This window comes from Euleptes europaea, chromosome 14, assembly GCF_029931775.1.
Source record: "Euleptes europaea isolate rEulEur1 chromosome 14, rEulEur1.hap1, whole genome shotgun sequence".
Lineage (NCBI taxonomy): Eukaryota > Metazoa > Chordata > Lepidosauria > Squamata > Sphaerodactylidae > Euleptes > Euleptes europaea.
The window spans coordinates 34653598-34795729 of NC_079325.1; the positions used below are offsets into that span (position 1 = coordinate 34653598).

General features: G+C 43.6%; 7 protein-coding genes across 10 annotated transcripts; 5 read left to right on the plus strand and 2 right to left on the minus strand.

Moving 5' to 3' along the window:
* Nucleotides 1-1383: 1383 nt before the first annotated feature.
* Nucleotides 1384-17745, minus strand: POLB (DNA polymerase beta). Its single transcript, XM_056860279.1, has 14 exons — nucleotides 17664-17745; nucleotides 16704-16761; nucleotides 14581-14647; nucleotides 13865-13939; nucleotides 11687-11745; nucleotides 11132-11181; nucleotides 7975-8026; nucleotides 7292-7346; nucleotides 7134-7206; nucleotides 6624-6694; nucleotides 4901-4987; nucleotides 3268-3332; nucleotides 2175-2314; nucleotides 1384-1647 (listed from the first exon to the last, which is right to left on the minus strand). Exons 1-14 carry the CDS (start codon nucleotides 17722-17724, stop codon nucleotides 1553-1555), a joined length of 1008 nt encoding a protein of 335 aa, XP_056716257.1. The 5' UTR covers nucleotides 17725-17745; the 3' UTR covers nucleotides 1384-1552.
* A 3357-nt stretch (nucleotides 17746-21102) lies between these two features.
* On the plus strand, nucleotides 21103-24186 carry UFM1 (ubiquitin fold modifier 1). Its single transcript, XM_056860105.1, has 7 exons — nucleotides 21103-21186; nucleotides 22010-22080; nucleotides 22163-22219; nucleotides 22978-23035; nucleotides 23215-23254; nucleotides 23679-23711; nucleotides 24074-24186. The coding sequence occupies exons 1-7, from the start codon at nucleotides 21103-21105 to the stop codon at nucleotides 24184-24186; spliced, it is 456 nt and encodes a 151-aa protein (XP_056716083.1).
* A 2173-nt stretch (nucleotides 24187-26359) lies between these two features.
* KANSL3 (KAT8 regulatory NSL complex subunit 3) lies at nucleotides 26360-55654 on the minus strand. 4 transcript variants are annotated; one of them, XM_056860264.1, is made up of 22 exons: nucleotides 55395-55654; nucleotides 54623-54793; nucleotides 53471-53561; nucleotides 52716-52901; nucleotides 51877-51999; nucleotides 51338-51454; nucleotides 50781-50882; nucleotides 50528-50599; nucleotides 49527-49601; nucleotides 48361-48518; nucleotides 47630-47693; nucleotides 46188-46388; nucleotides 43512-43668; nucleotides 37914-37991; nucleotides 33497-33685; nucleotides 30670-30754; nucleotides 29697-29851; nucleotides 29236-29348; nucleotides 28846-29068; nucleotides 27938-28080; nucleotides 27258-27417; nucleotides 26360-26937 (listed from the first exon to the last, which is right to left on the minus strand). In XM_056860264.1, the coding sequence occupies exons 1-22, from the start codon at nucleotides 55610-55612 to the stop codon at nucleotides 26375-26377; spliced, it is 3444 nt and encodes a 1147-aa protein (XP_056716242.1). In that variant the 5' UTR covers nucleotides 55613-55654; the 3' UTR covers nucleotides 26360-26374. The 4 variants fall into 4 exon arrangements, with proteins under 4 accessions (XP_056716242.1, XP_056716241.1, XP_056716243.1 ...); XM_056860263.1 differs by having other exon boundaries at nucleotides 26360-26940; XM_056860266.1 differs by having other exon boundaries at nucleotides 26920-26937; nucleotides 27262-27417.
* Nucleotides 55655-59083: 3429 nt separating this feature from the next.
* On the plus strand, nucleotides 59084-73174 carry DUSP11 (dual specificity phosphatase 11). The gene is made up of 10 exons (XM_056860106.1): nucleotides 59084-59115; nucleotides 60762-60837; nucleotides 62336-62467; nucleotides 64372-64495; nucleotides 64950-65010; nucleotides 68042-68088; nucleotides 70435-70510; nucleotides 71290-71421; nucleotides 72202-72246; nucleotides 72868-73174. The coding sequence occupies exons 1-10, from the start codon at nucleotides 59084-59086 to the stop codon at nucleotides 73172-73174; spliced, it is 1032 nt and encodes a 343-aa protein (XP_056716084.1).
* A 6384-nt stretch (nucleotides 73175-79558) lies between these two features.
* On the plus strand, nucleotides 79559-96280 carry STAMBP (STAM binding protein). The gene is made up of 10 exons (XM_056860700.1): nucleotides 79559-79602; nucleotides 80529-80741; nucleotides 84182-84257; nucleotides 85622-85717; nucleotides 87032-87401; nucleotides 92066-92190; nucleotides 93113-93250; nucleotides 94281-94393; nucleotides 95283-95382; nucleotides 96223-96280. Exons 2-10 carry the CDS (start codon nucleotides 80539-80541, stop codon nucleotides 96277-96279), a joined length of 1278 nt encoding a protein of 425 aa, XP_056716678.1. The 5' UTR covers nucleotides 79559-79602; nucleotides 80529-80538; the 3' UTR covers nucleotide 96280.
* A 12687-nt stretch (nucleotides 96281-108967) lies between these two features.
* Nucleotides 108968-123174, plus strand: ACTG2 (actin gamma 2, smooth muscle). Its single transcript, XM_056860701.1, has 9 exons — nucleotides 108968-109264; nucleotides 112209-112367; nucleotides 114771-114899; nucleotides 116151-116261; nucleotides 117188-117272; nucleotides 119222-119383; nucleotides 120225-120416; nucleotides 120990-121171; nucleotides 122940-123174. The coding sequence occupies exons 2-9, from the start codon at nucleotides 112242-112244 to the stop codon at nucleotides 123081-123083; spliced, it is 1131 nt and encodes a 376-aa protein (XP_056716679.1). The 5' UTR covers nucleotides 108968-109264; nucleotides 112209-112241; the 3' UTR covers nucleotides 123084-123174.
* A 5758-nt stretch (nucleotides 123175-128932) lies between these two features.
* DGUOK (deoxyguanosine kinase) lies at nucleotides 128933-137982 on the plus strand. Its single transcript, XM_056860703.1, has 6 exons — nucleotides 128933-129040; nucleotides 131708-131895; nucleotides 133846-133993; nucleotides 135691-135806; nucleotides 137570-137669; nucleotides 137823-137982. Exons 1-6 carry the CDS (start codon nucleotides 128984-128986, stop codon nucleotides 137886-137888), a joined length of 675 nt encoding a protein of 224 aa, XP_056716681.1. The 5' UTR covers nucleotides 128933-128983; the 3' UTR covers nucleotides 137889-137982.
* The last annotated feature ends 4150 nt before the right edge of the window (nucleotides 137983-142132 follow it).

Below are 142132 nucleotides of genomic sequence, written 5' to 3' on the forward strand. Positions count from 1 at the left end.
CTCTAGGAAAGTCACTCAAGCCTTGACTGAAGTGTGGTTGCTGCTGTCTCCCTTAACACTTCTGCTCTTGTTCAGCTGCCAGAACACCTGCAAAGTACCCTCTATAACTGGCCCTTTTCACAGAGGCACCAAGTATCATGTATGCAAATAGGAGAGCAGACATGACCCAGAACATCTTGCCTTCCATCTAAAACTGGATAGACATCACACCACCAAACTGAAGCACCTTTTTAGCTCTGCTTTGCAAAGGGTGTGCACCATTCCCCGCTGATCTCAACAGAAGATGCTCAACTTTAGCAGGATGATGTTTGATCTTCCCAGCCCCCACCGTTTGAGAGAAACACCTCACGTAAGGGCTATGAAGTTCATTCCAGGCATCCAATCACTGTGGTTGTGCGGAAAAAAATTAAGCAACTTCTGGTGCCAGAAGAAATAATATAATCTCTTTTATATGCCAGTTTCCAACTTTACCTTTGAACTGCCATCTGCTATCCATCCAGTAAACACTCCCTTGTCAGCACTTGAATTCTGAGTCACACAACTGGGCCGCAGCTTCCTATACTCACCCCTTGCCGGCTCCTCCAATTATACATTCTGAGGTTGAGCTGCTAATTAGAGCTACTGCTGGGCATAAAGTCTTGGGTGGCTTCACGTTTCTTCAAGGGACATTTTCTCACCACATCCTCCTCCTATATACCACATACAGTACATTCCACTTTGGCCCACTTCATGTAGCTGCACTGAATCAAGCAACACCACTTGCATCGTGTACACCTGAGTTACACAGAGAATGTATGTAAGCAGTTATTTATAAACCTTTTAAAACTTTGGAATAATTCTTTTTGTTCCTCCCCAAGAAAGCTGCAAAGAATCATTATTCTGTAGTTAGAAATACTGCATCCTGTTTTGACTGCAGACAGAATGTTAAATAAAAGGTCATCACCCAGCAGAATAAATGCAGGCAAAGTGGAAACAAGACATTTTATTTATTTTTTTAAATCCGCCACCATGAGATGTTAAAAAATTATCCTCATCCTTAAGGGTTACCTAGTTTTATTTAAAATTAAAGAACAAAACAGGAGTTTCTCTGGGTTCCAGTGTGGTATACACAGCTCTAGATAAGCTTTCCCCAGCTCATAAACTACCTTTTCGAAGAGCAGCCGCCTGTGTTCTAGTGAGGCTTTCCCTGCAGCCCTGAGCAAGCCCAGCTGAAAGGCAAAAAGGGTACTCTGCAGCCCACATGAATAAGCAGCAATCTGTTGTAAAAGGCACACCTACATTTCAGCTGCACAGATTTGGATTCTGCGGCAATTTATTTTGGAAACTTGGTAGTGTGATGAAAAAGGAAAATTAACAATTAAAGAAAGAATGCACACCATTACATCACGGTTGGCAATTTAATTACAGCGTACTTTTTACACAGAAGTGAAAGAAAATGTTTAAAAACAGTCACACTTGCACATCTTCTGAAAGAGCACCAAGCAATAAATATGCTCCTGAGCTCAGCTGCCAAGGCCTCAGCCCAAGGAAGGAGCCTTGAGCCTGGGCAGAGCTATTCGCTCCGATCCTTCGGCTCTCGGTATTTCCACTGGATGTAGTCAAAGATGTCCTTTTCACTGTCTACTGGGAGGGGCTCTCCAGCAACCCCTGGAAACACAACACAAAAGATCAAGTCACAAAAGGCTCCGCCTCCTTTTCTGCAGATACAGATGCAGGTTTACTACAAGCCAGCAAATCACACATTTGCACCCCCTCATTTTGCAGCCAAAATTGTGAGCAGGTTATGCAATACTTAATATCGAAACAAGTTGCTTTTTGGAGGACACACATACCAAATGCCATTAGATGGAACATGTCACGTTAGAGGAATACACTTCTAAGGTCCACATGAAGAGGGCAGTGTAGGCCAGGATATTGTCAGGCAATAGACAAGAGCAGGAAGCCCAATTCTTCTGGACACCAAAAGCATTAAACAAATCCCTAGCCTGCCTTTATTTAGGATGGGCTTCACTTGCTCTCTGGAAACATGTGCTAGACTCTTATGCTTCTTTCCCCACCAGGAGTGTTACAGACAAACCAGATTCCTGTGTTTGTGACACAACTTCAGCCAGGCAGGAAGCCTCTTCCCTCCCAGGCTTGCCAAAATCAGCCTCAAAAATAGGGAGAGCACTCACCTGTAACCCCCAAGGGCCGGATGGTGTACTCATTGAGGGTGAAGCCCATTTCCAGTGCATGAGTCCGCATGTTCTTATTAAATATATCGCTTCCTGTGAAGTACAAGACTCCGCAGTAATACTGATCCTTGGGAATCAATCTATAGTGTAACCGAGAGAGACCAGCTTCAGTTCACGGTGAGAGGCAGAACCTTGCCAGCCAAGCTGCCCTTCAAGGAAATCAGTTCCTGATCACCATGGCTGCCAGTGCCACAGCTTAAACCATCTCACTTTTAGCAATGCAGTTGTAATTTATTTAAAAATCCGGATGCCGGGTTTTTTTTTGGGGGGGGGGGGAGTTGGATCCCTTTAATGTAGAGTTTTATGCTACTGATTTACTCCCTTGCACTGACGTTTCATTGTTTCGCTTTTACATTCTATTTTCGTAACTCACATTTGCGTGCAAAATGCAGGAAAGAACTGAAGTAGACACAGCTTGCATTCACACACACAGAGTACAAGGAACAATGGTAACCAGGTCTACAATGCCAGCAACCTCTGCAAGCCACAAAGAGACACAAGGAAAACAAGGGACACCACTGGGAAAGGCTGGATGGATGCCCAGTGCTGGCCTTTTGAGGAACGCACCCTGCATCATTTCCTATGACGAGACAGAGAGCTGCTCCTCTGCCCCCAACTGACAGTCTTCCTTTCTCTCTTCTGGCCATAACTGCTGGCCATGACCGCTACCCCTAAACTGCTAGCAAAAACACCATGATTGAGTATCCTTCATGAAACATTTTGATTGTCGCCTTCTCTGTAAGCCTTTGTCGTCATCCTTTTTCTAACCCTGTAATTTTACCTAGAAAAAAATCATTAAGAAGGGACTTAATACAGACTGGAAGGACAAGCACCAACTTGGCCACACTCTGCTCCAGTTTTGTGTGTGTGTTGTGCCATCAAGTCGCTTCCGACTCATGGCGACCCTATGAATCAATGTCCTCCAAAATGTCCTATCTTTGACAGCCTTGCTCAGATCTTGCAAATTGAGGGCTGTGGCTTCCTTTATTGAGTCAATCCACCTCTTGTTGGGTCTTCCTCTTTTCAGTTTTACCTGATATCAATTCTCCTGAAAGGGATATCTGCCTCCTCATCTTTGTTTGGAAGTCGACACACTCCCTGGAAGTAAAAAATAGCAATGATGAGAGCAACAATAGCAACCCCCCCTCCCCCGGGCTGAGCATGCTGTTTCCAGGTTGAGCATGCTGTTTCCAAATTTGGCACAATGAGAAGTGGAAACGTTTCCTATGAAACCTTACAGCCAGTCCGAAACACCATGATTTGAAATGCCATTTCCACACAAATAAGGTTAAGATCGTGTTCCTTATAATCGTCTAAGTTTCCTGAGACCCCACATAGATGCTGGCTCCTGGACCACTGACCACCACAAGAGAGTGTTTGCTTGAAGCAAGCTTCTAGAAGGCAGTGCTGGAGTGGCAGGTAAAAGTGTGTTGGCAGTGGTGGCCCTTGCACACAGCTTCCAAGCCCTGGCTGGCTACTCTCATGTGTCACCTCACCAGGGGCTTAACCAGGAGTAAAAAAGGGCCCTGGGTAGGGCCTCGTCCCCTGTACAGAGGGGGAAGGAAGGAGAGGGCCTGCCTCCCCCCCAACTGAGGTGGGCAGGGAAGACACAGGTTTACTGTGGCTTCCACCCAGCTTGTGCCTGCCCACCTTGTGTGGGGGCCTTTGGGTTGTGGCTACAGCAGCTCCTGCCTGCCTTGTGGGAGATGGGGGCTGCAGGCTTGTGGCAGTGACAGCTCCTGCCCCCTCCACGGGGCCCGCCATCTTGCAGCAGTTCCCACCCACTTTGCATGGGGCCATTCCCGGGTTGGGGTGTCGCCAGTGTGGGGAGAGGCAGCTCCTCCAGGCCATCAGCCCCGCAGGACTTTCCCTTATCGGCCAATCTGTCCTGGTTTCCACTCACCTATGCCCAACTCCCTCAAGTCACACCACCGCTCAACCCCCTCCAAATTACACTAGGAACTAACGGCCTCAAAAAACAGTATGCTAGTTAAATGAGATTTTCACAAAGTAAGCAAGACTGTATTATTTTAAGTCTGATTACAGAATTTACGTTGTTCTGGTGCAAGATTAGGGTGGGCTTAAATCTCAACACAATTGTTTTATAAGTACTTAGACACAGTGAGAACAAGGTATCCAAGGACTACACAGACCCACTCAAGGTGGAGCTAAAACTCAATAGGCATACAGACAGCGCTTGAAGGTGTCTCTTCCAATAACCCTCCAACCTGTACTTTGTGGCAAAACCCACATCAAAGGGAGACTCAGCATCTGCATCCGGACAAAGAACATTCTGCTGAAATACAAAACCCAGGCTTTCCTCCAGCTAAAAAGCTCTTCCGTACAGCCTCCAACAGCTGAATCCTGTGGGAGTGTTTTAAGGGGATGCACTTTCTTCTGAGGTCAAACATGAAAAGAGCTTCTCGTCACTTTGATACACAAAGTTTCAGGCTTACCAGCATTTAACAAAAAGGGAGACACACAGACAGGCAAGTCTGGGCTTTGCTACAACCATTCTCTGGGGTCATAAAGCACCATCCAAATTAGAAGAGGATGACAAGCACGGCCCCAGCCTAGAACTCCACTGCCTGGCGCTTCCTGGCCCCTCCTCCCCACCAATTTGGCTCACTTCCAAGACACGGAATTAAAACAAAAAAGATCCTCACCATGAATTTGGTGTCCCCCTTTGACAGTGTATCCGTAATGAAATGGATGTTTTCCAGCTGCGCCACCACTTGATGCAAAAGCTTCGGCTTGAAAAGCAACAGTGTGTGTCACGATCGGAGAGATAAGGACCCTGACAACATGCAGAGGCCTCAAACTGTAGCTCCCTCCCCTCCCACAAAATATTTGGGGCAGGGAAGAGACACTTAGGAGCAGCGACAAGGAGAAACATCAGGGAGCAAGTCCAACCAAGGGCATTTTGGCATCTGAGGAAGAGGAAATCCTTCCTCTCATATTCTTCTGCAGAAGCCTTGTTGAAACGAAGAGGGTCTCCCATTCATTCATCCCAGAGAGGCTTGGCAAGAAAACCTTTGGGTGGACTGTGCCTTCACTGGATCAGACGTCTCTCCCCCCACCTGCCAGTTTTCATCTACCCACTGTGATGGATGTCACACCATCCTTCCGGGAAGGACCACCTGTGTGTGCGTGCAGGGGGGGGGTCTTAGCCATGGGGTGTCTGGAGCAACTGCCCCAGGGCTCCCTACCATCTCATCCCCAGCTGCTCCTGACTTGCTCTGAAGACGCTGCCATTGTGGTAGTGGCAGCTTCACTCAGGCAGTCAGGGGAGCAGGAAGGAGGGCCCTCGAGAATCACAGGCCTCGCATGACAGGCAGGCAGGCAGGCAGGCTTTCTTTCTGCTTCGGAGGCAGAAGAAACACCCTACCATTGATCCCCTATGCCACCACAGTCTCACACAGTGCAGGGTAGCAACGGTGCCCTGGAAACTTGGTGGTAGCCTGGAACAATCAGCTGGGTATAGGGGGCTGTCCCCAGCAGTGATTCTGGGGGTCTCTTCTCACATTTTGCGCCCAGGGCCCCAGAATCACTAGGACTACCTCTGTGTATGAGTGAGGACATGGAGAAGGAACTGCAGTGAATATAGGATAGGCATATAGTCAAGAACAGAAACGGTTCCATCAAACCTGGCCTCCCCCCCCTTTTATTAGATCTTTTTACATTATATGAGGAGTCCTTGTTGCGCTGCCGGGCTGATGGCAGCCCTGGGCTCCAACAATGTAACAATAGTTATATTGAACTGGTCAAATTTGTAGTGATTTTAATGATTTTAGAAACTATGTTGTATGTTTTATTGTATTATATTATATACAGTGTTGTGAGCCACCCTGAGCCCAGCTTTGGCTGGGGAGGGCAAGGTAGAAATTAAATAAACAACAACAACAACAATAATAATCTGAATTTTGCTTATTTCCAGAGTTGGATTGATCACTATTGTTTGGAGTGGGGAAGAATTACCACCCCAGATCAAATTAGCAGTCATCCTGACATTTTTCAGCAACCTCAGAACTCTCTGAACAGCATACATATGGAGCACCACTCCTCTCTTTCCAGCTCATCTTTTAAGAAGATATTCAAGGTTTATTCTTGTTTCACAAGACCTCCATAAAAGCCACTATCCCACCATGCGATGTTAAAAGTAGCAACCAACAGTTATTCATAAACTTCTCCTTTTTTGCCCACCTGGCAAAAAGGTGTGAAATACAGTAAGGTCTTCCCCTCTTTGGAGTCTAGTCCCCCACATTCCAGATTTGGAAGCATCTGATGCTACAACATTGCTGAAGCTAAGAAGGAGTTAATTTAAAGCAGAACACTCACACACCTGTGCTTGCTTTGGCAGCATAAACACTAAAATTGCAACACACACACCTGCTTGGACGATTCAGAAGTGAAGTCTGGATGGGTCAACAGGATATCCATATCCCCACTGGATTCAGCACCTATAAAAACAGAAGATGTAGGAAAAAACAAATCCTGGCAATAAATTAAGATCAACCATAAGAGAGGTCTGTAATTTATGTTTCCCTGCGTCCAGTCATTGGCTTCACAATGATTTTAAAGTCACAGTTAGCATGCTGGATTTTGCAAGCAGTAATTATGTGCTTCAATTAGTATTAGAACATCTGGCCATTTATTCCTATTCTTGTTCTGCCTTGGAGTTAGAATGCAGCAGGAAGCAAATTGCTTCTCTTGACCTGCTCTACTCACTCATTTTCAATAAACACAAAGAGCACAAAGATCCACAGAGCAGCATGAACACATGCACCAGGCAGAACACCTACATTTTAAATCAAAGCAATTTTACATGCCAAAGGGCCAGGACATTAATCTGCAAAACAACCAAACAGCCATAATGTTTATGTTATTTGAACCACCAACCTCGGCGGAAACTGCCACACACTGTAGCGATGTATGTGGGGTCCACTTTCTTGACCTCATTCAACACGATTTCCTGTTACAAGGAAACCAGATCTTTTTATCTTTCGTTCTAAAGATGCTTGTATCTTTCTCTTCAACGAGAAGATGTCTCTGCTTACCTGCATCTCTAACATCTCTTCCCTAGGGATTCTTTTCTCAAAATCTTCAAAATACCTGTACATGTAATACAAATGGGGTTTAGAGAAAAGCAAAAATGGTGATGCTAAGTATACTTATTTGCAAGCAGATTCTCTTGAAATCAAATATTTTGACTCTCAAGGAACAAGCAGTAATAAATTATACTGTGCATACCAAAGTCCAATTCAAATGTTATCTGGGATCATCGGACGCTACTAAAAAGGCTTACGTTGGGGTCAGACTAAGTACTATGGTATACAAAACTTGGTAATATTTAGAGACACTCAATATCCTAGATGACTACTGATTAAATCAATCACTTATTAGACCAAGTTTAATTTCAATATTGCACAAGTTTTTCTTCCAAATATGCACCACTTTCTATTATTAACAATTAAAACTATCAACAGCAGTGCTGGCCATGCTATTGAGGATGCATCCCTAGCACTACACAATTAGGCATACAATATAATCTCACATTTCAATTTGCAATCTAGGAAGAAGTCAGATTTTCAATATGGCCAGAGGTGAATACAGCTAAAAGTTAAAAACTTTCTTGGAGAGTTTGCCTGTGGCAACAAGCCAGAAAATAGCTAAGCGTTTCTCTTTGACGACATTTTTACCTCAAGGACATACATTCAACCAAACAAAATATATGCCTTACTTCAACCCAATTTGTTGATGGTGGTTTAATTTATGCTCATTTCTCTTGAGATCTAGAAGGAAAAGAGTAACATGATCAGACTAACATTTTTTTATCTGAGCGTGGAGAAGAAATAAATTTGGCACAAATAATTCGGAGAACAGGTCTGTCCACATTCATGCATCTGTGGATTACAATCCCATTGTTTTTTTTTCCATAAAATTTTTATTATTTTTAAAATATTTTACTGTCTGGTACTTTTCAACAACACATTCATTTCAGAAATCATACAATAAAAAACTTTAACAGCGTCATCGAAAAGCATATTCATCTATTAATGAAAAGATATTAAAATAAGAGACTTCCCCCTCACCTTCCTCCATCTTGCTATAAATTTATCTATTCTTTTGCAAAAAAAGTTCTAATCCAGAAAAATACATCAAGCTTGATTACTAAGTTAATTCTAAATTATTCATTTACAATTAGTACGTGTTTATTATTGATTTCATATATAGTAACAGATTTTATTTCAAATCCGTTCTTAAGGTAAAAGGATTAGATCAGTAAATACAAAATTCCCTAATCATCATTTAAATCCCTGTTTAGCCCTCTGTTTCTCTCTATCACCCATAAACTGCATGTTTCCTTTTAGTTTTGTTCTTGCTGTGAATTTTTGTTTTTCCAACACTTCTGTTATTTTTGATGTCCTGTCTTTTTTGCCCAGATGTCGAGGCCAACTCCTTTTTCTCCTCTTCTTGTTGATGTTGTGGCTCCTGGTTAAGGCCAGCTAGATCTTTTTCATAATTCTTCAAAAAGTTTTTTACCTCCTCCTGTGAAGAGATAGTAAATCTGACCTCTTTGTAGGTAAAAGTGAGTCCCTGTGGGAAGATCCAGGAGAATCTTATTCCATTCTTCTTCAATGTCCCAGTAAATTCTTTGTACATATTTCTCTTCATCATCAAGTGTCGTGGGATATCCTTAAGAATGATAAGAGGATTTCCATTCACTGACAAAGGATTATCATAGAGGGTTTGCATAATATAATCTTTCATCCTTATATCATAAAAGGAAATCATAATATCTCTTGTCTTTGTCTTCTCCAAACTGGTGAGTAAAGGAATTCTATATACTTTGTTTATTGCATAATCCAGATCTTGTTCACTTATATGAATCAGGTCAGCCAATGATTTTATGATAGTTATTCTGGTACATCCCATTGCTTCTGGAAAATTGCGAAGACGTACGTTCAATTGTCTTAATTTTAACTCCATAATAGCCAGTAGGTCCATAACATTTTGTTGTTGGAAATGTATAGCTTGAATTTGATTACCTTGAAGTATCTGTTTATTTTTAATATCTTTCTGTTCTTCAATTGCCTTTTTAATTGAAGTATCCATTTTTCCCATATCAGTTTTCATTGTAGATATTTGAGATTTCATATTTGTAATTTCGCTTGCCAAAATGTCCAATTTCTGACTAGTCTGGTTGGTAGTTTGAGTTAGACTAGTCAATATGTTGGTTAACTGAGCCAGACGTTGAGATTGTTGCTCATATTGTTTAGTAAAGGCATCCATGTGTTTTGTTAACATTTCCTGTATTTTCTCGTCGGCCTTTCCCATGTTTATTTCTGAAAATAGTTCTGACAATTCACCAATACCAAGAAATGCTGTTTTAAATATGTTGGCAGGGTCCAAAACCTTGTAGTGGTTCTATTCATCAATTATACAGGTCCTGGGATTAAATGGCTGCAAATTCTTCTCTCCGCTGTAAAACAATTAGTGCTGTTGTAAAAGGCAATCAAGTTTTATTGACACTCTGCTCGATTGTAAAAGAAGGGGGTGGGCTGGGCATTATTTAAATCGCGGACCTTCGGCCGTCTTGTTTTCCAGTAGTAGGAATATGTTGCATGTTGCACAATAAAGGCGCACTTCAAGCCCTGCGATTTAGTTTCATGTATGATCTTTCCCTTTCAATCTCGATGGTTTTCTATGATGAATCGGAAAGACGTCATCTCCAGAGGAATTTAGCCCATTCACTCCCACCCCTTTTAACACCTCGGCTTCTAATTGGTAGCTAGAGTGTCTGTCAACCGTCCCGTTTGTTATGCCAAAGTGGAGATCGAGTAGATAAGGCTCCTGCCATTCAACTATACTCTTTTTAAACAAACAAAGTCACTTATATTCTGGACAGAGAGATGCAGATTGCATTGATGATTATTACGATCTTCCAGAGCTTCACTTTCAAGGTAAAGACAAAAGAATTCTTGCAACTTACTCAGATGTTGGATGATAAGGTTACGGTGATGATAATTTTTCTTAGATGGTGATTGAAGAGGACTGAACCTTGATTACCCATGAAATGTTCCGGCGATGACTTTCCCTCTTGCCCTCGGGACCGGCATCAAAACTTCCGAGGGGCTTGAAAGCCTCCCTCGGAGAGTTCTGGAGGTCAAACCGCATAAGTGGCTGCAGGGAATTCCTGCTTCCCAAGTCCACTGTTTAGGACCGGGTTGAGGTGCTGTTTAGCACCCCAATTTGAACATTTCTGGGATTTTTCCTGGAGAGTCCAGGAAACATGGCGCTCAGCCCAGCTGCCCCAGCAGGAAGTCGATTACGATCCCATTGTGTGTGTAAAGTACCGTCGAGTCGCAGCTGACTTATGGAACCCAATAGAATTTTCAAGGCAAGAGACATTCAGAGGTAGTTTGCTATTGCTTCGTCTGCATAGTGATACTAGTATTCCTTGGTGGTCTCCCAGGTCACCAAAAAGAACAATGCGCTCACAAACCTGACCAATGTAGGCCCAATTTATTTATTTCTCTAACTTAATGTGCTGTCCTCTAACCCAATGAGTTCTTCAGTGAATTACAGAACAATAAAAACACGCACACAAAATGGACAAAAATCAAAACAAACTTCTGAATTATTAACATTAATCTGTCTGATCTTGGCATAGGGAGAGGGGGAGAACAGCACAAAACACACAAAATATAAGCAGCCTCATGTGCTAAATTTCCAAGCTATCCAGCATTTGTAGTACTGGGGAAAGATGGAAGAGGAAAGATTGCTTCAAGGTACAGTGCTCCTAGCCTACTCTGACAAATAGGAAAGCGCGCTTGCAATACTGAAAATAGCTTGTTCCCTCCCACCTACAAAGACAGTCCACAAAGTAGACTCACCGTCCAGTGTCTTAATTCCTTCATCTACAAACTTCCTGGCAGCAGCAGGACTGCAGAGAGACAAGGCAGTTTAAAATCGCTAGCACAGTAACTCATTTCAGCATCACTTGTGTGACAGATGTGCCAGGGTACCAACAAGTGGTTAGAAGCATTTCAAAAAGAAACAAACAGCAACCACCAATCTATGGGGACCAAGTAAGCTAAATGCTTCTAAGGGTACAACCATACAGAGATTGCAACAACAAGAGAAAGAAAATGGAAGAGCTTTGCTGATAAAGGGGGGAGGACTCTAATACCATTGCTAACACCAACAGAGAAGCAATGACTGGAAGACCAGGAGATGATCACCCAGAAAAAGATTTCAAGCTCCCCAACAAGAGCTCTAAACAAGATCAATGAGCTGAAAACCGTGTAGCCAGCCAGATTAAAAGATCAGAGCAGATGCCCTTCCAAAGCCAAGGAAGGTCCTGAACCGCAGACCAAAAATTCTGATTTTCCCTCTTTTAGATAGTTTGGGTATCCTGAGCCCAGTTTTAAAAACACATGCACATTTACCCTATGCCAGTAACTCTGGTCAGGAAGTTGATAGAAGAGCTTGTATCATCTTGTCTAATCTAGAAAAAAAAAGACAGAAACAATTGGGCGATCTTTGATAAGGAAATTCACACATACACATAATTCAAGAACTGGCAGAATGTTGGCAAGCAAGATGCAGCTCCTTGAAAGTCTGAAAGAAAAGTTGTATGTTAAGACCTTGATGTGTATTGGGGGCCAAAGAGACACTTGCCCTTGTGCTCCCCCCGCACAAGGGGAGTACAAGAGAAGAGGGTGGAGGCAGCCACACCAGCACAAACAGAAGGATGGGCAGAGGTGGGCCTCCTCTAAGGTAAAAAGCAGAGTGGCTGTTGCTCAGTGACACAGCATCTGTTTGGCATACAGAAGCCCAGGGTTCAGCCCCTGGCATCTCCAGTTAAAAAGAATCAGGCAGTAGGTGATGTGAAAGACCTCTACTGAATACTCTGGACAGCCGCTTATAGTCTGATGGACCAATGGTCTGATTTAGTATAAGGCAGCATTATGTGAATCAGATTTTACGTATCATTAAAAGGAGCAGACCCATATGGCACAATCTATAGGAAGAGCTGCATAATATTGTTATTAACAAATGACTTGCAACGTGACAAATTACCAATAAAACTATACATTCTAGAGCCGTGTTGGCGAACCTATGGCACGGGTGCCACTTCCGGCACGCGTAGCCCTTTCTGCCGGCACTCATGGTTCCTCCAAGCCGCTGGCCTTTCCGGCTCTGCCCCACCCCGGATGGGGGAGGCTGTAGCCCAGGGGTGGGGAACCTCCGACATCATTGGCGGTGGCCCCCGGACTCTCCCACAGAAGCTGCCGCCATTGCTGCCGCTGGAGCGTGCGCGGCCAGCCAGGCGGGTGGGAGAGCGGGGAACAGAAGCCGAGCGCCCACACTCAGCATGGCTGGCGGCTTCTCCGGCGCCCTCTGGGCCTGTGCAGGCAAAGGGGCATGGCTGGTCAGTGGGTGCGAAGGAGGCGCCCTCTGCCCTACCCTGCTCGCCTCTCACAAGCCTGCCGCCGCGCCCCACCGAGTGGCAAATCCAAGGCAAAACCTCCCATGCATAAATGGCCTCTTTCTTTTTCTGTCTCCCTCTGTCCTTTTCTTTCTCTCCCTTGCTCCATTTCTTTCTCCCTTTCTCTCTCTTTTTCTTTCTTTCTTTCTCTCCCTCCCTTCCTTCCCTTTCCCCCTCCCTTCCCTTCTTTCCTTCCTTCCTTCTTTCCCTCCAGCGGCTTCTCCAGCACCCTCTGGGTCTGTGCGGGCGGAGGGGCGTGCAGTCCTATTCCACCTTTGAAGTGCCCACAAGCTATCCTCCAAACACCTTTCCATTTGTCTTGATATGTAGAGAGAAAACACTAAGGAACTAGTTGCCAATCTCCAGGTACTAGCTGGAGATCTGCTATTACAGGTGATCTCCAACCAATAGAGATCAGTTCCCCTGGAAAAAATTGCCACTTTGGCAATTGGACTCTATGGCACTGAAGTCCTTTCCCAAACCCTGCCCTCCTCAGGCGCCACCCCAAAAACCTCCCACTCATGGCGAAGAGGAACTTGGCAACCCTAGCCTCTCCCTCTGGGCCCCCTCTGGGGGTGGTATTCAGGTTAAATTGCCGCATTGGCACTCAGCAATAAATAAGTGGGTTTTTGGTTGCAGTTTGGGCACTCGGTCTCTAAAAGGTTCGCCATCACTGTTCTAGAGGGGGATTCCAGATGAGAAAGCCATGTTAGTCTGTAGCAGTAAATGAAAACAGGAGTCGAGTGATGCCTTAAAAACTAAGAAAACTCTTGAGGGGGAGCTGTGTCTGTTTGTTGCAGCCCAAACAAAAACAGTTTTATGGAACCTTAAAAGATTAACACGCTTATCGGAAATGGAGCTTTTATGAGCAGAGAAGTTATTACAAAATAAAAAATTCAGGCAAGCAGTGGCATTTCTATACTGAACACATGAAAACCAGATCCTGTAGAAAAAAATAAGGGCTCCCATCTAAGGAGAGCAGGGCCACTCCAAGCTGGTGATGAGCTGGCAGAGTAGTTAAGCCAGCCACTCCCAGTTTCATAGTGTCAAATCTGCATACGAATTCCAACTCAGAAGTTTCATGCTAGCATCCCTCTTTGGAGTTCCAAGAAACGTACAACCACCAAACGCTTACCTTTTCTAGCTTACGTAGTTTACCAGTGGATAAAAACTCATCAATTTTTTCCGCGATTTTCGCTCCTACTCCATCCTAAGAAATACAAGGAAACAGGAAAAGTTAAATGAAGCATCAGAAGGTTCATACTTTAGGGAGACCAGCAGACCAGACTCAGACACCAAGGGAAGATTTATATCAATTAGCCAAAGGTATGCAAAGCACAAGGACGTACAGACTGAATTAAAAAGAAGCAGCAGCAGCCAGCCTTCACCATGCACGGACCACTATAACAAGAGGAGCACAAGCCACTGGGATGAACAGGGACAGCGCAAGAGAACAACTGCTCTTAAAGTCAATTACTTACACTAGACATGTGTCCTGATTGCTTTTCTCATTGCATTACACAGCTACTTCATCATATTTATTTAATGCTTATGACCCACTTTTCTCCCCAATGGGGCCCCGAAGCAGCTTACTTAGTTCTCTCTCCCAACATTTTATCATCATAACAACAACCACATGAGGTAGGTTAGGCTGAGTGACTGGTAGAGATTCAGACCTGAGGCTCCCAGATCCTAATCCGACCCTCTAACCTCTACACCACACTGACTCATAAATTGCATTTGAACCCTTCGGCCAAACAGTAGACACACAAACAGGAGATGAATTTCACAGTTCTGAATGAGTCATGAAAGACGGGAACAGGTTGTTCCTACTGGCTTCACAGAACTTACCAGTTTCTTTGCTTCAGCCCCACTTTTTATCTTGCTTGGATACTTGGATATTACAGAAGCGGCTTTCCTACATAAAGCAAAGAAAATTCTGCATTCCAGACTCCTCCATAAAAGTAAACATTTAGCACGAAATCTACACAAAATGTGCCTTGCAAATCCAATGAAGATCAATTCTCCTCCATAAATATTATCAATTACAGAGAAGGACTAACAAGAGACTAAATACAGCTTTTCTCTTTTCCAGCTATATACGCCAAGGTTTCTAGCAAGTTCTACAGACTGCCTAAATGCAGTTTCGTGAAAGTCTCAATTGGGTCAAGAGAGAGGGTTCTGTCCTACCCATACCCAGCTGTCTCAGCATTACTGGATCTTTTGGCCAACAGGCCAATCTTTTTAACTTTTATACCTTTTATCCCTTAGAAGCTCCTTGATCAATTGATCTTGAGCAGCATATATCTAGTGTTGGAGGGATATAAGGACTGAAACAAATCTTGCCACTGACAATGTAGCCTTGGGGTCCCTGTCGCTTAGTAAAAAAGGCATTATGTCAGTCACAGAGGCATTGGATTTGTATATTAAAAGGGGGGAAATATAGTGCGATTGAAGTTCCTCGTAAAAGCGGCATTCCAAAAGGGCATGTGTCAATAGAGCCAGAAGAGCAAGGGCAGATCCTGTCTGAGTATGGTATATTCAGAATTCTGCCCTGCATTACCATAGAAGGATTAGCATTCAATCTAGCCAAGCAAAAAGCTCTACAGAGACGAGTTGTCAGATAATATGTATAGGCAGGCAGACCAGTGGAGGGGGTATTCCGAAGAACTGGGATGAACAGACGCGACAAGCACGAAAAGTAGTGCTGTTTAACTTTTATACAGGGCTGGTATGTCACTGGGTTTTCTGACCCCCCACCCACCCCAACTAATTTTCAAAGGTATGAGCCTTTCCATATCCAAGGGATGAGACTGAGTTTTGCCGGTAATTAAAATGCACAAATACATCTGAAGACACTCCCCCCAGCAAAGTCTGACTATCTGGAGCAGCAGTAACCAACCTGGATGAGGCTGTGGCCGTTTTTAGAATTTTAAGAAAGGATATCAAGCACCACCTCATAACGAACACCACGATGAGTTCTAACCCTAATCCTTCCCCATGCTGTTTAAAATACTGTTTCAATTAAATTTAACACTGGGAAGAGGGACACTTCCTTTTCTGTAAGGGGCCCAATTTTCAGGTAATCATGCCATTGTACAAGCTTATTAATGCTTCAGTAACCGAAGTAAGTTGTGATGGGTGGGTCTTAGTTATCACCTGCTAGTCTTTACAGGATTCTGATAGGGGAATCCAGCTGAAGCCCAAACAGGCTGTATACACATAAGCCTGTGTACAACCGAATATATCTGGTGTGAGTGAAGATGGGTCTGGATGTCACAGGTGCTAGGAGGGCAAGGTGGGTTTCCCTGACTGAGTTTGGAGGAGCACAAATGCTCGTCCTTTCCTGTCTCTTTAGACTCTTGCTATATTTACTTTCATTTCTGGCAGGTGAGGGTCCTTCCTTTGCCTTCCTCTCTGCTGCTGGGGTAGTTGTTGTAATGAAGCCGTTTTAAGGAAACATAGGTTCCTTAAGGAAGAAAAATGGTACCAAACGGTGAGTTTAATACCCATCCTCCTATATGGACTATGACGGAGGGAATTAGAACTTGTGTCCCCCCTTGCCAATCTCATCACCACCACCCCAAAATTTGTGTCCTTCCATTGCCTTAAGCACACCACAAAACTGGTTGCAGAAACAGCAGAGTGGAAGCACAGAGAGACTTCAGAGGGAGAGCAAGAGGAAGGAAGGAATGTAACCGATGACAGAGTAGAAAAGGACAGAACATGAAGAAGGCAAAGGAGGACAAAGGGAAAGGAACTTGAAATGGAAACAAGAAAGGAATGTGGAAGGGGTCAGGAAGAAGGGCAGCAAGTGGGTACCATGTTGGAGATTGCTGGAGTATACATTAGTATGGTGCCATGGCATAAAAACCACATCTCAATGAAGTGCACAAGCTATGAAGACCTTTACTGACTAACGTCCTAGTTAGCCCACAGCCTAAAGTAAGTGGTCCCCAACGTATAGGCCTTACCTGTAGGCATTGTACTTGTGGATGGCTCTATTCACATTCTTCTCATAGTTGGCCAGTTCTGAAAAGAGGATTCTTTTTAGTTCTGCACAGCTGCACAAATTAAAACAGTAAAACATGGGCCAAGTCAAGCATAAGTACACACTATTAAGTTCAGTGGAAGATCTCAGCTCTCTTGAAATCCAGCAGACCAAAAGATGCTTATGGTTACACATCCCAGGTTTTCTGACAGTCTGAAAAAAGGACGCACCTCCCTCCAGTTCCAAATGGAACAAGTAAAGTACTTAGGGGAAAGGAACAGATGCTGCTCTGAGATAAGAACCACAGGGAACTGCCTCACCTGGACAAAACTGAAGAATCCCCCTCACTTCAGGCTCTACAAAGCGATAAGCTTCTAAGCCCCACATTGGGCGTTTGGGCTGCATTTGCTTTTGAAAAAACACCAAAAAAGGAGGGGGGGGGAACCTGATGGAACTCAACCAAAATGCTGATTACAAACCAAAGAGGTTGAGATGAAAAATGCCAAAATTACAAATACATAAATTTTAATAAGGTGCACATATAGACGGTCCTTTTTGGATCTCATATTGGTCAATGAAACATTGCAGTAGTTAATGTTTGTATTTATTGAATGTGTAAAAGATTTCCTCTGTACTAGGAGTCTTATGCTTTTAATCTATATGTATACCTTATTAAAATTTATATATTTGTAATTTCTGCCCTTGCTTTTGCCAGAAATCGGCACCCAGGACGTGTGAAGAGGGCCCCGAGTCAGAGAGAGGGACCGGGCTTCCGCACCCTCCTGCACAACCATCTCCCACGTTGCCAGGCTGAGCCCGGCCACGCAAAGGCGATCCCGGGAGACCAAACCCTGCGCGGGACGGGACCAGCAGCTCATGTGCGCTGAACAAGGTTGACTCCCGAGTAAACCCGCAAGGCCTCGGGCTGGCGAAAGGCACCCACCGGTCAGGAAGTCCGTGATGCCGTCGTTGGGGTTCTCCTGCGGCGCCTTCCGCTTGCTCATCTCGCCGCCACCGGCGGGGCCGAGCCTCCTGTCGCGGCCGCCAACCCAGCTTCCGGGTTCCCAACTTCCGCTTCCGGTTTCCCAACTTCCGTTTCCGGTTTCCCAGATCCGGGAAGCACAGTTGCCAGCGATGAGCCACGACACGTGGGCGCGTCTCCTGTCGCTTTCCTCCCCCGGCTGCGGACAGGCTGCGGTGGCTACTTCGCATTAAGGTTGCGTCGGCTCAGTGTCGCATCCGGCCGCGGCTTGATCCGAGGCGTGTTTTCTCCAAAGTACGCCTGTGTTCGCAGTGGGTATTCCCTCCCCCCCGGTGGTGGGGGGAAAATAGACACCACTGTACTAATATCAGGAGGACGAGGAACTCAGTGCAGGAGCGAGGTGTATACAAAGTGCAAAAAACTTTATAAGCTGCCAAAATGACATAACAATACAGCTGTACACACTATATATACTACTAAGCTAAAACACACAAGCTAAGACAAACAGCGTGACTGTACAAGGTGGAAAAGAGTGTCAAAAAGACATAACAATACAGCGATACACACTATATATACTACTAAACTCAATATACTACTAAGCTAAAACAGCCCTGACCTGGGTGGCCCAGGCTAGCCTGATCTCGTCAGATCTCAGAAGCTAAGCAGGGTCAGCTGTGTAGAGAGAAGGCACTGGCAAACCACCTCTGTTAGTCTCTTGCCTTGAAAACCCCATAAGGGGTCGCCATAAGTTGGCTGCGACTTGACGGCACTTTGCACACACACAAGCTAAAACACACAAGCTAAGACAAACAACGTGACTACAAGGTGGAAAAGAGTGTCAAAAAGACATAACAATACAGCTATACACACTATATATACTACTAAGCTCAAACACACAAGCTAAGACAAACAACGTGACTGTACAAGGTGGAAAAGAGTGTCAAAAAGACAGCTAATGTTCATAGAGTCTCTCTCAACTGTAGGAGAATTGTAGGATTATAATCCTTACCCCTAGTGGGAAGTGATGTCTCTTACCCTTCGTGGGAAATAATAATGGTTTGGCATTTTTTGAAATCTTACCCATTATGGGAGAATATTTTGAATGAATATACAAGAGGACGTTGAAGGACTGATGAAGATTTGTTCATTGTGAACTCGAAACTATCGTCTCCTCATTGGGAACCTCGTTGAAAATCCTTTGGATACCACTTCTACAATTGAGAGAGGCTCCATGAACATTAGCTGTGTCTTTTTGACACTCTTTTCCACCTTGTACAGTCACATTGTTTGTCTTAGCTTGTGTGTTTTAGCTTAGTGGTATATATAGTGTGTATAGCTGTATTGTTATGTCATTTTGGTAGCTTATAAAGTTTTTTGCACTTTGTATACACTTCGCTCCTGTACTGAGTTCCTCAGCCTCCCGGTGGTGGCTGGAGATCTCCCGCTATTACAACTGAGCTCCAGTTGATACAGATCAGTTCTGGAGAAAATGGCCGCTTTGGCCATTGGACTTGATGGCATTGAAGTCCCAAACCCTGCTCTCCTCAGGCTCCACCTCCAAAATCTCTGGGTAATTCCCAACCCGGAGCTGGCAACCCTGTTTACTGACCAATTAGTGTGTAAGGCCCATGGAGCCACAGTACTTGGATTTAAGCCGATTTAGGGTGAGCTCAATCCAACCTGTCTTGCCAAACCGCGAGGAGTCCTGAGGTTTGTTCTAGGGTTAGCTATGATGAATAAAATCAGTCCTTGTATCTGTGCAATCTTTCAAAACTGGACGAAAGAACCCCTGTGAATCAGACCAGCAGGCCATCTAGTCAAGCATCCTGTTTCACACAGTGGTCAACCAGTTGCCCTGGAGGACCAACAAAGAGGGCACAGAAGCCCAACGTTGCATCCTAGCCACTGATATTCAGAGGTTTACTGTCTTTAAATGTGGAGGTTCTGTTTGGTCACCATTAGTGGTAGCCATTGATGGATCTACCCTTCATGAATCTATTTAATCCCTTTTTAAACCCATCTATGGGTGTGGAGGACATGAATCCATAGGGTTGCCATAAGTCGGAAGCGACTTGATGGCACTTAACATACACATGCTGGTGGCCACTACTGCATCTACTGGCAGTGAATTTCCAAATTTTATTACTAATTTCACATAATGAAATAAGAGTCCAGTGGCACATTTTTTCCCAGCATAAATTTAGGTGGAATATATTTTGTTGTTCTCTAAGATGTCATTGAACACCTGCTTTATTTTGCTGATACAGACTAACATGGCTATCCAACTGGATTCATTGTTTGACTTAGTAATTTTGTACTTGGAGGATCCATTTAGTCACTGTAACTAATAGTTATTGTTTAATCTCCTTTTAAAGCCAAACGTCGTGATGTGACATCACCCCATTGGTCAGTAATGACCCGGTGCTTGCACAGAGGACTACCTTTACCTTTTAAAAAACCAACTACATTAGTTCCAATAACAGCATTCCAAGGCAGTGAATTCCACAAGTGAATTAATCTTTGAGTGAATCGGTAGTGTCTTTTGCTTGCTCTAATATTCTTTTGCTCTAATATTATGAGAGGAGGAAACGTTCTCTCTGTCCACTGTCTCCACCCCAAGCAAATTTTTATAACCCTCCAGCATATCTGTGTACTGACCATCTTAGTGCTGTGAAAGCAGCTGAAACCTCTGCATATGAAAACCTAATACCTAAAAGTTATGGAATTCAGAGGGAGAAGCCCTCTGAATATCACTCCTAGGTGGCAGTAATAGTGGTAGGCTTTGGCCTCCATGCCCTGCTTGTGGGCCTTCCTTATTACCCGTACATGAACGGCTTTGTACTGAATCAGACCATGGGTTTATCAAGGCCTGACTGACAGCAGCTCTCCAGGGTCCTAGGCAGAAGTCTTTCTCATCATCCAACCTTTTGGGTACCCAACTTTATTCATGCATTGGGTGTTGTGCCTCAATAAACATCTTAAATCAATTTCAGATAAATCACTTATTCTGTGATCGTCACTGGCTCAGCATGGCCCACTGCAGCAAAATAAGGCCCAGACTGACACAATCTCATATATGGTTTACATAGATATGCATGAAGAAGTCCACTTAGGCCACCCTAGGCTGCTAAGACTGCATCCTGAGTATTCTTGGCAGAATCATCCCTTGAACTTTGGGGGGGGGGATCTTGCTTAAGAACCACCTTGTCACAGGCTGAGGCTAAGCAGGGTCCCTTCCACCCAGTGGGCTGCTTCTCTGGAAAGACCAGAAGTGCTCAGGATGAATGGTGCTGCCAATTCTTGGGCTCAGTTGCTGCACTTTTATTATGGGGTGAGCTGTCCAGAGTGGGAAGAAAGGCGGGACACAAATCCTTAATGACCACTAGCAAGCAGAGCGAGAATGGAGCACCCCTCGTGCTATCGTGTGGCCACCCATTGCCTGGTTCCTACAGGCGGTGGCTCGGTCCGTGACCACAGCAGCCCAGTAAAAAAACAAAGGCTCTAGCCTTGCCCTGCCCTCGCTCGGCTTGCTGTACGGATTTTCGAGTTGCAATGAGTTCTTTTCAACCAAGGCGGGCACTGCATGTCCAAACTCGGAGGGGAAACTGGTAGACCTCACTCAACTAAGGAGACGTGGAAGCAGAGCCTCTTCAGAATGTCGGCTCCTAGTTTTGCTGCAGCTAGGATGGTTATTGCTAAATCTTGGAAGCTTGTAAATAGACCTCTAATTAAGGACTGGAGGGAAAAACTATGGTTATATATGCGGATGGCTAAATTAACAGACTCCCTACAGGGGAAGGATATGGAAGATTTTAAAAATATGTGGTCCAAAGCATTCGCATATTGGGATAAACTGGCAAAAATGAATTTTATGTGTATAGTGAACACGTTGTAGATTCAGTTTTGTAATTTCAATCAATGATAAAACGATTTATTAAAACTTCATAGACACTTCTCCGGAAGTTCAACACGGTAGTTGGAGGGTTTAAGGGTACACTGGTGGAGGGAAGTGGGAATATAATGGATAAGATAATTGTAATAAGAATGTATTAACTGTATGTTTGGTTAGTTTTTGTGAATTTCTTTATAGATATATTATTATGTAGCTATCTATATTGTTATATTTTTCTTTCTTTTTTATTTCCTCTGCTGTTTGTATTTTATGTTTGAAAATTTATTAAAAATCTTTAATAAAAAATTTTAAAAAAGAAAGAAAAAAAGAACGTCGGCTCCTACTCCAGCACACAGAGGCTTCCGCATGGAATCCGGAAGTGAAGGCTCTTGCCTTTTCCTCTTTGTTCCCGGAGAGTGGACTAGAGAGCCCCGGAAGTGACGTCGGCGCGAACGCCCAGGGGCTGCTTGACAGGAGACGATGTGAGTTGGCTGCTCGGGGCTGTTCTGGGTCCGTTTCTTCCTTCTGTGCCCTAACCCCGTTTCTGCCTCCCGTTTCCCCCCCGCAGGGCCAAGGTCACCTTTAAGGTCACGCTCACTTCGGACCCGCGGCTGCCCTATAAAGTGTGAGTCTCTCCCTCCCCGCCCTGTGAGGCAAGGCCAGCCTCGTCGGTGCGCATGCGCGTCTCCGCGCGACACGTCGCTTCGGCCCGGCGGGAGTTGCCAAGGAGCGCCGCAGGCTGAAAAGCCGAGGGTGGCGGGACTTGTCAGTGCCTGTGCACTCAGAGCGCTTCACAACAGCTCTGCGAGGTTGGCCAGTAATATCATCATCCTGCGGCACCCTACCCGGAAAATCTGGAGTCAAAGCATCGTTTATTTTAAAAATGCAGCAACAATAAGCCCCCCCACCCCCGCTAATATTCTGAAATATGTCACTTAAGGGGTTGTTTTTCTGCCCTGAAGGCAAGATCTACGTTGTCCTGCCCTTTTGACTGGAGCCGTCAACACTTGTTACAGTGAATGTGTATATCGTGCATGGTACATTTGTACGTATGTTTGTAAGAAAGAGCCAACACATGTTCCCTTTGCAAAGGAAACTGGGGACCACTACATCAATGAATGAGGGATTCAAACCACGCATTCAGCTGTACGTTTGTTGAATGCAACATGAGAATGACTCAACACATAAAGGAAAATCAAGTGTACATTATATGGATTCACTGTAATTTGTGAATAGAGCTAATGTGGATGGATGTGAAGATGTGGGGTAGTATGATCAGTAGCCGTTGCTGGTTTCTCAGGCACTGCTGTTTCTCTGTATGTTTGATTATGAAATGTTCTAATCCAGCCAAGATAATTTTTTGTGTCTTTCTATATGCTGCAGGTTAAGTGTGCCTGAAAATACACCTTTCACTGCTGTCTTGAAGTTTGCTGCAGAAGAAGTAAGTGGGTTTCTGGCAATGTCTATCTGCTGTTTTATTTGTTTAAAATCCCCAAGACAATAATAAAATCAGAATAATAATACTTTGTCCAGTCTGTGATAGTTTCATTAATATAACTGTGCAAGAAAGAATTGTTACATCTCACTGTTTTTAACATGTTCTGCTTCTGCTTTCTTTAGTTCAAAGTTCCTGCAGCAACAAGTGCCATTATAACAAATGGTGAGTTGTTTTGTGTGTGTGCTACAGCTTAGTAAAGTCTAATCAGGCCCAACATCAGTGGTCAGCACTAGTGCGGGAGTCCCCCCCCTCAAGTCCCAGGTGACGGATTACCATTTTTCAGAAGCACTGTTGAGTTTTCCTACTCATGCATCCAAACCAGCAGGAAGATAGTGGTAGCTGGTGGGGAAAACTGGGCATGCAACTGGCTGTGGTGTGGCCTTCATTTTGCTTTCTTTGCTCTCTGGGGTGTTCCTTCCATCAGTTTCAGCCTCATGGGTAGAACTGAAATGGTGCCTATAACCCCCCCCAACACATGCTTATTATTGTTTAAAAGGGCTTGCTTCTTTGGCACTTGCCGGACAGAATGCTTGATGTTATGTTGGTTTGTGTGTGTAATTTCCTCCCCCCTTCCCTCTTTTCCCAGATGGAATAGGAATAAACCCTGCACAGACAGCTGGTAAGTAGCAATCTGGGGTCTGGTTTTAAAAGTTAATTTTCTAAGTATAATAAAGCTGTTCTCAAAAGGATGTATCCCACAGATCTTTTTTCTACTTGTAGCCACCTCTGCTATTCTTTGTTTCATCCTATCATTTCTATTGTGGCCATACCTTTTTATGGCATGGCCTAATACAAATAACAAGTATCCCTGTGTATCTTTTATTGTGGCTTGCTGGACAACTTAAAATAGGCAGTAGCCACTCCAACCATCTCTCACTCAGGTTACTGCTAGTCACAGAAATGTGACTAGATTAAAATAAAACTATAAAACTCTGAATGTACACTTTAAGCTGTAAGTGGTTTTCTTTCATTCCTCATTAGGAAACGTTTTCCTGAAGCATGGTTCAGAATTGCGGCTCATTCCCAGAGATCGTGTTGGGAGATGTTGGCCTGGGCTTGTGACAAAAGAATATAGTGGACAACTTGATCAGTAAAATCTTCACCTATGACAAATTAGCCTCCCTTACCATAATGAAGAGTATCTTGTAATTATACTTCCCTGCAAAATCATTGTGCAGCTGCAGTTTGCCTGATAAGAAGAATGGCCTTGGAAGATGGATGTTCTGTCCTTCGTCTTATCTGTTGGAAGTTTTACTGAAAGAGAGAATTGTACTTGCTGCATCATTTTCCTAGCAGGAAAGGACTTATAAATGGGATCCTCTCTCTGGTATCTGAATGTAGTTACTCCAATCCAGTGATTCCTTGCAGGTGTGGAGGCCCCTGGGCACATGCAAAAGCTCTGCCATTTGCTAAGGCTTTCCTATTCACTTAGATGGAACATGCTGTTCTGTGACCCCGTGCCAAGGTTTCTGAACAGGAAAAGTCTGCTCATTTTGTGATCTTCACATTTGCACAGGAAGGAGGATTAATCTTGAGCTATCAGAATGTCTGTAGCTGTATTTAAGAACATCATCTCTTTGACAGGCTTTAAGGAGAACAATAGAATTAAGTATATCATTGTAAAAATAGAAGGACGGGAATTTCAAGAGCTCTGGCATTTATGGCATCTATCCCCACAGATATTTTTCAGTTAAATTCTTTGGACTTGCACCACTACCAAGAGTTCTGTACAACATTCCAGCCCCCCCCCAAATATTATTACTATTCATTCAAAGGCTGTTGTTCTGTGAAGAAAAATAGTGCTGGTAGTATATGTTTATAGTTATTATACCACTGGTAGACTTTTCTCCATAGAAATCACTTGCTTGTTTATTCAGGTTGTCATACTGTAGGTTCAAGACTGCCTTTCTCTTACCATGAAATGCATTACATTTTACACTGGATGGCTAATAAATGTTTCTGTGTATGATCAAGCTTGTTGGGTTACTTGTTGCAAAAAGCAGGGCAGTTGATGTTGGCAAGTTTTTGAACTGGGATGGAAGGGTGTCTGAATGAGATCTCCAAACCATACCAATCCCTCTGAATTTTTGCTGGTTGCATTATAACTTAGCACCATCCTTTCCTTCATACCCCACACTTATCCCATTATGATTGGGTTGGGGAGGGAGAGGGAAAGCAACTTCTGCCCGTCTTCTCAGTTAAACTCATCTTAAGCTCCTACAGAGCCTCAAGTGCAGATGGAGTTTCTCTATTCTGTAGTCCTGAGGAGGAATAAAAGATGGTGATACAATGAAGCTCCCCCAGCTGAGGCTTCTTTGTATTTAGGGGAACTCTTGATAAAACAAGTTTGATGAGTTCTCCCAACTGTTTGAATTATAAATTGGGACAGGAAAATTTCTTCACTGGGAGACTGGAAGCTTTAGGGAGGATAGCCATTCAACTGTATGCACAGGATCTGCCATGCAGGTGCTCCATGCTCCCAGAAGAGTTTGAAAAGCGTTTCTGTGCCTTCCCAAGTTTCCAGTACAGCTATGTTGTCTCTCATCTTTCTGAGAAGCAGTATTGGCACAACCTTGACCTATCAAAAGATTTACGTCTGCTGGTAGTTCTAACCAGCCCATCCTGTTTTCACCTCTACTCCAGCACAGCCTGAGCCAGAAAATGTGTGAAAGAAGCCCCAGTCCTTGCCTTTGAACCAGCAGTCAGTCAGCCGTGATGGCTCTTTTACAGTGTAATCCTAAAAACAGTTTCCTATAAGTAAGCCGCATTTAATAGACCTCTGTAGGATTCTGAATCAACCTGCTTGATGGCACTGTTAAGACACTCCACTGGACCTTGACCACCTCATTCTACTATGGAAAAAATTGTTTGAACAGGCTGGTGTCTTACTTTTGGATGGTTAATTTTAATCTGTAGTAGCTCTGCTACTCCAAGTCCATCTGTCCCTAAGAAATCCCCATAAGTGAAATGTTTTATTTGCCTCCCTGTACTGGGAATACAACACTTTCTCTGCCAAAAAATCTCTTCCAGGAAGAGATTTTATAAGGATCCCAAAGACAGAATACTCTATGTTAAATTAGTGTGCCTCCCCTTATACTAGACAATTAAAAGTATTATGCACACAAGAGTTTATTAAAAGTGATCAATGAACAAAAACAAAGCATCCTCCCAATACAGAGGACAAAAATTAGGGAACGATACTCTTGTTCCCACAACCAAGTTTCATTTTTCCATAGCAAAAGCAAAAATCAAGTTAACAGTAGTAACACAGCATGGAGTTCGCTATGGCTTCTGGCTGAGGGCAGGCCCAGCAGTAGCTATGATGGAGGAGCTGCCCAGGTTACTGCCCAGTGTTATAAGTGTGGTGCCAGGTGCAGCAGGCAACATGCCCTGGGGCAGTAAGTGTCTGTTAGTAAGAGATTCCCGGGTGTGGATGATGGTGCTGCTGTCGTCCATGACAGAAGGCACCCTGCCCAGGGTCTCCAGAGCACCAACCGCATGGCCTTTGGTCAGATTAACTTTTTCTCCCCTCTGTCCGAGAGCCCGGTCACCCTTCATGGCCGTTAGTGTAGAGGTCAGTATAACGGTCTTGGATGTGGTCTGCAGAACAGGTCCTACTTTGGAATGCACCAGGCTGCAGGATGGACTGGAATTACTGGCTGGTGTTGAGGTGGCAAAAGTCACAGCTCCGAGAGGGGTGGCGGCCGAGGAGGATACAGCAGTGGTTTGGACTGCTGTGGGCTTCAGTGGGACAGAAGCAGCCTCTGCCATGACGGATTTTGTGAGTGCAGACAGTTTGGCATCTGACATCACGTACAGTGTCTTCATGGGGCTTGTGGTGGTTACTGCTGAGGAAGAGAGACAAGATGGGTGTTTCAGATGGCTCCTCAATACTTCAATGTCTGAACAAACAAGCGAGCTAGCAAGCTGCGGGCTAGACTTTCAAAAGAAATGCACCCCCTAATTTGCTGCAACCTGAAAGCTGGCCTTCAGGCAAAAGAGCTGAACGTGATCCGTTTGGACTGCTAAATGCAAACACATGCTATTAGTAAACACAAATATTAGCGGTTCTATGAGTTTGACTAAAGAGACAAGTCCACTCAATTCAAGGAAAGCAGAGCTCAACCTTATAGACGTGGCAGGACTATTCCACACTATTTCTTACCTACAGGGAGTGTTACTGACATTGGTTGAGATACTTGGTCGGTGGGAGGCATCTCTACACTGGCCTGGCCTTTGCCAAGTTCTGCCTGAGACAGCAATTTGGTGGGAGTCATGGAGCTGGATGCTGGGCTAGTTAAGTTTCCAACTGCGCTGTCTGGAATCTGGAAAAAAAATTAAACATAAAACTGGAAGCTAAAACACAGGAACTGAAGACGTTTTGGAACATGAGTGGGCCACAAGACCCCTCCTCATTTTAGATGCAAAAGATGCAGCTGTCCCTCTGGAACAGGGAAGTGTCAAGAAGCTAATGGGAACAGGCCAGTTCTGACAATTGGCAACTCTGTAAAAGTTCTGTGCAGCTTACAGATTGACAGCATTGTATTTTTCAATAGGAACCTCCCCCTCAATTTTCCAGCTTTGAAAGTTTGCAGTATCACCACAAAGCAGGAAGCAAATACAAGGAGCTCAGGGCAACATACACTGTTCGCTCCTCATCTATTCTGCGCTGGCAAAAACTCTTGAGTAGGTTAGACGGGGGTGGCTGTCCCAAAGTCGCCCAGCGAGTTTTATGGCTGTGATTTGAACCTGGCACCACACAAACTCTCAAGCCTCAACAGGCAGTTTCTGCAACTGTTTGTCATGCACCCATTTGAAAGTTATCATTCTGGCAGCTAGAATTACCTGGGCTGGCTGTGGTGGGGGGAGCAGCAGCTGCTGCTCTTCCAGCTGGGGCTGGACAGCTCCGATGGCTGCCTGACTGAGGGTGGTGACTCGGCTGGCCTGTCCCCGCAGTGTTACTGTGATAGTGGTTGGGGCCTTCAAACCTGGAAGAGATAAAACAACACTCACTGGTGTAAGGTGACTTCAGAGCATACAGTTCACTACAGACACTGGAGCCATTATGGCTGACGTTTTAGAAATGTTCGAGATTGCTCTTCTAGGGGCAGCTTTTTATATACTGGGCTTCCTGCACATCTGTGCATTGCTAGAAAGCATAATCTCAACTTTTTTTCTTTTTCTTGTAAAGCAAGCATTTGGTACTGCAGAATCACATTTGCATCTCGCCCTTTTCTTCACGGAGGTCATGGTGGCACACTGAGTTTGGTGGTGTCATCTTAACACCCTGGTGAAGCAGAGAACTGGTGCCTTGCCCAAGACCACCCAGTGAGTTTCCTAGCTGAGCAGTCTCCCCAGTCTAAGTTCAGCCATTCCACCACACTGACTCCCTTCATAGGGCACTGAAAGCATGTGCCAATCTCATCAGCTGACAGCCATCATTTTGGGTTTAAGACTTTAGTTATTGCCTTCATGTACATAATTCTGCTTTCAAAGATGGCTCCTGACACAGCAATGCAAATGTCTGAATGAAGAAACACTCTGCTGCATTCACAAGTGTTTCATAACATTGGCTCTGAGTGGTGTCCCAAACCAGTCAAGATTATGTCATTCTAATAACTGGGCTATCATTTTCACTGACAAAATAACCTCACCAAACCTACTGATGATGCCACGCATTGTGGTGTTAATCCAGGAAAAGCCACCTTGAAAGGGAACTGTTCCCGACTTTGACATCACAGTGTGACTCTTACCTGTCCCCTGACCGGAGATGTGAGCCAAGCCAGGAAGGCTGCTGGCGAGCTTTGCCAGCCCCCCGTTTGTGAGAAGCTGGTGAATTGTGGTGGGCTTTGCATTTGCCGAAGCTCCAAGGGATGACAGTGATGTGGCTACCGGGATAGTGCGGACAATTGCTCCTGTACTGGTGGTTATGGCGTTTAAATTCTGGACTGGTGTGGAGGTCTTCAGGGTGGAGGTCTGCAGGATACAAAAATAACAGGCAGTGGCATTGGGGCAAGACCATGCGCCACTTTCCTCCATCTCATAAGACACCCACAAGTTTAAATAAAGCCTCTGTCGTATGACGCCTTGGCTTTTGTTTCACACACTTGCATCTCAACTATACCACCGCTGATGTTGCCTACCTGAATTGAAGGCCCTGCGGCAGCAACGCTTGCTGGAAGAGCTGCCGGCTTTGTGCCAATGTCCTGCAGGCTGAAGCTCAAGCCCTGCAGAAGACTGCTGGCTGATGCTGTCCCTGAAGAGACCAAAGAGAAGCGAAGAGATTTTTTTTTTCTTTCGTCCTTGTATAGGGAGGAAAACTCAACTGCTGTCTGAGCCCACGATTCAGGCAGGCAGGGACAGCACAAGCCTGCACAGCCATTTCTGCATCCAGCTGGTCGCACAGGACCACATATCTGAACTCGCTGCGAGTCTCAAAACAATTCAGTTGATCTGAACTCTGGCCAATCCATCTTAATGTCAGGATGCCCAAGCACGGAAGGAATACCCAAATTTCAAGTCAAAGGTAACACAACAGTTGCTTTCTATATCCACTTCAGACCAGGAATTGCCTTGCACAAAATGAGAGACCCTCATCGGTTACCTTGGAGTGGAGTGCTGGATTGAGCCTGTACGCAGTGTGTGCTGCTGGCAACCAGTCTGTTCTGCAGGGCATGGAAAGCACTCGGAGCTGTGCTACTGGGGATTATAGCAGAGGGGGTAGGACTGATGGAGGGGCTGTCTGCTGCAGAACTTTGCCTGGGAAAACATGAGATACAGTCAAGTTGGCAACAAAGTTACAGATGGGGGGGATTTATATTCATACCCCACTTTTCTCCCCAATTCTTCCTGCCTCTATTTTATCCTCACAATCACCACCATGTAAATCACGTAGGTTAGGCTGAGAATGACTGGCCCAAAGGCACCCAGTGAGTCTTCATGGCAGAGTAATGATTTGAACCTAGGTCTCCAAGAGCCTAGCCTAAGCACTGAACCACACCAGCTGGAAGTCAGATGGAAACATGATTACACAGAGACTTTTACTAGGACAAAATATTTGCATTAGATACCTGAAAAAGTGTTCATAAACAAAGAGATTTTGTTTTCCCCAAACACATGGCTTAGCGATTTTACATACAATACCTGAAGCTTCACACTCTATGCATCTTCCCTTTTCTGTTGTGCTCTTGATCGCAGTCTGTGACACAAAGCAGCCAGGACCGCATGATTTCGCCTGGCCATTGCTGGATATAGGCCTGGTCACATATGCATATAATCTGTTGAGTTCTCACAGCTAAAGGCATATGCTGACTTTAACTGGGAAAGCACCAGTGATCTGAGATCATGTGAGGTTATGTGAAAGTTCTCTCTGTGACGGCTTATTTACATGTGCAAATCACCCTTTGATTCTGCAGTCTCCTAGTGAGATTCTGCTCTGCCATCAAGTAAGGAAAGAGACAGCTCCTAAGTTGATTAGGAGGTCTGGTTACATTTTTAATTGTCCGTTTGAATTTGGCATTTAAAACTGGGAAGGGACTTGAACTCTGCCTCTAAGTGGCTGTTTCAAAGGTACTCACTTTGGGGTGGCAAGCACTCCCGTCACCTCTTTTGCACCCAGCACAGACTGTCCAAAGGCCACAGCAAGAGGTTTCACTGCAGCTGCTGCAAAATGGGGAGGGGGGAGAAATGAGACATCAGGTTATCTTCTTTACCATGATTAAAGCTGTTTTTGAAGGACTGGAAAAAGCTCAGGTAGCACGCTCCAGCACTCACACTCCATAAGCTGACACTGCTGTGAAAAATGCAAGAAATACTATGAGATCATGCAACTCACTCGGCAGGTAACGTAGAGCAATACATGAAATGGATTCTGGATACCAGCAGCTCCATGATGCACAAGACGGAAACCAGACATTGCCTCCAAAGCATTGGAAACCTAGGCCTGCAGGCTCAAAGGTGGCAAATCACTACTGTCCACGGCTTATGTCACTTATACTATTTTCTCTCTACTACCTTGTTTCACCAGCTAATCAGCCACAGCAGGGCTTTATTTAATCCATTTGATTCTGTTAGCATCCTCCTAAGGCATTTATAAAATACACAGGAACAAAACCGGAGTTAAAATTATGCTTTTATTGTAGTGTTTTGGATACAAATATATAATTTTTGTCTTGCATATTCCTTCTGTCCACATATGGTAAGAGGGAATTCTTGTTTTGTTCAAGTTAACTTCTGCATTTCATTATTTTCTGTGAAAAGAAATAAAGTTTGGATAATTAAAAAAATTAAAGGAACAGAAACTTTCAAAGCTGATGAATGTATGCTTCAGTGTTAAAACACACACACAGAGTAGTTAATTTGTACAGTATAGAAAAATACTGTTAAACTAACCACTGGAAGATTTACAAAAGTATAACATTTTACAGCTTTGGAAGTCTCCATCTTTCAGTGCTCTCAAGACAACTACTTTTTTTTACAAACAGCCTAGAACAGGACTCAACGAAGCAATCAATAACTACCCTTCTGAAAGTATTCACTTCCATAAATGGGGCTGATTCATTCACTCATCTAGTTTACATTTAGCTCTGTTCAACTGTATTGGGGTTAACATCTAGCACTGTGATGATGCTGAACCATGCACTGTTCTCCAACTGTGCCAACAAAAATCAAGATTTGACAGGTACACTTCCTTCTGGTTCACATTTCACAATGGAAACCAATATCTGCACCAGTGTGCACGCAAATCAATGCACTGTGGCCAATTCCCAGGCCAGCATACTTTTTTATAAGACATTTATATCCTGCCCTTCCTCCAAGGAACTCCGGGTACCATACATCATGGACAGGGTGATCCTATCCCAGCATCAGCAAACATGGTCGTCATATACATGATGTGTACATGTGCTCCCAAACACGGAACTGTGTGAAGCAGCCTTTTTAAAGGAAACAGATGGAATGAAACACTGTTGCCCACTTCCCTTGGCTCCTAAGAGCCTCACAACATTGGGGGGGGGGGGAGTGATCCTTTACATTTGCAACCAACTTTGTATTTCAGGCCCCAGTAACATCCTGAAGTTATAATATCCAGGAAACTAGTTATGCAAGATATAAATATTTTAAAAGAACAAATGGGATCCCCAGGATGAAGCTTTTATGGCTATACTCCCAACTTAATAGTGTTTGAGAAGCCACTTCCGTTGGTCCAGATTCAAAGACCATGGAACTCCCTTGAGATACACTTCTTTAAAATTGACCATACTAACAAATCCCTTCACATTCAGCATGCCCCATACATTTCCCACCTCCTGAACACCATATTGGCTGAGGAATAGCAACTCATAAAAAGCAGCAGTTTAGTTACAAACATCTTCCCTTAGCTTGCACAATGACAAAGGTTAACATTTAGCACTGGAAATAACCTCTGTTATTACTAACTTCTGTCAGTCATCCCCACAGGTTTTTTCCCCCTGAGGCCCTGTTTTACTCCCTTCAAACTCTCCTAATACAGTGCCAGTGGGAACCTACAAAGGGGGTTGAATGACTGGACTCCAGCACTGTCACGGTTATACTTTTTTAATCCATCCCTTCATGACAGTTGCTGTGCAGCAAAGTACACAGAACGAATCTGCTGACTGAAATTTAACAAGTGCACTGACTTGGCTTCTAAGAAACATCAGAAGATACCATGAACTGTGTGTTCACAATATTATACAAGCTTTTTTCTAGAACTAGTACATTTTTATTCTGCCCTCCCTTTAAGCAACTCAGAGCAACATATGTGGTTCTCACTTCCCTTCCTCAATTAAATTGCAACTAGAAATTGCTCATGAATGATAGTAAAAGGTAAAGATAGTTCCCTGTGCAAGCACTGGGTCATTACTGACCCATGGGGTGAAGTCACATCCCGTCATGTATTAGGCAGACTTTTGTTTATGGGGTGGTTTGCCATTGCCTTCCCCAGTCATCTTCCCTTTACCCCCAGCAAGCTGGGTGCTCCTTTTACCGACCTCGGAAGGATGGAATGCTGAGTCAACCTTGAGCTGGCTACCTGAAACCGACTTCTGTCGGGATCGAACTCAGGTCATAAATGGAGTTTGAACTGCAGTGCTGCAGCTTACCACTCTGCACCACGGGGCTCCTGAATGATGACATCTATATTATTCTCACCAGATGGTAGGGCATGTTAGGTGCTTGCTTTCCGTTATCACAGCTACTGGAGTGAACTCTGAATCCACCTACTGCATCCATATTTTACACGCCTTAGTGCTCATCCCCGTCAGCCAAAATGCAATTAGGCTATTTGAACTTGATACAAGTGACTTGTGTATATTCCCTGCCCCCTTTCGGTCTCCTTCTGCCCACCCAGGAGGCACGTACAATCTGCTCCCAATTTCCATGACTCACTTTCTGATGACGTGTCCAGGGTTGCTCCATTCCCTGCTCCAGCAGCTTCCCCATGGGAGACAATGGTCACCTTGATTTTGGCCCGCTTGGCGGATTTGCTGCACTGGGTGGGGCTGGGAGCCTGGTGCCTCTTCAGCTGCATCCGCACATCTTCTTTCTCCCCCGCATCCAGCAGCTGCTCTGAAGAGACTGGAACTGCACAAAACAAAATGGCATACTTGAAACTGAGACTGCAGGGTAATTTCTCCACTGCCAGAAATGGGAAGTATAAAACCCCAAGGCCCAAACTTGGACCCGGGCAGCTTTCTTGTGCTATCCTTTGTATAAAGTGGCCTTTTTGTTTCCAGTGTATCAGAAGCCTTTCCTCTCTGCTTTCAAAGGCCCTTAGTCGACCAATCACTCAGAGTTATATGACAAAGAAATGCTCAGACTAGTCGCTTAAAGCTTAATATTCTTACTGACAGTATGAAAAGCTCTTTACTTCAAGTCAAAAGTTGCCCAAATCCTACAAGTTCAAGGTGACCAACAATATGCATTTACACAATGTACAAAATTATGAGTTCTGATCAACCCCACCGAATCAATTTGTTAGATAGCAAACAATAAGGATCTGCAGACATGTAAAATATTTATTCAAAAGGCAGCATGATCAGTGCCCTGATCTAACGGCAGAGTAACAAAACATAAAGAGGGAAGCGGTGTGATGAGTTGCAGGATAGTGCAGGGACACAGAACAGATACTGAAATTGTGATCTGCACTCATGTGAGTTGAAGACTTTAAAAAGAAAAATCCGCTTTTCTAGTAGTCATATCAAATTCCACAAGTCTACAGATCTAAGTATATTTTCATAAAAACAAATTGTACTGAAATTAGTGGGATACAGTTCTACTCCAGCTTCTTTTACTAGTAGGTCTCACCAATTTCACCTAATTTACTGGCAACTGAACAAGATTCTCCTGCTTAACACATAACACTTCCACAGTGTTTTTCATCTGCAAGGAACAATTAGCAAGTTTTGTTTGTTTTACTACACTTAGCGAGCTCAGAGACAATGCAATAACATGCCCAAGTACCTAATAACAACACTCTAAAACACAGCTCTTCCTTCTGGCTATACCAAACAGCACACAGAACACCAATCGCTTCATTATTTGACAGCAAGAAGCAATCCAGGTATTTTTAAAAACCAACAGCCTTAGTCCCTCGTATCTGCAGGTGCCACTCTGCAACTGGACAAGATCAACAACCTCCCATACATTTACATTCCCTGTTGCAGCCCCCACCTTGTGAAATAACCTGCCTCAAGAGGTCAGCAGGACTCCCACACATTGTACAAAGTATGTAAGATAGAGCTGTTCAGGAGGGCATTTCTATTAAGGTAATAGAGCCATACCATAACAGAATGGTTCAAGAGGGTGTTTTATGGGGGAAAGGACCTGCAGACTACACCACTGTGTTTTAGGACATATTACCTGTTTCCTGCACATAATGCACTGTTGTAGTTGCATTGCTTCTATTGATGTAATACTATTTTTCTACATTCTACATATCTGCAGTATATGTTATAGCTAATAAGCTATGCTGTTTCAATTTTCTCTAGTCTTACTACATTGCTTATTGGATGTCTCTTCATGTTGACTGCATTGACTTACCCTGGGTAATCTGCTTTGAGTCTTAGTGAGAAGGACTATAAATATAGTAAATAAATTAAATACTTTGTCTATGATTATCTCATAAATAGCTAAAGCCTCATGATATTATCCTGTTGAAGGAAATGCCACTAGCTCCATGTGTTAGATGATAAAACTAAGATTATTGAAATTTACAGTGGAACTCTACAATATAACTGAGATTTAAACTAATGCAGAATAATGCAAAATCCACTTTGTTATTGGGGGGATGTTTCTGTATGCCCCTATTTGCAGATGTAACAGAAAATGCATTGAGGGAGATATTTACAGTACACAGACACATGTCCCAGCACAGTATAAGAAGAGAAAGGAAGGGGTGGGTTTAATTTTCCTTGGGTTTCTCAAGACAGTGAGCCTACAATGTTGGCTTCAACATACCTATGGCCATGGAATGATTACGCAAGAGAACTCTTCACAAGGACTTGGCCTCTGAGAGAAAACAACAAATGTAAGCCTCTCTCTCTTTGCATGCAGCTTACTCGATAAAGGTTTCAACATAGACATTCAAGGCTGAAAACAGTTCTAGCGATTAGATCTTCTTTTTTTATCTTTCCCTCCTTGGCATTTCTTCCAGTTTCCTCCCTCATTTTTCTTGTGCTCTTTGTCATACCCACAAATTGACGCTGACTCCATAGTGAAAATCTCTTAATCTTTTGACAATGAAGGGATTGGATATTTGAAGGATGAACAATAGTCTTTTTTGAGCTGTAAGGAGTCTGTCTATAGCTATATACTATTACGCACAAAAATACCACAATAGTATTGTGCACATTAAATGTCTGGATGAATTTCACTTTTGCTGCAGCTATTAGAACCGAATGCATGGATGACAGAGAAGCCAAAGTATCTAATGCAGTTAAATATTAATTGTCATCCATAGATTTTAATTCCAAGACTAGCTGTCAGTGAGCTTGAGGCTTGCTTGTCCCAGATAGGGAAAATTCTGCCTCTCTACTTTCATCTAGTAATTCAGCAAAGGAAATCAGTCAACCACACACACATACCCTCTGCATTCCTAAAAACCCTGATAGCTAGAGCAAAGAACAGCTGCTCTTGAAAACTTAGTCCAAACTCCACTCTGGACTTGCTTAGAAAGAGTACTAATTTGAAATGTATTTATACTGAATTGGTTTTTATGTAGATTTGGGGGGGGGTTATGACTAACAAGTACTTCTCTGCTGCGCCCCACATTTAGTATGTAGATATTTCTTCTGCACCTTACCCCGCATACACCAATCCCTGGAGCAACAGAAACTGCAAATTTCCAGGCTGGCTCTAAAGCAGTCAGCAATGCTGAGCATTATAAGAATGACATTTGACAGATGGAGCCACAGATAGAAAAATCTACTAAAACTTAAACTCAGAACAATGTCAACTGCTTGTAGCCACTGCACTTTATATCCAAGTGTGATAAGGACTCTTTCACCAGTTTGCTAAATCTTTATGGGAGCTCTACAGGCTTCTACTGATCTTTTGAATGCCACACTGAAGAGGATGCTGTTCTTTTTGCAAATAACTAAGAAAGGGATGCTCTGCTTAAATCTGCCAAGACAGTGCTAAGCAAGCTCTGATTACTGAAACTGTTCCTTCGTGTCCAAATAGTTGAAAAAAACTAGTTACTTTTACCCAATAACCTCCACTGAAGTTACTACCAGATAAACATGCACAGGATTGGCCTGTGAGTGGCAATACAGTGACCGTAAATATTTTTTCCCACAACAAATTATGCTGTCATGCATATAAAAATACTAAAATTGGCAATACAGCCCATGCTATTTTCATAGTGTGTATAAATAGGTTAAATCAATATACACTCCAAGAATAGCCCAAATCGTAAGATTTGTTTGGATCTGGTTTATAAGTTTGGCTAGCATCCCCTTGTGTCTAATGGTGCTATACCAACTAAGAGCGTCATGACATGATCAGATGCAGCCCCCCCCCCGCCCCCCGGTGAATTCACTGTAGAAATTCAGTCCACACAATTGAAGCATTTTAGGGATGGTGCTTCAGGGCCATCGAGTCAAATCTCTGTAAAGAGGCAGAAACCATATCCCTCCAGAAGCCAATCGATGCTCTTCTTCCATAAAACGATTAACCAAGCACAGCGCACTGGGAGGTTCTCCTGCACCAGCCTCACTGAAATGAGCTCCCACACATCTTTGGGGCTCCCCTTCAATTCAATGAGGCTTATACATGAGAGCTTCCTAGGAGACTGTGCCCTGCATTAGGTCAGAACTGTGTCCCACTTTGCTGCCCTCCATCGAGTCAAAAATCCACCACCCAAGGAAGCTGCCTCAGATTCCTCATACTAGGGCTGCCTATGCAGCATCCAGAATCACCCACGTTAGCTGTTAAGTTTGCAACTTCATGTGTTAGTGGAGCACCACAGAAACAGAAGCATGGCTGGCACTTCTAGGTCCAGAAAAGGAAGACTCAGGCTCCAGTCCAAAAGCTGTCACCATGACAACCATGTGATTTTTTTTTAAAGCCAATAAACATTTTCAAAGGGATCATTTACCTGCCATATAAAAAAAAGAAGGGTGGGGAGAGAAGAGAAGGTGGCTCGCATTCTAAGCACTTTGCTTCAGCTCCCATTAAATCAATGCAGAGGCAAAAAGCAGGACAACTTCCAAACACTGCCAAAGCAGTGCAAGGAAGGAGAGTAAGGAAAGGAGGGTGATGGAAGATAAAAGGCAGCAAAGGCAGAAAGTGAGGAGATACTCACCAAAGAGGCATGAAGAGGTGCCAGGAGGAAGAGATTTCCTCACCAGCATGTTTTGTTTCAGAAATGCAGCAAACTGAGCTGAAATGAATCAGAGAGAATTACAGTACCACAGCTTGTGTTTAGAAGGGTCCTCCCTCATACTCGCCAGGAGAAGCGAAATCATTTTTAGGAGGCTGGTAGGCAAATCCCAGAAGTGTCTCCCACTGGTATAACTGCAGTAGAAACACCACCACCACCCCTGGAACTGAGGCTGCCCCCTCTTCCACCTTGACCAAATACACTGCATCCTATCCAAGGGCTAGCAAGGATGGAGAACAATTTCCATTAGGGCAAGGGCACCCAGACATTTGAGAAAGCTACTCTCTCAAGCTGCACCATCAGCAAACTAACACATGGACTTTTAGTTGTTTCAAAACAGACGGTTACCTAATTAACAAAACACCTCAACATAGACACACATATTTACTAACAAAGTGTGCAATTATAAGGAATCAACACAGCGTCAACTCTTCTGCTTTGCCTAGACAATAAGAATGCAACATACACCCTACTAGCATCAGCTAACAATTACATACTGCTGCCCAGAGAGCACAGATCTAGGGGCTACTCGCAACAAACTGCTGTAACAGACATGCTTTGCATTTGTTATTTTGTTCTTCCGCTACCAGCAACATCTACAAAAGGGGAAACGGAATCTCGTTAACATACAACACTGTTTGATACGCCACCCTTGAGATGCAGTGGAGACAGGAATGTTGGACTACCATGGATGTTTCTGCTCATTATGCCAGAGGGGGCTATTCCTTCCACTCAAGTCACAGGCAGGGCTAAACCAATTGATCAGTGTTAGACTCTTCCAGCGAGGGGAACAGTTCTTCCCCCAGTTTTTGGACACAGCACAGGAGAGGCTATTTTTAACTGTACATAAAGTAGCAACACCTTGTACTAAGTTTCTAACACTGAAACCTGAAAATAAAAAAGAAAGCACAGAACCAAGTGTCCCTCTAGGACTCAAACCGCATCTGACTGAAGCCCTGAGAGCCAGAGACCAGCCACTCAATCCTATCCCAGAAACAGCAAGAAAAAAACCCAGGTGGGGCAGAATGCTTCTTGTCCACTAATGAGAAGCAACATTTATGGTAAGTCTAATATTTCTTTATTGGTAGAACAAGGTATCCTGGTAAGGGATACAAAACAGCAGCATCCACATCCTGAATAGGAACCTTGCTGTTTACAAAATATGGAGGAAGAACTACTGGAAGGACCCACCTCCCAAATGCAACCTCAAGCAGTGTGAAAGCATACAGCATGTAATGCCACAAGAAGGAAAAGGCAGATGGCCGCGTGGCAGCACTGCAGATCTCTTCCAACAGCACACTAGCACTAAACACTGCAGAAGCTGCTTCCTCATAGAATGGGATTTGTGCTGGCCAATAGCCGTAACAATAAATGTAGATAGAATGGGATGTAAACCCTGAAGGTACAAGGTAAATGTTGAGACTCACTGGAGCTAGGAAAAAAAAAAGGTAAAGGTCCCCTGTGCAAGCACCGGGTCATTCCTGACCCATGGGGTGATGTCACATCCTGACGTTTACTAGGCAGACTTTGTTTATGGGGTGGTATGCCAGTGCCTTCCCCAGTCATCTTCCCTTTACCCCCAGCAAGCTGGGTACTAATTTTACCGACCTCGGAAGGATGGAAGGCTGAATCAACCTTGAGCCGGCTACCTGAAACCAACTTCCGTTGGGATCAAACAGGTCGTGAGCAGAGCTTGGATTGCAGTACTGCAGCTTACCACTCTGCGCCACGAGGCTCCAGGGAGCTAGAAAAATCCATGCTTTAATTCAGTGGTCTTCAGCTTTTCCAGATCTGGCACCCACTGAGCCTAGGATTCAGTGAGCTGCAACCAAGTGGCAAGAAATCATGTAACTTCAGAGTCATGTGACAGGAAGTAGGGGAGCCAGTGGTATGACCTGACTAGCAGCAAGGCCAGGACTATGGGCAGCATACCAAAACAGGTACGTAACTAATCATAAGAAGGCATATCATAGTGAGGAACAAGTCACAGGTCAGAGGCCCTCTCTGCAAAGTGAGACTGGAGGCATGACTTGCTCTTTACGCATGCACACGAGCAGCAGGACTTTCCACAAGGCAGCCAAAACCTTTGTGACTCTATCACAGCAAGTGGAACTCCATGGCCCATAGGTTGAAAGCTACTGCACTAAGACATTTTCTCATGGTGTATTTACACAGCGATCGTTACACAGTGATGTAAAATTCCCAAACTTTTCAAGGCAGGGGAGGGGACTCACATACTTATTTTGCACTTTTTCATATAAAGAAATTTGAGTAAAAACTGAAACACAATATCTATGTTTACTAAGCACATTTTGCTTCTTTATCATAAAATGCATCACTTATAATACAGTTATTGTCTACAATTGTATTAATTGGCATATTTATTTATGAAATTGCCTCAGTTTTCCACAAGGAAAATTGCAAATCTACCCAATACTAAAGAGAGAGCTGCAAACTGCTGCACCCTATGCAGTCTTGGCACATTTCACTCATTCCAATTTTTTTAAAAAAAATCCTAGTTCCCCCCCCCCCCATGATTCCCCCAAATATCCCAGTATTTCCATGGAAAAATGGGGGGGGGAGTTCTTAATATTTTCATGCTACCCACTTGAATGAGTAAAACTTTGGTTGTAAGCAAGATGAGGCCCTGGAGATTCACGTCTCAAATAGACACTGCAATGCCAGATCCACTAATGGGAAAAAGAGAAACTGCTTTCATCTACCACAAGTTATATCCTTTGATTTATCACTCTGTAGAACCACTCCCATTCACATGAGTGGGCAACATTTACCTACAATACAAACTACACCGATATTATCTAAATTATGGCCTTTCAAATTTGATAAATATTAATTTTAAGATGATGTTGTTTGGCTGACTAGAAGACAATGCCACAATGTTCTTTAATCCCTCAAGTTTCTGGCAGTCCCCGATGAACCACCTTGGTCTAATGATTCTTGCTGTCCTGTCCTATGGTGTCATGAGTCAGCCTGCTAAGACCTTCTAAGACAAAACAGAAGGCGGCAATTCAAAAGCAGAGAAAGAGTGCTGGTAGAAGTTAGAACAGAGAGACAGCCACAGCCACAAGATGGCTCACCGTGTCTGTAGCCTGCCAGCTCAAGGACTTCAGCTAGGCCTGACACCTTGCAACAGTGTCACCAGAGGGTGTGCCAAAGCCACTGGAACAGGAGGAGGAGATGAGTTCGACTGGAAATGCAGCAGCGACACCGGAGTGTGATATTGCAAGCCCAGTGTAGAGCCCTTCTTGACAGCAGTGACGAGGAAGAGCAGGGCTAAAGTACACCACCTGGCTGGGAATGTCAGATCAGTCTAACTGCAAACAGCTGGCTCAGGTACAGCAGCAAGATAAGGGCCTATTTGCTATCAATTAGGCTTGGCTGTTGTGGAAGCAACTTGTTACCTCACCCTCATGTAGCGGCCTTGTCTCCTGGTTATACTTCGGATTCCTGGCATTCTGACTTCTTGGACTGAATCACGACTTGGACTGCCCTCGCTTGTGTTGATGACTTGGACTCTGTCTGAACCGTGACCAACCTTGGACTGCTCTCTGGATTACGTTTCCTGCCTTTGGCCCTCGCTATCTGCCTGCTTCAGGACATGTAGTGTTCTTTTTGGAATCTGAATTTCTGAACAGATCTTTGGAGGCGTGATGTGTAATCTTGACATCAGCAAGATGCCTTGTTCCTGATCACTAACAGTCCACATGGAACCCTTAAGCAGAATGTTAATTTAAATGGAAATCCTCATCTATAACACAATGGCATTGTGCCAAGCCCTAGTTATGGGAGGAAGTTATCATCTTCTTTAGGATCTGGTGATATGTCCTGGAAAATTTGAACTTGGACATCTTGAAAAAGCAAAATGACCCTGTCCCTTGCTTCCTTTATGAGCTTTTCTTCAGATCAATGATGGAGAAGAATTACAATAGTATTCTCTGGATAGGATCTAGGTTTATCCTATGGTGGCGAAATTCTACATACTCATTCTATTCTGTCCTTCAACTGAATTGCCCAAGCCAACAACCTTGGAAGAAACATTGCTGGGTCTTACCTCTGCATATTTCCAGGTAGTTCTCGAAATACTGGGTATTTCAGAGAGGCCTATTTTTAAAGATCAAGCTAAATTTTTAAGCTCCTTTTTGGGGAACCATTCCATCTTTTCTTGAAGATTAACACTATCTGTATCATGCTGTCTGCTGCTATGGCAGTAGATGAGTTTAAAGAGTCAATTATTTCTTTCTATAGCTACCTTAACTGTAACTATTATTAACTCTTGCTGTTTTGTTATCACCAAGATGTCTTCTTTTAAGGTGGGCTCATTTCTTTTCAGCAGGGATTCTTGATTGCTCAGCACTGCTCTATTGCATCACTCTTTCACGGAGCAGATGTTGGCTCCTCTTAACAGCATGTCACTTCTCAGAAGTCATGAGGCCAAGATAGCATTTAGGCAGGGCTATAGCAGAATTTGGATTGAAACCGAACTACTGCAGAAAATGAAGTATCACAGCAGATTAACGGACAGATCTGTTTGGTTTAACAGGAGAGTGGAAAGGAGTCAGACTCCCCAACAGGAAGGAGAGAGTGCAGTATTACTGGGAGTTAGCAGACCTGTGCAGCCAAAAGGAGTGGGCAGAAACCCAAAGCATAAATGCACACGCACATACACACACACACACACAGAGAGAGAGAGGTTCCGTATCTGGCATATTTGTCGCCAGCAATATACCACAATCAGCATGGCAAACCAGCACAATTTCTACCTACTTGGGAGTACTCATTATCTGTTTCACAGACCATATCATGCAACAGCATGAGCTTACTGCCAAACAGAATAAAAGGTATGGAGTTGGATCCAGTAGAAGGATCTTACAAAGTCTCCAACCTTCCTGGCTTTCCCCTTCCCCCAGCAGCCATTTCTGACCACAGGAAATTTTATTACTGGAATTGTGAAACCTGTGTAGAGTAACAGCCACGGGTGTCAGGAAGTTGCAGTGGGCTGAAAATTGCTCCCCTTTGCCTCTTCTGTAAGCAGAGCTCTCCTCTCATGCAAGAAACTCCCATTGTAGAAGCCCTTGTGCAACTTTGTTCTTTGTTGTCCCCTTCCAATGTACAAGCCAATCCTATAAATGTCTCGGAAAATATTCCCTTATTCAGTCAACTGGTGGGGGACACAAGCATCTGCACATTTAAGTTAACGCTTACAAAGATCCACCAACCTGCAGGAAGACATTCCCTAACACCAAAGCTGATTATTAGCATATCTGAGCCCTTTCAAACTTCCAACTAATTCAATGTACCCATTCTTAGATTCCCCTTGGCTTTGGCAGAAACAGACAATATATGAGGATTTTGTTCTGGAGAAAGATGCCTGTTATCTGAAAGCTATATTAAAGTTTGGAGACGTAAGCAAGAAAGCTGCCTGTTGCATAGGCCAGAATGTAATGTATGCATATCTAGGAAGTCAGGAGCCTCACCAAGGATACAAACAAGACAAATTACCTTGAGCTGTTTTGTGTGCCATCACTGCTTCCGTTCTCTGCACAGGCCTCTTCATCAGCTGGGTAGCTCCAATCTGAGTAGATTTCTGAACAGATGTCACAGTGGCCATTTTAGCCTTGGGGCTGGAGGTGGGGCTACTGGAGACACTGGAGAAATCCTGCCCAAGGTAAGGAAAGCCCCCAATTCAACAAGAAAAATGGTTAGCAGGGTGGATAAAAATCAATTTTTTTTAATTTAAAAGTTGGATTTTTAAAGATTTAAATTGGATTTTTTAAAATAGAATGCTTTTTGAGAAAAAAAATCTATCTAAAGATAGTTTTTTATTTAAGATACATTATAGTCCAAAGGTTATTCATCATGAAATAAGGATTGGTTTTTAATTATGTAGCATGAGGCTGTATATTGATGCTATGTTTACAGTTTTTGGTAAATGAATTCCATTAATTCATTCACAATGTCATGCTCTTCCAGAGGTTTCTGTAAGATTATTTTGGGCCGTTTTTCTATCTAGACGATATTATCAAGGATGCTTGGTTTTGCAGTTCTCAAAACTGTGAATTTGTGTCTGCAGAGATAACATGCCTCTCCTTCACAGAAAAAATGTTATAAAATAAACATACAGAGTTGAGGAAAATACCTTAATCCCATTGCTCCTTTGCAAATCTATGTACACAGAATCAACCCCTTCTTACGAGCTAAGTTTCAAGAAGTTCAAGGAATTGAAGACTGATTGGAGTGGAATAGATCTGCACAAGGAGTTAGGTGTGAGGAGGGAGGGGCAAGCAGTAAAAATGATAGTGAAACCTTTTGAGCAGAATTCTTCACAAGTCTTGGGATCTTTGTGTGTATAGCCTGAGGTTTATCATATTATTCTCTCCCTGGAGCTGAAAACTTATAATGGCAGCAGGCTGTAAAAGAGACCCAGTTTGGGAATATTTTAATGACGTTCCTCTACCTATGGAAAGGCAGGCATGTGTGCAAAATGCAAACACTGCAACAAAGAAATGCAAGGCCTGGTGGCCCGAATGAAACATCATGAGAAGTACTGTTTATGTAGAAAACCATGATTTAAATATAGTCTTACTGACCAATGATTTAAATTGACTTGCTTTAAATCAAATCAACCCTGATGGTTAGTAACTTTTAGGGTCTCATGGACCAGGAAACTCATTCTCAGAGTCCTAGTCCTGCTATTGCCCCGCCCCCCCCATTGGTGCATGTCTCCTCCAAAGGACCACTTGGGTTATAGTGAGCGTTGGTTCTGCCACCCCATCCAAAGGTCAGGTCACTTCAGAGATAAAGATTAACATTTTCTTTAAAGTATGCATGGGAGGGGAAACATTGTTTTTCCAGCTAAAAGTTCCCTTTAAACAGTTACCCCTTATTACCAAGGAGTGCATTTCTCAACACCTGATAGGCAATAGGAGCACCATGCTCTAGTAGTTTCTCATCTGCAACCAATGGGCTACAGAAGGTGATGCAGGGGAAAGTGCCACCTTCACTGCTCTGCAAAATTGTATTCTGTTCCCCCTTACTTCAAACTGTTTCAAATGTACATGATAACACCAGGATAGGTCATCTAGGGATTTGGACTCAGGTGACATTAGTACGTTGATGACACCCAACTCTACTTATCAACAGTCGAGTGAACAGAACGAAATGTCACAAAATGTCAATGTTATGGACTAGATGAGGGCCAATAAACTGAAGCTCAGTCCTGTTGCAGTTGATTTACTGAGCTGTTTTTACTGTTTCTGAGTTCAGTTATTATATATGGGGCTTTAAAAATTATTATTACGTGGTAGTAACCACTTCCAGCAAATTTTAAGAATGCAGCCAAGATGTAACCCAAACGTTTAGGAGCTACTATGGACCTGAATTTGATTTTCAATGCCCAAGTCTACCATGCACACATGCACTGGAACATGGGATTTCTGCCGCATTTACATTTGTAAAGCGCTGCAGCTGCATCAGCCCTGAGGCTCAATTAGGGGAAAGACTTGCAAGCGTTATGATGTTCTTCTAAAGAATGCATTAAAGTTTCCAGTCTTCCCACCCCTTTGACTATTCTAATCCTATGTCCTGTTCAATAGAGGTAGGATCTTTAAATACTGTGTTGTATTACTATTTCTTATTGTATCTCTAAGGGTACTGCTAACACCCAGGATGTGTGTTTATTCCCCATTTTGTAAGTAAAGATGTCACTGCAATGGATGTTTTTAAATCATATATTTTTCTGTGCAGTTTATATGCTTGGTAATACGAATGCTTTGGGGAAGGCACTGGCAAACCACCCTGCAAACAAAGTCTGCCTTGGAAACGTTGGGATGTGACGTCACCCCATGGGTCAGAAATGACCCGGTGCTTGCACAGGGGACCTTTACCTTACCTAATACGAATGCTTATGTAAAAGAGAAAATGAAATATCTGGTAATGAACCGAAAAATAGCCAAAATGGGCAGCAGTGGTATGGACAATCCAGTCTTGTTGGTATCCACCAGAAAAATGCATGCAACAAATACCTTCGAACTCCCACTATAATCTGTTATTTAACATTACATTACTTTGAATATGAAAAAAGACATAACCTGAACAATTAAAACCACTAACCATCATCATTTGCAACATCTTACGGGCCTCCCCTCACTGCACTCTCCCCAAAACTGCTGTTCTCACCTCTGAACCTGAGGGTGAAGCTGGGACTTTGGTTGCAGGGGATGCGGGCCGACTGCTTCTCTCTGGCATGTCAAATGACAGATCCCTTCTAGCAGAGTCACGTGTCTTCTTCTTCTTCTCAGCATCTAGATCACGAGGATCGGAACCCAAGTGGCTGTCTGCTCGGGTGAGCACACCAGTCAGGAAGTCGGCTATTTCATCCTTCAGAAGCAACAAGACAGAGCTAGACTCTGACACAGCACCTGAAGAGTTCTTTACTGTTGGCCTAAAAGCAGCTTCTTGCAGGAAAGATCATTCAGCAACTTAAGAGGAATTCCAGGGTTCCACAGAAAGCCAAAATTCCTTGTACCTTACCAGTCCCACACTTACATTTTAATTTTTTTGCGTTCACGTCAACTGAAAGTAAAAGCTATAAATAGTGATAAAGGTGGCTCTGGAAAGAAGCATGTGCTGACGCCCATAGAACAAAAGGATCTTCTGGCCCTATCCAAGGCTACAGGGCAATTTAGATGTTCATTTCTATATTGTCCAAATGCAGTTAATAACACCCATCGTAGTAAAAGAGCAACTGAAAACTGCCATCAAGATAATGCAGTTATTACTAACAAGATTGCCTCACTAAACTGCATTAGAGCTCTATTCAGCTCCAGAAGAGAAGTCATACCTCAGTGGGCTTGATTAGATTTGTACAGGGGCCTGACAGACTGCATTCTCCTATCCCAACAGGGGGAAGTTTTCCCAAGACTACAGAAGAACCGGCCATCTTCCCACCTTAGGTACTGGCAGTCTTAGCCATTCTTGAATCTCTCTGAACAAGTGGTGATGCGCTTTACTTGGAGGACAGCATCGGGTGCTTCAAGCTTTGAACAGATTAAGCCAGGCCTCAGGAAGAATTTGAATACTGTTGCTTTGACTAAAGGAACTCACAGAGATACTAACTGAAAGCTTCTGTATTCTGTCCATCAAGCAGGATTATCTAAAAAGTAGCTAAAAGTACCAAGTGAAGGAACTACACCACATCCTCTCTAGGCCTGGACAAATCCTAATGTGGTGGTGCACCAGTACAGTACATCAATCAGCAGCAAAGTGCCTACTACACAGTAACTGAAAAATTGTATCTGGCCCCAGGATATATGTGGGGTAGAATGGTGGCCAGTGGAGTGTTGAATTAAGAGTGAAATACTAGGATATGGGTGATGCAGGTTCAGAGCTTGCTGGGTGACCTTCGGCAAGTCACACACATTCAACCAATCACACAGGGTTGCTGAGGATAAGACTGAAGAGAGGAGAATGAGGTAAGTTGCTTGGAAACCCTAATGGGGAGAAAAATGGGGTATAAATAAAGTAATTTGTGTGTGTGTCAAAAGCTGTTGAGTTGAAATGCACCTGTAGCAAGAAATGTGAAGAATCATACTTGGGGGAGGAGAGGGGGCTCTATTTACCTGTATGCATCTGTCCACCATACTCTGTGTCAGACCTTCAGACTTCTTTTTGGCTTTGCTTATCCTATTAAAAAGAACTGTAAATACACATTCATTTTCCCCCAGCCCTTCTTTTTGCCTCCCTTCCCCCATAGCTTTCTGGCATAATCCTCAACCTGAATGCCAGCAGTAGTAGATGAACCCTTAAAAATCAGTACTACCAGGCTGATCTTCATCAGTTATGATTTGGAAAACTAGCTCTTGATGTGTGGCATCAAAAGCTCCTTAACAGGCTAGAAAAGCCACATGTCTTACAGGGACCAGACACAGAGGACTTCAGCAGCTTTGTAAGACGATGACGTGTGTAGCCAGAATTTTAAATTCTGTCATTCAAACTGACTTTTGCATTTTATCTTCCAACTTTCTGGAATGCTGGATCTTATACACATTCTCCAAGGATTGTTGGTAGCCAGCTACCAGGTCATAACCAGAGGCTGAGTACACACTTTGCTGAGAGATAATCCCAGGTTCAATCCCTGATAGTTCCATTTAAGGGGTCTACGGTTCCAATTTTAAGAGGCAGTCACTGAAGACAAGACTGGCTAAATGGCCTACAGTAATTTCTTACGTCTACAAATATCAGCGGTTAAGTAGCTCTTCATTTGATTTAGAGGTCCTAACATTTTCATTCCAGAATGTAGCCCTAACCTCATTGCCAAGGTTACCAGTAATATCCTCCTGGCTGAACACACCTGAGATTATCATCAGCGCCTCCGACCACGACTAGGCTGTTTTCAGCTCGAAGCTTCTCTCGGAAATCTTCCATTGCTTCACTGTTACACTGGAGGGAGTTCTGACCGATCACAAAAAGAACTGGAGTTTTCATATCCAGAAGAGGATCATCAACATCCTGCAACACAAAAATAATAGATTTCAGACCCTGGTTGTTTTAGACAATGTTTGAGAGCAAACACTGAATTTACAATGAGTGTTCCTTCCCTTTGCACATAAGGAAGACATGCTGATCAGTGGATTAGCAGAAAGGGCTTACTGTCTTTTTGCACTGATCTAATGGAGAAAGTCCATGCTGTCTCTTTACGTCTCCGGATAATGTCCAATCTCCCCATTTTTGGTGTTTAAGTCTATGCTCCTGATTTTGAAAAGTATTCTACCCCCACAGACAGGGAAGGGGGATGAAAAAGCTGAAATACTCCTTCACAGACTTTGAAATCTATGGAACAGTGGAGAAACACCGTGCTCTAGTTCTAAACAGGATGAGAAATAGGAGCAAACAGGAACCATAAAAAAAGTTTAGCCCTGTCTCCAAAGTTAAATGGAAGGAGCCACCATCTTCAGGATGTCTTCCTACTCCAAAGAAAGCTGCATTTTGATGTGTGCTGATATCCATTTGCATCTAAGGGATGATGGGAATGTACAAGCAAAGCGCTCTAGCTAAGCATTAAAAGGTAAAGGTCCCCTGTGCAAGCACCAGGTAATTCCTGACCTATGGGGTGATGTCACATCCCGATGTTTACTAGGCAGACTGTGTTTTATGGGGTGGTTTGCCAATGCCTTCCCCAGTCATCTTCCCTTTACCCCCAGCAAGCTGGGTACTCATTTTACCGACCTCGGAAGGATGGAAGGCTGAGTCAACCTTGAGCCAGCTACCTGAAACCAACGTCCGTTGGGATCAAACTCAGGTGACGAGCAGAGCTTGGACTGCAGTACTGCAGCTTATTACTCTGCGCCACGGGGCTCTTAGCTAAGCATTAGGTGTTTCAATTATGTGTAAAGACACAGAAAATAAAGAATGAGATTAAAAAGCACAGGCATGGAACCTATATCCCTTACACACCAGCGTAATTCAGATTAGAAGTCATTTTTTTCAGTCTGAAATCTACCCCCATTTCATTCTTACCCCTCTGGGCCCATCCACAGTTAAGAGAGGGAATCCAAGGCACACAACTGCAGAGACATCCTCAAGCACTGAGACCTAGAAGTGGGGAGAAAAAGTGTCATCACCTAGCAGCACAGCAAGACTGTATAGCTCAGTTGTAGGTACTGAATACGAGTTCTGGACCAAAACTACTCCATTTAACAAACAAAAGTATGATAGCATGAGGATTCACAGGGGCACCATTGTCTTCCCAGAGCCATGAATACCACATGGAGGCAAGAGAAGATGGAAGGAAGCCACATATGAAGTCAGCAGATAGCTGGCTAATCCAGTTGAACCAGAGATGGCATCCTCATCAGCAATAGCCTGCTCAAGTAAAGGCATGCTTGTGAGCAAGGGCTTACTCTTGAGCAAGGTAAGGGATGTGGCTGGATCACCAAATTCCCCCGGGAGCAGCATTTCAGGGGGCATTATGGGCTGCAGCTAGAGAGGGAGTGCCCAAAAGTAATGCCCTGCAGCATTCAAGCACCTTTTAATTGACTGACTTCTGCAGGTATACAAAGATGCACACATCTACATGAACCAAAGCAAACTGCTAATTATTATGAGCTGTGTTACAACAGTAGTGGCTTTAAAAGTAACTTCCTGTTAAAAGGAGTCTTCAGCATGTGTTCAATTCTTCATCTTATCTGCTCTCAAGACACAGTGAGACAAAACGCACAGTACTCCCACTAAGTAGAGTAAGTCTGCTAACCAGTAATGCCATGGCTGACCAGAAGCTTCAGCCCAGGTCTAATGCTGCCTCTCACTTCATGATTCATGCCATTCCTTATGTAGGAAAATTCTACAAGGGCACATTTCAATGACTAACGTACCCAGCGTAGCAAGGCAGTTTTTAAAATCCTGCAGTAGGGAAGGCGTTTCTGTGCTCAGGACTGCACTAGCACACTGCTTGCTAGTGCTGCATATTAGTGCACAGTCACAGTGCTATTAGGACAGTGACAAGGAAAAGAATTACATACATGACAAGCCACCAAAGCTCCTGTGTTCCAGCCAATCAGGATGACTGGCTTGTGGGAGAAATGGTTGTGGATCTGGGAAAGAAAAGAGAAAGAGGAAGTTAACGGAGAAGCAGACATCAATCTTTCCATCAACCAAGACCAGAAGCAGCCACACAAACATAACTGACGTGAAGGCATTTGGGTTTTTACTCCACACACATCCCATTCAGTAGCACTCAAACCCAGGTATTCCAGTGGAAGTGCACATTCTTACTTCTAATACTTTGCCTCTCACAGAACCAATCATGTGTTCCAGGCACTGCAACACTCCGACACCACTGCCATTATTCATCAAATGGGTTGCGACTGGGATCACCTGAAAGGCAACAAAAAAGTAAGTATGCAGGTTAAACAAGTGTGATTCCTCCACCACAGCACAATTCATGAATGGTGACTGTGCCTGAGAATTTCCTAAACACGGAGAGGTGGGTTTGTCTCTTATCCCGGAACATGTGATCCAAGTTAGTTCCCACCCCAAACACTTCCTGCCTTATACCCATCACAGATTGCCAGCATAACACAGCATCCCATGCACTTGCTACCTGATCAGGGCACACCTCAAGAACTTGATGGGCAGATAATTGGACTGCTGCTACGACACAGTTATTTCCCACTCACTTGGAAACAAACCTAATTCAAGAAGGGAACACAACTGTAAAGATGGCTCAGCTCCTCGAGTTCTGTTGAGGGAAGACCAAAGCATGCAATGGAATTGTGCAGAAAAGCTCCATACACACCATGAGAAGGAAGTAATAGTGCAACTACACGTACCTTTCCCAAACAAGAGAGCTGGGATTGCCAGAATCGATGCCGACGAGAAGTAGGAAACATTGAATTGGAAGGTCCAGAAGATGCCAGCAGGATCAGGGGAGAACCAGGCAACTTGCTCTTGAAAAACAAATTCATTAAAGTAAGCCTCAGGTCTGATGACAGATTGCAAGAGCTGCTTCTTTACGATGTTACAGCCCCTTAACAAAAAAAAAACTTTAACAGAATTCCTGATGCCAGACAAGTTAGAAGTGGCACACACAAGAAGCATTTGTTAACATTTTATGAAGAACAATTTAATAAGGTATTTAAGCATTATCAGGACACTTGGCCAGTTTATACAAGGATGACTTAGGGCCATTCATCTAAGGAAAACAAAAACACTGTCCCATTATGAAAATTGCTGTTGAATCCCTCAGTTCACAAAATCTGTTTAAGACTGCACCTAGGGACAGCTAGACAACTTGCAAGAGCAGGATATACTCATGATAATGAGGTCCCAGAAAAACAGACATCTGCTGAAGGCACCAATGTAGACTTACTGGTTTGTTATGTGAAAGGACACCCACAGCTGGGTCCCATGGTCTTTTTAACAACAGGGACAGAGCTTCAGCACCTGTTTTTGCAGAAGATGATAACAGCATCCGATCAATCAAGGTGGGAATCTGGAACCAACAAAGAGATGTTATGGACTTCATTAACACATACATTTGATTTGCATGGTATTGCATTTAGAGTTCATTGAATTACCTAGTATCTCCCTGCAGCCTGCATCATCATGCTGTATTTTAAAGCTCTGTCAAATTAGCTTGATCTACACATGCAGAATAAGGCAGTAAGATGAACAGTGCTGCTTCAGACTGCAGGTGGAGGACCACAATTTGGAATGCTCCCTACGTTAAAAAAATCCCTGCAAACAGAAAATCAGCACAAGCAGAGAGTGGTTCAAACTTTCTTTGTATGCTGTTTGGTTTCCATTTATGTGGAGTTTTTTTTTAATGCAAACGAACATTCAAAGCTGAAAACCACCACCTGCAGTCAGAAGTTCTAATATATTCTACTACCTCACTCTCCTGTATGTACAAGCCATGTCATAGAGGGCCATTTGGGGGCTGGATTAGAACCAGTCCACTATTGATGGACATGTACTTTATGGGTTAAAACTATTTCTTATACTACATGCAAAAGATAAGTAACTATGGCTCAGTCATAATTTGAATCACAGCTCTGCATAAAGCATACTTTCCCTTAGCTCAGAACTAGATAGATGACAAAGCCACTTTCTTCTGTGACATTAAAAAAAAAAGCATTTCCTGCAGAAGAAACAAGAAAGAAAGATCAACAAATAGCAACAAGCAGTTTTAAAACTCATGCTAATCACCTTTCCCTTAAGTGTTTGCAGGGCATCCAGGTAAGCAGCCAGCATAGGCAAACTGAGGGTCTCCACCAAAGTTGAGTGAAGCCACTGGATCAGCTTGGTATCCCAACTGATGCTCGCCAGAGCCTGGCGGACCCGTCGAGCACATTTGTCCACTGCTATCCTCCTTAGCACTGGCTCATTGGAAGCCTTAGGGAAAACAAAGAACAAAGTCAGACAGTGATGTCAGGAAAATAAAGTGTGCCAGCTCTGGAATAGTTACAGAGGAAGCTTGGATGTACAGTAGTAGAAGAGTTGATTTTATATGCCGACTTTCTCTACCACTTAAGGGACTCAAACCGGCCCTTCCCCTCCCCACAACAGACACCCTGTGAGGTAGGTGAGGCTAAGAGAGCTCTAACAGAGCTGTAACTTGCCCAAGGTCACCCAGCTGGCTTCATGTGTAGGAGTGGGGAAACAAATCCAGTTCACCAGATTAGCCTCCGCCGCTCACGTGGAGGAGAAGGGAATCAAACCTGGTTCCCCAGATCAGACTCCACCGCTCCAAACCACCGCTCTTAACCACTACACCACACTGGCTCTCACACCATACTGGCTCTCAGTACTCAGATTTATGGGCAGAAGCAGAGCCTTCTTGACATCACAGAAGTGCAAGGGGAACGTGCAGGAGGACCTTTGCTTATTTGATCAGAGCAGCTGGATGCCCAGACTAGACAATAACACAGGCAGAAAGAGAAGGAGAAAGAGGATGCTCTTACCCCTTCATTGGCTAACCGAGCCAGCCTGTCAGACTGCAAGGCTTTCAGGATTTTATTGAACAGCTTGTTCTGGGCCACAGTCCAGCCTGACCTGGAAAGCAGAAAGCCAGTTAGCAGCTCCAAATCAACAGCCAATGGAACCATGACTTCCTAACCTTATGTTCAGAATACAAGCACCACGTGGTAGACACGCCAGCAGCACATGGTTTTAAATGTATAATAAGTTACAAACCTTTTGTGTAAGGACTGTTTCACAAGTAATGATTTTCCACCGTGCACAAACTGCATACACACCATCAGTTATGACGAGTGCACCATTATGAATAAGGTGCCCATTTGGCTCCATGTTCACTATTGACTGATCACTGTCAGTAGATGGCTAAGATATGTTTCACACAAGATAATTTCCTGCATGGATGTTACTTTAGTGCAGAAAAGTTGCATGTTTGCTTGCATTCATGGCTCTGTGATATAGTTGGGCCTAATAAAAACTAATGCATAATTTTTGTTCTTTGAATATTTCTGTTACAGTGTTTTACAAACATACCAAGGGCGTGTGGAATTCTGAAGTCCCAAACTTATGACTGATAACATTGTTACAAATTAGGCTATTCTTATACACTTGGATGTCTTGTACAATTTGCTGAACATTTTTATGACTGAAAATACAGATTAGGACTTGGAAACTGACAGCACATTTTCAAGATTTGACAGACAGAAATGTGTTATTAAAAATGAATCAAAAAGTTACCGGATTTCTCATTAAATACCACACCCCACATTTTGGGTTCCTAATACAGTAATGCTAATTTTTAGACCTCTAGTCCTTGATAAACAAGGCAAAGATTCCACTGCAAAAGAATGTAAGTAAGAACTGATATTCTACATCTGTGTTTTTGCAGATATTTCCCATAACTGCATCAGTTACTAAAGCTAACAAAATATTACTAGACAATCATCACAAGCATCACACTCCACCCCGAGTTTGCGGGAATTCAAAGTCAAATGACAAAATCTTAATTCTGCCTGGCCCTAAGTTACATCTGGGCTCAAACAGGAAGGAAAAAAATCCTACATGCAAATAGATAACATCACCACATTAGAAACAAACAGCATATAATATGACCAGCAACCCACAATCCCATTTACTACCTGTTCATATGCTCCTCCCAGTCATCAGGTGGAGGAGGAGTATCAGTATCTGTGCGGGCGAAAATTACATGACGCTCACACTCGTTCATCACAGTGCGGGCTTTCTGGTTGTCATACAATGGCACAGGTGTAGGTGTCACTGTTTCTACATCAATGGGAACATCTGCCTCGCTGAAAAGAGATACAGAAGTTTCAAGGAACATGCTTTCCCCTTCACCATTCTGATTAAATCAGAAGGACTACCAGAAGAAAAAACCGAATCCACCCAAGTTGTATATACTCAAAAGCCTATGGGTCACATTTATCACTAAGAGACCTCTGGAACATTGATACTCAGTGACTCAAAAGCCACATGTGGCTCCTTGACATGCCCCTTGTGCCCCTTCTGAGCAGTGTTCCCCAATGCAGCACTTACCCCAAGTTTCAGGAAAGTGGCCAAACACCTTACCTGGTGGGGCTTGTGGTTAGCAGGTGGTTTCCAACATGAACCAGCTTCTACCAGAGGAACAGACAAGCTACAAGCCTCCATGAAGTGCAGGCCTCATGCCAGAGATTAAAGGAAATGTGGCTCTTTTGGTTGATGGTAATTGAAAATGAGACTTTCCGTGAGCTGTAGAGTGAGTACTACTACCCTAGAATATGGGCCACCCCGCTCTGGTTCTATAATACCATTCTAAAACACATAGACACTCTAAGCGGAGGGACCAGCGAATGAAATTACAGATACACGCATAAAGCCTTTAGCATGACTCTCACATAAAGTCAAACTCACATGGTACTGCTATCTTGATGCCTCTTGGGAGTGACAAAGAGCAGACGAGTTGGACGGGCATTGCTGGCATCAGGATGAGCACTCCAGGGCTTAGCATAACTGTGATCCAGAAAGACCAAGTCCAGTTCTCTTTCATGGACCGACAGCTGAAAAAGCAGAGAGGTCCCCATCCTCCGAGCTGAGGTCTGGAAGTCCCGTTCGTTGCTTCGATAAGACATGTCTCAGTCACACGCTTCTACTGCTAACGCCAGCACAAATGACTCTCATGCCGCCTCATCGTTGCTGCTTTGGATGGAAAGATGAGCCCAGGTAAGTAACACAGAAAACACAGCTGTTTTTTTTAAACCACATTCTCCGTCTCACTCTCCTGATACACACAACCACCCCTAGCAAGTTCAACCACAAACATAGCCCAGAAAATATATGCCATGCTAGAGCAACTGCCCTATGAGGAGCGATTAAAACGCTTAGGGTGGTTTAGCTTAGAAAGAAGATGGTTAAGGGAAGACATGATAGAGGTCGATAAAATTATACATGGTATGGAGAGAGTGGACAGGGAGAAGCTTTTCTCCCTCTCTCATAATACTAGAATGTGGGGTCATCTGCCGAAGCTGGAGGGTGAGAGATTCAAAACAGATAAAAGGAAGTATTTCTTCACACAATGCAGTTAAATTGTGGAACTCCCTGCCCCAAGATGTGGTGACGGCTGCCAATTTGGAAGGTTTTAAGAGGGGAGTGGACATGTTCATGGAGGAGAGGAGTATTCACGGATACTAGTAAAAATGGATACTAGTCATGGTGCATACCTATTCTCTCCAGGATCAGCTGAGCATGCCTATTATATTAGGTGCTGTGGAACACAGGCAGGATAATGCTGCTGCACTCATCTTGTCTGTGGGCTTTCTAGAGGCACCTGGTTTGGCCGCTGTGTGAACAGACTGCTGGACTTGATGGACCTTGGTCTGACCCAGCATGGCCTTCCTTATGTAGCACATCCAGTCCCCCCTACCCACGTCTCAACCGGCCACGACAGCCAAACCAGGACCTGCACTCTCAGGAAGCAGTTTGTTGCCTTCATCTCCTTTCCACAGATAATCCCAACAGCCGAATTACGCCCCAAGGAAACACCTGCCCAGGCCAACCACCCCAATCCCAAAATCTCCACAGCTCGTCTCCCACGCAATATGTCAGTTTGCCTGTCCCTACTCCTTCGAGGATGGCCCGGATCTGCAAGAGTGTTGGTCCAAATAAGGCCCTGACCTGGATGGCCCAGGCTAGCCTGATCTCGTCAGATCTCAGAAGCTAAGCAGGGTCAGCCCTGGTTAGTATTTGGATGGGAGACCACCAAGGAAGTCCAGGGTTGCTGTGCAGAGGAAGGCACCGGCAAACCACCTCGGTTAGTCTCTTGCCATTAAACCGCCCCCCCAAAAAAGGGGTCGCCACAAGTTGGGTGCGACTTGACGGCACTTTGCACACACACAACCCCACTGCTCACTTTAAGCCGCAGCGGCCGAAGGGGAGATGTAATGCCCAGATATAAGGGCTGGTTTAGAACACTATGTGTTCATATGCACACACATGAAAGCTTTGGGAAGTTGGCATCCGGGAGCCATGAACCAACAAATCATGCTCTCTGTGCTTGGTACAGCCTCTCACCAGTAGAGAGCTCTGAATTACCTTCATCCGTAGGAATGTGTTTTCTAGTGACTAAGATCATAAGACCTAGAACTTGCTTAGAGACAGCCTTCGGCCAATATCTATAGGTTATGCTAATTAGAGTGAAGTAGACACTTAATGTGCATTGGTGCTTTTGTGTATCAATCTGCTTGTCAGCAGCCATGGGCCTGCCCCATGCGAATGCATAAATGATACTGACTTTCCTTTGTTTCCCTGGTGAGTAACTCTGTATCTTATTTGTGGGTTATTTCACCCCAGGGTCTCTGTTTAGCTCACTGGTTCCCAACCAGGGGTCCGCGAGAACTAAAGTAAGGTCCGCGAAACAAAGTTATAACCCCATAATAAATTAATATTTTCAATTAAAAGTTCTCTATTAAATATATATATATATATATATATTCAAATATTATTCTAAGTTTAATGTTTAACTAACAGTTATGATTAAAGTTTATTTTCAAATTCTCAGAATTTTTATTTTGAACCTTGGGGTCCCTGCACCGAACAAAAAAGTCCTAGTGGTCCCTGGTCAAAAAAAGGTTGGGAACCACTGGTTTTCTTTCTTTTTTATGTTTCATTATAAAAATGCAATAAAAATATTATTTAAAAAAAAGTTAGGAACCACTGGTTTAGCTCAATAAAGAACTTGTTGCTCTTTTTAACCTCCTCCTAGTTGTCTTCATTGGACTCTATAAGACAACCAGGGCAGGCCCTCCCCCCCCCCCCATAACAAAGCGGCCTCAAGGCTTCGCCGGGGAACGAACCGAGGGCTGGAAGCAGAGGGAAGCCTCTTCTCTGGGTTCTAGCCCTCCCGGCGAGGGGTTCGCGCCCCGCCTCCGCCCTGCAACGCAGCCAGGGAGTTTTTGCAGCGGCGATGCACAGAAGTGCAAAGAGGGCCGGGGGCGCAAAAGCCCCCCAAGACCACCGCCCGGGGCCCGGACTGGGAGCACAGGGGCGCAAGCTCGAGGGGCAAGAGCTGCCTCCGCTCCCGAGCTGAGCGCGGAGCTGCACGCAGGCGACCCCCGCTACTCCAATCCCCTCCAAGCGGGGATGCCGCCGAGCATGCACAGAGCGCCACGCCCCAGCCGGCCTCCTCACCCGCGCCTTTCGCTCGGTCCCGGAGCCTCGTCGACGCCACCCGCCCAGCGGGGCAGGCCTCAAACGGCCTGGCGTGCTGCGCATGCGCCGCTTCCCCGCTGGGGCCGCCTGCAAAACGTGGCTGGGACAATCCTGGAACGGGTTCTTTTTTTTTTAATATAATTTTTTTTATTTTTTAACATAAAACAAACAAATACAATAATAATAAAAGAAAATTAAAAAAATACAAAAAAGTTATCTATATATACTTTTTTGTATTTTTTAAATTTTCTTTTATTATTATTGTATTATTGAATTTTGTAACCATGAATGTATTAATGAGTATCTATATATACTTATTAATACATTCATGGTCACAAAATTATAAAGTTCAAAACAAAAAAAACCCAAGATACCCCTTCGATTCTCCACCCACCTTAAAAAGTGACCCCTCACCCGACTTCCGAAGAAGCGTCTAAACAGTTTTAAAAATAACAGTAAAATATAAAAATATTAGAACTAGTTTCTATAACTCACTAATTAATATGGTGAAATCCATTTTTGCCCGTTTATCCCACGAGCAGAAGCTGCTGCGGGAAAAGGCGGCTCCTCTTACAGCAAACTAGCAGCGGCAGCAGGGAAAAGACCGCAGCTTCCCGGTAGCGCGCCTGGGCAGCGGGGTCGCGCTCGAAGGCTGCACGCCGCGCACCGAAAGCCTTCGCCAGCGAGACCCTTCCGAGCGAGGGATGGGCTGTGCTTCTCTGGCTGGACTGTAGGGGTCGCTGCCCAGAGACGGCGCACACCCGCCCCGAGGGAACGTGATGATGGCGTCAGTACGCTAGGATGGGGGCGGTGTGGCGGTTGACGCACTCGACGTAAGAACCGGAAGCGGCCGGCGGCTCTCTGGTGGGACAACCTGGGCAGGAGGTGCCACAGCCATGGTCGAGGCGAAGTCCAAAATCCCGGACAGGTGAGGGAGTGGCGACCCCCCCCCCCGGCAAGCACCGTGAGGTCGGGCTGGAGGAATCGTCCATTCTTTCTGAGGTCCCCCCCGCCCCCCATCTGCCTGGCATTGAATCCTGTTGCATTTTGTTTCTCAAGCCAGCCCCCCGACCCAGAAAATGGCCTGATGTGGACTGAGTAGATTCTAGAAGCCACTGAGTGTTGAGAACCACAGGGTGTTAGTTAAAGGGGGGGAGGGCAGGGCTGAAGCTCCCGATCTTAAAGAAGCCGAGAAGGGAAGATTTGGAGGTGTGGGATGTCCGATTCTCCACCCCCACCCCCATACACACACCTTTGGCATATATCGAAACACTGATGTCCATGTTGCAAAACAAAAAAAGCCACTGCTTCCAACTCTTTTGGGACTTCCTGGAATTCCTTAATGAAGCAGGAGTAAAAGAGTCACAAAGTTTATTTTAATGTAGCTTTTGAGCGTCAGAACTCATTTCACGCACTAATGAGTTGAGTTAGTTTTACTCATGACTGAGTTGAGCAGAGATAATGTTAAAAATGAATTACACAAAATAATTTGGTTTAATGTACAGTGCGCTTAAAATACAAATTAGAAACAAAGGCCTTGAGAATATTGTCGAAGGCTTTCACGGTCAGAGTTCATAGGTTCTTGTAGGTTATCCGGGCTGTGTGACCGTGGTCTTGGGATTTTCTTTCCTGACGTTTCGCCAGCAGCTGTGGCAGGCATCTTCAGAGGAGTAACACTGAAGGAGAGACATTGTTCTTCACTCCTCTGAAGATGCCTGCCACAGCTGCTGGCGAAACATCAGGAAAGAAAATACCAAGACCACGGTCACACATCCCGTATAACCTACAAGAACCAAAGGCCTTGAGTTTAGCATCGAAACTGAAAGCACAGAACTAAATAGTCCTCAGTGTAGAACAAATCATCAAACAGTCAGACCTTGAGCATTTAGAAAGGATGGCTGTGATTACTAAGCGCCAGCACGGGTTTCTCAAGAACAAGTCATGTCGGACTAATCTTATCTCCTTTTTGGAGAAAGTTACTGTCTGGCTGGATCAGCGGAATGCTGTGGACATAGTTTATCTTGATTTCAGTAGGGCGTTTGATAAGGTTCCACATAATATTCTTGTTGACAAGTTGGTAAAATGGGGTTTGTACTCTATTACTGGTAGGTGAATCTGTAACTAGTTCACAGATCGCACCCAAAGAGTGCTTGTCAATGGTTCCTCATCCTCTTGGAGACGAGTGACAAGTGATGTGCCTCAGGGATCTGTCCTGGGCCCTGTGTTGTTCAACCTCTTTATAAATTATTTGGATGAAGGAATAGAGGAGATGCTTATTAAATTTGCAGATGATACTAAATTGGGAGGGGTAGCAAATATGGTAGAATACAAAGCCAGGATACAGGATGATCTTGACAGATTAGAGAACTGGGCTAAAACTAATAAAATGAATTTCAACAGAAATGAAAGTTCTGCATTTAGGTAGGAAAAATGAAATGCTTAATTATAGTATGGGGACATTTGTCTTGGCAGTAGTGTGTGCAGAAAATGTGGTATGTAGACCATACACTGGACATGCCACACTTATTCCAGTATGGAAGCCAGTGTAGAATAACTGTAAGGTGTCTCTTCTAGATGGACTGACTACCTACCTCTTGGAAAAAGGATACCCGGAACACGCTTTATTGCTTTTAAAGTTCCTCTTAAAAAGGTAGGTAAGGTGTTTGCAGATGTAACTGATTAATTGGTTTTGGTTTTGTTATGTCAATATCCATGAAGGAATAAGACAGAACTGGCAGTGTAAAGGCGTGGTCAGCTTTTTAAAGATAATTCTATTTTTGTCCATACCAGGCTAGTGTGAGAAAAGATACAAGTGGGAACCTGCAAGGACTGGTGGGAGACAGCTCATTTTTAAAAGATACATTATAGTCCAAAGGGTATTCATAATGAAATAAGGATTAGTTTTTAGTTATGTAGCATGAGGCTGTATATTCATGCAATGTTTACATTTTTTGGTAAATGAATTTCATTAATCCATTCACAATGTCAGAGGTTTCTGTAAGATTATTTTGGGCTGTTTTTCTATCTAGAAGATAGATATCACAGATGCTGTGAATTTGTGTCTGCAGAGATAACATGCCTCTTCTTCACAGCAAAAATGTTATAAAATAAACATAGAGTTGAGAAAAAGACCTTAATCCCATTGTTCCTTTGCAAATCTATGCACACAGAACTAACCCCTTACCTCTTAAGTACTACGTTTCAATAAGTTCAATTAATAGAAGATTGTTTGGAGTGGAATAGATCTAAGAAGTGTAAGGAGGGACGGGCAAGCAGTAAAAATGTAAGTGAAACCTTTTGACCAGAATTCTCCACAAGTCTTTATGTAGAAAACCAATCTTTAAATCTAGACTTACTTACTAGTTTAAACCAAATCCACCCTGTTTTCAGATCAGTTTTGGTTTATGCCTGAAGTCCAACTGGTCATGATACCTGATCTATATCTGAAAGGAGGAGCATTTGGATGCAGGAGTTTTCTGGATAATTTTGTGCTTTATGCAAGTATGAGATATCAGGTTTAGTCTTGACCTGTTAGCATTATGCCTGATTTGTCTGTATTAGCTTTTATCTGCATAAGACAATTACATTCATCTAGTTCTAAGCATACATACTATCGTAATATATTTTAATCCCAGAGTTCATCCAAGAAGTTCAGGGTACTGAACATTTTATCCCAACTTTCCCTGTAAGAAGGAAGGAAAATTCTGTGGTTTTCTAGCATAGGATGGTCAAAAGCAGGTCTCTAGACCTAATGGCTGAACCTTAAACTATCCAGAAACAATGTCAGTGTATGGCTTTGAGTTTCTTTGGCTGAAGAAACATCTCTTAATAGTATGTCCTGTATGCTCATAATACTTTTCCAGGGAGGGGGCTGTGTTTGCCTTGTGTCTTAAGGACTTTTATTTGTACTTTATTCTGAAGAAAGCTTTCATGGACCAGATCTCATCTGATGCAGTAAGCTCTAGTGCCTGAAAGCTTGGGCTAAAATCAAGATTTGTTAGTCTTTATGGGCCCACAATGCTCCTGTCTCTTCTTTCACTACAAGGCTACACAAATATAGCTGTGCTTTACGTTCAGTATGTAATAAAGTGTCTAAACTTTATTCAGCCACTTTATCTAGGTTGCCTTTAATACTAATTTCTTTTCAGAAATATGAATGTAGACTTGCCCCAAATGAGCGATTTTCTCCGTTAGACCTTGTTGATCAAGTTAGAGAGCAGAATGAAGAACTTGGCTTGATCATTGATTTAACATACACCACTCGCTATTATGAGCCAAAGGTAAGTTTATAATACTTAAAGGATTGGTTGGGAATGCTTGTTAAAATTAGGGTCTTGTTTGGAAAAAACAAACCCTTTATTGCTCAGGGTTTCAGAGAAAGATTTGAATGAGTAGATTCTGTTAGCATGGAACTGTAGAGTTGGAAAAGCCCTTACAGGCCTCATGGTCCACCACCACCCCTGTACTCGAAATCCAAAGCAAAAATGTTCCTAACAGATGGCTGTGTCGCTTCCACTTAAAAACCTCCAGCAGACAGCCAACCCCCCTCCCCAGTAGCTGGTTCTGTTGTCAAACTGTCTTGATTGTTAAGAAGCTTCTGCTAATGCTCAGTTGAAAACTCCTCTTGTAACTTACTTCCTTTCTCATCTGCCTTTCTTGTTGAGGCTCAGGGCAGATGAGAGAGTTATAAAAACAATGCAGTAAAGACAAGTAGAATACAAAGACCTATGTGATGAAATGAAAACCTCCAAAGACGGGGACTCCACCACCCTCCAAGGCAGTGCATTCCACCATCGAACAGCCCTCACCGTCAGGAAGAACAAGCTAGTTCCCTCATCAACATGACATCCCTTCAAATATTTAAACATGGCTATCATGTCTCCCCTCAACCTTGTCTTCTCCAAACTGAACAAACCCAACTCCCTAAGAGTCTCCTCATAGGGCATGGATTCCAGACCTTTGATCATTCTGGTCACCCTCCTCTGGACACCCTCCAACTTGTCAACATCCTTCTTAAATTGTGGAGCCCAAAACTGGACTCAGTATTCCAAGTGAGGTCTGACCAATGCAGAATACAGTGGTAGTATTACTTCCCTTGATCTAGACACAATACTCTTATTGATACAGCCCAGAATTGCATTGGCCTTCTTAGCTACCATATCACACTGTTGACTCATGTTCAGTTTGTGGTCCACTAAGACTCCCAGATCTCTTTCACATGTACTGTTGTCAAGCCAGCTCTCTCCCATCCTGTACCTGTGCCTTATGTTGTTTCTGCCTAGGTGAAGTACCTTACACTTCTTCCTATTGAAATCCATTTTATTACTTATGGCCCAGCTCTCCAGTCTACCAAGGTCATTCTGAGTTGACTTCAAGGCAACTGGAATGAGTGGTAAATGCCGCATAAAATAGCACAAGCCTTTTTTTGCAGCCACATCTCTCTGCTAACTCATGTTCAGCTTGTGATGCACTGTGTGCAGCTGTCTACCAACAGCTGTTGAATGCAGGGAATCAATGTAGAATGTTTTCAGAAGGGGGTGTGTGTGTTCAGGGCATATTGCGCATGAACCTGATGGTTGAGCTATTTGATTTCCCACACCTACAACACAGCAAATTACTACTGTGCTGTAGTTTGAGTTTGCCGCCAGGAAAGAAGGTGTGAAGGACTGTGTCATCAAGCCTTTTTCTAGTAGGTATTAAATGTATGATATAGTATTGGGGCTAGCTGCAAGTGTATTGTGTGACTAAGGATAGCTGTGGGAGTTTGATATAACCCAGTCACTGTTCTGCAGAAACATCATGTGGGTTGGTTTCAGTAATGGTCGGGGCATAGGTCAAGGGGAAATTCCCATATATATATATACTCCTTGGTTAGAGGGGAATGCCAGTGGTGCTTGTTGGGCCAAAGCCTATCGTTCGGTTTGGATGGAAACACCAGTGAGGTAACTGAGCTCTCATTCTGAGTTCCTTTGCTTCACAACTGCCTTGGAAGGGGGTAAGGGTTATAGGTGAAGAGATCTCTGAGGGTAAGCATCTTAAATATGAGAATTAATCTATTCTCATACTTAGATGCAGATGAAATCAAAGACAAATTGCTTCCCTTAAAGGGGTAGATAATGGTGTTGGCTTGTTGTCATGTTCATTACAAATATTATTCATCAAAAAACTTTGTCCATTCTTATAGGAGCTACCGGATAGGCTGCAGTACTGTAAGATTTATACAGTTGGACATGAAGTACCAGATAACGAGACAGTTCTTAAATTCAAAAGTGTTGTGAACCAGTTCTTGATGGAGAACCAACATAATGGTGAGAATGATCTAATGTAGTCTGGTGTTGATCTTTTCTCTGCTAACAGCTGTCGTTACCAAAGTCTCAGTAATGCATAGCATGTATGATTTTAGTTTTCTAGTTTTCCTGATTCTTGCACAGTGGGCTTCTGTTCTGTTCTTGGTGTGTGCCAGTAATTTTTACAAAGAAAGCTAAACTGTTTCCTGGAATAATGTTGAACAGGAAGTTCTTTTTACTTTTTCATTAAATCTTGACTTAGTATGGTTTTCATTGAGGTTGGAAGGCCAGTACAGGGTGTTTAATTTCCTGTGTGATTACATCAGCTTTTTAGTCATTTACTAATGAGTGAATTATTAGCCATTAAAAAATGCTTTGTGGGAATGTCAGCATCATCTGACTTGCATAACGAACAATGGCAAATGATTAACAATCTGAGCAATGTACAAAAACAAATGTGAATTCTGTCTTCTAGACAAACTGATTGGTGTTCACTGCACACATGGCTTGAATCGAACCGGTTACCTTGTTTGTAGGTGAGTTGCCTGAGAAACAAATGCTGGTGATCTGAAGTGTGTGAGGATCTTTGTAGATATTCAAGCAGTTGAATACTTATAGCACAAATCCTTGCTAAATATAAAATCAGTGGTCTGGATCCTAGACCTCCTTTCTGTTTGTGCTCATCTTCATCTCTTGTGCAGGTGGTCCTTGTAGAACATGTGTTCTAGGGGTGTGCATTCGGCTAAAGCCAAAGCAAAAAATAAAATCTGTAAAAAAAAAACTGGTAAAAAAATGGCAGTTAAAGGGAACTGAAAAAACGGATCCTGAATAATGCCAATTTTTTCCAGCATTATGCAGGGCTGCTTTGGCCCTGCTGCCATTTTTTCCCTCCCCCTTTCCTCCCCCTTAAATACCTGCTGGCTGAGTCCCCGCCTCCGATTTCCCCGCATTCAAATCGCTGTCCCCTGTCACCTCCAGGGGCAGCAGAGGATGGCGATCTAAGCACTGGGCTGGAGTTCTGGACTGTGTATTTTGTGGGTTCAGGTATATTAAACCCAAAAATTTTCAATTATTCAAAAAAGCTGAATTCTTTATATCCGGCTATTTCAAATTTTAAAATGTGTCTGGGTTTAAAAACCTCAAACCCAAAAAATACTGTGGGGGGGAAAGGTGAACATGCTCTAATGTGTTCCTCTGGTATTAGGTATTTCTGCTCATGCAAGACCATTGTCTTCCAAGAAATCAGAAGTGCTTAGTGCAAGAATGTACTCTGCTACAGAGGACCACCTGTGAAAGTGACAAAAAGAGTACTAGTGGAAAGAAGGTTTAGAGTCTGTCCTTCTGGACAAAAACCTCTATTTGGTATGTCCATTTATATCATGCTGTTCGCAAGCATCGCTCTATTTGTTACCCCAAACTAGGTTTTAGCATGATCTAAGGTAGGCCACATCAGCTGTGCTGCTTTCATTTTCCCCTCAAGGAAAGGAGGGGCAGAAATAAATGTTAAGTAAAATCTGAAACCAAACTTCTCTAGTTCAAGTTGAAGTGTGTCTTGGAGGCTGCTTCCACAGACCAAACACATTTCCTCTCTGCATGGGGAATGTTGAATTCACAGCATGCTTTTAACTGGAAATACCCTTACAATTGCTAAGGGGCAAAGAATTAAACTATTCTCCATCATGTAAGGCAGGGCCCATCCAGTCCTTCTCCAGGCTTGCTGTCCTTCCAGTGGCTGAACCATGATTACAACCAAAGTATAAATAATACTAGACAGACCAATGGCAGGACTCTGAATAAGGCAGCTTTGTGTGTTCATTTGCCATGCAGCTCTTTTGAAAAGCGAGGAGGGAGGTAATGTATTTGGCTCTTCCTGTGGCAGCCGTTTTGGGGTGGCACTCACCACCTCCTCTCAAAACTCCAAAGATGTCTGCAATTTCAGAAAGGTTGGGGAGCCTGACTTACAATATAAGTTTTGTTATATGCCCAATTTCTCTGTCTCTCCATGATAGAAAGTACTGCTCTAAGGCAGAGCTTCTCAAAGTGTGGGTCACGACCCCAAATGGGGTCGCGTAATTGAATCTTGGGGTTGCGAAAAAGTCGCCAGCCCCCTCCCCCCAGCCCCTCTCACCGAGTTCTCCCTGACTAAGCACCACGAAGGGCAGGTTGTAACTTTTTTTCTGCAGGTGGGCGGCAGGGAAGAGCGGCAACACAGCACCTTTCTCCCCCCCCACCGTGCGTGCATCGGCGGGTCAGCATGGCTGAAGGCTTCCTGCCTCACACGCACGGGGCTGGCTTCTTTTTCTTACCCCCCTCTTGCCCTGCAACAGCTGACAGGCGGCGGGGAGGCCAGCAGCAACGAGGCCAGGCCTCCTCCTCCAGGCTCCAGCAGCAGCTCCTCCTCGTCCCCCTCAGGGGCTCCCAAAAGTCCAGCTCCTCCTCAGGTGCCTCTCCCCCTGCCGTTTTCGCCCGACGCCGCCTCCTCAGGGTGCCCGCAGAGGGCCAGGCGGCCCCTCAACAGCCGCACGTCCGCCAGAGAAAGGCCTGCCATCTCCCGCCGTCCTCCCCCTCTCCCCCTTCTTTCTTTCTTCCTCCCTTTCATCCTTTCTTCCCCAGTTCCTTCCTTCTCTTTCCTTTCCCAGTTCCTTCCTCTTTCTTTCTCTGTCCCTCCCCCACTCTCTCTTTCTTTCTTTCTCTTTCTCTTTCTCTCTTTCTCTCTTTCTCTCTCTCTCTCTCTCTCTCTCTCTTTCTCTCTCTTTCTCTTTCTTCCTTTCATCCTTTTTTCCCCAGTTCCTTCCTTCTTTCCTTTCCCAGTTCCTACCTTTTTCTTTTTCACTCTGTCCCTCCCCCCACTTTCTTTCTTTCTTTCTTTCTTTCTTTCTTTCTTTCTTTCTTTCTTTCTTTCTTTCTTTTTCTTTCTTTCTTTCTTTCTCTCTCTCTCTCTCTCTCTCTCTCTCTCTCTCTCTCTCTCTCTCTCTCTCTCTTTCTTTCTCCGTCCCCCCTTTCTTCCTTCCCCAGTTCCTTCATTCTCCTTCCTTTCCCAGTTCCTTCCTTTCTCCATCCCTCCCCCTTCCCTACCTCTACTAGGGCTGCCAACCTCCAGGTTGTGGCTGGAGACCTGGCAACCCTAGCATCTCCCCCCCACCGAGAGATCTACACCTGGTATGGCCCCCGAATGATGTTATAAATATGCAAATGGCCCTTGGCAGAAAAAAGGTTCCCCACCCCTGCAGTAGAGAAAAAATCCATCAAAATCCTTTAATAAATGGTATAATTATAGGTGCACCAAAGAATTGTTTTAAAATAAATTTCTTTATGATTTATTATCAGTAAATGTTTGGTTTGTATACCAATTTTATATACCTTAATTCCCGGCGGGGTCCCCGAAAATTTTTTCGGGCAAAAAGGGGTCGCGAGTGGAAACAGTTTGAGAAGCTCTGCTCTAAGGAATACTAACTTCCCGAGTTTCTGTAGGCATAATGTTTTCAACTGTATGTACAGCCTTCTATAAATGTATAATATATAAACAAATATTCACTTTTATGAATGCTTTCTTGCTGTTGCGTTAAGGTATCTAATTGATGTTGAAGGAATGGATCCAAACATGGCAATAGAATGTAAGTTTTGCACCCTTATTTTCAGTCTTCGGTGGGTCGGGGGCAATTGATTTCTGTTTTGATCTTTAAAAAAAAAACTTACCCGTAGCTTCAGGATGGAAACTGTAGCAACATAATGTTGGGGTACACTAGAGCCAAGACACCCACAGCAATCCTTCTGCTAGTGAGAAAATGCTTGGCAGGGCATCTAGAATTTATATCACAGTAATTTAAATAGAGAGACACTTGTAGGATTGAGCAGAGATTAATGCACCCAAACTTGCCTTGGACTTTTTTTTTATACAAATGGAATCTGACACTTGTGTCCTATGGTACATTTCTGCTGATTCCCACCTCCTGCTACAGACGTCTGACACCCCCCCCCCCATGCTATATCTGTCCCCCCAGGTACAACATTTTAGAGAGTGTTTTGAGCTGCAGTGGCAGGGGAAGGCAAAGAAATTCTATTCTGCTGATGGAAATACCCTCAGTTAGCAACAATTTATGTAGAAGAAAAGGTAGCGGAAGTGGAGAAAACTTATCGCATCATCCACATCCCTTGAATACTAACCAGTTTTTCCCAATGAAAAATTAGAAAATTTGGGGGGAACTGAAAAAAACTTTCTGAGTGTAAGACAGAAACTTAATGGTATTATATTGAAAGATTTATATTATTTACATGAGACCATACGGGTTTCATGTGACAAGTTTTATCTACACTGTGCTGGGGAGGGCAGGATATAACTTTGAAATAAATAAATAAAAAAAATATGACTATGTGTGATATGATACTGAATAGGTTAACATTATTCCAAAGATTAATTCAAGATTCAAATTTAGTGATAGCCCTTAAAGATGTAAATCAGCCACTAGTACCTCCCATAATTGGAAGCTGTTTTAAAGAAGGATCACTGCAGTAACTTCTCTGGTAAACAGATATTGCAGGTATTTGAATTGTGCTTGGATACTGCTGACTGTGTGGACAGAAAACTGTTCTTATCACGGACTTCAAAACTCCTTTTTCTTTACTATGTTGATAATTTCTATTTTTAACCTCTCACACCTAGCACAGACAAAGGCTGTAATCCTATGCTTACTTATTAGGAGTAAGTCCCATTGAACTAGATAAGATTTACCGCTGAGTAGACCTGACTAGAATTGACTTGCATAATACGGTTTGTTATGTTTGGCTGCTCAGTTGCTTGCATTTCTATTTTTGTAGTTCGTGTTCTAATAAAAGTAGCATCTTTAATTGTTACAAATACTTCACTTTGTGTATATAATGCACTTTGTGTTAAGTTATATAATATATTGTTAGGTTCTTAAAACAGTAAGACTTAATAAGAATATAAATCATGCTTATAGTCACATTTTCTTCAAAAATTCAATTTTTTACAGGGGGTAGATAAAACCTGGGGGGGACCCCCCTCCCCCCCGCAACTTGCAATTTTCTATCTCCTTAGCTGGGAAATTGTTGTTCAAATTTCAGTTCAATCCTAAACTTGCTAGGTGGTTTAGGCAAGTCAGAATTCTCTCAGCCCCCCCTTCCCTGAATTATAAAAACAATGCTAATCTACACTGTAGGATTGTTGAAGAGTTTATTATGTTGCAGAAAACCGGGGTCCGTGGGGGAGGGAGAGAGACCAAAGACCGTTGTCAAGAAAAACAGTTTTATTCGCAGCTGCGGCTCAGTTACTCTAGCAAGCAAAACACTGAGCCCCGATTGTACTGGGGAACGGACATTTATCCCAAATGCATGCTCTGATGGGGGCACGTCAACATTCCGTGCTTATCTGGTTGTTTTACATAGACTGGAGCCTCAGAGCTCAGCGGTTCTATCCAGTTCCCGTTATCGTTTACCATGACTTTCCATGACTTTTCCCCTACTACCTTAACACACACATAGCAAGCCTGTATTGAAGCAGACATTTCCCCCCCTCTGTCACAATTATAATGCACTGTTTTTCAAATGTCTTTACTTCAGAGAAACCTTTCCAGATCAATTTATCTGCAAAGGAACTTGCTGCATTCCCTATGAAATTCCAGTATGTGGTAGAGGATTCTGGGGCATGTTCTGGATGCATACCTGGTTCTTGTAGGGCACCTGCCCAGAACCACTGTGCCCTTGCCTTGCATGATATAAGCCCTATCTAGAATAACCCTTGCACATCTCTGATACTGCCCATTGAAAGAGAGAGGCAAATTATCAGCCATTACTGATTGTTTCCTTAGAGAACTCGAGGGATCTCTAAAGAAACACAGTTTGAAAACCAGTAGTTAAATGTACGTGAAACACGCGGTGATTGGGTATTGGCAAAGGTAGATGTTCTGCTTTTGAAACAGTTCTGAAGCTTGTTTTTCTTCTAGTATTCAATAGATGCAGAGGGCACTCCATAGAGAGGAAGAACTATATTGACGCCCTCAAAACAGGACCTGCCTGCAGGTATGCTATTTTCACTTCTGACTTATCAGCTAAGTTTTGTTGCCTTTGCCTGCTTGAAGAAGCAGGACTTAGAGGGAGAAAGTGGTTTTACTTTCATATCTGCCACTAGTTTCTCTGCCAATGAGTATCTGATTAGAAAAGTACTACAAACAAAGGTCCAAAGAAGTATCACGTCCAAATCCCAGTGGTCCATAAAATGGGATTTTCAACATAATTCCTTTACATATCAATGTGAATAATCCCTTTTGATTTGCCCCACAGAGCCAAATGTTCTGTAGGTTCTTCTAGTCCTGAACCAACACTTGTAGATTATCCCGGGGGGGAGGGCTCTCCCAGCTGTGAAGCATGAGCCATCTGCTAAGTTTCTACTAGAATGTTAGAGGCATACGGGCACTCCTCCTCTGCACATTTGTAACAGTCCCTAATAACATTTTATGCCATCTTTCTACACAATCAGGATTCACAAGGCGATGAACAGAAAAAACATTCAAACAATTAAAATACAGTTAAATATAACATTCAATTAAAAACCACATTTGAAAAACACCACCAGGAAGAGGGACAAAAACCATTATTGGGGGTATTCCAGATGGGAAAAAAAAGTCTTTACCTGCTGGCAAAAGACACCAATAGAGGGAGACAGACAAGTCCTCCTGGGGAGGGAATTCCAAAGTTTTGGTGCCCCGATGGAGGCATTTCCAGCATAAATTTATTAATGGCTGTTTGCACAGAAGGTAGTTCATGTATATCCTATCAAAGCTATATGTTTCTCTTTAAAGGGATCATCATGCAGCTTTCTCTGGATCTGGTTGGATTAATAAAGGATACTACAGACCTGCCTACAATTCTGATTTTCAAGTAGCTGACTACAATCCACCAAATTTGCAACAGCTTGCATTGCAAGAACAAAGGTTTTCATTTCTTTCCCCCCTCCCTCCCTTCTTTCTGGATGTTCAGTATAATTAGGGCAGGAGGAAGCACAATGAGGTCACTGCCCGAAAGCTTTGCCATTAGTGGATCTAATGAACCATCTCTTCACTATCTTCTTCTTTTTCTGTCCCTCTGAGAATAAAACAGGTCAACCCTTAAGCCTGCTCTTGAGGAGCTCCATTCCCTTTTAAAACAAAACTAGAAACAAATTAGTCAAATCTCTACCACGGGGTGATCCATTTCAATAAGAGGGACACTCTCTCATCTCCTGTGGGGATAATGCTAGTTCTGGACTGCAGGATGCTGAAAGAGAGTCTGGGACTCTTGTGGCATACTTACAGGCTATGAAGAGCCCTGTGAGATCAGACCATTGATCCATCTAGTTCAGCATCCTGATTACAGGGCACAGGGGCCAAGGCCTTCCCTTGATATTGCTTTCTAGCACAGGTATGCAGATGTTTACAGTCTCTCACTGTGGATGTTTCTGTTAGTTGTAGCTCATCTATTCTTTCCCCTTTTAAAGCCATCCACATTTGAGGCATTTCACTGGCAAAGAATTTCACAATTTAATCCCGGGTTGAATAAAGAAGCACTTATACTTTTGTCCCATTCTGAATCTATTGCCTGTGTGCTTCATTAGGTGCCCTGCATCTTGGTATTATAAGAGAGAGGAAAGTGTTCTCTCTGTTTACTTTTTCCAGCCCATGCATATAACATTTGTGTGCTAGCAGTCTAGTAGCCTTTTACTTTTTCTGTTATAGGCACTTTCCTGCTGGAAGAGGAAGGGGTAGACAAAACCCATATGGGTAAGAAAATTCTTGGCATCTTATAAGCAATTTACATGTATATGTGGTTTGTATCTCTTAGGGTGGATACTTCCAGTCCAGAGTTAAATGTGGAAATTACACTGGACCCAAAATACTTCTTATTAAGCATAACTCCACCTGATTTACCCATGAAACTTAGAGATGTGTTTAAATATGCTACAACAGCAGCAACAGTGGTTTTGGCAAGGACTTGAAAGCAAGTGTCTATACCTGACATAGAGGAGTGGAAGGATAAACTGCTAGACTATGCAAATATGGCCAGAATGACTTTCATGATGAATCCTACAGGAAACGAGTCAATGGAACAGTTTAACGAGAAATGGCGATCATTGTATACCTATGTCAGCAGATTAATAAACATACCATAAAATATTAGAATATACGAATAAATGCAAATACATCGAATAATCGAAAATGCTTCATAACTGTAAATGTATAATGCTTTTGAATTTACGAGACCAAAATCGTGCTTGTTTATATTAGACGGATTCCTTCATCCCCCCCTTCCTTTTTCCTTCTGTACCCCGTAATTGAAAAATAAAATTTTTAAAAAGACCTACTTTTGTCTCCATTCTGAAGCTTTTGTGTCTTCTCTTTCAGAAGATCTTCCGCCCAGAACTTCATCACCTGCTACGACGAAGGTCAGTCTGTTTTTGGTCCTCTGCCACCTTCTGTGCCTGACACTATCCAGCAAAGAGGAAGGCACAGAAGAAACCAAAGGAATCACAGTAGAATATCCAACAGCGAGTGTTTTGATTTGCCCTACCAGACCCATTTGCAGGAGTCTGGACACTCTGTTCCAGTGCAAAACTCTCACTATCCTCTCCAGCATGGAAGATATAGTACAGACAGGCAATCCAGTCAGAACTTCTATCAATGGGAACACAGCTGGCAAGGACGATACTAATGGAAAAACCACTCTTACCTGATCTGTTATTTACTTGTCCGATAGTAAGCTGCTGGCTGTGTTAAATCGTTGCTAGTGGACTTCCAGGGATTGTCAGCTGTAAAACCACAGATCGCTTCTCATAATACAGATCGGGGGGGGGGGATTCTAAGCACCTATTTACATGCAAGATGTACTTGTCATTCAACTGTTACTGAAACACTTAAGTTGTTTTCCTAGGCTGAACTTGTGAAATATTTGGGACACATAAGCTTCCTTGTTCTGGAAGCTCCTTTTCAGATGTTATGCTTGAAATATAGTTATGCTCAATAAAGATTATCTTCCTCTACTACTTTTTAACCATTGTTCCATGACATGTCCAGAACAGGGAGAGGTTTGGTTCTCCTTGTTCTGAAATGATTTTTTTCCTCCATAACATAGTTAAGAGTCCAGTGTGTAACTAGAGTACAGAAGCTGGTTTATTTGTCACTGCAGCCCAGAAATTCTTCCTAGAATACATTCACATTAAGCTGCCTTATGCTGGATCAGGCCATTGGTCCATCAAGGTCAGTATTGTCTACTCAGACTGGCAGCAGCTCTCTGGAGTCTCAGACAGAGGTCTTTCACATCATCTACTACCTGATCCTTTCAACTGGAGATGCTGGGGATTGAACCTGGGACCTTCTGCATGCAAAGCAGAGACTCTGCCACCCTCTCCAATGATCCAGTTCCTAGAATGGGAAGTAATGATACTGTTGTGCCAGTCTATTTTATAGGTTCCTGAAGCATGGAGGGACCACGTGACATGGACTCTGACCTTGCAAAAGTAATTATGAATCAGGACTGTAGAATTCTTGCATGTTGGGTTCAGATTTTCCATAAGGACCAATTTGGGCAGAAAACCTGTCACACTATCCCCCCTCCCCCGTGTGTATTGCTTTGTTCTGTGTAGCATCAAGCTTGATTCACTTGTCTGGGACACCTAGAGCCAATTACTTCTAAACACTGCAATATTCCTGGTTGTAGTCAACTGGAAGGGGAGTAGAAAGTTGTAGAGGTAACCTTACCACAAAGTGAGATATTTTGGATGCTATTAAGAACAGCAGCATGGAAGGCAGGAAAATGCAACTAAATGGGTCAGAACCTATGGGGAGTTCTGCTATCCAGACTTCACTGAAATAAATCAATGAGACATTTTGAATGTGCAGTCAGATGATAATCTAAATCCAAACAGAATGTCATATCTTTTTTTAACACAGCTTATACAACTACTTGGACTGCAATAATAGTTAACATTTGCAAACTTCCTGATTTGACCATTATTCTAGCAGGTAGCAAAAAGGGCAGTGCGTGTGGGGTGGAGTGTGTGACAGGAATACATAAAGCACATCAGGTATTTGTCAGTATTGCTGCTGAACAGGATCACCGCAACTGACATTTCTGTTCCACAATGTTTCCACTTTTCCAGATTGTTGTGCTGCCTCAGTGCCTGAAGCAAGGCTTTCCTGATTCTGCATAAGCAGAAATCCTGTTTAATTTATTTATTAAAACATGCCTCACCTTTCCTCGTGGTTCAAGTTGGCTTACAGTAGGCAGGAGCAAAGGCTTTGTTTAGTGTTGTCAACCAGGCAGGGCTGTCTATAAATGAAGGAAGATGCCCTGCTGATAAGTAGCACGCCTGTCATGCAAGGATGGAGACAAAAGACAACACTGAACACCCAATCAGTACTAAAAATGGACCATGTGTGGCTCCTTAACTTACCATGCTGCATATTTCTCTCAGTAACAGAAATATGCTGCAGTAGTAGTGAATCAAGCCCAGCCAAATTATGGTGCTGATGATAGCCAGGGGGTTTAAATCCCCGTCCTCTGAGCTCCCTTTCTAGGTAGAGAGACACATGCAGTAACACAGTGCCTGCTTGAGTGTCCTGGCAGGCAAGGAGCAAACTTGTATGCAATGTTGTCATGTCTCCTTGTGCTTGTTCTGCAAAGCAGGTGTTTTAAAAATGTCCTATAAAACCGTAATGTTTTATGTGTCTGCAACTTGGCAGGGAGGAGGAGGAGGAGAAGAGTTGGTTTTTATATGCCGACTTTCTCTACCACTTAAGGGAGAATCCAACCGGCTTACAACATCCTGTGAGGTGGGTGAGGCTGAGAGAGTGGGACTAGCCCAAGGTCACCCAGCTGGTTTCATGTGTAGGAGTGGGGGAACAAACCAGGTTCTCAAGATCAGACTCCACCGCTCCAAACCATCGCTCTTAACCACTACATCGTGCCGGCTCTCTAGAGTGAGGGGTGCAACCTCTGAGAAATTCATCCTATTTGGATTGTGGGGGCTAATCCCTGGAAATGTTTTGTATTAAATTAATGGAAACTAATCCTGATTTGATAGGTACAGAAAATAAATCAGTTTTTACAAGACAAAAATCAGGTGTAGGTTTTTTTTTTGTTACTCCTGTAAGGCTTGCTTAGGATAACTTCTAGATGGATTGGATGAGTGATACTTATTCAGTGCCTCTTTGACATGCCACCTGTGGCTCTTCTGCCAATGTGGCACCCACACCATACTTCAGGAAAGCAGGTGAGGCCACTGCCTGGTGAGGCTCATGGTTAGCAGGTGGCTCCCACCATGAAACAGTTGCCTCTGGAGGACGGATAAGATGTGAGCCTCCCTGAGATGTTGACCTCAAGCCAGGGAAATGAAAGTAAACCGTCTGTCCTCTCCAGCAAATGGAAAAGGTTACAGTTATACCTATATTACTGTGTGGTGTGTTTGGTTGTGATGGCACACATGGTAGTCATGTGGCTCTTTTTGTTGATGGTAATTGTGAATGCAGCTCTCTTTGAGTTGGGGAGTGAATACTACTGAGTTAGAGCCTTCCTTGTAGCACTCTGAAATTATTTTGTCCTGAAGTCACACTGTAGAGAAGTTCGAAGCCAGAATTGAGTGGTAGGAATTTATTTTTGTTTGGCTTATAAGTAACATTTTTAAAGAAAATAGTGTTTTTGGAATTGTCCAGTCAAGTAATACTCTCCATCTGTCAGCACTGAAAGCAATGTTACATGATTAAACCATTTGTGAGTCAGAAAACACATAATCAGGGAGCTGGAAGGAACATTAAAAAAATCAAACATAAAAAGAGCCTGGTGTACAGGGTCATTCTACTTCTTAGTAAACTGTGATGCACTTTGTTTTCGTTTATCGTGATTTCTACTTTTTAAGGCAGAAGACATGAGGATTTCACAGCAGTGCAACAAAAGGGAATCTGAATTCAAAGCCTGGACAATAGAAAGTCAACAAGAGAATCCAAGGTTCTCCAATGGGTAGCTTGCTGGCTACTGCAGAGTAGCTCATTCATCCCTGAGAAGACCCAAGTAAACACTGTCAAAATATCTGCTCTAGACTTTTCAAAAGCTTTCTTTTCATAAGATTTTATCCTATGCTGTATAACTGATACCTTCCTTTCTGGTGCTCCTAGTCCATGTTCTGTTTCTAGGACAGAACAAAACTTCCCAGGAGGGGGGAGCTAGGATTTTTTCACTACTCGGAAGTAGCTGTCATTAAGGAAAAGATTGGCAATCCCTGTTCTAATCAAGGCATCTTTCTTGAACTTTTGCTGCTTTTGAAGCATACGTACAGGGACCCCCAAAGCTTTGTTTACATAAGAAAAACCCTGCTGGATAAGACCAAGGACCATCAAGTCCAGCAGTCTGCTCACACAGTGGCCAACCAGGTGCCTCTAGGAAGCCCACAAGACGACTGCAGCACCATCCTGCCTGTGTTCCACAGCACCTAATATAATAGGCATGCTCCTCTGATACTAGAGAATAGGTATGCAGCATGACTAGTATCCATTTTAACTAATAGCCATGAATACCTCTTTCCTCCATGAATATGTCTACTCCCCTCTTAAAGCCTTCCAAGTTGGCAGCCATCACCACATCCTGGGGCAGGGAGTTCCACAATTTAACTATGCGTTGTGTGAAAAAATACTTCATTTTATCTGTTTTGAATTTGTCACCCTCCAGCTTCAACAGATGACCTAGCGTTCTAGTATTACGGGAGAGGGAGAAAAACATGGAAAAACATGTTTTAGTAGATAAATGATTGTCTCGAAGCAAATTACTCTTGACCTGTTTTGAGTATTTTACCTACCTCTCTGCTACTCTTACTCACTTGTGGAGAACTGTATCAACTGCAGCTGAAAATTGGAAGTTACAATCCAGTGAGAGAGGGGGGAAAACTGGTAGCCCTATGACAGATACCATATGGCCCAACTGTCCCTATTCCCTCATCCTTGCCCCTGCAGCTGAAAATTGGAAGTTACAATCCAGTGAGAGAGGGGGGAAAACTGGTAGCCCTATGACAGATACCATATGGCCCAACTGTCCCTATTCCCTCATCCTTGCCCCTGGGAATTTGCTTTTCTGTATTTCTTCCTCTTTGTAATGCCTTGTTAAAATTTTGTCAAACTGTCTACAATTTAAAAAGTCAACAGTAAGGAATGCATCCATGTCTCCTCTCTTAGGCACATCCATGTGAATGGGTGCATATGAACACCAAGGCTCCAAGAGGAGCACAGCTAGCCATTTCACTCACTGCAGCTGCTGAGGTACACTTTGAACTGCTGATAACATTGTGAAACAGTATGCTGTTTCTAGTAGACGTTTAACCAAAAATAGCATCAGTCTCTGTGGAGTCTGCTACAAGGCCAGGAGGAACAGAGGAGCCATCAACAATGGGTGTCCGTGGGGCTCAGATTATTTTTTTTTGCAGAAGAGGGGTTTTACTTGCCTGTCCTGGTTTTCATCGGTAAACCATGGAGGGAAAATGAACGCTGGCCCAGCTTCTGACTGGAATGGAAATGCAGCTCTGATGACCAGGCAAGGGAAGGGGCACAAATGTAGCCCATCAGCAGGCAAGTCAAAGGAGACGTGGTATTTGCATGCAGCTGGGGTGGAGGGCTGGGGGAGGGGGGTATCTAATAAGTTCGCTGCGGCTGCAAGTTGTGGAGTGTGTGTGTGGTGGAATCTCAAATAACCAGCGATAGAAAGGGTCAACTTTCACAGGGGCATTTGAAAGCACTATTTAACGCTCTTGAGAGTCTCATGTCGGGGATGGGGAGGATTCAGCTTTCCCCATTTTTGCAATCAAAAGCCCACCCCGGGGTTGATGCGGATTCATGCGGTTGTTGACGTTCCCCATAGACCCGCTGCTGTGATCAATTGCTTCCCCTTTAAAAAGAAAAAAACAAGAGAATTATCCTGCCTCGTTGGGGCCTGACTGCACCACAAAAGCGGGGCTACTGCGCTTTGGGAGATTGCAAAAAACACGGCACTGGAGAGCAACATACGGCTGGTGTAAAACAATCTTCCAGCTATCCAGATCTACCATAATTCTATCCTGCCTTTCCTCCAAGGAGTTCACAGCAACATACACAATTATCTTCCCCTCCACTTTACCTGCACAACACAACCCTCAGAGGTAGGCTAGGCCGAGAAGAAACAACGAGCCCAGTCACCAAGCCCAGCAGTAGAAAGGATCAAACCCTTCTCCTGTTTGGACACTACGTTACGTTGTGGTTAGTGACGGGCTAAGATTTGGGAGCCGCTCTCTCGCAGCCTAATTCATCTCACAGGGTTTTTAAGTGCATCTTATGGAGGAGCACAGATCAATGTACATCGCCCTAAACTTGGAGGAAAGCGAGATAAACATGTACGAAATAAATAAATCCCGCCGGGTTACGCCTCCAAACCACCATATTAACGACGAACTACACTGCAAAGCTGTTGTAATCCGCTGCACTGCACACACAACCCGGGCAGTATGGAGATAATAAGTAAGAACCGAATTTGCATTGTATAGGAATTTAAAAAACAACAACAAAACACCCCACATTCAGAACGCAACAATTGTGATGTTGCTATTTTTTTTTTGCAGGAATTTTTGCTGCGCACGAAAAAGCGCCATACTCAAGACCAGGAATGTCTCCTCTAAGCACCCGTCCCAACAGAGGAAAAAACCCCTACCCAAGCAGTCCCGCCTCCTGACGATGCAATAGTCCAGTCCGGTTGCGGCATGACGTCAATCGGTATTATATTCTCTATGGAAGAGCTAGGCTAGAGAAGCCGGAAGTCAGTGGTTCTTGCTGTGTTCCCGGAAACGGCTTTCGTTCCTTTCCTGCCCCTCTAGGGCTGGTGCTGTCTCCGCTGAGGAGTACCCGGTAGAGCTGAAGGGGCGAGTTCGATGCTGTGGGGCCTGGCGGGGGCCCTGAGAGAAATTGATGCTTTCCCCTCCGCCGGGCAGGGAGAAGGAGAGCCACTCCCGTCCTCCTTCCCCCAACGAAGTCTTTGGCGACCTGCCTGTGTTCTTTCGCCTTACTTTTGGCGGGATCGAGGCTGAGGAAAAAGTGACTTGTCCAAGGCTCACAAGGCGTTGTGTGTCAGAGGTGAGGCCCGAATTATGGTTTTCCCCCCCCCCTCTATCGTATGGAGTTTAGAGGGACCTTCTGGGCACGACTTCAAGGCAAAATGGCAGCACTTGCTCAACTCAGTTCTGCAGCCAGTAAGGTTGAAGGAAAAGGGTTCACAGTGTTTCATGAAGGACGAAGTCTGGAGAAAATGTGGATGGAGGGGGGCGTCGCGCTGGCCCTCGAGTGGCACCACGTTTATGCTGGAGAAAGTGGAGCATGTTACTCCTGGGATAAAGTAGGGCCAATAGAGGTGCTGTTACCTCCTCTTGCAGTTGTCTGCCCTATCTTAGGGTTGCCTGCCTTATGATCTGAGAGCTGTGCTCCTCTGGTGGATGAGAAACACAGGATAAGTAGAGATCTGCGACTGGGTAACTATGAAAGCCTTTGACATACACAGATCGCTTGGATACTCAAAGTTCTTTGAAAAAGTTACTCATTCTCACACATGAATTTTAAATAACTCTTATGGAACCCTAAAATTCTCATGAAAGTTAACATCAGTTGTTATGAGTTTTGTAGAACTCTCCATTGAGATGATTGCAGTGTAGGATGTGTGTCATTCCTAGCTGTATGACAGAAGGGGTAGAGAAGTTTTTTTCCCTACTGAAGTTCTTTGAATGAAATTGCTTTGTTATTTCTTTGTAAGCTGACCTCCTATAACAGGTGTATGTAGTCAACCAGTTCCTGTTTCCTTGGCTATCTTGAGGTTGTGGGAAATGTTGAAGAAATGTGAGCTTTAGGCTTAGTTTGACTACAGTTATGTGTTTTCAGCAGCATTATTCTCTTACCCGGATACAGATCCTCTACTTTTGAGTCCACCAGGTTACATTCTGAGTTCCTCTGTCTTCTGGAAATGTTCAGACACGTGACTTCAATATAGGCCATATCTGTTCTTTCTACAGACTGACCCTTATGCCTGACCACACTGATGTCAGCCTCCCCCCAGAGGACCGAGTCAGGGGTCTTATCCAGATTGGCAGTTGTGTGGAGGTGAATGAAGATGTCCCACCACGGAGGTACTACCGTTCTGGTATTGAAATGATCCGAATGGCAACTATCTATTCTGAGGAAGGCAACATCGAAAAGGCTTTTATATTGTACAACAAATACATCACGTAAGAATTTTGTGTTGCTTGGTGGTAATGTGAGAGCTGCTATTGTAATAGATCTATCAATTATTTTGCATTGCAAACCAACTGGGTCACCTGGGGTTGTACTTCACTACTGGCTCCACTACTCATTTGCTGTTTGAATCAGGTGCCCCAGATCTTTGTCTTCTACCTTAGTCCCAGGTTCTTAATTGCTAGAGTAAGGTGGTTGTTGCTGCTTCTGATTAAAGCAAATAGGATCCTCATGCTGTCCCTAAGGGTTTATCCAAGCAAACAATTAAAGCTTCCCGGAACCTTAAGACACCCCTGAAAGTCTTGATTTGAAAACAAGAACAACATGTTGGGAGGCACAGGAGCCTTGCTAGGGCTGATCATTTGCTTTGCTTTGACTCAGGGAGGATATAATTCAGTGCTGCAGTAGGGCTGTGCATACTCTTTAAAGAACTAAATAAAGGTTAAAACAACAGCACTTTGCTCATTTTTACAAGCGTAGTACTTGCATAGCACTGTTCAGAGAACTGCAGTGGTTGGCGTGTTGTACTAGTACCAGGAGACCCAGATTCAAATCCAATTCCTTCTTACTGTGAAACTTGATGATTCTGGACCAGTCATTTTCTCTCACATCACAGGGTTGTTGTGATAGTAAAAGGGATAAGGGGAAAATATTGTATGCTGCCCTGAGATTTTTGGAAGGAAGGGTAGAGGTATAAAGTACACACACAAAACCGTTCCACTGGTAGAACGGTTTTTAGAAAATTAAAAAATGCACAATATGACACAGCCGTAGTGGGTGAGTAGAGGCTGTCACTTGTCACTGGTGATTTCACAGGCATCATCAGAAGGATACCTGTGACAGTTTTTACAACCACACTTTCACATGGTATTTGCAATAGCAGTTTATTCATTAGCCGCAGCAATATTACAGTTTGAGTGCAGGAAAAATACCAGAGATCCTTCCCAAACCATTGTTATACGTTTAGTATAGATCTTTGGTTCCCAGTGCAATTCATGTAGACTTTAACCTTAACCTAAAAAATTGGCATAAGAATGCAGTTTTGGAATTTTAGATAATTTTCATTTATTTAATTATTTGCTGTCGTCACAGCTGACTTATGGTGACCCCTTGGGGTTTTCAAGGTGTTCATAGGTGGTTTGCCGTTGCCTACCTCTGTGTCATGACCCTGGTATTCCTTGGTGGTCTCTCTTCCCAATACTGACCAGGGCTGACTCTGCTTAGCTTCAGAGATCTGATGAGATCAGGCTAGTCTGCATACTGAAAATCCCATCCTTGATTTGTTATTAAAAGTTGGTTAGTTGATATTGAATTTCTTGATAGGAAAAGAAAGCTTAATGCTCCCGTCCTCTTCTTTCACCCCAATTGTTGGTTCTATCCATGATACTCCATTTTCATGCTTTTACCCTGTTACATTCACTACATTTTTTCCCGATTAGCATTGCATTCTGCCTCCCTTAACCCCTAGTGCTTCCTCATCTTTTATGGGCATTACTGGGAGGAGAAACAGGCCAAGGGACCTGGTAAGTATAAAACTTGGTGGAATCTTTCCAGCACTGTTCCCTGTTGGCAGCTGTTTAAGCCTCCTTTAACTAAACAAATGTCCTAGCTGTAGTGCTGTTAATGGTAATACACTCAGCAGCGGAGGAGGGAAATCTCTAGATGGCGTATTGTACAGAAGATGTTTCTGCTCTTCTGGGCCTTGTGTGTGCCCTGACAATGAGGCAGTTGTGTCACTGTAACTTGTCCTAAATCTGGGTGTCCAATTTATTTGCTATTCTCCAGCAGCCAAACAATCCAACCCTCTGAAATGCTAAGGCTTTTTTGGTAAAGTTGGCATAACTAACAGTATGAATTGAATGTGCTGGGGAGAGCTGAGTTCATTGCTAGTGATGCTGTGAAGTGAAATTGCTTTCTAAAAGTTCCTCTTGTCAGATCAGCATACTGGTCCTTTTAGCTTTTCAGAATGCACATGAGGTAACAATACAATAAAATGTGTATGGAAGTACAATGGTAAGGTGTTTTTTTCCACCACTACTTACCAAACATTTGCTAGAATTTCTGGGTCCCCATAATGAAGGTCTAATGGTGATTTTGCTTAAATCATCATCAGAATCTAAGTAGGCTATTAAAAACAACAACAAATTGCTGTACGTATGTTTCAATTTTACATTGGCTTCTAGTGATCAGTGACCTAGATTATAGATAAGGTTCACACCTGCTACCCTCAGTAATGCAGCAGCTTCTGTTCCCAGATCATTTTCTGAGCCCCAAAAGTAATTTTGGTTGACTAAAAGGGCATCCTATGCAGAGTCACTCCATTCCAAGCCTACTGAAAGAAATAAATGTCCTGACCTGGATGGCCCACCCTAGCTTGATCTTGTCAGATCTTGGAAGCTAAGCAGGGTCGGTATTGCCTAGTATTTGGTTGGGAGACCACTAAGGGATACCATATGCAGAAGCAATGGCAAACCACCTCTGAACATCTCTTGTCTTGAAAATCCTACAGGGTCGCCATAAGTTGGCTGCAACTTGACAGCAAAAAAGAAAATTCACAGTGGGTAGCCGTGTTAGTCTGTCTGCAGTAGTAGAAAAGGGCAAGAGTCCAGTAGCACCTTAAAGACTAACAAAAATATTTTCTGGTAGGGTATGAGCTTTCGTGAGCCACAGCTCACTTCTTCAGATACCTGAAGAAGTATCTGAAGAAGTGAGCTGTGGCTCACGAAAGCTCATATCCTACCAGAAAATATTTTTGTTGGTCTTTAAGGTGCTACTGGACTCTTGCCCTTTTCTACTACAGCAAAAAAGAAAGGCTGCAGTACATCTGCATAGAATTGTGCTGTTTGCGCAATTCATATTATTTGTAGGAAGTGAACAGTTTTTATAAATCATTTTGTGTTACTCTGTAGGTTGATTTGTGCACCATGTTTAACTTTTCACAAATAATTCCAATATTCTGAGTGAATACTTTATAAAGAAACATGATGTATAAACTTGCAGGTCATGGATAAACCTAGCACCCATGCTATGACACTGGGGGAGAGGGAGGGATATCATCCAACTAGCTTAGGGAAATACAGGTGCTTTGTTGAAAGATGGGATTCGATTTTTGACGTAGGTGTAGTTTTGCAATAAGAGATCAAAGTTCTTCTGACTCCAGGAATGAGTTCTTCCTACTTTGTAAAGCAGTTAAAATGTTGCTGTGGTTTGTGATGCACTTTCCTGAAATGAGCCTTTTCATTGGCTATGTTTGTAGTGTTGGGTGGGGGGAAGAGAAAAATGCTTGGTTTATAAGAAAGAGCAGATGTGTATCCTGGAAATCTACATTCAGAAGATATATAAACTGAAATTATTGGGGAGTGTGTGTAAATCCTGAACATAATTGGTTTTTTCCTGCTGCCAATTCACTCTTTCTCTCGTTCTCTTTTCTCAGGCTTTTCATAGAGAAACTCCCAAAGCATCGTGATTACAAAACTGCTGTCATTCCAGAGAAAAAAGACACAGTGAAAGTAGGTGGCCACTTTTTTGAGGGGGAGAGCTCTGCCATATGTGTTTCCCTTCCCACCCCCTCACTTCTACTATTGCAACCTTTTCTTCTCAAATCTTATACCGTATTTTTCGCTCCATAAGACACACTTTTTTCCTCCTCCAAAGTGAGGGGAAATGTCTGTGCGTCTTATGGAGTGAATGTGCGCACAGAGCCGGCTGGGCGCGCTGGGAGGCGGGCGGGGAAAGCCAGCTCGCGCTTTTCCAGTGTGCCCAGCCGGCTCTGTGCGCTCTGCCCGCCTCCCAGCTGGCCGTCGGGGCGCACAGAGCCGGCTGGGTGCACTGGAACGACGCGAGCCGGCTCTGTGCGCCCCGCCCGGAGGCGGGCAGGGCACACAAAGTTGGCTCGTGTCGTTCCAGCGCAAGCCGGCTTTCCCCGCCCCGACGGCCAGCTGGGGGGGGGGGGCGTCTTATGGTCAGGTGCGTCTAAGGGAGTGAAAAATACGGTAATTACTCTAAATGATGGAAAATAAGCAGCTCATTTACTATCTCTAGGATATGAATATATGAAATTGCCATATCTCACCAGAGCCTTGGACAGCCCAGTCATGGATTGTCTATTCCATCTGTAGCCGGTCTTCTTTGTTTAGGGTCTTTCCCTTGAAATTTGCTGCATGCAAAGCCACCTAAAAAGGAGGCATGAGCTTGTCTCCCTGGAGGCTTGAACTCAGAACCTTCTGAGACTGACTCACAACCTACTGTGCTAGGAAGGCTGGACCATCTCTGCACAGGGTTTGCTCATTTCACTGGGGTTTACTTAAGAACATCCGTGGAGATTCTGGCACATGTTGTGTTTATTGCCCTTAAGAACATAAGAAAAGCCATGCTGGATCAGACCAAGGCCCATCAAGTCCAGCAGTCTGTTCACATAGTGGCCAACCAGGTGCCTCTAGGAAGCCCACAAACAAGACGACTGCAGCAGCATTATCCTGCCTGTGTTCCACAGCACCTAATATATTAGCCATGCTGCTCTGATCCTGGAGAAAATAGGTATGCCTCATGACTAGTATCCATTTTTACTAGTAGCCTTGAATAGCCCTCTCCTCCATGAACATGTCCACTCCCCTCTTAAAGCCTTCCAGGTTGGCAGCCATCACCACATCCTGGGGCAGGGAGTTCCACAATTTAACTATGTGTTGTGTGAAGAAATACTTTAATGGTGTCTCTGACAATGCCTCTAGGAGCTGTGCTAGTCTTGTTAATTTTGTATTGTAAGAATGCATATCCTCCCTCTCTGTCACTTGACTCCTGAGAGCATCCTACTGTTGATCCCATGTTCTCTTCTGAGTCTGCTGGTTTAGCACTCTCTCTTCTTTTATTCACCCAGAAACTGAAAGAAGTTGCATTTCCTAGAGCCGAGGAGCTGAAGCAGGAGCTTTTAGAAAAATATAACAAAGAATATGGAGAATACAATGTGCGGAAGGTCAGTAATGGGACATCAGGTGCTTAAGCTCTGTATTTGAGGTATGCATCTGAAGGACATTAGTTGCTGGCAGAAAGGAACCCCTGCTTAGAATACTAATGTCTTTATCAGTGAGCCTACTTTCACAGCAAAAGCTTGCAGACCTCACTACCCCTGTGCATAAGTATGAAGTGATCGATGTTACTGGATCTGGTCAGGGAAACGCTTGTACTCTAGATAGGTGTCAGTGTGAATGGGATCTGCTTTCCAGTTCTGCCCATATTGAAACCAAAGCAGTCAGTGCTTAAGAAACAAATCTTCCTTTCTTCCGTCTTACTCCTGCTGGCTATTTAAAGAGACCCATCCAAATGGTATCTGCTGACAAACTAGTGAAGTTTCTCTGCAAGCTTGTACAGGTTTATTGAGAGGAATCATACAACAGCTGACCTGGGGAAGCAGTTAGAATAATACCAATACTTTACAGTACAATCCTAATGAGAGTTACTCCAATCTAAGCCCATTCATTTCAATGAGCTTAGGCTGGATTAATTCTACATAGGATTGTAATGTTCATATAGTAACCAGTGATAGTAAGCCCACCTTTTTAAGAGCAGCAAATTGCAAGCAGCCATACATACTGTGCAGTGGATTTCACTCAAGATGTGGGAGGCAGCCAAAGAGCTAGAATGAGAGGGTGACCCTATCGACCCTGTTTTCATACTTGAGACTTGAGTTCACTTGGTGCCTATCTGTTGTGAGTTTGGTCTCTGCAAATAATGGAAGCCAGAGCTGTAGTGTTGGGAGAGTGCCATGGTCCTGGGCCAATCCTGGTGAATTCCATGGGTCAGTATTGACTCCTAGGTGCTCTCTAGACATCTAGCCCTAATGTGAAACAATTCAGTTGCTGAAAGACTGCTCTGAACAACTGTGGAGCTAAGAAGTTCAAGCTTAAGTTTTTATCCAGTTTCTAGACCACTTATATGTAGATTAAAATATCAAAACTTAGTGTGTCATTTTGATCTCTGTCCTTGCTTTTAGAGACAAAAGAATGGCATGCCGCCTTGTGCTGTTTGGACACAAGAGGCTGCTGCTTACCGAAATTAGGCCTTTTGTCCCTCTTGCCCATATTACCTATTCTGACTGGTAGTAGCTCTCCAATGTCTCAGGTCCTTTTCAGGTACCTGCTAACTGATTTCCTTTGAGTGGAAATACCAGTGATTAAACTTGGGACCTTCTGCATGCATAGCCATTTGCTGAGCCACCTTCCCTCCCCAGAGAATTAAATCTTGGTTTTCACTTTGTCACCTGGTTACTTTCAAAATGTTCCCATTGCAGAAGAAGCAGGAGGAGGAGTTTGCCCGTAGCTTGGCTCTGCAGCAGCAACTGGAGGAGGAGAGGCAAAGGGTGGCCCTGATGAAGCAGCAACAGGCAGAACAGGAGCAGTTTCATGCCTTCGAGGAGATGATCCGGCGCCAAGAGCTGGAGAAGGAGCGCCTGAAAATCATGCAGCAGTTTGGAAAGCCAGAGCCAGTCCCAGACTCCTTGGAGAGCCCCTTGATACCTGGCGTGGTCATGCCCCCAACTGATGCAAAGACTCCCTGCCCTCCTGTACAACCCTCAAGCCCTGGTGGAGGAGCTGTGGTGCCAAAGCCCCCCATTGTGGACAGGTCTCTGAAACCTGGATCTTTGGGGAGCCCAGAAAGCAGTTAGTATATTTTGGAATTAGCTTGGTCTATCTTGTTGCTCCCAAATGTTGAAACAGTCTTATCTGAACTGTTACAGTTTGAAAGAATTTGTGGAAACATCCCCCCAAATAGTTCTCATTATAGCAGAAAATATTCTAAGATTAAATTGCAGCACTGGAGCCACTAAAATCCTGATTCTGTCAAACTAGAAGGTTACCGTACCAGCAGAAGACACTCTGTGCAATACATTGGACATCCCTCATCGCTTTGCTGTCTTTCTGCCACTTTATTGCCTTTTAACTTAAAGTGAAGATATTTATTTGGAGCAAAGTTGTTATCTAATAATGCGGAAAATGGAGTCCAGGGCCTTGGCTTCCTTGCCCAGGTGCCGTACTTGCACAGTTGCTTCACTTGCTTGCCATTCTTTCATACCTTTGTTGCTGCCACTCTCTTGCTTTCTGCTATCTTCTTTGGACATATGATGGGCTGTTACTCAACCTGGTATAGTTTCACTCTTCAGTTCTCTTAATTAACCTAAACATACCAAATTATTCCAGCCTTCCTCATAGGACTTCATTTCCTGACCCATCCTCCTCCAACTCACTGCCCTCTCTTAATCTGTTTTGCCAGCATCTTTTAAAAAGTCTGGTGCCTAGAGCTTAACACGGTGCTTCATATGAGGCTTAACCAGTGCCGATAGAGAGGAACCTTTCCTTCCTATGACTCTCATACTTTAATTAATACTTCCCAAAATTGTCTTCGCCTTTGTCACAGCTGTTCACACTCAGTCTGCAATTCAATACAGTCCCCAAATATTTTTCACTGACGCTGCTATCCAGCAAGTTGTCTCCCATCCCGTACTTATGCCTTTGATTGTTTTTCTACCCTTCTACAGAACCTTATTTATCAGACTTCATTTTATTAATCACAGTGAAATTTCCCAGTCAAGATCTTGTTGAACTGTATCTTCATTTCAAAAGGCACTGGTTCTCAAACTGTGGGTCAGGAATCTCGCAGGAAGGAGGTGGAACAGGGTGAGCTGGGAAAGGAGGCTTATGTAGGCTCAATAGCCAATTTAAGTTGCCTTCACATACAAAGTAGCCATGAAATACAGTCTATTGCTCAGTATTGCTGTTTATTTGTTTATAGCCTGCTTGTCTTCCTAATGGAGACTCAAAGCAGCTTATGTTTATAAATATTAGAAATGAAAATGAAATACAAACTTGTTCAGTGTTCAAAATGTTTTTAAAATCTTGGTTTTTATGTCAGGGATAGTAGCACAGAATTACTTTGCAGCTATGTCCTAAAAATAGAGTACATTTAGGTGTGGGTTTGGGAACCACTGCACAAAAGATTTTGACCATTCCTCCCAATTCTGTTCATTTGTAAACCTGATGAGACTTTCCTCATCACCTTCATCCACATAATTGATAAAAATGTTAAAACACAGTAGTCCCAGGACAGAACCTTGTGGTACACCATGCAAAACTACTTTTCAGCTTGATGAAGAGCTGTTAATAAACATACTTGGAGTACAGTTATTCAGCCAGCTGCCAATCCACCTAATAGTTCTGTCCTCTACTCCATGTTTTAACAGCTTGCCAACCAGACTACCATGAAGGACTTTATCAAATGCTTTCCTAATCTGAGGTATATTACGTCCACAGTGTCTTGCTGGTCTTCTAAACAAATAACTTGACCATAAAGGAAAAAATCAAAATACAATTAGTGTGGCATTACTTATTCTTGACAAATCCACACGGCCTTCTTGTGACGAATGCTTTGTTTTCTCGATGCTCAGAAGTCAGTTGTTTTATAGCTTTCCTATAAATTCTGGATGCTCTTTTGTACAGAAAGAAACTACAATTGCCTCATATTTGGTCTCCTGGCACCTCCCCCATTCACTAAGTATTCTCAGAGGTCACAGACAAAAGGTTCTGAAAGAACGTCAGCAAGTTCCTTTAATACTCTAGAATGTAATTCATCTGGTCCTAGAGACTTCCTTAAGGTAGCTAGACATAGCTAGACATTCCCTGACCATCTCTTTGTCTGTCTTGACAAATCTTTTCCACTCATTGGTTTTATGATTTGTGTCCAGTTGGACAACATTACCATTATAAAGGAAAACAGAAGCCAAAATAGAAATTAGGTAATTCCACATGTTAAGTGTCCAGTCTTCACCAATGGGTGGACTTACTGTTTCTGCTTCTCCCTGTTAATATATATCTATATTTTAAAATCAATTTGTTTTTAACATCGCTTGTTAACCTCAACTCATTCTGCACATTAGTCTTCCTGACACAGTCCCTACAAGTTTGAGCTACTTGTTTGCACTCAACCTTGGTAACTTGTCCCTCCTTCTGTTTCTTGTATCTTTCTTATATCTTATTTCATCACAAAGCTCCGTATACAACCATAGTGAGTTTTTATAGTTGTTTTCCAATATTTCTTTTGTGCTGTCATTTTTTTGCTTCTAGTATCTAGTTTTTCAAGGACTCTCATAATTTCTTTAGGGCATCTACCTGTGGAATTTTATGAAACATCTCTCTGAATTTATTAAAACTAGGTTTCCCAAAGGCTAAATTCCAATTGGTTCTTGTAGGTTATCCGGGCTGTATAACCGTGGTCTTGGTATTTTCTTTCCTGACGTTTCGCCAGCAACTGTGGCAGGCATCTTCAGAGGAGTAACACTGAAAGACAGTGTCTCTCAGTGTCAACTATGTAGGAAGAGTAATATATAGTCAGAAAGGGGTTGGGTTGAGCTGAATCATTGTCCTGCAAAAAGTATCAAAGGTAATGTGCTAATGAGGGTGTGGTATGTTAATATGGAACCATTGTATCCTGAAGTGATCTGTTAATGTGTGAAATCCAAAGCTAATCTGCACGGCTATTGTTGACTGTAGTCTTTGTTAGTCTGGAGGTTTTCAGGGCAGGAAGCCAAGCCTTAGTCATTCTTAAACTCTCTTCTGTTAAAGTTGTGCTGATGTTTATGAATTTCAATGGCTTCTCTGTGCAATCTGACAAAATAGTTGGTAGAATTGTCCAGTCTTTCAGTGTCTTGGAATAAGACCCTGTGTCCTGTTTGTGTCAGTCCATGTTCAGCCACTGCTGATTTCTCAGGTTGGCCAAGTCTGCAGTATCTTTCATGTTCTTTTATCCTTGTTTGTATGCTGCTTTTTGTTGTCCCGATGTAAACTTGTCCACAGCTGCAAGGTATACGATATACTCCTGCAGAGGTGAGGGGGTCTCTGTTGTCTTTTGCTGATCATAGCATCTGTTGTATTTTCTTGGTGGGTTTAAACACTGTTTGTAGGTTATGTTTTTTCAAAAGTTTCTCCATCCTATCAGTGACTCCTTTAATAAATGGCAAGCTGTGGACAAGTTTACATCGGGACAACAAAAAGCAGCATACAAACAAGGATAAAAGAACATGAAAGATACTGCAGACTTGGCCAACCTGAGAAATCAGCAGTGGCTGAACATGGACTGACACAAACAGGACTCAGGGTCTTATTCCAAGACACTGAAAGACTGGACAATTCTACCAACTATTTTGTCAGATTGCACAGAGAAGCCATTGAAATTCATAAACATCAGCACAACTTTAACAGAAGAGAGTTTAAGAATGACTAAGGCTTGGCTTCCTGTCCTGAAAACCTCCAGACTAACAAAGACTACAGTCAACAATAGCCGTGCAGATTAGCTTTGGATTTCACACATTAACAGATCACTTCAGGATACAATGGTTCCATATTAACATACCACACCCTCATTAGCACATTATCTTGATACTTACAGGACAATGATTAGCACATTACCTTTGATACTTTTTGCAGGACAATGATTCAGCTCAACCCAACCCCTTTCTGACTATATATTACTCTTCCTACACAGTTGACACTGAGAGACACTGTCCTTCAGTGTTACTCCTCTGAAGATGCCTGCCACAGCTGCTGGCAAAACGTCAGGAAAGAAAATACCAAGACCACGGTTACACAGCCCGGATAACCTACAAGAACCAATGAACTCTGACCGTGAAAGCCTTCGACAATATTTTAAATTCCAATTGTTTCTTTAAGATCATAAATTCTAAAATGTTATGTTCATTTCCCTCCATGGTTCCTAATACTTTCATCTCATCTATCAAATCCTCTCTATTATTTAAAAGCTTAAACTAGTTCTCTTAGCTTCTTCCTCTGCTTTCTGAAGGAGGAAGGTGTCCATAAGTTGTTACTTCCAGGTATATATTACTCACCTTTGGGGGGGGGGTTGTGTGTGTGTGTGTGGCTTTAAACGTATGCTAGTTATTCTAGTAGAAATTGCTGTTTGTCCTTTAAGTGAATATCTCAGCGCAACTTTTCCAAGTGTCTGGGTTGTACCGGTACATCACCTGTGTCTGGGCTGTACCCCCTCAGATTGAAGGTGGGACTCCACTTGACTGAGTAATTCTCCATATTAAAAAAAAATCTCCATGTAATAAACTATCCATTCAGGGAAAAGGAGCTGTTAGCTCTCTATATGAATGTAATGGAGGCTTTTTTTTGGTAAGTTTCAGCCCTGTGAGCCTCCACAGGTCAGAAGTGGAATGCTCTATATAGACATGTTTACTACCTCATCTGTTGTTTGATAGATAAACCTGATGCATGCATGTGACTTTGCTGATCAAAACCTCCCATTTCTGCAGATGCAACTATAGAAGGACTTCGCCATATTATTGTTCCCAGGGAGCTCTGCCACAAGTTTCTCCAGCTGGCTGATGCAAACACTGCAAGGGGTGTGGAAACCTGTGGGATCCTTTGTGGGAAGCTGGTAAGATGTCTTCCTGGATAATTGCATGTCAATGTCTGGTAGTCTCTTGGCTTGGACTCTTTGGCACTGATGATCTGATCACTTGGAAATGCCTCCAGTCTTTTATATTCCACTTTCTGCTTATCGTGTAGAAAGTGACTCCATACTTCAGAGTTGTGTCCCAGATATAAAATGTGCTAAAACTGATCTTTCCCAGAAAGGCTGACTTTGCTTTTTCCTGAAAGCTGCATTTTTGCCAATAGTGTTGTGCCATGTGGGTTGGAAGTGTCAGGATTAGCGAAATACAGCTTTAAGCAAAGGTTAAAGGGGAGGGGGAGGGGGAGGGGCTGTGGCTCATTGGTAGAGCATCTGCTTGGCATGCAGAAGGTCCCAGGTTCAATCCATGGCATCTCCAGTTAAAGGGACTAGGCAAGTAGGTGATGTGAAAGACCTCTGCCTGAGACCCTGGAGAGTCGCTGCTGGTCAGAGTAGACAATACTGACTTTGATGGACTAAGGGTTTGCTTCAGTATAAGACAGCTTCATGTGAGACCAAACAAAGCTCTGTATTGTCAGCAGGAGTATAGGCCACAGAGCTGAACAAGTGAGTGAAAAGAAGGGCAAATGGACAAGGGGAGCCTGGAGTAAGTGAATGAAGGACATACAGAAATGGTGGATGGAAGCAGCAGCACCCTGAACGAATGCCCAAGTGGAGGAGGCAGGGAGTTGGAAGAAATTGAGGCAGAGAGGGTGGGTAGGGAAGGGTCTTGACTTTAGAAGCAGGAAACCTGATTAACTATCAGTGAATGTTGTTTGAAGGCCATTAATGAGTGAGAGCATTCAGAGTCACCCAGGTGGCTTGGTGTTTGTACCAAAGAGCATCTTGTCTTGCTGTATAAGAAGCAGCGATGCCTTACTCTGTGCCATTTGTTCTTCTCTCCCAGATGAGGAATGAATTCACAATAACCCACGTCATTATCCCAAAGCAGCATGGGGGCCCTGACTATTGCAACACTGAGAACGAAGAAGAGCTCTTCCTGATCCAGGATGAGTATGGCCTTATCACTCTGGGATGGATCCATGTAAGTCTGTATTCACAAGGTATTTCGGGTGATGAGAAAAAATTCTGTTCAAGGCACAGATTTTGTGCTCTGTCAACTGCGGGGCAGGAGATTAATGCAGAAGGTCCCAAGGCTGTTGTGTGTATGAAATCTTGAGCGCTCTTGTGCCACGTTTGCTGATTTCGGTGAGGCTTGTGCAGGAAATCTTACTGGGAAACTGCACCCACGGTAGCATGTGAGGCTAGTGTGTGGAGCTGCTGCCTAAAGATTCAGAATGTTTCAGGCCGCCTCAGATATTTTTGACACCCATCCTCATAGCATTAGATTACGCCCAGGACATGATCAGTGGAAGTGCTCTTAAGCAGTTTCTGTTGACTTCCATGGCACTTGTGCAGGATAGCATCCCTGTGGATTATGTTGAGTGTGAGCGTTTATAGGGCGTGTCATTTAGACTCTTCCCAGGCACCCAAATACAAGGCATCTGCTTTTTAAGGTCACCTGGGGATTTGGAGTAAAGATTCACCAGTATGCAAGTGAAAACCAACTCTGCTTTTCTGAGATAGTGGATGTTCTGAACTGGTTCCTGGCGGGGGTATTGGATGAGGGTCAGTAAACTAAAGCTCAATCTAGATAAGACTGAGGTATTGGACAATGGCACAGCCCTGCTGGATCAAACCAGTGGTCCATCTAGTCCAGCATCCAGTTTCCCACAGTGGCCAACCAGTTGCCCTGGAGGGCCAAATATACAGGACACAGAGGCCAAGACTGTCTGCTGCTGCTGCCTCCCAGCTCTGGTATTCAGAGGTTTGCTAACTCTGTATATGGAGGCTCCCTTCAATCACCTTGGCTGGTGCTTCTATTCAGAGACTGGAGAGTTGGCTTGTTTTAGAGTAAGTTTTCAGTTTGGTAACCTTTTAATCACATTACATACAATATCTTGGCCTGCATTAGTGGAGGACCACAGGACACATTTAAAATAAACACTCGGTGAGTCTTAAGATCTGTGCATGCCTTTCTTGGTGTCTAGTTTAACACTCTCCTCCTTATTTAGACTCATCCTACCCAAACAGCTTTCCTGTCCAGTGTGGATCTGCATACACACTGCTCCTATCAAATGATGCTTCCAGAGTCCATAGCTATTGTTTGTTCTCCAAAATACCAAGAGTAAGTTTCTGGTTTGTTTGCGCTGCTCAATCAAAATACATGTATGTTCACTCTGTTCTGCCCCATATTCTACTAGCGAGCACATGGGAAACAGAAGGAATATAGAAATAAGGGGGGGAATCTGAGATGAAGACAAATTCCCAAGGTGTAGTTATGTTAGCTCGCTGTAGCTGGAATGATATTCTTGTGGCATCATAAAGCCTAGCTAATGTACTGGTTCATAAGCTTACATGTACTGGAGTCTACTCAGATGCCTTCTGTGGGGAGAGGTACAGCCAAGAAAACACAGTGTTATAATGAGAGGCTAGATATCCCAGTTTCCCAGGACATAGGTGTTGTTACTTCCATCTGTGATCTGCAACCTGACGCAAGATCCCGAAGTGAATGAACCAATCAGTCCTTCACACAGGGACATACTCCAGTAGGATTTACACTAAGCATTTCAAAAGCTGACATTTGTTTCTAATAATTACCCCACCCTTACTTTTCTGCTACTTGTATGTATGTTTATGGGGTATGTATATCAGTGGAACGTAACACTTCGTGCATCTGAAGTGTGCTCTGGTTCCTGAAAGCTTATGCCACAATAAATTCATTAGTCTAAGGTGCCAAAAGACGCATTTTAAAATGAAGAAGAATCCATATTCCAAGTGTGAAGAACCAAGGTTTCACTATGTTTATAGAATATAAGGGATAGGGTTTTTTTGGACCAGCTTCTGTTTACAAGACATGCAGGCTTATGCTAGATGCAGCTTTTTGTATGTGTCTCATTGTCTGGCCATTTAAACTTCCTGGGGCTCTATAGCGAAGTGCCACCAAACCTGATCAACTTATGCCATCTGGTCTTTGAAGGAAGTTCAAATGTTTTGTTTACAATTATTATTTCTAGGACAGGATTCTTTAAATTGACAGACCATGGCATGGAAGAAATCTCATCCTGTAGACAAAAAGGATTCCATCCCCACAGCAAAGATCCCCCTCTCTTTACTGTAAGTATCAAGAGACCTTGAGAACCACTGATTGTCGTCACCTGTACTTGCTGATTTTCCTGAGTCTGCCTTGTTCTGAAATGGCATCCTAATTGTACAGTGGAAGGACCAAGAAGGAACTTGTAATGTTTTCTGTTCCGATTCCCATGGAGCCCCTCCCTCCCTTTGTCACCACCACTTAGGATTTTTCCTCTTCTTTCTTGTAAAATGTTAGGAAGTAACATTTCTGAAATCTGTTTCACAACTGGAGCTTCGACTGCAGGGGAGACAGTAGTAATGCAAGTGCATGTAAAAAAAAAAAAAGGCCCGGAAGATCAGCTGCTGCCCCTAGAGTGTTTCCCTCTCCTTGGGCTCCACGTTCCTGTCCAGGGAGCTGGGGAAGCAGCTTTGAGGCTGGGTCATCTGCGGAGTTGCAGCTGACCGCTGGAGCCCTATCATGGGAAGAATGCCTACAGATGCACATGATACCACGATTTGCTGTTCCTAGCTTATCTTAGCAAAGTGGCAGTGATAAATCCTTGTCTTTCTTTGGCGAGCGCTGCAGCTAGGGTAGTAGCTGTGTTGTAGTATGAGCTAGAATCCCCCAGTTCAGATCCCTGTTCAGCTGCCAACTCACTTATGCAAACCAGTCTCCTGTCCCTGCAGTATGGATGCAGTGACACTGGCCTGGAAGGACTGAGATGCATTATGTGATGTACTTTGAGTGCTTGAAGAGTACCATCTAAATGCTAAGTATTGCTGTTATGATTGTTTTTTTCTTTAGCTTTTACTTAGTGTTATATGTAATGGCAAATGTCACTTGCCGTTGCTCACAATCTCTTTTCTTTCTCTCCCTTTCAGACCTGCACCCACGTGACTGTCATGGAGCGGGAAGTGACAGTGCTGGACCTTCGATAAAGCAGAGGCCTCTTGCCTTTGTCTTCAGCTCACGATCCTCCTCCAAGATAATTTATGGAAGATATTCCTCCAATAACTTATGGTCCCCTCTATGCAGTGATTGCCAGTACTTGTAATACCAGCTGTTAATACTCCAGAAATTTTGCAGTTTCTTTGATCTCTCATAGTTGTTAAGTGTGTGTGTGGGGGGGAAGCAATGAATTCAGAATTCTTTCTTAAACTGAAACTAACACTAAACTTGATTTAACCAGTGTCTGGTAGCTCACTGATCAGGCTTCCACTCCAGCATATTGCAAAGCAAGAAGGCAGAATCTAGCAAACAAATTAAAGAATACTTAGAGGCTTTTTGCAAGACTCTGGCACTGAAATCCTTCTGTTAGTCTTCCTTCCTCTAAATGTCTCTAATCAAGCGGCACACTCACCCACCCCCATGCATGAATGGAAGTCTTTGGAATCTCCAAGTCATGATCTAGGTGATGGTGTGGTGTGGTGATTAAAGTATTGATCCTAGGATCTGGATGACCCAGGTTCAAATGTGTCCTCCGCCGTGCAGCTCACGGGGACAATGGGCTGCTTGCTCTCTCAGTCACACCTACTGCATAGGGTTGTTGTACAAGCAAAATGGGGCAGGGTGAACAGTATATGCCACCTTGAAGTCCTGGGAGGAAAGGCAGAGTAAAGTGTACTAGGGAAGATGGGTCTGGAGTTCTTGTGCTTGACAGGGCTGTGCCAAGAACTCAGCCTTCCATGACCAGCTAAGCAATAATGCTTACAGTGGGAAGAAACAGTTCTATATGAAGAAGATACTGTTGTTTATATGGCAGCCTCCCGTTCTTTAGAATTACAGGTGTTTTTTTCAGATTTTCCAGGGAGGAGAAAAAAAGGAGGGGTTGCCTGAGGTTCTCCTACTGCTTTATTGCATCTGAAGGAGCACATTTGCCTCAATTCAGGAATGCCCCCACCATTGTAACTGACCTGAAACTGACCAATCTGCCCTCACCAGTTTTTGTCTTCTGCTGTTGCCCAGATGGGTTTACTCCTATGAGCATCGAAACAGTTCTTTCACCATCCTTGGATTTTTTCCTTGGCAGGTGTCTAGAAGTTTACACCCCTCTTGATAGGTGTTCAGTCCGTATCCCTTTGACCAAAGATAGCTTCTGCAAAGCAATGGTGTGCACCAGCTCTCACCGTCTGTTGATATTGTCAGATCCCCGAAGGTATTCATCCTCCCTGGTTCCTTTAGTCCTATCTGTATTGTTGCTGAAAGAGGAAATCACTGTGCTAGGATTCTTTCTCACTCACACAGTCCAGAGAGTCTAAAAAATATACCACGTTTCAAATCTTTAGTTTGTATCCTGTGAAGTACATATGCATTGAGATTCATAGTGGTTAAGTAGTTAGTGGTTAAAAGCAGTGGTTTGGAGCGGTGGAGTCTGATCTGGAGAACCGGGTTTGATTCTGCACCCCTCCACATGAGCGGCGGAGGCTAATCTGATGCACTGGATTTGTTTCCCCACTCCTACACACAAAGCCAGTTGGGTGACCTTGGGCCAGTCACGCTCTCTCCTTGGGCCAGTCACGCTCTCTCAGCCTCACCTACCTTTGTGTCAGTTGTGGGGAGGGGAAGGGGATTGTAAGCCGGTTTGATTCTGCCTTAAGTGTTAGAGAAAGTTGGCATATAAAAACCAACTCTTCTTCTTTTCCACCTTCTTCCTGATAGTTACCTGAGACCTCCCAAAAGCAGATGCTGGCACTTGCAGGACCTTTGTGCACAAAAAAAGTTGTGACACGCTGGGAGCACAAAGGGGGGAATCAGGCAAGCACATCACTCTTGCAGTCACAGAAGCTCCAAATATATGTTCTGTGTGTCTCTGCTGCAGGGATTCATCTCCCCCTTCCACCCATCGTAATATCTGGCAAAACTAATGTTCACAATCAGCTATGGATCACTGATGCCGGTTTTAGATTTGCTTGGTCTTCTACTCTTTGTGATATTTTGCCGAAGAGGAAAGAAACTTTAGTGCCAAGGTTCTGAACACAGGAAGCTGCCTTACGTTGAATAAATGCACTAGTACCTCCAGGTCTGTGTTGTCCACTAAGACTGGCAGTGGTTCTCCAGGGTTCAGAAAGAGGTCTTTCACATCACCGAGCACCTGGGCCTTCTAGCTGGAGATGCCAGGGATTGAACCTGGTTCCTTCTAAAGGAAAACCATATGTCCTCTGACTGAGCACCGCAGCCCCCTCTCCTGTTAAATGATATGGGTTAAAAGGCAGTTTCTTTTTAAATGTAATTTTTCCCCCTTTCAGTTAAGATGATTATGCAGAAATACAGGCACTACCAGCCTCCTGGCTAGGTTGCATTATATTGTGTGCAGGAAGGCTGTTGCGCCATCAAAATAAAACACCTATAATACTTTGATAGGTTGGTGGAGGGGTCGTCGTCATCCCCCCTCTGCACTGCCATGCAAGTTTTCTTAGGTGCTAGACATAAGCAGGGGAAGCCTGGGTTCTGGGGCACCTCAAAACTGGGGGCACTGGGGAAGGGTGGCTTGCCCTTGGGGTTGCAGAGCTAGGAATGTGTGAGCAGTAGTGTTAGTGAAATAAGGCTGCTACGTGAGGGAGTTTAGGGTGTTTTAGGGTAAGAGCCAGGGTGGTGTAGTGGTTAAGAGCAGTGGTTTAGAGCAGTGGAGTCTGATCTAGAGAACCAGGTTTGATTCCCCACTCCTCCCCATGAGCGACAGAGGCTAATCTGGTGAACTGGATTTGTTTCCCCACTCCTACACGTGAAGCCAGCTGGGTGATCTTAGGCTAGTCACAGCTCTCTCAGCCCCATCTACCTCACAGGGTGCCTGTTGTGGGGAGGGGAAGGGAAGGTGATTGTAAGCCGGTTTAACTCTTCCTTATGTGGTAAGAGAAAGCATACAAAAACCAACTCTTTATTTTAGATGCAGATGGGGACCCTTTAATCTGGAGATTTCCAAATTGTTCTAGGGAATCTTGGGGCCCCTGAGAAGCATTTTTTCCCTCAAGGTAAAGGGCAATCATAGTGACCAAGCTTCCTGAACAACTCTTTGCCCACCACCACCACCCATAATGATATTTCCGTAAAACACATAGCAAAATGAGAAGATTATGGGCAATGTGGCAGAAAGGTGGGATAAAAAGGTGCCAGATAGGTCACAGGCATTTCAAGTAAGACTCCAGTCTGGTGTGTGCCACACTGGAACTGTGTTCATTTCCTAACACATACCTTGGAATTCTGCACAGTTTCAGCAAGTAATGTGAAAAACGTTCTTATGAAGATAGGAAAATTTGAAAATTGGCACCTAGGGTGAGAAGCTGTCTGGAACCTCAGGCGGCAGTATCTACTAGTGACAACCCCCCAGAAGCAGTTTTATGACTATTGTCACTTGGGCTGCGATTCAGAGAGCCACAGGCCCAGCCCCGGAAGTCTTCTGTAGTGGGAGATGCTTGAGATTCCTCAAAGGCTCCTCCCACCTTGGCCTGCTGTGTGTCAGTGGGCTGAATTCCTTTCCAGCAGAGGAAAGGATAGCAATGGGGTGGGGAGCTGGATTGGCTGCCTGGGTCAGATGCTTCCTTATTAGGCTGTCCAGCAGCAGCAGCCTGAGGACACAGCAAGGCTTTTTCAGGATATGGTTCTTTGAATGGAAAGGCAGGATTTGTAAACCGAACAGGAAAGTTGAGTGGTGGTGCTTGAATTTCTGTTAAGGATTCCCTTTTGCTCAGGACAAATGGGCATCCCATTCCTTCCTGGGTGGCTCCAGATAGTACAATTGCACCCTTTACTAGTTACCTCACTGCCCAGGAAGATGATCAACTGAGGACATAACTGAATGATGCTCCGTAGTCATTAGCAGGGCAAAGGTGGGCAACTACCCCATTTTCTTCTACTGGCTACTGCCATGGTTAAGTGCTGAGATTGGAGCTGGATTGTGTGAGTCCAAACTTCTGCTTAGCCATGAATACAGCAGGCTCCATGGGGCAAGACACTCTTATCACCCTTGGTTCTCCACCTGTTACAAGGAATTTCTTCCTTCCCTGTTGGTGTCAGTATGGCTGACTGTAAAGACGCAACTCCCCATTTAAAGGAGAGTGGGTGTGTGTGAAGCTTTTCCCGTTTACAATTCCTGATGGTTTGATGCTACCTTGGAATGGTTCTGCACCCGTTTCAGGTGCTCTGTCATGCACCAGTGAGTAGGTCCTGCATGGAAGGTGTTCTGGTATTCAAACACAGGGTATATATGGAGGCCAGTGCACAGTTAATAAGCCTTGAGATGGTGTGTCTGGCTATAGGGACCCCAGATTGTTCCCCCCCACAGAGTGAAAAACAGGTTTCAGCTCTTCTACACTTATGCACAGCTGCCACCTTATGTTTAAAGTGCCTTCCTTCCACCTTCATCGTCATATATGGCAACTTTCTCCCCTGGTGACCTCATCCTTGGAAGCTGTTCAGCATACAATCTGGCATCAGAAAAACCGGGCTGTGGTTGTTGCAGCAACCCTTAATGATTGATTGTTCTGTAGCTCCAGCCAAGGGGAAAGTCTTCACTGCTCAGGAGACTATCATTGGACTGACCATGGGGCCTCGCAGCTCCACGGACAGTTGAGAATCTTTTCTTATTTCTCTGTTTTTAGTCAAGCGTGTGAGGGATGGAACAGTTCAGCGGGGCAAAGCCCACAAAGGCCTACTTTGTAAAAGGGAGCAAACAGGATAATTTATCTTCATGTTGGGAGTTCAGGATACATTACATGTGGCTAATTTGTCCCTATTTACCAGTCACAGTGGCTCTCTGGAAAATCACTGTCCCATTTTGCCTTGTGAGAGCTTTGGGGTGTACCTCTAAGCAGTGTCTACAGAAGTATATTTTTGTAACTGGGATGTGTATTTAATGCAGTAATGAAGGCTCTTAATGTTTTAGGTGTCTAGAAGCTACAGTGAGTGGGTGGATACATGCATTCATCTTGTCTGTAATTCACATTAAAGGCGTGTGCATGAATACTAATGCTCCAGTTAGATGTGATGTTTTTTAATGATACTGGTCAGGGTTCTCCTGACCCAACTCTCATTCTCTGCAGTTAGAGAGCAGTCAAATGGGGAACTAATTTCCAAAGGGCTACTGGGACCTGATTAAGAGTGGTGGCTTATTTTATTTTTCATACTTCTAGCCCGCCCTCCCCCAGCCTTGAAATGGACCCAGGGGTGTTGTTTGCCCCATAGGGGAGCATGTTAAAAAAAAAAAAAACCTTCTGACTAGTTTGAGCCTCAGGCAACATGCAGTACACAGCCCTATCTTTCATGCATTGTACCTGCTGAGGTCCATTTTGGACTGTTGAAGAAGAGTTGGTTTTTATACTCTGCTTTTCTCTGCCTTTAAGGAGTCTCAAACTGGCTTACAATCGCCTTCCTTTCCCCTCTCAACAACAGACACCTTGTGAAGTAGGTGGGGCTGAGAGAGCGGAGAGAACTGTGACTAGCCCAAGGTCACCCAGCAGGCTTCATGTGCAGGAGCGGGAAAACAAACCTGATTCACCAGATTAGAGTCCGCCGCTCATGTGGAGGAATGGGGAATCAAACTTGGTTTTCCGGATTAGAGTCCACCTCTCCAAACCTCTACACCAGGCTGGCATGTGTTAACACAAGACCCTTTTTCTAGGCTATGTTTAACCAAAAGAACATCCTTTTGTTATTAAATCAGTGCCAGACAGGCTGGAGAAGAAATATACCCTTTCTCCGGAAGAACATTTTTGCAAGTGGTATATGGTATTTGGGGAGTCCGATGCTGTACACAGCCATAGTGGAAAACTGCAGTTGTGTTGGCAGTGGTGGGGGGAATATTTTGGTCAGTGCATGCCAGCGTGTTGTTAATTTCCTATTAATGTGCAAGCACCATCTCAGTTCTCTAAGAATTAGGACAGCTGGACAATTAAAACCCAGTTCTCAAGTCTCAACAGGCAATTCTCCGCTGCTGATCAGTACCTTCCAGCTGCCGCCTCAGTCCCTTTTCCCTTGTTGCTCGCTCATTGGAGTATTTGCATTGCTGTGGTGTCATTTATTTCCCTTAAAAAGGCAGCTGGGGGTTTCTCAGCATCTGGTTGGATCTTCTGAGGCATCTGCTGTTCCTTAGTCGTCTAAGGACTCTTGTAATCACAGCTGCTGTGGAGTACGCAATGGCAGAGCAAAAGGGGATTGGGAAGGCGGACTCCGCAGTGCACAAGGTGACCACAAACCCAAAGTGAGGTGGCCACCAGAGGCAGCAGATCAAGGCATTAGGAGGAATGGCAGAGTGGGAGGGGGGAAAATGACTCCACTACTCCCATGCGACACAATCCATCATACAATTCTCTTACATAAGTCCCATTGAAACAGGCTGTACAAGAAGCACGGTAGCTCATTTCAGCAATGTTCCTCAGATGCTTGCACTGGAGAACTACTCAAGGGCTTGACTCCATGCTGATTGGTAGGTAGGTAGGATGTAGGGTTGTCAGGTCCGTCTTCGCAACTGGCAGGAGATTTTGGGGGCGGAGTTTGAAGAGGGTGGGGTTTGGGGAAGGGAGGGACTTCAATGCCATAGAGTTCAATTGCCAAAGCGGCCATTTTTCTCCAGGTGATCTGATCTCTATCGGCTGGAGATCAGTTGAATTAGCAGTAGATCTCCTGCTACTACTTGGCAGTTGGCAACCCTAGTAGGATGTCATGTGGATTTTTTGACTTGGAGCTAGGCCAAAATAGCCTCCACAGAGGCCTAAAGTTACACTAGGAATCCCTTGCAATATCAAACAACTACCTGGATCAAAGAGCAAACAGGGCTAGTTTTTCTCCCTCTCCCATAATAATAGAATGCGAGGTCATCTGTTGAAGCTGGAGGGTGCCAGATTCAAAACAGATAAAAGGAAGTATTTTTTCACACCACGCATAGTTAAATTGTGGAACTCCCTGCCCCGGGATGTGGTGATGGCTGCCAACTTGGAAGGCTTTAAGAGGGGAGTGGACATGTTCATGGAGGAAAGGGGTATTCATGGCTACTAGTTAAAATGGATAGTAGTCATGCTGCATACTTATTCTCTCCAGTATCAGAGGAGCATGCCTGTTATATTGGGTGCTGTGGAACACAGGCAGGATGGTGCTGCTGCAGTCGTCTTGTTTGTGGCTTCCTAGAGGCACCTGGTTGGCCACTGTGTGAACAGACTGCTGGACTTGATGGGCCTTGGTCTGATCCAGTAGGGCCTTTCTTATGTTCTTATGTAACATCCATAGCCATGTCCCTGACACCAGTTGCTGCAGAATGTTTTTAAATGGAGGCAGTTGATAGGAGTGCGTAGAAATACCAAATGGTGCATTCTCGAGTAATGAAGTCAATGGAGTGTTGATCTAACTTTGACTAACAATCAGAAACCACTGGAGAGAATAACCAAGTAGAAAGAAGATTTATACGAATGGTTTTTTAACATCAAAATTTGGCTTTGGAGAAATAGGTTAAAATAGTATAAACTCCAGTTTGTTGTGATAGATTTTCTGAGTGTAATGTCCTAATTACTTATAGCATTCAATCAAGTAATTCAAGACAGAGGTTAACAATTAAGCAGGTCTTTTATTGATCAATAAAAGAGCAGAGCGGACTTCCTGTAGAGCGTTTGGTCCGAGCGCCATTGTTTCCTGGGGGCTCCCAGGAAACACCAAGAGTCGTTTAGATTTGGAGTGCAAAAAGCACTCCAACTCGGTCCTAAATAGTGGATCGGGAAGCAGGAAATTCCCCTGCAGCCTTCAAGAGCGGTTTGGACTCCCATATTCTCCGAGAGAGCTTTTTTAAGCCTCCCGTTGAGTTGGAAGTTGTCCCCGCCGGCATAGGGGCTACCATTGCCACGGACGACTCTTTGGATTATAGGCTTTGACCTCCTCTATACATTAACATCAAATAATCTATGAAAAGAACAAGAAGCCTCACCTTTGGAAGTCAGAGTGAGTAAAAAGACACTTTTTGCCTTTATCTTGATTGAGAAGACCTGAATGACGATAAAAACACCTACGAAAACCGGCGACTCCCTGCCCAGCGTAACGAGACTTTTAAAATAAACAAATGCCATTAAATGAACTGACTAAGACCTTATCAACTTGATCAGTGAGTAGACGCAATAAAAGGGACTTTTGAATGACTTTACAACTACCAATTAAATGCTTTGAGGGGAGGGAGGGAGACGAGAACCTTCCCCCCCCCACTTCCGGCTTCTTTGATTCAATGTCCAGCCACGTCGCCTCTTAAGACCGGAAGATAACAAGAAGGGCTTTGTTACCATCGAAAAGACAGGGCAGATTGGAAGACTTGAAGTGAATCTCCCCGGTGTAACCATCAAATCGTTCCTACTACTTAACCACCGAGAGGAGACGACGCAGGGTCTATGATACTGCAGTTTCCTGTCTACTTTCTTTTCTTTATCTGTGCTGCTTTGAAGCATAATTGAGGATATCTTGAAAATTACAAAGCCTGCTTCTATATAAGAATACAAGCAGATATGTCAAACAAGAGGTTGGAAGAGATGTTACTCAAACAAATGGACATGTTTGCAGTGCAACAAGATTTAGTCTTCGAAAAACAACAAGCGCTCTCACATCAAGCATTTCAACTAGCTGAGGTGATGAATATCCTATTTAAATCAATTAATGGAAAACTGGACACAATTATTGAGGAGATCCACAATATGAAGACCCAAGATTTTAAAGAGGTAGCTGCAAGTGACCAGCTGGCAAGGAGAGAGAGCAACATGAAAGAACTCAATACCTCTACAATTTACTTGTCTGAGTCACTGCTGACAGGAGGAGCATTATTATCCCAAGAAAACACTTCCTGGCAGCCAGCGATGGAGGGAGACATGATGAAGGATTTTACCAAGAAGATGCTGGAAATTTTAACAAGAAGCCAATGGATACAATCACCGGGATCTTCTTTTACATCTTCAGAGGCCAGAATTGCAGCTACTATATTGAAAAACGGGGGGTGGGGATTGGGAAATAAAGAAGGACTGGCAGATCCCCTCCCAAAACAAGATAATGGCTAAAATGATGCTTATTTTTGGGGTGTAAGGGAGCCACGGTGGATTTACTTTGATGAATTTTTAATGGGAAAATTTGTTTATGTATTGATCTAATCCCTTTAATTTAGAATAATAGAATGTTATATAGAGACAATGATGATAATATTATAACTAGGTAGGACTTGAAATTGCTTATAGAAGTAGTATAGATAGCTTAAAGCAAGTCTGTATGAGAGAAAATAAGGATTAGAAATTAATTTGAAATGCAAAAGTGTTAACCAGTAGAATTAGTGACTGAAGAAGATGCGGGGAAGTCACATATAGTAGATAGCATAGAATATTATAGATAACATATTCTCAGTAATAGCAATGAACTTTTTTTGTTACAAGCAGTTACAACTGAATATATTGTTGAGATATGTTTATTTTAGTTGAATTGTAGAAAATAATAAAAATAATTTAAAAAAAAAATTAAAGAGCAGAGCGCACGTGGAAGAGACTTTTTAAAAGTCAGAGCTCTCCACCTAGAACAAAGAAAACAGCATGTTTTATAGGTCGTTAAACAGACAGCACTAATGATGATTGCGTAGAAGACTTGAGCCACTGACCATTAAGAATGTATAAACAGATATTTACATATCCTATAAGAATCTCCTGAAGGCGTAGACTGTAGCTAATGATGAAGAAACGAGAGTTAACATTCCATAATGACATTTCTTGACTTAAATCAAAGCTTCAGCCTTAATTAGAGAGCCTGCCTGTACCAAGTGAGAATGATCTCACTTGCAGCTGACTTGCAAACTGTTTTGCTGGGTCAACCTGACCCAAGCCTCACAGTAGCAAATGTCTCTTGACCAAAGAATATATTTTACCCATCATGCATAGTGATTCTAGACTTGTATAGAAGAATATATATATGTATGTGTGTCTTATGCTATGTGAATATGCATATATATAAAAGAATATGTTTTCCCTTAAACTAAATTAATAAGGCACTACATGAGCACTTTGCGAATCACATTGCCCACATCTGATCCAACTTGGACTGAATGATTACAGAGTCACTTCATGTTCTTTGGGCTCTTGTTAAATTTCTATAGATACCTTTCAGTTGGTACAACTTCAATGTGTGGACAGAATACTTGGAACCATGAGACCATTTGTCAGCTGGACCTTTGTCCATTTGGGCTAATAAAATCTGTGGAAAAAATGATACAATGATTAATATTACCAGCCCCTCTCCAATGGAAGGTTCCATTTAGCTGGTTTTTTAAATGCTAGTGGTAAGGCTTTGAACAAAACACACTTGAATCACTTTCAGGCCACATCAAGCCTACCACTTATCAGTAACATCTTGGCAAAAGTGGTGACTTTGAGCTCAGTTTGGTGCTGGATCTTACCTATAAAGGCCTTCACAGCCTGGGAACTACATATTTGAAGGACTGTCTCTCTTTGTATGGACCGCAGTGGCACTTTCAATCTTTCTAGCAGGCCCTCCTGGTGGTTGGGGGCAGTCGGATCTGTTCTGCACCCCTGCCATAGGCCTGCAGGGTTCTGCAGGGTTCCATCTGGTCCCCCAAGCTGTTTAATTTCAATATGAAACTGCTGGAGGGGATCATCCAGGTTTTGGAGTGAATTATACATACGTGGATGATATTTACCTTTATCTCTCCCTGCTAGTCAATTCCAGTGAGGCAAGTAGGGTAGCCAGTTCCAGGTTTGGAAATACCTGGAGATTTTGGGGGTGGAGCCTGAGGAGGGCAGGGTTTCAGGAGGGGGGGGAGTTCAATGGAGCCATCTTCCAAAAAAAGAATCCATCTTCCAAAAAAAAACACCCATTTTCTCCAGGTGAACTGATCTCTGTTGCTTGGAGTTGTAATAGTGGGAGATCAACCCCCTACCCTTTATATCTCAGGGCAACAGGCAGAGCAGAGGCCAACCTGAGAGGCTCTGAACATCTGGAGGATGAGGAGATACCCTATAATGGCTTTCAGATTTTCCTCCTTCGGGGAACTCATTCCACGCCAACTGATCTGCTGAGTTACCTGGCATATTGCAGAAGATTCTGGGAAGTGTTCTAGATACACAGCTAATGCACACAGGACCTTGACCAGCCTAGAAAACCTCAACGTTGCTGTGGAAGAATGTGCCTTAGACCAAACCCAACACATCCTTTGTGATGCATGGGTTCTCTTTTAAAGAGCCCATCTATGTTCTGTATCAAAATGCACTGATTCACACATTACAAACTCAGGGCCACCAGATGCATTTCTGTCAGATGTATTCTGGAAGTTCCATGCTTGGCATTTAATACATAGGCATGTGCAGGCCAAATTTGGACCAGGACTTCGGAGCACAGTGAGAAATGGCTTAAGCCCTGCCCTGGTGGGGTGATTTACATGTAGCCATCAATTCATGTTAAGTTTCCCCCAAAGGGAAAATTATAGCATCTCATACTGCTGTTCTAGGTCATGAAACCGATGCAAGGGGAAGAGATTGAAGCCCAGTTTCCCCATGTGCCAGGATCCCAATCCAAACTGGTCTGCACACGCCTGGGAATTAAATTCTGAGTATGCATCTCCAACTGCGCATCTGGTCATTGTCTGAACCTTGTAGTGTTGCCAACCACCAGGTAATAGCTGGAGATCTCCTGCTATTACAACTGATCTCCAGCCGATAGAGATCAGTTCACCTGGAGAAAATAGCTGCTTTGGCAATTGGACTCTATGGCACTGAAGTCTCTCCCCTCCCCAAACCCCATCCTCCTCAGGCTCCACCCCAAAAATCTCCAGATATTTCCCAACCCGGAGCTGGTAACCCTAGATCCTTGTGGCAGCCATAAAGACACACAAATGGGTTCACATGTTAAAGAGAAGCAGTATGTGCAGGAGGGAATGTTACCTTTTAAATAATGTGTTATTTCCCCAGATTAAAGGTGTTCCCCCCAAATTGCTTGAAGCTCCAAAGGTAACATGTTCTTTTCCCCCTGTGGAGCCTCTTAGAAACTGCATGCATGAAATACACCTACCCTTCCCCAACACCTCTTTATTACACGGCTGCCTTGACATTTTAAAAAATCAGCACACAACCTTGCACACTTCTATTCTGTTTGGAAAATGTTAATTGAATTGTTTCACTAATGATAGCAGAGTGGTTCTCTCTCTCCCCTATTTTTTCTCTTATAATTTGGGATGCTATGACTGGGTGGGGTTAGGTGAATGGAAGATTTGGGCCTATTGTGGATCAGTTGCTGGCATTCTGTGTTTTGTCAAACCCAATGCACAGTGCATAATTTTTTTAAAAGGTGAGGTATATAGTTTGGGAGCCATTAAAGGGTGCAGAACAGAAAAAAAAGATTGAATAATCTGACCCATGGGTCAATTCACCAGGAAGTTCTCTTGCACAAATCTAACTGGAATGTGTGGGAGATGTGCCACAGCAGGAGGAGTGGGCAGGAGAATTTCCTGGTGCCTTGTGTCCCATATTGTTTAGCAGGATAAGGGGTGCCATGTGGATTTTCTCTCTGGGGAGCACTTGACCATCTCAGCAGGCTCTGGCCATTCTTGGTAACTTTCACACCTCTGTGAATGGAGGTGTTGCTACTTCCTCTTCCAACATAGCTTATAAGGACTTTCCCCCGTGTGTTTATTCAAGTATAGCATAAAAGGAGCAGATTCACAACTGAGGCGTAGCCTTCCAACTTTTCTCCTGCATACATTTTTCTTACAATAATAATTCACCAGGCTCTGTTCTACCAGCAGCCCGGTCAATGTAATGAAATAAAACACCTTATATGGCTAACATACTATCCGTTATCCTTTTTAGGGTCTTGGCTTAGAGAAGATCCGCCTCTGGAGTTTTATAGTCTCACTGGTATTTATACCAAAAGCATCGTCAGGACAGAGTCCCAGAGGGAAGGAACTCTCTAGTAGACCTGGTGAGTAACAGAAAGATTTTGCTAGCACGAGCACTCTGAAGGGTCAAAAGGGAAGTGTCTCGTTCAGGGAACACATGACACTACGACGGCTATAGCAAGGTTTTAAAACATGGTGCTGTAGGAGTGCCCCTTCAGATTGTTCTCTGCATGTGCCTTTTTGGGAACTGGATTATAGAAATGGATTGGGAAAGGACAGCTGCCTCTCTGTGTTTCTTTTAGAGTTGATTTCCGGAGGATATCCAGAGGAAGTGTTGGGATATAAAGCTCTAATCTCTGCAATTCCATTGAAGAGTTTCTTTCGAGGGGGGTGCATGTGTGTATTTCACGTAAGAGCTAGCTGCAGGAGAAGCAAGCTGTTCTATCCCAGGGCTCTTGTGATGTGGGATTTACATGGGTGCCCATATGTCTGCTTGAGTGTTTGTTTTTAAGATAGATATGAGGACAGCACCTTGAAGAGTTTTCTGTCCGATGTACAGTTCTGCAAAGGAAACTAATTCAGCCCCAAAGGCAGATTAGAAGTGGAATTTGGTAGCTTGAACATGTTGGTGGGGGGGAACAAGCTACAGATATCAAACCATTTGAAATGAGCTGTCCTCATGTTATTGATTACATAGTTTATTCCCCTCTGCCTATATTCCTGATTCCTTTAATATGTTTGTTCTTTTTAATGCCTTCTGAAACCAATAACAGCTATTCTCAAAACCAAACGGTTTAATCTTTCCCGATGTTGCATGTGTTGTGTCCAGATCTGAAAGAAAAATGTGGGGAGTGGCCTCTTTTTGGAAGCCAGGGGCTGGGAAGATTATTTCCATTTTTGGGAAAAGCTTGTGAAGTACCTCATGTTTCTGTTTACTCTCACCCAGACTGGAGTGGTATGCTACGCTCGCTCTCTGATTCATGCTTGTAGCTTTTGGGATGAGTGGAAAGATCTGAGTCTGTTGCACAAGAACTGAAAGGGAGCTCTAGGACATTTTCAGAGGGCAGATAACAAAAAATTTTTTTTCCTAAATCAAATTTAGTTCAAGATTAAAAGATATCTGTGAGAAATCTCAAAGGTCAGAATTCAGGATTCTGGTCCTTCCATTTCTTTGGCAGTCCGTTAAAGCACTGATTGATTTTTCAACAAAGTGCCAAGCCTCAGATTTGTGAGAAAATGTCATTCTCTGATCTGGACCCTTGTCTATCTAATCTTGAATTAGTGGAAATGTTATTTGCATTTTCTCACTTCATGTATTCTAAGGATAAGCTTTGAACCCTGGTACAAATTAAGCCTTGTGTTAAAGACTATAGATCTTAGATTCTGGTTCTCTTGTTTGCAAATGTGGAAGCTTGGTGTTACTGCCTCTTTGGATTTTCCTTAGGGAATCCATTTGGGATTCTTTAGGGAATCCTATAAGATTTTATTCTGATTGATATTTAAATTAGGATATTTCTTTCCAATTAAAAGTGATGATTAAAAATAGCTTTGATGTGAAACTGACATTGATGCTCCCAAACTTTAGTGTGATCTTGTCTGTTCATATTGATTTGGGCCACATTCTGGGCTTGGGTGGAAATCCAGTGAAACAGAATGTACAAAATTCTAGGGCTTGGGCATACCAAGGAAAATGGTGAAGTCATGATATTACTGTGGCCAGGGATAAAATGTACAAAATGTGATGCTGGCTCTGCCGATCCCAAGTAAGGAGACTCTTATGTGTGAGATCCACATTGCTGGAACAGCCCATTTGGTCCAGCATTCATTTTCCATCTATGGCCAGCCAGATGTTACTGCAAGATTCCCAAGCAGGGCATGAGGAAAGTGAGGGCCATTCCCTGTTGTTTGTTTGTAGCATTTGGCATTCAGAGACAGACTGGCTCTGTACTTGGGAGGACCCATGTAGGTATTATTTATGGCTAATAGCTGTTGATGGACCTCTCCTTCTCTGTGAATTTGCCCAGTCCTTTTTGACAGCCATATAAGCTGGTGACCATGCTTAGCCATATTTTGTGCTTTAGGCAAATTAGCTTGCTCTGTTACAGTGTTTCTCAAACTTGTTCACAAAGAGAAGTAATAGATGTAATGCTGTTGGTATCAGATCTACCTATCCAGGTTCGAAATCGGCTGGAGGGCAACCCCCTTTAGTTGAGAGTCAGTAATGGTATAATGGTCAGGAACTAAGACTTCCCAGGTTCAAATCTGCACTCAGCCATAAAGCTTGCTAGGTGGTTTGGACCAGTGACCAGTCTAACTTACCTTGCAAGGTTGTTCTGAGGATAAAATGGAGAGAAGGAAAACTCTGTACGCTGCCCTGAACTCCTGGGAGGAAAGGCAAGATAAAAATGCAATAGTTAGATGGAGGAAGCAGCTCCCAAGTCAATGTGGCTGTCTTTGCTTAGGGCCTCATGTTTGCACAGACAATACTAATGCATTTTCTTGCATCTGTACATCTTGCACACATACAATTGTTGCATCTTTCAATATTTAAAGTAGAAAAGCAGTCAAAGGAGAGTTACAAAGGTGCTGAAAGGTCAAGACGACCAGTTATATGTGGACATAACCACAGTACAAAGATGTAACTGTTTTATGCTAGTTTGACTGTCAAGGCTTTCCCTCAAAGAATCTTGGGAACTGCAGATTGTTGCGTGTGCTGATCAGTCTGCTAGTGATTCCTAAATGTACTCTGTACACAGTGAAAGTACACAGCACTTTGCTTCCCAGGGCTCTCTGTTCAGCCGGTGTGTGTAGTGCAGTGATGCCTTCTGGGACAACCTGTTGGGGTGAGCTGGACACACTGGCTCCTTCTAATCAACCATGTTACTATAACTCCACTTCCAACATACCTGGTCCTTGCTATACTTCAAACTTCCTCTTGTTGGAACTGGCTTCTATCAGTCCTGTGCCTGCAAAGGACCGCTGTGTATTGCTGCATCATAAAATCTGGTTCGGTCTTGTCTCCTCCAGGTCCCCTGAGCCCCACCGCCTCTTGTTTCAGCCATGTGTGAAGAGGAGACAACTGCCCTCGTTTGTGACAATGGCTCCGGGCTGTGCAAGGCTGGCTTTGCCGGCGACGATGCTCCCCGTGCGGTTTTCCCATCCATCGTGGGTCGCCCACGTCACCAGGTTTGTGTGTTGAATCCCCTTGGGTATATCTAATAAGGATGCCTGGTGCGAAACACTGGCTACAGATATCCATGTCAAAGCCCTTTGTGGGCTTAGACTGGAGTAACTCTGCACAGGATTGTCACTAGCTGCTGTTTGACAGCAAGGGCTCCAGCACTTGGGTCCATCAAACTCAGTATTGTCTACTCAGACCAGCCGTGGCTTTCCAGGGTCTCTGGCAGAGGTCTTTCACTTCACCTACTTGCCTGGTCTCTTTAACTGGAGATTCCAGGGATTGAACCTGGGACCTTCTGCATGCCAAGCAGATGCTTTACCACTGAGCCACAGCCCCTCCTACATGGAGGGAAGAATGGGACCACAAGCAAATAACTCAGTCTTAGGCCACGAGTGACTGTAGCTCTGGCCCTTAAGCTTCCTGGCTATTAATGAGACCACAGAGGATGGAGGAGATTACATGGTGATTGTTGGACAATAAGTATCCTGGTCACCTGTTCCTGTATTCTCTGAGCTGCCTGTGTAATATTTTATTTGACTGGCAGGGGTCAGGAGAAGATTGGGATGTGGAAACAGTCCCAAAGCAGGTTGAGTTGTGGCCCTTGCAGGGCTGGTGGTGCCACAGGGGATGCTTGTCTCACACCTGGGCCATGACCGTGGTGTAGACTCACCTGAAAGGCTACACCTGTTGCCATCATCACTGCCAGCACTGCAAGGGACACTTGGCTCCACTTTCTCCTTTCCTCTATTTCTGTCCTTTATGCTTGTGGACCAAGAGGTCATGAGCAAAACAAATGCAATAAGCTCGGTAATACAAAGATAATAAAACCTACAGAAATACAAAATCCAGAATATACCACTAGAAGGAAGTATCGTCAAAAGATATAGATAAAAGTTGGCACGGTGAGGGTTGCCATCATCACTGTGGCTCCGCTTTCTCTTGGCCGCCAGTGACCCACCAGGGCAGCACCTTATCAGGAAGTTTCCCAGTAAGGGGCAGTCCATTTTTGGCTGCGATACTGGCATGTGGCAGCAAAACTTCAGTTCAGCTGGGGTATAGGAAATGGAGGGCTTCTTCTGATGGTCTTTGACTTACACGTGAACAGTACAAAGTTAGTTGCAGAGGAAAGCTGGACTGGTGCCGGCAAAGACTGAAGCATCTAACTGACTTCTGCAGAGAAGAGTAGTTCAAAAGGCTGAGCTGCACCTTGTTCCCGGTCAGAATCTCAGTGCCACATGGCACAAATCAAGTCCTGTCAAGCAGATGCACACGGGGAGTTCTCAGCAGGAGACACGGTTTCCAGGATTTGGAAATTTGGACTGGGACCACAGCATGCAGGAGAAAGGAGCTTAAGCCTCTCCTCTCCCCATTTTCCTGATTTGAAACAGCCCCAGGGACCTGCTGCTTGCCCATTGGAGGCTGTGTGTGTATAGATGGGCTGCATGTAAGTTTCCCAAGCAGGGCAAATAGCAGCTCCCTGGTTTGGAGTTAGAAACAGTGTCATAAAACCACTGCGTGGGGCTTTAAGAGTGGCCTGAAGCCACCCTTAAAGGGAGGAATCTTCAGTCTGTCCTTGCTGTTGAGTAGTCTGGTTCAAGGACTTACAGTGTCTGCCTTGCATCATGATACAATAATTCCGCACTTTTACATTTGCTTCATCTATGTTGGCTTGTTCCTCCTTGAAAGCAAAGCCAACGTTAATATCTATATATTGTACACTGGTGAGAAGGGTCCTCAGACCGAGAGGCAGAATGGCTTGTCTGAAACTCTTTTGGGGTCTGTGGCTGGAGTGTGACTTAGGGCTTTTTGCTCACACTCTTCACCCCTGGGTTGAGAAATCCCTGGAGATTTGAGGGTAGTACTTGGGGAGGGCAGAGTCAGGGGAGTGGAGTGAGATCAGTGGGGATGTGATGCCATAAATCTACCCTCCGAATAGGGTTGCCATCCTCCAGGTACCAGCTGGAGATCTTCCGCTATTACAACTGATCTCCAGCCAATAGAGATCATTTCCCTTGGAGAAAATGGCCACTTTGGCAATTAGACTCTATGGCATTGAAGTCCCTCCCCTCCCCAGCCCTCCCCTCCTCAGGCTCTGCCCCAAAAACTTCCCACTGGTGGCAAAGAGGGACCTGGCAACCCTACCTCCAAAGCTTCTATTTCTTCCAGGGGAACTGATCTCTGTAGTCTGAAGATCGGTTGTAATTCTGGGAAAACCCCAGGCCCCATCTACCTGGTTATCACAATATTTCATGGGAAAGGGCACTTATTTCAACAGAACAGGCCATGATCTGGTACTGATGAATGGAAAGCAATGAATGCTGTGTGTAAGAGTCTTAAGGTAAGTGCTTTGGTCCCTCTGAATCCCTTCTGCCAGGGAGTTTATTACTTTCTCTTTTTTGGTTCCTTAGGGTGTGATGGTGGGGATGGGCCAGAAAGACAGCTATGTAGGGGATGAGGCTCAAAGCAAGAGAGGAATCCTTACTCTCAAATACCCCATTGAGCATGGCATCATTACCAACTGGGATGACATGGAAAAGGTATGGTGAAGAATTCTGATCATTTTCAATTCCCATTTTTATTGAAGATACATATGCATATCTATTTTTATATAAACATATATGAAGCTGCCTTATAGTGAGTTAAACAATTGGTCTTTGCAGGTCAGTGTTGTCTACTCTGACTGGCAGCAGCTCTCCAGGGTCTCAGCTAGGTGTCTTTCACATGATCTGTTACATGAAACTTTTAACTAGAGGTGCCAGGAATTGATCATGAGACCTTCTGCATGCAAAGCAGATGTTCTGCAACTGAGCCACAGCTGCTTCCCATTAGGTTTGGAACTTCCTTCCCCAAGATGCCTGTTGTGCCCCCTTCCTTTAGACCTTCTGGCATGTTGTGAAGACTTTTTTGTTCTGGAGGGCTTTTGGAGTGGAATACAGTAGAGTAATAAACATTACACTAGTGGCATATTTAAAGAGGATACTGCTTATTTTGGTTGTTTTGATGGTTGGATTACCTGCTTTTCCTAATTTTATTATCACTTTGCTGCGACTAAATTACTTTGTTTTAATTGCTCTTCCTTTGATTTTTTTTTTGCCTAAATTGGTTGACATTTTGTTAGTTTCAATTTGTTGTTTAGTTTAAAAAAAAAACTTGTTAGCTGCACAGTTCATCATGGGAAGGCAGGATATACACTTTCCACATCTCTATGATATTTCTAACATTTTTCAGGAAAAAAAAAACTTTCAACTATTTATATTTCCACTAAATTATCAGCATTCTTTGCATCTTGGGAATCAATGGGCAAGCAGATTTAATCATATCAGCTAAGCTAGAGGTGCCCAAATTCTGTGTTCTTAAGGGCCACATCAGTGGTCCAGGGCTCAATGTGTGTTTTATCACACAGCCTGGCACTCTCTCACTTGTAAAAGCTTCCCTATCAAGGAGCACATGTGCTCAGGCTATATCAGGTCGTAGAGTAGGGACCTGAGGAGTGGCTTCCCGAAAGAGCCTTTTCAAGGACAACCCAACAGCAATTCTTTACCTGATCAGAAAGCACATGTGGTCACACTGAAATTAAAATATCAATGGACTAGATAGACATGGTGTCTTATTTGCTTCTCAGAGTTGTCATTAGCTGTACATTGCCTACAGAAGCCAAAGGCAGATGTATGTAATAGTAAAGTGTGTATTATTGTTTCTCGTAATCACATTTTGAGAGTAAGGCATTTGCTACAGCTTCACTTTTTTTGACAATCAGTTGAGAGTTGCTATTTTTCTACTTTGTCCAGATTTGGCACCATTCTTTCTACAATGAACTGCGAGTAGCTCCCGAGGAACACCCCACTCTCCTCACAGAGGCACCTCTGAACCCCAAGGCAAACCGAGAAAAGATGACTCAGGTAAAACCATCAGGGCCTGCTGAGCTGCTCTGGGAAGGGAAATTCTCCTGCCAGCCACACAAGAAATCTGTGCAGCTTTTTATTGAAGCAGCCATCCAAGGCCAGGGTCCTTTGCAATGTTGCAGGGCATGCCGGGAAACCGTATATGATCCATACAATAAACCCCTGACTCCACAGCTCAGAACATAGCAGGAGCATTGCCCGCTCATCATAATGAGCAGAATGGCTGTGCACTCTGTTCTGAAGCTTTCTTCGACTGTGGCTTGTGCATAGGAGGAAGCTTGCGCATGTATATAGGCTGAGGCAGCCCTAAGCATGAGGCAACGTTGAGGTGGCCCCTTCTGGTCATGGATCTGGGGGGCTATTAAGAACAGCGGATTTGCAAGGCAGTCCTAAACAGACTTATCATCTTCTAAGCCTGATGACTTCAATAGACTTTAAGAAGGGTGTAACTCTATTCTGGATTGTATTTTTAATGATGTAAGAATCCGAGTTGTGGCAAACAATCTGCCAGGCAGTTCTCCTGAGCAAGTTACATGGAGATGCACAGTCAGGACCTGCGGAGAGCACTGTTGTGCCCTTGTGCAGCTCCATGCTGGTACAGGAGTATTTCCATGGTTCCTAGTGGGTTGTGCTGTGTTAGTGCCATTTCACTATCTGTCTCAGGGTGACATTTTGACAATTTTTAACTGTATGTGGCTGCAGCGGTTGCAGGTTAATCACACGCATCCACAACCACCTCCCGCTTAAAATCAAAGTCCCCTGCAGCTGCAGTCTGTGAAAAAGAAGACTGGAATTAAACAAACTTAGCCTAACATATAGTTCTAACCTGAGGCACCAAGACATCTTGGGCTAGCCCATGAAATTAAGTGCTCCTAGCTCTAATCCTGGCTCTGCTTTTGATTCTTCTCTTCTTCCCTTTCTAGATTATGTTTGAAACCTTTAATGTCCCTGCCATGTATGTTGCAATCCAAGCGGTGCTATCGCTTTACGCATCTGGCCGTACCACTGGTGAGTACATAGCTTCAGTTCTCTGTGCTGTTCAAAAGCACGAGTTCTGTTTAAATAAAGTTTGGTGGAAAATTAACCCTTGCACCCTGCCTGTTTATATGCAAACTGCAAATTTATATGCAAATTGGCGGGACAATTTCTGCTGTTTCTAGAAGCTGTATTGAGTTGCAGTGTTGTATTTACTAGAAAGGAAGATGACCTTGAATGTAAGACAACCCCCTTAAAATGTTACATACACAAAACAAATTACTGGACATAATTGTAATTTGTAAGCAAATGTAAGACAACACCCTCTTTTTCGGCATACCTGGGGGGAAAAACTAGGCTTGCATTTTAGTAAATACTGCATTTATAAGGCAGAATTCAACTAGTTTTGTAGTTACCCGCTTCTCCCAGGATCACTGGGGACAGTCGACCCAGCAAAAAGGGCTACAAGTCTCTAATTACACATTGTATGTGAGATCAGTGATTGGATCTCTCCCAGTGTTTCCATTAAAGTTAAAGAAAAGTCACAGGAGGTCCAATTGGGATCAGAGCCAGTTACACACACACATGTTCTTTTATATAACTTGGCTCCTCTTCTGCTGACTGGTCAAGAAAAAAGACAGGGGCTACATCATGCCACCGTTGCCACAAGCGAGCCAAGCTTTGGCTGCTGAGAGTTCTGAAATCCCCCTGGAGACATCCTGAAAAAAGCTGGATGGGATTGGAAACAGGAGCCCTGGGCTTACCTTTGCTCTCCCTTGGCAGCTAATTCTCCATGCTTCTCCAAACTCTAAGAACAAGCAGCTAAAGGAGGGAGAAAATACAGACATCAATAACCAATGGCTCTACAATTCCACCCAGCCTTCTCTCCTGATCTTTGGGAGAGCCAGCGTGGTGTAGTGGTTAAGAGCGGTGGTTTGGAGCGGTGGACTCTGATCTGGAGAACCGGGTTTGATTCCTCCACATAAGCGGCGGAGGCTAATCTTGGTGAACTGGATTTGTTTCCCCACTCCTTCACATGAAGCCAGCTGGGTGACCTTGGGCTAGTCACTCTCTCTCAGCCCCACCTACCTCACAGGGTGTCTGTTGTGGGGAAGGGAAGGTGATTGTAAGCCGGTTTGATTCTTCCTTAAGTGGTAGAGAAAGTCAGCACATAAAAGCCACCACCACCACCATTACCTTCTCCTTCATCATCATCATCATCATCATCATTCCCAAGGATTCTGTTACAGAATTCCCCACATTCTCACTGACTCCCAATCTTCAGAATTCTCATGAAGCAATAAAAGATTGAAGTATAGGCATGCCAAGGAGTCTGATAGGTGTCTTCCTTGCCCTAAGCCTCCAGAGTACACAGAGCCATATTTCTCAGGATAGACTGGGAGAGGCTGCTACTGATATCAAACTGCAGCTCTGTTGTGAGCATGAACATGTAAGGATTTTTGTCTTTGGACCCAGAAGACAGCCCAGGCGGTTGCCAAGTGGCATTGGCACCGGAGGAGCCATTCAGACTGATCTCCCTTGGGATAGGTTTTGCTTGATGTGGCTGCTGCCTTCCTTCAAGCCTTTAAACTAGACAAATAGGGTGAGCTGAAGCAGGGTAATCCTTCAGCTAGATCAACACATCTTGTGAGTACAGAGGGTATAGCTTCCATGGACATCTATGTGCATAGAATTGTCCTGTTAAAAATGCATGTACATGGCTTGATGCCTTGATGCATGTACAACAAATTAAATCCTTCAGATACTTTTCCCCCACACCAGTCTTGTTTAGATAGAACTGGTTCAGCAGTGGGACATCAAATTCACTGTAGGTCAAGTTGTTTACATCTCTTTCTGACCAAACAAACACTTTATGATTAAGCGATATAGAGGTTTAACAGCTTATTTATGTTTCCACATAAGAGAAGAAAATGGGAAGGCCATGATTAATTATCCTGAATTTCCCTTGCTCTTGGCTGTAGGTATTGTTCTGGACTCTGGTGATGGCGTCACTCACAATGTGCCCATTTATGAAGGCTACGCCTTGCCTCATGCAATCATGCGCCTTGACCTGGCTGGCCGTGACCTTACGGATTACCTCATGAAGATCCTTACGGAGAGGGGCTACTCTTTTGTCACCACTGGTGAGGAGGAATTGGCTCAGCTGGACTGACTTCAGTGATTTATTTAATTCTGTTTCAGCATTAATTTTCCAGTAGGCATACAGTGAACATATAAGATGTGTATGGGGACATTTTCTCTTCAATACATGCACTGGCACGCCCCCTGCGTATGTTGGCTTCTTGTTAAATGTCCTGGCTTTTGGATATATGGATTTCAGGAGTATATGTGTGTTTGCACTTAGATTACTTGCAGTTTTTATTTTGTTAACTTATGGCTTTTCTTCTCTACAAAAGTACATCAATTTTAAAGAGTTTAAACTGTCATGTTTCCCATGTAAGGGACCATGAGAATCGTAGTTTTCGGAGAATACTGAAAATCCACGATAAAGGAATTCTAACAGAATCACAGTTTTCAGTGTTCTGTCTAGGAATGCAATGAGGGGATGTATGAAAAGTGAGAGATCAATTCCATGTTTGAGATCTGATTTAAGGATTGCTGTCAAGGAGACTAGATTCAAGGTCAAGTAGTGTGTATGTTTTTTTAACAAAAAGTATGCTACTGAGTCCCTCCGACTCAATCCAACTCACTGATCATTGGACTCTGTCTCCTTCTCTGAGCTTTATCATTAGATGCACCATTCAAATAACGGCTGAGAATCCTAAAGACTATTGTAAAGTTTGTGAATAACTGGAAGGGTAAAGGGGGTGTTGAAATGAGGCAATAGGAAAACCCATATACTAATCAAGGGCTTCCAAAGAAGAACTTCCAGGCCAATCTGCCTTTCCCCCTTTCTGCTGTCCTTAGGGCCCCCACATCCATAGTAGAGTTACCTCTGGAATAACTTGCTTCTGTTTTACGCAGCTGAACGAGAAATTGTGCGTGACATCAAGGAGAAGCTGTGCTATGTTGCTCTGGACTTTGAGAATGAGATGGCCACAGCTGCTTCTTCATCCTCCTTAGAAAAGAGCTATGAGCTCCCCGATGGGCAAGTTATCACCATTGGCAATGAGCGATTCCGTTGTCCAGAAACCCTCTTCCAGCCATCCTTTATTGGTAAGTCTTCATCCCTCGAACAAAATGTAGTCACTACTACTTTCAGAACTGAGGTCAAAGGGCCAGAAATTACACACAGAAGAGAGTTCCTCCTCCTCTCTTGGTACTTCTTTCTTATTCAGTAAACTATCAGTTATGCTCCATAGTTTCGTATATTTCAATCTGGATGATGGAGCAAATTATAAATGGGCGGAGAATAAGCTCTTCCCTATTCTAATATGTATAATATAATACTATCCTAGGATTAAAATTAATGATCAAGGGATATTTTAAATTACGCTAATAATTTGACTCCAGTTAAATAGCAAAAATCATAGAGGCAAATGGCAGCTCCTTTGGTTTTCCTACTTCCAGTTTTTCCCACAACCAGTTTAGAACTAGTGTTAAGAGAAGAGGGCAGAAAATAACTTTAAAGATGCTTCCCAAAAGAGAAGTCCAAACTACCAAGAGTGGCAAACTATTGGTACAGTTGAGGAAAAGAATGCTGATGTGGGTGAAACCCTAAGAAAGTCTTCCTGAATTTCCACCTGAATTAGGAAAGACCTTTCGCTGAACCTGTATAATTTCCCACAGGCATGGAATCTGCTGGCATTCATGAGACAACCTACAATTCCATTATGAAGTGTGACATTGACATCCGCAAAGACCTCTATGCCAACAATGTGCTTTCAGGAGGCACCACCATGTACCCTGGTATTGCAGACAGAATGCAAAAGGAGATCACAGCCTTAGCCCCCAGCACAATGAAGATAAAGGTATGTATGGCCTATTTTCTTTGGGATTTAACAGGCCTTTCTTTAATACACATTTGCTCACAGCCCATCTGCAACCTTCCCTTCTCATCGTCAGCAACAGGAAAGCAAGGCTTAGACAAGCCCAGTTTTCTGGCATGTGCTGGAGAGGGGTTGGGAGCTGGCACAAGGTTCAGGGGCTTGTCTGGTGGGGCAGGGACTCAGCTGGGCTGCCAGCATTCTGCCACAAAATGGCTACTGGTTTGAAAGCTGGAGAAAGAGCCATAGCTTCTTTAACTCTGGCTGGAACTTTTCCTGCCCTGCTGCATACCTTCCTGGCCCGCCCTATATTTCAAATGGACCAATCAGGCCCTGGCTCAATGGGGGCAGGGCCAGCAGGCAGGCTCTGACCTGAGCTTTTGCACTGGGCTCCTCCAGCTAGGTATTTAAGAAGCCGTCCCCCTTGCCCAGCTGAACCTGCTTCCTAACCAGCAACAGGAAAATCTTACTGTGTGTCTGTTGGATTCTGACATTCTACATTTGAAAACATTCTAAATGCAGCAACTCAAATTATACAAATCGAGACACACTAAAAATGCTGAGATACTCATTTCCACAATGATTCGAAAGTAGACTTAAAGTGGTGGTTTCACATAGAACTTAGTATATTCTCCATAATTTAATATATTCCCCATATACCCATTCATACTATATGTTTACTCAGAAGAATATTCAGTTCAGCAAAAGGTCCCATTTTTTTCCTGTCACTGTCTCTTTAATTTCCTCCATTATTTTAAAAATATTTATTCTATTCTACCTCTAAGTACATATTTCCTGTTAACTGGTATGGCCTTGGCATTTCTGAATTAGTCAGCTACTGTTCCTTGCAGGGTGTGATGTGTTTTCATGCTTTAATTGTTCTTTATATTCACAGCAACTGCTCCTTAACCTTTTCTTTCTTTTGCAATCATGAAAAGTGTAAAGAGCAATAGCTTTGACTGCAAAGGGTAATTTTATACACACACATCCTTAGTGAACAGGAACTGACCATCTCATTCAGGAAGGCAGCAGCACAAAAGAAACAAATTATTAAGAAGGTGAGAAGCAGAAGCTTTTTTTCAAGCAAGTCCATGGGAGATAATTCAAGGGATTACAGCTCTGGGAATCCTCAGTAGTGCTTTTCTAGCCAACACTGGACATCCTGGGGCTTCAATTGCATTTGAAGCGATGGCGGGGGGGGGGGGGACCCTGGAAATCAATGGATTGGCAATAACATTGCCTGGACATAAAAATGGAATGAACAAATAGTATGTGTTCCAGACTGACTGGCCAGTGTGGTAGTAGCCAATCTACATTGGCAAATATATCCAGAAATGAACTCAGCACCTGGACAGATACTTTTATCGTTCCTGCTAGTACAAAAACAAAAACACAGATCTACTCATGTTCCTTTAACAGTAGCTTAATGTGCAGGAATCTGCATGTGAAACTTTTCAAGGCATCGAGATAAATGTTACCAAATTCTGCAAATTAAAGGCAAAAGGACATGGTTTAGTCTACAAGGTACCAACAATTCTTACTTGGCTTTTTAATTTTATTGTGGAGATCCTTCTTACACTCTGAGAACAGAGATCATTACATCACTGGTGCCATTTCACACAGCAATTGTGCAGAAATTTAAGTTTCAAATTGGATGATGTCTCCAGATTTTCACTTCATTATTCAGTGAATCCAAGACAAAGCGTATGATCCTATTTCATGTGCTAACCCTGAGTTGCAAATATTTTGACAGATCATTGCCCCTCCTGAGCGCAAATATTCCGTTTGGATTGGAGGCTCCATCCTGGCTTCCCTTTCTACTTTCCAGCAGATGTGGATCAGCAAACCAGAATACGATGAAGCTGGCCCTTCAATTGTGCACAGGAAGTGTTTCTAAAGACCAGAGCCAGATTATTCAAGAGCATGGAGCTTTCCTTATTTTGCAATTCTTTCTAACCTTCAATAAGCATTAAAACTTTTTCAAACCAGCACTGTCTGTGATACCTTGTCCTTTGCTTTTTTTCATATAATTGAGCTCAGCCTGGAAGGAAACTTTTTTTGTACCTACGCTGCTTTCATATAAGGACACTTTTGAACTGCTTCGTATCTATCCACTATTTTGCATTCAATTACATGGAACTGAAAATCTGGTTGCATACAACATTTAATAAGGTGCAACATTCTTCACAAATATCTAGCATTGCCCAAGCCCAATAGCAGGATCCTACTGTAAGTTTACTTTGGAAGTAAGTACTATTTAGTAAAGATCCCCCTTCTCTCTGAAGTTTTCCATTTGTCCCTTTGCTTACAGACTGATTAGTTATTTCACAGTGTCCTGGAATCAATGAATCAATTATTAATGGCCCATTCTTTTTACCTTGGGGAAGAGGGGGTGGCAGTTAAGAACTGCTTTTCTCTTTGCAGTCAAAGTGACTGCTAATTTTTTAAATGAGCAAAATAGCATTATAAATTACAACTTTTCTTAAGCATAACATAAACCCTTCACTTGGAACAGGAATTTGGTAACTAAGAATCCATTCAGCTGTAGCATTTCCAAATTAATAGAAAGTAATAAATAAATCTGAAAGCAGAAGGGAAAAAGCAAACATTAGTCTTGAGATTGTCAATGCTGGACAGGCTAGCACTGCAATTGCATTTGAATTTTTTTAAAATCACCACAAATAAGGCCTTACAGAAGGTAGGAAGATAACAAGGAAAGCGCTGGAATGCAACAGACTGCTAACAATGCCATCTGAATTATCTGTTGAAATCAAATGCACAAATGATGGGAATCCCAGACTGAACAGCTTAGCCTGAAGGCAAAGTTAGCAAACAGAAGGATTCAAAATCCAGAGAATGGACTTCTTCTATAATCTTTCCATATCTTCTAATACTACTCAGGGATACATTTTAAAAGTGTATCTGAATAAGCCTCCAGTGGCCTAAAGTGGCACCTTAATAGATGCAGATTAGGAGCGTCATCCTAAACAGTTAGAATGAGACCGAGTGTGATGTAATGGTTAAAGTGCCACACTAGAATGTAACCCAGGTTCAAATGACTAAAATGAGACCCAGGTTCAAGTCCCCACTCTGGCATGGAAGCCCGCTGGGTGACCTTGGACCAGTCACACACTCTCAGCCTGACCTACATCACAGCCTTGTTGAGAGGATGAAATATGGGTGAGGAGAATGGTGTAAGCCACTTGGAATCCCCACTGAAGTGAAAGGCAGGATATAAATGAAATAAAAGTCACACCCTTCTATGTCCATTGAAGTCACTGGACTTACAAGGATATGCCTCTGCTTAGAACTGCAATGTAATTGTAGCATATGCTTTCGTAGGCTCTTGCCTTTGCAAGCTTTTACCACAGTCAACTCGTAGTGTTTAAGTTGCCATAATACTCTGAATTGTTATTAGTAACATATAAGTGAACTGACGGCTCAGTGCTTTGCAAATATCATCACAGGCCTGATTAAAGTTGAGACACTGACAAGGCAAAGAACTTCCCTAACGACTTCTCACAGGCTTGGGATCTTGTTTAAACTGTGCAGCAACGCATGCTTAGTTCCCAGGCCAGAGCTCTACAGCACCTGCAGATATTGTGCTGGCATGTTGACTAAGCTTGTGTAACTGCACAGGTAGCTGCAGTTTAAATGAGACTCTTAAGTGCATACAAAAAAATCACACATTGAAGCTCTTTGCCTCGCCGTCATCACATTTAAATCTCAGTAACCCTCAGAGGTAATAAGGTCATAAAGCACGTTCTGTGAGCTATTAAGAGCAGTACAGTGGAAGACAGATAAATCTGACCCATCATGAGCCCAATTCTCCCCACACTTCAATGGAAGGGAGCTCTGCCTGGCCCTCTCCTCTACACGGAGATTGAAGGTCAAAAGAAGAGTGTAGGTCTTGAAGGTGACAGATTTCCCTTAAATATATGCCGGGGTTGGCTGGATCCAGGAACAATATCCTTCTGCAGTTTGCTTCAGTTGGGGACGTTACATGTATAAGTTCTTTGTTTCTTCTGAGATGGAAGCTCAGTACTTAGTGTGGGGAAGCCACCACTCACCAGCGTCTACCAGTCCCCCTCTTCCATGTGTCAAGTTGCCAGACACTCGCCTCCTTTTAAAGACAGTCTGGACACATTGTGCATGCCCTTTAGCCCTGTCTGTCCTCTCATGGGGACACCTCTCCTCGCAGAAGGCAGGAGAGCCAACCACTTAATGGCCGAGATCCGTCTCCACTCCCACCGCCAGTTCGGTCGTCATTCAGCTGTTAAGGCTGCTACTTCCTGCCCAGCCTTGGAAGAGACCCACTGAGTCCCCCCACCCCCTCACAGCTCTCCACCACCTCCCTGCATACTGAGAAAGGCTTTGCAGTCGCCGCACCAAATGTTCTTAAGTAGGATGGTCACTTTTATTTCTGGCAGGGCTTGTGTTTTTAAGCAGCTGTGCGAGAGGAAGAATGCAGCTGATAAAGTTGTTCCTTCATTGGTCCATCAAAGTCTACTGGCAGCGGCTCTCCAGGCAGAGGTCTTTCACATCATCTACTGTCTTGCCCTTTTAACGGGAGATGCCAGAGATTGAACCTGGGACCTTCTGTACACAAAGCAGAGGCTCTGCCACTGAATCGGGTATAAAATGAACACCATCACACATTTCATGTGTTTTAGTAGAAACCTGAGCTTTCTGAATTGTTCATCTACCAATGTAAAGCAAAAAGTCCCCGTGACACAATACGTATCGTGTAAGGTTACTGGAGACTGCATTTGCCACATGCGCACGCACTTATTGGCCAACCTGGATTTGTGGCTGTGTAATGTATGAAAAAGGTAAAGGTCACCTGTGCTAGCACCAGGTCATTCCTGACCCATGGGGTGACGTCACATCCCGACGTTTACTAGGCAGACTTTGTTTATGGGGTGGTTTGCCAGTGCCTTCCCCAGTCAGCTTCCCTTTACCCCCAGCAAGCTGAGTACTCATGAAGCTGAGCCCTGTGGCGCAGAATGGTAAGCTGCAGTACTGCAGTCCAAGCTCTGCTCACGACCTGAGTTCGATCCCGACGGAAGTCGGTTTCAGGTAGCCGGCTCAAGGTTGACTCAGCCTTCCATCCTTCCGAGGTCGGTCAAATGAGTACCCAGCTTGCTGGGGGTAAAGGGAAGACGACTGGGGAAGGCAGTGGCAAACACCCCGAAAAAGAAGTGGCAGTGGCAAACACCCCGAAAAAGGTAGCTGGCTTCGTTACATGTCAGACAGACAAGGGTTAATATTGATTATATGGAATGCTGACCAGTTCTAGAAGATGATGTAATCTCCAATGTGTTAATTAGCCTAATTTTAGCAAGTAAAGATTGTTTTTACTAAGACAAAAGGATCTGGTCTATTCTTACGTGTGTGTGAATTAATTGACTTTTGCTAAGCCATAATCAAACGATCCTAAACCACTGATTAAAGACTCTTTCCATAAGTGGAAGGTCAAGAATCAACAAAAAGTCTGCCTAGAAAATGTCGGGATGTGATGTCACCCCTTGGGTCAGGAATGACCTGGTGCTTGCTCAGGGTGAAATGCCTGTATTATTGTATCAATTCCCAATGACAATAATACAGTAGGAGGTTGATAGTTCAAAGCAGTTTGTTTATTAGGCCCAATATACATATCGGATGAAAACTGCCTCAAATGCGCAGGACAATTCACACCCCGAACAAAGGATTGCAACAACATTTATAACTTCTGGTCAGGGGTGTTTACAATGACGTAGATTCACTGTACATTGGTTGTCTACATCACTCTAATTAGCATAGCGTATTCGATATTGGCTGAAGCTGTCTCTAAGCAAGCACTAGGTCTTGTGACCACATTCCTAAGTGTGACGGTAAGATGAACAATCGTACCAGGCAGCAATGTAGTCCTTTGTTCTGGCAGCTCATAATGGCGTCTGCCAGACTCATGCTAACTTATCTGTTACACATGAGGGCATCTGTTCCAAGGATCAATACTTCACCCCTTATACCTGGGGCTGCATGTCAATTACATATATGTGCTCTCACATGGCATTGTGCTAGGTATGTGTGTGTTAAGTGCCGTCAAGTCGCTTCCGACTCATGGCGACCCTATGAATGAAAGTCCTCCAAAATGTCCTATCTTTGACAGCCTTGCTCAGTCAGATCTTGCAAATTGAAGGCTGTGGCTTCCTTTATTGTGCTAGATGCTAACCCTTATAAGTGCGAGTATGCGGACTGAGCATAAAAGCATACATTTCTAATACATTTCCCATAGCATATAATGATGTCAGGCATTGCAAGGGGACCTTTACCTTTAATGCACTGGTTCCCAACCGGGGGTCCATGGACCCCCAGGGATCCACGAGAACTAAATTAAGGTCCGTGAAACAAAGTTATAATCCCATAATAAATTAATATTTTCAATTAAAAGTTCTCTATTATAATATATATATATTCAAATAGTATTCTAAGTTTAATGTTTAACTAACAGTTATGATTAAAGTTTATTTTCAATTTCTCGGAATTTTTATTTTGAACCTTGGGGTCCCTGCACCGAACAAAAAAGTCCTAGTGGTCCCTGGTCAAAAAAAGGTTGGGAACCACTGCTTTAACGTATGAAACGTCCCCAAGCAATGAGGCCACGGTTTACATTCCCTGTGCCTGCACGCGTCCTACGCCGTTAACCAGCAGCTGCAGCGCTGCTGTCTGAAGCCGTCTGCCCCCTAGCGGGCTTTCCTGACCTCGCTCAGAGGCTGCAGCGAACGAACGGCCGCCCTTGAGCGCAGCTGCTGCAGCTGCTGCGGAAGGAGACGAGCGGCGTCGGGTGCACATGCGCACTGCGTCCCGGCGATAGGGCGCTTGTTGATCGCGGGAGGAGCGCCCCGCCCGGCTTGTGCGGGATTCCGGCATGGCTGGGGCGCGGGGGCTGTCCGTGGGGATGGGCAAGAGACTGTCCATCGAAGGCAATATCGGTAAGGGCTGGGGAGAGGCTCAGCGCTTCTTGCAGTGGTCCCTTGGTGCTTGCTGGCTCATGCATTCTGCACGTACCCAGAGGCAGCCTCTCTTTCGAGGGCTGGCCTGTAGGCACTAGGAAGAGATGGAAGGGTGGTCGGTTTGAAGGGACCTGCAGCCAGCCCCTTTCTGGGGACTCGGTTGTCATTCCAACTAATGCCTTTCGGCGACCGAAATCATGTTTGAGCGCACCACCTCTGGAAGGTGCGCAGATTCGGAAGTGGGCGTCTCCGGGGGAAGAGAAGGGTTATTGGAGAGGGGCTGTGGCTCAGTGGGAGAGCATCTGCTTGGCATGCGGAAGGTCCCAGGTTCAATCCTCGGCATCTGCAGTTAAAGGGACTAGGCAAGTAGGTGATGTGAAAGACCCCTGCCTGAGACCCTGGAGAGCCGCTGCCGGTCTGAGTAGACAATACTGACTTTGATGGACCAGGGGTCCGATTCAGTATAAGGCAGCTTCATGTGTTCATCTGTTATGGTGATACGTAAATCCTATGTAGTGACTTATTGCGTATTCCAAGTGACTGAAGTGTATGATTTCAGTGGTACTTGCGACAGGTTTATATGGCGATATCCATATGAGGCTGAGAAAACAGTGACTTTGCTTGAGGTGAGATCTGATACTGGAGGTTTCCATGCTGCAGCTCATGACTTTATCTTTTTGCTGTTAAGACGTCTTTCTAAAGCAGAGATGCAGGTTAATGGACGTGTGTGTTTCTTTGTTTCACAGCTGTGGGGAAGTCCACATTTGTAAGGCTGCTCAAAAAGGCTTTTCCAGGATGGCACATGACTACAGAGCCGGTTTCCAAATGGCAGAATGTTCAAGCTGCTCAATCCAATCAGGTGAGAATCAAAGTCCTACATTTCCAAAGTTTGTGAGCCATTCTAGTTAAATACTTTGCTTTCCACTGGCTGGTTTTAGTAGGAATGCAAGCCTGTGAGTGGTGCAGATGTCTTCTTTCCTACTGGTACAATAATAATGAGCAACCTAAAAGCTTGCCACTGTGCAAAAACAATGGTTCTTGTAACAGAGGCCAATTTGGGATCCTGTGCTATTTTCTACATAATCAGTAGAGCAACTATCCTCAAAGTGCTGAATGCCAGCCGGTGCACAAGACTAGTGCCGGAGTAACATTTTCAGTGTTAACACATTTTTAGTGTTGTGACAAAAATGCCACTGATTATTTGGCTAATTGCCTATGGGCTTGTACATCCATCAGTTAACTTGCCAGATACTATCAATTGACTGCCCATTATTTGACCATGGTCAAATATTGTCAGATATGATCCCAAGATATGGAGTGCTAATGTATGGATATCAGTACAGCTTTTAAATTTCATTTTTGTGGCAAACTTAGCAACATAGCACAGTTTCCCTTACTTCCCGCCTAGGCAGAACTGGCTTCTGCAACTGATTGGTGTTTAAATAGTTGACTTTACCTTGGTTTTATTCCATTTTAAATTTATTCTTTTTAAAATGCAACCTGTAAAGCAATTCTGGTGTTCTGAGATGAAAGCTAGCAAGAAGAATTGTTCAGAGAATTGTTCACCTTCTCTGTTAAAAACTGTAATAATTTATTCCAACTTCTTCAAAAGTTAACATTGTTTCACAATAGCCGTTTAATGAGTTTGCATAAATAGCTTAAATTTCAAACCTGTTTGTGACTAGTTTTTGTTGTTGTTGTTGTTCTAATCAAATTAATGCTTTTTAAAATACATGACCAGCTTTTCTGGATGGCTCTGGTCAAGCCTAATTCAGGTATAGGTAGACACCTAAGAAACCCTAGGCATCTAGTTAACTTTCCTATACCAGATAACTCCTAGCCCGAGGTATACCTCAGTAATGCTATAGGTTTGTTCTGGGTTTACTACACAAGTAAATGCTATTAGAGTCTCTGCTCATAGCTTTTTATTAAAGCATAACTAATTACCTTCTTAATATAAACTAAACCAACAAAGCATTATACCATCTATCCATAATTGTTAAATATATACTTAAAGGAGAGCAATTACATGAGTCCATAAGAGCTTCTTACCCCAAAAAGTAAGCAGATCACAGGCAAGCAGCACCCTTCTGAGAAGAAGCTCTCAATCAATACAACTTCCCATATTTTCATAACTTTAGAATCATCTAATAATAGCTAATGGTCCCACTTGATAAGGGTGCACATTCTTGGCTAACTCATTATGTTATAACTTCAAACACCATACAAGGTTATCTTTATTTAAAATCACTTTTTAGAATAGATACAAAATGTTACTTCATTCTCAATACTTTTTATCTTAAAGTATCTAATGAAAAGTTTCTCATACATATGAATATCTTCTGGCCCTCAACCAATATTCCCATCCTTGAATAATAACTTCTGTGAAGTTGGACATTCTTGCAATTCTCAGACGCTTCTGCATCTGACCTCATCAAATTGTATCTATTGATAATGGGTTAGGTGGCTTCTAATCTTCAAAAGGCCATATAATTGTTGCCTCTTAGTCTTCTTCTTACAAATCTTCAAGGCTATTCTATTCTGGGTGAATAGCCTATTCTATTCATTGCCACTGTGTGAACAGACTGCTGGACTGGACCTTGGTCTGATCCAGCAGAGCCTTTCTTATGGGTCTCTAGACCCTTTTGCCCCAGGAATGCCCCCTCCCATGGCTGCATGGCCATGCCACCTAAAAAGGTAGCCCTGCTTTCCCCTATGGGGACTTTTGGGCATTGTTTTGTTTTTTACCCCTCCTACAATATTTCTTTCCGTCCGCGGCAGCCAGGAAGCCTCTTAGGAGGCGTCGCGGCTGCACTGGTCCTGGCCGCCGCAGAAACACCCCCCCTTAGGAATGCGCTGTTAGTGTTATTATATATATGCGCTAAATATGAGATACCTCTTTGTTGCTGGTTTGGTTGGCTGATTCTACCTTGGCCTAGTCCTTTGTTTTGCCAAGGCTGAACTATTTTATAGCAGTGTTAACATTCATCATATACAGTGCACAGGATGCTTGCCAGTATAAGCAAAAGATATTTTGTAGATCCTTGCCCTCATGGAGAGTTTATAGTCTTGTGCTTTAACCATTAAGCAGTGACAGGAAAGATAAAAGAAGGTGGGTTTTGAGAAGAGATTTGAAGGGAGAGAAAGAGCTGGGTAGGAAATTCCACAAGTTGTGGGTAGTGAAAGAATGATTGAGGCCATTTGCTGACCATTGTGCCTCCAGTTACAGGATTTGACATCTTAAAAACAGAACTTTTGCTCTCCTCTTGTCGATATGGCTCATTGGCTTCTGTTTTGTTACTTAAGTTAGGGAGAAAGAGGATGTTGAGGGCCATGCTCCAAATGGTCATCTAGAGAGAAGTGTGGAGAAGGCTTAGTATCAGAGTCTTAGCATGGCTAAAGTAGTTCCTGCTAGTGCAGCTCCCCCACCCCAAGACAGCCCAGAACCACCCCTTTTATGTTTTTCCTTTCTTAATATTCTAGGGAAGCGTGTTCTTAAATGTATAGATTTGTAATTCCCCATCAGGCCTTGTCTTCTCAGAGTTTTGGAAACTTGCTTCAAATGGTCTACCAGGAGCCTTCTCGATGGTCCTACACATTCCAGACTTACTCATGTCTGAGTCGGCTCAAAGCACAGCTGCAGCCTCTGCCAATGAAGCCCCTGAACGCCCAGGAATTTGTGCAGATATTTGAGAGATCTGTGTACAGTGACAGGTATGGTACCAGAACTCTGTTGGCTACAGTGCAGCATATAATGATTTGCATCTAATTCAGTAGATTTGGAGGATGGTTCTCCTATTTATTAACAGTATGTATAAAATAAACTACACTATCAACCTAGAGAAAGCAAAGTGTGCATGTTGAGAGTCATATTATTCCAATATTGTTCAAACAAAATCAGCCTTTGGACAAACGTACGTCCTTTCTGCTGGTTGGTCTTTTAGATTCAGTCATTTTTGTTAAAAGAGTTGCAGCCCCTCAGAGGTCATTCAGAAGGCAATTGCCACATCTTGCTGCTGATATAAGCTTCATGTCATCCCTAGTAATAATTGTTTAAAATAGCCCCAAAGCCCTGATTCGTGATCTGGTAGAATTCCATATTTCATCATGTCTCTGTTAATGTTCCAAATTGGTTTCAAAAAATACCCTATTAATCAACATTTCCAAAATCTGTGATTAATGTTTAGCAGCACCAACAATTTATATAGGTACTTCACACATGGGGATGTAAGCATTGAAATAATGTAATTTTTTTTAAAAAAACCTCTTGTTCACTACCATTTATAAAATACCTTCGCACATTCATTCCTACTTGTCTGACAAAACAGGGAAATCAGTATCATTCTTCCATTGCTCTATAATTTTGTTGTAAAAGCTGGTAAATTTTCTCACTAATCCTTTTAAACCAAACTATACTATAAGCAATTCCCATTCAGACTTACCATGGATCAGCATATCCTTCTGTAGCAACGAATGGATTGTATTTCTCAAATGAAAGTATTAAAATAAAGTCAGATAATGACCTTACAGTTAGTTAACTCAGTTCATAAGATATAAATGTATCATGAGCAACCCGATTAGAGAGAGTACGAAGATGGCATAATGTGTCTCAAGTTTTGTTTTAATTGAATTGTTCTCTTTGCATATTAATGCCCCACTTTAATGTGAAAAGGGCAGTGCAGTATGATTTCTTCTCTTACTGTCATAATTCATTATTTTAATTACATGCAGCTTATTAGCAGGGCAACTAAGGCTGATGGACCAGTAGCAAGCAAATACTTGCCAAAAGGCCATGTATCTCTGACAGCAGCCTTTTCAAAGATCTGCAGATGAGCCCAGCTAGCAGGCAGCTTCCGGATTTCCTTTCCCCGTTATAGCTAGTCTTACCTGTTTGCTGCAGTAGAGAGCGCTCTCAGTATTGCAGGACACTGGGGAACACCAGGAGACTTGGCTTACATCCCACACACTGCCATTGAATATTCTGAGATCCATGTGGGTCCTTCAGGGTACAAGCCAGCATGGAAAAGCATCTCTGCAGATAAATAGTTTTAAAACCGCCACTTTAGTTTTCACTGAGCAGGGTAGGGCTCACAGGGGAAAGATGACCTTCCTAAAGGCTTACTGCACTGAGGCACCACCTTTATTTCTCTCCCGCCCTTGTATTTTGGGGAGGGGGACTGATGAAGATGGGAGAAGAGACGGGCAGGCTTATAACATAAAAGATGTGAGTTCCATGCTGCAGCTTGTGATTGGCGTTGGCTCCTGGGTCTGAAAATGTGAACACATGAAGCTGCCTTATACTGAATCACACCCCTAGTCCATCAAAGTCAGTATTGTCTACTCAGACCGGCAGCGGCTCTCCAGGGTCTCAGGTAGAGTCTTTTACATCACCTACTTGCCTGGTCCCTTTAACTGGAGACGCCGGGGATTTAACCTGGGACCTTCTGCATGCCAAGCAGATGCTCTACCACTGAGCCATGGCCCCTGCTTAAATACCACAAGTGGGAAGGGGGGGTCTAACTTTTGTGCTGTACAGATAAATGGAATCCAGTGTCAAAAATATCAGTGTGATTTGATGTCTTATCTTTTGTTCAGCTGAAGTAGTAAGATATTGCTTTGGGGGAACTTAATTGGATTGTCCATCTCTTCTCTCCCCCACCCCAGGTATGTCTTTGCAAAGAATCTGTTTGAGATTGGCCATTTGGCAGAGATGGAGTGGATAATATACCAAGATTGGCACACCTTCCTCCTTCAAGCCTTTGGGGACCGAGTTGCACTCCATGGCTTCCTTTATCTCTGGGCACCTCCTGAGGTAACCATGAAAAAGCACCCAGATTGTTCTGCATATATATTGACTGCATTCAAGGGGCACTTTTTTCCTTGAGGGAGGTAATAAAAGTAATACAAACTGCTCCGTAGTCTATCTCAGTACACAGAAGTCTTTCCAAGTTTTTAAAAAGTGTTTATTTCACTTTTCTCTTACTCAATGATACTCAAAGGCACTATCACCAAATTAAGAATACTGTCTCGAATCTAAAAAAAAAACAGATAAAAAGGAGACTGCAACTTCATTCACAGGTTGTCAAAAGCATGTCAGAAAAACTCTTTGCAGAGCCACTGAAATCTTTGTGAGGATAGGGCTTTCCTTGCATGCTTAGGAAGTTGTATCCTGTTATCTGTCAGTGGAAAGTGGGGAGGGAGAAGGAGATGTAAGTGGAGATGTGCTGACTGAAGAAGGAGGGTAACTTTCCACCTACTCAGTATAGCCCCTCACCCCTCAGGACTGTTCATCCACTTGGGTCCCTTGACCCCAGGAATCAACTTTTCTGGTGTCAATGGGATTGTTGAGGGGAGCAGAGCATGGGAAAGATTGCTGATCCTTGGAGTCCCATCTGTTATCTCTCATAAGCCGCCGCCTTCTCTGTCTTGTCCCGTCTCCACCGCTCTCAGACTGCTCTTGTATTAAGGCTAGTTCAGACAGTCCTTCCTAAAGCCTGAAAACCTTTTCCATACGGTTTTCTGCTTCAGCTCTTGCTGCTGCTTAATCTCGTTCTCTATACGTCTCTGACGCCCTGGTTCAGATGCATAGAGAAGGCGTAAGGATAAGGAAACGATATACGTTGATAGTCACCATTCTGTTTCTGTTGAGGCCATGAGGTGTGGCAGAAGGTTAGAGAGTTATGCAGTAGTGGACTTCCTGTACTGAAATGAAATGCCCCATTTGAATGGCAAGACTACGATGCAGTGATGGAGTCAGTCTCTCCCCTTATCTCTGTGCCACAAGCCCGACATACCTACTGCTTGTGATCTCCCAAATGGTCTCAGTCGATTGGCACTGGAGATGCTCATCAGTCTGGACTAGGCTTGTGGCCTCTTGGCTGAGACATCGGGCTTTGCTGTGGGGTCTTATGCTCTGGGACCAGCAAGTTAATGTTTCTTCTGGCCCACTGAATGTTATGTCTAGCTCATAACCACCACCACTTGATTTAGGCATGTTGAACCAGATCTGTCCTTTTCCCTACTATTTAAAATAATTCCCGAACTGTGTACTACAAGAAACATATTACATAAAGATTCTTGTGAGCTCACGTTATCCCTGGACAAAGGAGCCTGCCAACTGCATAGTTTATTCTGGCCCTCCCTCTTTCCGGTCAGCTGCTGCTGGGGATTGATAACATTGTGATGTGTCTGCATTAGGTGTGAATCTGTCATTCAGTTATGTTCCCCCAGAGTTGAAGACAGTTTTATTTAGGAGTGAATTTAACTAGTTTAGTTTTTATTTATTGGCAGTCCAAATTGAGGTTTTAAGTTGTGGTCTTTTAGGCTTTTTTAGTAATCGTTGTTTTATTTACATTGTAAGCTGCCTTGAGTTCCACAAAGTAAAGGTTTTAAATAAAAGCGATTTTTGTTTTTAGCTTCACGAGTGAAGCGTGCCTCTGCTGTTAGCAGGGACTGCTGCCTTGAAGGCAACAAAGAGCTGGTCTGCAGGCACTCCTTTTCTCCTTTCAGGTATGCTTGGAGAGGCTGCGCCGAAGAGCGAGGCCTGAAGAGAAGGAGATCCAGCTGCGCTATTTGGAGCAGCTTCACTCTCAGCATGAAAACTGGCTCCGGACGAGAAGCACAGAGTGAGTAGCGGAACCGTGCTGGCGGCAGCCCACATGGCTGTGATTGCGCCAACTGCTTCACTCATATGAAAAGGCCAGAACTGCAACCTTGTGTCTTATCCTCACCTCCTGAGCCACCTTTTGCAGCACCAGCTCTGTGCTCTGACTCTTATCCTCTCTGGGTCTCACATCGTGGTCTTTTCTGTCATGAGGTTTCACAACATACATGGGCAGAGCATATTGCAGTGACGGTCACTTAAATTGCTACTATCTGCTAGCGTCTGTTGGTCCACCAGCCGCACAAAACCTAAATATCTAGGCAGGCTGCAAAAACAGGACATTTGCAGGCAACCGAGAAGTTCAGTTCTGTTCTATGCGAATGCCTCTCTGCTCCCTCTGCTGCCAACACCCCTAATCAGAAAACCACTGTTGTATAGTAATTAGCGTCACATTACAAATGGGGCTGGGGAGACCTGAATTAAAATCCCCAGTCAGCTCATTGAGTAATTTTGGGGCCCCTGGCACTCCTTCTCAGCCTCTCCTGCTACACAGTGTTGCTGTGAGTGGAGATAAATGTAGGAGGTGAGAACCATGAATGTTGCTCAGAAGTGTACAGATGGGTTTCTTTATTTTTTTTAACTTCATTTATAGCCCCCCTTTCTTTCTTGGGACTCGAGGCAAAATTTAAAAACAATTCCATCAGACAGCAAGGATCTCCAATAAGCAATGTAGTAGGATGCGAATAGCATCAACAAAAACAGACTAAGGCATGAAAGTGCCATAATACAGAAAGTGGGTTACAAAGGTAGAAGGCATTGTGAAGTAAAAGGAATGTGATAAATTCAGTAAGCGTTACAATAGACTACATCCCTTTTCCCTTATAAGGACATCCTTGAGAGATGTTCCATTATACTACATTTCTAATCCCTTTGTAAAAATGCCCTCCTGAACCTTTCTGTTCTGCACATTCTGCAAAATGATAGAAGGGGGGGATTTCTGACCTCAGGCAGGCTGTCCCACAGAGTGAGAGCCACTTATTCATTGGCCGCTGTTAGTGGGCTCTGAATGATTCTAGCATTGGGTCATCCTACCTGCATTTGTCATGTGTCGAATCTGCCCAGTGTCTGATCTCAGTTCTCATGCTTTACTTTAAAAGTATTTTAATGGTTTTTCCAACATTTAGAATGTTGTGGTGGTGGGAAGAGAGACTTGACCAATAATAATGGCAGTAAGGGGGTGTTGGTCATGGGCGGTTGACAAGAAGACAAATGGGAGGAGGAGTAGGTAGGTTGTGACAGCTGCGTACTCCTGACATCTTCAGCAGACGTTGCCTGTGTTGTCAGGAAGATTATAATCTTTCTTTAAACTGAATGCTGAGGTTCACAGTCGTCTCTGCCATACACCAAATTCCAAATGAAATTGTACATGAACAGATAACAGTATATGATAAACCTTGTTTGCCTGATATGGAAACTTGGGCTGAGAAATAGCAGCTTGTCCAAATCTGTCCAGTGAACTCCTACCTTGAGCTAGCCTTAGGATAAAGACTTGATGGTAGGAGAATTAATGGGTACCCCAGGTGCCTTCTCTCAGTCCTTATGGCACTTCAAGGCAAGAATCCTCTGAAGGATTGTTAGATTCAACCCTTCTTCTTCCAAACCCATCTTGTCCCTGTGTGATAGAACTCTGGGTATATTTCATTGTTGAGTGTCAAACATATTGCTAAAATTTCACACCAGCTTTGGGTACTCATGATTTTCATTTGTTGCTTGTTGCTTTCTCAGGGTCCATTTTGAAAACCTAAGAAATGCTCCAGTCTTGATTCTTGATGTTGCCAAGGATTTTGCGAGTGACACAAATGAGCAGAGGAGACTTGTGGGCCAGGTGAGAGCATTCCAGTTTCAGCTATAAGTGTTTGCATATCCTTCAGCCCAGCAAGTTTTCAGCTTGCCTGCCTGTTTGGTACTTTTATTCTCTGGAGCTAATGTTGTATCAGGTGTCCAAAAAAACCTCTTGATGCCTTTTTTTCCCCCACAGGTGCGGACTTTTATAAAGAGCCTCTCCTCTAAAACTTTGCCTTCTGCTTCTGCCACCACTTCCTAGCTCAGGATCTTGTTCCATAAGCAATTGGCCCCGAGCTGCTGCCCATCAAGAGGCTAAGTGAAAACTTTTCTCATCCCTAGAAGGTAAAAACCAGCTGGGTACCAACAGGTCCCAAGGCATTTGGAGTTAAGACACTACTGACAAAAAACCTTCCAGTACCAGCAAGATTTTGAAATTGTTCGCAGGACCAATTCCACTTGAATGTGTGGAAACAGAAATAGTGACGAGCAGAGAGAAGTAGGGTGCATTTCTGCATGGGCTGGCCCAGGTCAACGATGGCACCCTGTCCTCCATTCTGGCTTTGAAGGGACTTTAAAATGTTCTTTAACTTGGCATGGGCCTGGCTGGGTGCAGTTCAAGGTGAGAGCTTGACTGCCCCTTTCATGGATCCCCCTTTCCTCCAGCACTGACTTGTAGCATCAGCAATAGTGGTTCCCTTGCTGCAGTCTGGGACCCCACCCCCCCATCAGCTCCTCTTTCTGTGTTTTCTAAAAGTAGCTTTCCATGTGCCCTTGTTCCTTGCTGTCCATTGTGACTTGGACTGGTGGTATATGGATCTGACCCATGAACTGCACTTTACTCTTCTGTAAGTATTTTTTTTATTGATATGGTCAATTTGACCAGCCAAACGTTGATACAACAAATTGTCAACTTGATAAAACTGTAAAACTGATACAAATTACAAAGTTTAATAAAAATATAATATTATTAAATATTATTAAAATATGATATATTAGTACATATCACATGATTAAACTTTTCATCTTAATATTTCTAAAAATATAAGAAGGTTTAACATTTTTTTCCCATCCTTATTTTGCATATTTTAATTGCAATAGCGCAAAATTTGGCAATTGGGAGCTAAGTGTAAGTACTTGTTTTTTTTACCTTCTGTGCTTTCAATTTCTTGTGCTTCCAGATTTCTCTAGAAATTACCCTGGAAAATGGTCCAGTTAAACAATTCCTGGTTTCTGTACATTTCTACCCCTTTTTGTTGTTCTGTGTACCGAAAACCCTCAAACCGGGCTAGAGGTTAGAAGTAGATTGATGCCAAAGCATTTCAGAACACCACACAGAGAACGTTGCAGAGCTGACCTATTGTTGCTTTGCACTTGGGTAAATGCCTTGTGCAAGACCTGAGTCCAGCAGCCCAGACTAGACACCATGTGGTACCTTTTCATGACTTAGATGAGTTTATGTCATATGTACACATGAAGCTGCCTTTATACTGAATCAGGCCCTTGGTCCGTCAAAGTCAGTACTGTCTATTCAGACCAGCAGCGGCTCTCCAGGGTCTCAGGCTGAGGTCTATTCACATTACCTACTTGCCCAGTTCCTTTAACTGGAGATGCCGGGGATTGAACCTGGAAACTTCTACATGCCAAGCAGATGCTCCACCACTGAGCCACAGCCCCTCCCCTAATGTAGTTATCTAGGTGCTTGCCAGAACCATATGAGTTATGAACTGTATCCTACAATGTGCACTATAGCAGTTGGAGTTAAGTCAAGGTTTCAGATTTCTGCTGGTTTCTATGCCTCTAGTTACACATGATATCTTTTGATTTCAAAGACTTCTGCAGTGGGGCTCAGTTTGTTTAGCAACCCAGTAATATGATAAAGTGAACTTGTATCGCTCTTCTTGCCATGAGCAAAACCTTTAGTTGCTACATTTGCACTTAAAGGGCTTGTATGGGTCCATGTAGGAATTTACTTACAGTTTGAAAGGTTAAATAAAGCAATATTACTGGACCCTACAATTGGAGAAGGGATGAGTAGCTGAGCAGATGCCTAATAAAAATAGCCACTAGTAGATCTTGTTGCTCTTCTAACAGTTCTACCCTAAGCAGAGTTGCACCTCCCTGATCCTGTTGACTTCAGTGGACTTAGAAGGGTGTAACTGTGGATAAGATGGCACTCTAAGCCAAATGCTCTTCTAGGCTCACTTGTATTGGTGATATTAGTATATTACTGTTTCAGCAGAAATAATCATCCAAAAGTACCACTCTTTGATGTTTTCCTGCATGCAACTGTTTCTGTAACTGCTATGCAATGAAGTCAAAGGCCTGGTTACTTTTAATGCGGTCACTTCTTTCTCCTATAGTTACACCTTTGTAAACATGCAATTTGACCTAATCGCATGGGTTAAAGGTATGCTGCCTGGAATGGACAAGAGCAGCCATCTCCAGGTAATGAGCAAATCCATCCTAAAATTAATGAATGTGTTCCAATGTAAACCTGACCCTCGTGGTTGAGGGAGGCCTACTTTTATAGATAGTTTCAAACACTGTATTTTTATATGCAAACTCACTTTTTAAAGGATTGCTGCACTGTAAAAATGCTTTGTAGATACTGGGTTGCTCCTACGTTATAAAATGTTGTATTTTAATTATTAAAATTAATCACTGAAACTAATCTTGTGTATATAATATTGGTGTGCAAGGGGGACAGGGCTGGGAAGCACAATTCCTCATAGGAACCAAATTACTGCAGTGTATGAGGGGATTGCTGCTGTTGAAAGAGCTCCACCCTTACATGTAAGGCATTAGAGCCAGCATGGTGTAGTGGTTAAGAGTGGTGGTTTGGAACAGTGGACTCTGACCTGGAGAACTGGGTTTGATTCCCCACTCCTCCCCATGAGTGACGGAGGCTAATCTGGTGAACTGGATTTGTTTCCCCATTCCTACACACGAAGCCAGCTGGGTGACCTTGGGCTAGTCACAACTCTGATAGAGCTCTCTCAGCCCGACCTACCTCACAGGGTGTCTGTTGTGGGGAGGGGAAGGGAAGGGAAGGTGATTGTAAGCTGGTTTGATTCTGCCTTAAGTGGTAGAGAAAGTCGGCATATAAAAGCCAACTCTTCGTCGTCTTCTTAGGAGTTCTAGCAGACTCACTGGTTCTAGACACTACTATAACATGATTTATTTGAAACAAATAACTGTTGTGGTATTCAGTAAACTGGACCTGTGCACTAGTTAAGCATTCCAAAGGTACAAATCCCTTTGCTCAGGCAATGATCATGTTAATGCTATTGCTGTAGATACTATGAGCTACATAAAAGTAATCAAAACAAGTGTTTTTAAAATATGCTGTCTTTTTAGCAACTGAATCTGCCCATATTCGAGAACAGATAATGTTCTGACTCCAACCCCCTGCCAGTGCATATACTCCCTGTCATTTGTAATGGCATTTCTACATGTGGGCTTGCAAGATCAAGCTTTCATTTCTAACTCTATGGGAAGCTTAGCTGTGTCACACTGGTTATATCACTGGAACCCATTTTTTAAAAATAGTATACACTCCTCTCAAGTACTTGAGGATGACTGACTTTCTTTGCCATTTTCAATTGTATATTTTTTGCTCTGCGAACTGCCTCAAGCAGGTCTGTTGGGAGGCAACGTGTAACTTCTCTTAATGAATAAGTGATCATATTGTGGCTGGTTGGCTGTCGTGTTCACCCAGCGCCACCTAAACTATTCAAGCCTGCCTGCCATTCTACACAAGAGGCCTTAACATCAGGCCTGAAACATCTTTCTTCCCACAACTGCCCTCACTCTTTAAATTTAATATCAAGGCTAGTGAAGAATTCTAGAAAGTGATACACCTTGGCTTAGGATCCTCATGTGGCTCTTTGACATCACTTGTGGTTTTTCTGAACTCCATTCCCCAAGTGGCACCTGCCTGTTTTTTTCAGGTAAGTGGGCAAGGCGCCTGGAGGGTTTTGTGATTGGCAATTGGTTCCCACCTTGAATCTGCTGCTGCTAGGAACAGGTAAGCTGAGAGCCTCTCTGTGGTACATGCCTCGTGCTAGGGGTAGAAGTAAATGTGGTTCTTTTAAAGGTAAAGATAGTCCCCTGTGCAAGCACCAGGTCATTACTGATCCATGCAGTGACAACACATCCCGACGTTTTTGAGGCAGGCTGTGTTTATGGGGTGGTTTGCCATTGCCTTCCCCAGTCGTCTACACTTTACCCCCAGCAAGCTGGGTACTCATTTTACAGACCTCGGAAGGATGGAAGGCTGAGTCAACCTTGAGCCAGCTACTTGAAACCAACTTCTGTTGGGATCGAACTCAGGTCGTGAACAGAGCGTTTGACTGCAGTACTGCAGCGTAGCACTCTGAGCCACGGGGCTCTTTTAGATGACAATTGAGCCACAGAGTGAGCACCACTAGCTTATATGTGCTTTTGTGTTTGGTTGACTCCAATAAAAGGTATGGCATGGCTTTTAAGCTTGGGATCTTTCTT

Bases quoted from the DNA above. Each gene is read 5' to 3' on its own strand.
- ACTG2 (XM_056860701.1), top strand. From the start codon at position 112,242: ATGTGTGAAGAGGAGACAACTGCCCTCGTTTGTGACAATGGCTCCGGG. The intron at 114,900-116,150 runs GTATGGTGAAGA...TACTTTGTCCAG, and splicing joins ACTGGGATGACATGGAAAAG to ATTTGGCACCATTCTTTCTA. The intron at 119,384-120,224 runs GTGAGGAGGAAT...TGTTTTACGCAG, and splicing joins CTACTCTTTTGTCACCACTG to CTGAACGAGAAATTGTGCGT.
- DGUOK (XM_056860703.1), top strand. From the start codon at position 128,984: ATGACTACAGAGCCGGTTTCCAAATGGCAGAATGTTCAAGCTGCTCAA. The intron at 133,994-135,690 runs GTAACCATGAAA...TTCTCCTTTCAG, and splicing joins ATCTCTGGGCACCTCCTGAG to GTATGCTTGGAGAGGCTGCG. The intron at 137,670-137,822 runs GTGAGAGCATTC...TTTCCCCCACAG, and splicing joins AGAGGAGACTTGTGGGCCAG to GTGCGGACTTTTATAAAGAG.
- UFM1 (XM_056860105.1), top strand. From the start codon at position 21,103: ATGGAGCACCCCTCGTGCTATCGTGTGGCCACCCATTGCCTGGTTCCT. The intron at 22,081-22,162 runs GTTGGCTGCTCG...TCCCCCCCGCAG, and splicing joins CTTGACAGGAGACGATGTGA to GGCCAAGGTCACCTTTAAGG. The intron at 22,220-22,977 runs GTGAGTCTCTCC...TATATGCTGCAG, and splicing joins CCGCGGCTGCCCTATAAAGT to GTTAAGTGTGCCTGAAAATA.
- STAMBP (XM_056860700.1), top strand. From the start codon at position 80,539: ATGCCTGACCACACTGATGTCAGCCTCCCCCCAGAGGACCGAGTCAGG. The intron at 80,742-84,181 runs GTAAGAATTTTG...CTCTTTTCTCAG, and splicing joins TTGTACAACAAATACATCAC to GCTTTTCATAGAGAAACTCC. The intron at 85,718-87,031 runs GTCAGTAATGGG...TTCCCATTGCAG, and splicing joins GAGAATACAATGTGCGGAAG to AAGAAGCAGGAGGAGGAGTT.
- KANSL3 (XM_056860263.1), bottom strand. From the start codon at position 55,612: ATGTCTTATCGAAGCAACGAACGGGACTTCCAGACCTCAGCTCGGAGG. The intron at 51,455-51,876 runs GTAAGTCTACAT...TTGTTTTTCAAG, and splicing joins TCCTTTCACATAACAAACCA to AGCAAGTTGCCTGGTTCTCC. The intron at 46,389-47,629 runs GTAAATAGAGCC...TTGCTTCTGAAG, and splicing joins TGGTGGACAGATGCATACAG to GATGAAATAGCCGACTTCCT.
- POLB (XM_056860279.1), bottom strand. From the start codon at position 17,724: ATGAGCAAGCGGAAGGCGCCGCAGGAGAACCCCAACGACGGCATCACG. The intron at 13,940-14,580 runs GTAAGTTCTGTG...TGTATTTCTTAG, and splicing joins GGGCTGAAGCAAAGAAACTG to GATGGAGTAGGAGCGAAAAT. The intron at 2,315-3,267 runs GTAAAACTGAAA...GTTACACTATAG, and splicing joins TTCAGGAGAATTGATATCAG to ATTGATTCCCAAGGATCAGT.
- DUSP11 (XM_056860106.1), top strand. From the start codon at position 59,084: ATGGTCGAGGCGAAGTCCAAAATCCCGGACAG. The intron at 59,116-60,761 runs GTGAGGGAGTGG...TGTCTCTTCTAG, and splicing joins AAGTCCAAAATCCCGGACAG to ATGGACTGACTACCTACCTC. The intron at 72,247-72,867 runs GTAAGAAAATTC...CTTCTCTTTCAG, and splicing joins GGTAGACAAAACCCATATGG to AAGATCTTCCGCCCAGAACT.